The sequence below is a fragment of the Phocoena phocoena genome, chromosome 11, assembly GCF_963924675.1.
Source record: "Phocoena phocoena chromosome 11, mPhoPho1.1, whole genome shotgun sequence".
Taxonomy (NCBI): Eukaryota; Metazoa; Chordata; class Mammalia; order Artiodactyla; family Phocoenidae; genus Phocoena; species Phocoena phocoena.
The window spans coordinates 42,794,803-42,908,056 of NC_089229.1; the positions used below are offsets into that span (position 1 = coordinate 42,794,803).

At 38.4% G+C, this 113,254-nt stretch overlaps 2 protein-coding genes across 2 annotated transcripts; one reads left to right on the top strand and one right to left on the bottom strand.

Annotated features, from left to right (window-relative positions):
* Window positions 1-44,037: 44,037 nt before the first annotated feature.
* On the bottom strand, window positions 44,038-73,132 carry GLIPR1L2 (GLIPR1 like 2). Its single transcript, XM_065887817.1, has 4 exons — window positions 72,899-73,132; window positions 64,873-65,118; window positions 62,959-63,062; window positions 44,038-44,152 (listed from the first exon to the last, which is right to left on the bottom strand). The coding sequence occupies exons 1-4, from the start codon at window positions 73,130-73,132 to the stop codon at window positions 44,038-44,040; spliced, it is 699 nt and encodes a 232-aa protein (XP_065743889.1).
* CAPS2 (calcyphosine 2) lies at window positions 73,131-106,613 on the top strand. Its single transcript, XM_065888157.1, is given in 7 exon segments — window positions 73,131-73,270; window positions 87,237-87,337; window positions 91,813-91,933; window positions 92,116-92,149; window positions 95,225-95,342; window positions 97,297-97,395; window positions 106,438-106,613. Coding segments are annotated over 7 exon segments (789 nt in total).
* The last annotated feature ends 6,641 nt before the right edge of the window (window positions 106,614-113,254 follow it).

Here is a 113,254-nt window from a genome sequence, read left to right on the forward strand (position 1 = left end):
TTATTTCAATAAAGGTCTTGCCAAATACTTTTTAAAAACATTTTTTTTGGAGTCACATCAGCACACCGTGGTTAGAATATCTGGTTAACATCATCGCTCGACCTAGAATTCATTCACAATGGTGAATGGGATGGGGTTACGTCGATTTTGTCCATTCCCCTCCCCCAAATGAAAAAAACAGTTATGTGGACTTTTGGAGGCAGCTGGCTACTGCTGCCAATGGATTCCTAATTTTGCAGCCTTTCTAAACCTGTCTGCTCTTCTCCTAGATCACAACACAGAGCCTATTTCCTGGCCCTTCAGAGGCATTAATCAATCTCCTTTGAAGCTTTAATATTAGCTTTGTCCACATTCCAAATTCTTGGCTTACCTAATTTTGACAGACCTGTTCATCTGTACTGCCATGAAAATAATGGGACTGCGGCAGGCACTCTAGGACAATCTTCTGCTTCTCAAGATACATCCCTGTAGCGTGTTTCTCATGCCAGTTAGCTCCTGCGGCATTAGGTGTGCCCCATGCTTCTGTGCAGTGGCTGCAGCTGCCGCCTTGATTGACAAAGCCAGTGTGCATGTTAGGCTCCCCTATTCATCTCTATGTTCCCCAGGCGGTGTCAGCTATTCTACAAGTTCAAAGGATACAGCAACTCTCTACACGGTGACAGGCCACTTATGAGCTGACTTTCTCATCATCTTACATCGTTGTAACCGTTTGAATCCAGCCACTTTACTACCCCTCCCTGACGGAGAGCCCCGCTGTATCACACGTGATTGCCTTGCAGCCGTAGAAATGGTCTCAAAGGCACGAGAGGTTCTCTCAGACACCCCTTTAGGTAACCCAGCCTGACTTCTATTTTGTGATGGCTCCCGTCAATGAAGTTTCTTGGGAAACATAACTGCTTACGCTGCAGTTTCCCCTCGTGGGACGCCTGCTGCTCATTCGGATGCCACAGGAAAATCAGCCCTGGCTGCTGAGCTCATAGCTCTTACTAGAGCTTGCACCTTAGCAGAAGGGAAAACTGCCGCTATTTACACAGATTCCAGATGTGCTGTTGGAGTCTGCCTTGCTGTTGGCACAATTTGCAGATCCCGTGGCCTCTTAACTTCTGCAGGTAATCTTATTGCTAATGACCATATAGCAGCTGCCTTATTACAAGATAGTCACCTCCCTTCCAAAACTGCTGTTGTTCATTGTTCAGCGCATACCAAGGAAATGCTGTATCTTTAGGAAATGATCAGGCTGACAAGAGTTGCTAAAATCCAGCTCAAAATGGACACCCTTGTTCCTTCTCTACCGAATTTTTAAACTTACTTTTATTCTTGACTGATTTTATCAACTGTTAAGCAAATGCCCCGCAGTCTGAAAGAGGCAAATGGGTGCAAAAGGGTGCTAAACAATTACCAGATGGATACATCAGGCCAAATGAACTTCCTATAGCACCCTTTCCTTTAACCTCTTGGCTTATATCCCATCAAGTGGGATATATGTGCAGATGGGGGAGAATTAAGGAAATACAAGACAATTGGTTTTGCCCTGGCATCCATAGAATTTCTGACCAAAGTATTTCCCTGTGTACTACTTGTAAATCTCCCCAAATTTCTGGGAAATACCTGGGATACCCCAAGAAATCCTCCAAGGCCCACATTCCCCTTTGTGGCACTCCAAATGAATTTTATAGATTTCCTCCCGCTTTAGGCTATTCTAACTGTTTGGCTGTTGTCTACATGTTTCGTGGATGGACTGAATCCTATTGGACTACACATGCCTCAACCACAACAGTGGTAAAGACATTAATAACTGAGGTTATTCCTCACTTTGGCATTCCTTTATGGATTGAATCAGATCAAGGAACTCATTTTACAACATAAAGCACTTGCTTGCAAAAATTCCGGGGTACTCATTACAATTTCAGACCCCGTATCATCCTTAACCCTCAGGGAAAGTGGAACGTAAAAAATCTAGACATAAAAAAACTTTAGGAAAGATCTGTCAAGAAACTGGACTTAAATGGCCAGAAGCTTTGCCCTTGGCCCTTATAAAGATCCAGAATACTCCAAATAGGAGACACGGACTGACCCCTTTCAAAATGGTCTTTGGATACCCAATGTCCATTGGTATTTCTAAACCTTCCATTCCTGGGTTAAGTGAAGATTATGGGAATTTAGGTGAACAACCTGATGATATGACTAGCTAGATACAACAACAAATGTACATGAAGAAGGTAAAAGGGGCTTGGCTTCCATCAACTGATAAGCCTCGCCATCCTTTCGACCAGGAGACCAAGTGTACATCAAGGTCTTTAGAAGAAAACGTGCTGTCACCTCCCTGGGAAGGGCCTAATGAGGTACTGCCAACCACCTACACTGTCGTCAAAAGGAAAATCCTCCTGGATCCATGCAAGCCATGCCAACATAGGCCCAGAACATCCCTCTCAAGACAAGTGGGAGACAGATCCCCCAGGTGACTTTTAAAGATTTCCAGGGCCAATTCCCAGGCCCCAGAAGCAGCCAGCATCATGAAGTAGACAGCTTTTCCCAAGATCACAGATCAAGAAGCCTCACTTTCACCTATCTCCCTTTCCCCACTTTTAAGACTCCCTATACACACACATTAAAAACCAAAACAAAACACTTTTTCTTATTAACAAATCCTTTCTCTGCATTTATTAATCATTTATTAGAAGGCTAGCTGGAGAGCACTTGTCTCTATCTTATTTCTCCTCTAAGTCTCCACTCTGGGCTCGTTTTCAACCTGTGTTTTGTTCTTACTAACCCTCCCTTACCCCCTTATGCTAATTTACCAAACCCTGGCCACGCTAACTCAGCCTGAGTGTTGATTATGTCAACATCTGGATAGTGCAAAAGAGCCTGAACGAGTCTGGGTTCCTGCTGATGTGGACGTGGTGGGCTAAGTACGTAAGATGGATGAGCGGCAGGGCATGATATCCATGACAAGAAAATCATCACTCTGCATCTTTTTTTTGTGATACGCGGGGCTCTCACTGTTGTGGCCTCTCCCGTTGTGGAGCATAGGCTCCGGATGCACAGGCTCAGCAGCCACAGCTCACGGGCCCAGCCGCTCCGCGGCATGAGGGATCTTCCCGGACTGGGGCACGAACCCGTGTCCCCTGCATCGGCAGGCAGACTCTCAACCACTGCGCCACCAGGGAAGCCCTCTGCATCTTCTTTTAGTGAGTCATTTGGGCCCCAGAAAAAAATCTGTATAAGCCCACAGACTGTCCCTTACCCAAATAAATAGGTGAAAAATTTTCCCTTTGCATTAAAAGCAAACATGACACTGGACCTTTCTTGGGTGACATACCAGGACAATATTGCAAATCAAATTCTGTGGTTTGATTCCATAGGTGACATCTTTAAACCTCTCAAGGAAATTGCAAATGACTCTAGCACCACCATCTTGGGAACAAATGTCTGCCAAATCACCACGTGTCCCGGATGTCTCAGAAGTCACCCTTGTACAATTCAGGATATTGCAGCTGCCCCCGTGATCAAGCTGCCCCAAACCACAAACTATACATGGGTGGATCAAAAATCTGGACTTACTTTGGTTAGGTGACAGAAATAAGCTTTACAGCTGCCAAAACCAGACAACAGACCTCCTATATCAGCTATTTTGCAATCTGTTTCACTCTCACATGTCGACAGGAGCGCATGGAGAATGGAGGCATTTGGACACTACAGCACCACTGGCAAAAGTCATGGAATACCCCTGGGAATTACAGCTTCCATTCTAACCTTGTCTGTAAACCACTCTAGTCTTTTTATTTTATGTGACAACCAAATGTATAAAGGGTTCACTGACTAAATGGTCAGGACCATGTGGATTTGGATACCAATCTCCTTCTGTCACCAAATACTCCACCCTAAATGCCAGCCAAATTACAAACATGAGTTCCTTTGTTCATAAAGTTGTGCCACATAAACATGCTTGCCGAGAAATCACAGGCAATCTGCTGCGTATCCCAGTCCCAATGTCTTTTCAGCACTGAGGGTCTTATTGCCAAGCTTTAAAGATTATGAATTGGAAAAAGGAATCTCTCTGTAGTAATGGAAGAAGAGTTCAATATTGCTATGCAAACCCTGAAAATACTCCAATCAGAAGTTAATAGCTTAGGGCTTCCCTGGTGGCACAGTGGTTGAGAGTCCGCCTGCCGATGCAGGGGACACGGGTTCGGGCCCTGGTCTGGGAGTATCCCGCATGCCGTGGAGCGGCTGGGCCCGTGAGCCACAGCTACTGAGCCTGCGCTTCTGGAGCCTGTGCTCCGCAGTAAGAGAGGCCGCGACAGTGAGAGGCCCGCGCACGGCGATGAAGAGTGGACCCCGCTCGCCGCAACTAGAGAAAGCCCTCGCACAGAAACGAAGACCCAACACAGCCAAAAATAGATAGATAAAACACACACACACACACACACACAAAAACCAAACTGCTTGAAGACGGGAAATGAAATTTTAAAAAAGGGGGAGGTATTAATATCTAATGGCAACTCTTAAAAAGTAAAGAGAGAAAGACAAATACCGTATGCTAACACATATATATGGAATTTAAGAAAAAAAATGTCATGAAGAACCTAGGGGTAAGACAGAAATAAAGACACAGACCTACTAGAGAATGGACTTGAGGATATGGGGAGGGAGAAGGATAAGCTGTGATAAAGTGAGAGAGTGGCATGGACATATATACACTACCAAATGTAAAATAGGTAGTGGGAAGCAGCCGCATAGCACAGGGAGATCAGCTTGGTGCTTTGTGACCACCTGGAGGGGTGGGATAGGGAGACGCAAGAGGGAAGTGATATGGGGACATATGTATATGTATAACTGATTCACTTTGTTATAAAGCAGAAACTAACACACCACTGTAAAGCAATTATACTCCAATAAAGATGTAAAAAAAAAAAAAGTAAAGAAACATTACAGAAACCTAAGGTGGAATTATTGTTGCCACTAAGGTAAGATAGAAGGCCCACTCCAAGAAGGGGCTATCACCATAGATAACTATAGTATAATATAAACTATGTGTGGTAGACAGGAAAGAACCCGGAAAGGCCTGGTGGGTCAAAGTCTTCTTTGAGTCCCACTATCTCTAGATGTCCCAGCAAACACTTGTCTACCAAGCATTAACTCTTTTCATCTTCTTGTGGATTATCTTACTTCCGCTAGAAGTCCCAAACCTCCACCTCCTTTCTCCTTGGTCCAGAAGGACATATATACCTCATCTTGCCTTACTACCTTTGTAATTTCTCATGCTTATGTGAATTCCCCATATGTACATGTTAAACTTGATTTTCTCCTCTTAATCTGCTTTTTGCCATTTTAGTTATATGACCAGCCAAAAAGAATCAAGAGGGGAAGGGGGTAACTTTCCCCTCCCCACAGATGCATGTGTGTAATATTTGTGTGTGGAAGGGGGTGACAGAGTGTGCCCATGAGAAAGAGGGGGGCAGAGAGAGAAGAGTACAAAGAATACTGGTCTCAATTTCAGATTTCAGTTTAAGCTCTGTTGCTAACTAGCTGTAAAACCTCGGATGAATTATCCAACTCTCTAACCCTCAGCAGCCTGTTCACTGAATGAGACTAAGAGGACCTTTTCTGTTACACCTTCTTAATCAGAGAGGGTTTGGGAGGATCAAATGAACTAGCTAACATATTAATTCAACACAACTAAAGTCCTGCTCTGTGTATTCAAGTTAGTAATATAAGATAAAAACATAGTCACTGCCTTCAACAAGCCCACAGTGGTAAGAGCTGTGAGCTGGTGGTGACAAAGACGGGGAGAGTTGAAGACCAGGGAAGAGGAGAACAAGGGCTAAGGACTCACAGGTGAGGATGCTTAACCCATTCTGGGAAAAGCAGAGATGGCTTCCTACATATAGCAGTGAGGTCTTCACTGAGCTGGGTTGGTGTTGATCAAATGAAAAAGGGATGGAGAGATGAAGGAAATTGGGGGGATAGGAACTGGATTTCTAGTTGTGAAGTTGGAAACATGATGTCATGGCAAGAATAGAGAAGAGCCAGTTCACTCTCTATGAAGATGGCTTCAAGTATTGCTTATGTCTGGTAGGAAACATGGTACCTGGCCTCATGGAATTTAGAATCAAAATGGTGCTTTTATGCCCATCAGGAAGAGCGGTAAGACTCAGATTAAGGAGGACTTCTGGATTCTGCCAGTGATTTGGATTTTATCACAAAGCTGCTGGGAAGTTACAGGAGAGATTTTTAGCTATAGGGCTATAGGTGGGGTGTAATCTGGTTTTAGAAAACACCAGTGTTTTAGAAAATCAAGAGATACGGAGAATGGGATGGGGTAGGGGAGGTATTAATATCTAATGGCAACTCTTAAAAAATAAAGAAACATTACGGAAACCTAAGGTGGAATTATTGTTGCCATACACATGCACAAAAAATCACCTCACAAGGTACTCATATATTATAATTTCAATATGTCCAGGCTGCCTAATTTATACCAGCATTCCTTTCCATTATATTGACCTAGGGTAAGCATCTCCTTGTGTGGGGTTCAGAGGCAACCTTTTGATCAAGGGAGTGACAATCAACAGTTAGACCTTCCTCCAGCTTGAGTTGGTAACCAGGCCTGAAGCCTGCTTTCCATCTTGTTCTGGGTCTCTGAACTAGATTGCCTGGGTTTTGAACACAAGAACAAGAGAGGTGAGAACTTGCAAGCAAGGAAATTCAGTGATGTTTTGTGGTTGCTTGAGCAAACCACATTGTACATGTACAACTCCCAAGAATGAGCAATATTATGTTGGTGATGAAACAAACTAATTACTTTTCTCTAATTTCCAAAAATAAGCAAAATGGAGCCTGCTATTACTGAGACCATTTTTTACATGATAATGCAGAGCATTTAGCTCCTCAAAGGTACAACCCTCAAACTTCTTAATTCATACTACATTCCCACAACAAAAGCCCAAAGAAGTCATTTGCTCAGAACAGGAACTTTTGCTGTTTCAACAGGCTCACTACTTTGCCAAGTCTTTCCTTTTCTTATCTTGGGTCTTCACCATGATCTCCTTGAAAAGTATGCGTGTGTTAAGAAAGATTTGTTTTCAGGGTTTCTCTCTGAATAGTGGCACTTTTCTATTCCTTTCTGTGTTGTTTACATTTTTTGTTTTTTAACAATAAGCATATACTATCTTTTATAATTAGAAAATAAGCTGAAATTTTTATTTCAGAGAACCATGGGATCTGTGTAATTGTTAAAAAAAGAAACCACAGGCCCAAAATGGAGTCACTTATGTTGAGCTCACGAAGACTTAATACCTAACCTAACTGCAGTTAGAACCTCCCCCAGAAATGTACTCTTAATTGCTCAGTCTGGAATTTTCCAGTCAGTGCCAATGAGGTCATCTGCCACATAGCCCCTTTTCCATCAGCCAAAAGAAGATGAGCTTTCCATTTTGTACAGCTCCTCTGAGCTTCTGTTAGATGGGTTGCTGCCCAATTCATGAATTCTTGGATTAAGCCAGTTAGACCTTCACATTTATTCAGTTGAATTTTTGTTACTTAACAGATTTGGTGGCAGTGACAGTGGGATCCAAAGTTATCTTCTGATGGCATTTAGGGACAAAGAGAAACACAGGTGTGGTACCCCATACAACCTTTGAGTTCACTGTCTTTCCTGTTATTTTCGAGGGCCACTGGTAAGTTCCTTTTGGTTTTAAGCTCCACTCTCTTTGTATGGAGCTCCCCATCTAACTGGCTTTCTGCAATTCCCTATTTGGTTGGAAACTCTGACCTTGGTTTTGTCTCCCAATCCCCAGATTCCATGGTGGTTACTGGCCAGAGGTGACTGGGTCCAACTTAAAAACCAAACTGAGTCTGAGGTTGGACTGGGTCCCACTTGAACTGGACTAAGTCCAGCAAAGTCTAGTTGATAATGGGAGAAACTTGAGAGTCACAAAAAGCTGCAAAAATGCTTGGCATGCATTGAGCATTTAAGAACTGTTACAGCACTCACCACTTAACCTGAAAACTCCCGTGTTAGGGTAAGTTGGTCACAGAATGGGTTAGATTGACACTAGGTCACCCGCCAACCTCTAAAAAATGTCTGTGAGAGAAGGTACACTGTGAAACATCACACAATTTCCAACTCAGCAGCACACTTTTTAGATGTTAGTTTGATGCTGAGAGACCCAAAAGTTTAACTAAGTAAATCAAAAATGTGTTCCTTAAAATCCAAAGAGTTAAGTGCACTACCTTACGGCACACCTACCTATTTTATAGGTAAGAACTATTTGTCGTGGAAGCTCCAAGAATTTGGCTTGGTAACCATGAGGTTGGGGGTCAAAGTTTGGCGGCTGGACAGAGATGTGGGTTAATCTCCATTTTCAGCCCAGGTCCTACCAAATTGCTGCCAGCTCTTGGGGAGTTACAACGGCCACGACAGACCATTCAGATTAGACAAGATCATTTAAAAAGTGCACTTAAGGGCTTCCCTGGTGGCGCAGTAGTTGAGAGTCCGCCTGCCGATGCAGGGGACACGGGTTCGTGCCCTGGTCCAGGAGGATCCCACATGCCGCGGAGCGGCTAGGCCCGTGAGCCATGGCCGCTGAGCCTGCGCGTCCGGAGCCTGTGCTCCGCAGCGGGAGAGGCCGCAACAGTGAGAGGCCCGCGTACCGCAAAAAAAAAAAAAAAAAAAAAAAGTGCACTTAAAAGTAAGGGTTCCCAAATTAAGCAAGCAGAATGGGATACCTATTTTAATTAGTACACAGAGGAATCCAAAAGGCTTCAAAATTCCAAAATAGCTTCATAGGGGGAAAAAAAAAGATTGTTGCAGAAGACAAATGAAGATTTAAAGACAGGAGATCTTAAGTAAAAGCTCACCAAACCATTAGCTTTACAGGTACAACAGCTTCAGGGCCAAGCACCTAAAATACCTGGTCCCCCCACAGGGCACATTCCTAGGAGCCCTGTCATTAAAACACTGGCCTAGGGACTGTTGTTTTAGTTGTAATCAACTGGGACACTAGAAAAGAGGTTGCCCTTCAAGGGCCTATGATGATTTGTCAACATCAATTCAAATGCCTTCATAATCCACCCCTAAAGGTATGCCCCCTTATAGGCCCCTTCCAGAACTGATGGGACTCCAAGACTCCAAAGGATTCCCTGGGAAAGTGCTATGCTATTTTCTTCAATAGCCAAGGGAAGTTAAAATTTAAATGAATAAGAAACCAGTCTGCAGAGGGGATTCCTGGAAAAACTGGCAGAAGCCAGTTGAAGGGTGAGAATTCTTACCACAATCTCCTGAATCTCTGTCATGCTCAGCTGAGAGAGAAAAGTAAAATTTCACGTTGTCCCTTTCTTTCCAAATCCAGACCTATTGGTTATTGATGCTTCCTCTCCCAGGGACAACTGTTGCATTCTTTCTTGTCTAGTTTTGTGTCCTAAGAGCCTGGCTTGGCGTTCTGCCTGCCTGGGACAAGCAGGCTATGGGTTCTCTAGCTATCTATGGGAGTGCCTCTAGATCTTGGGAAGGGGGTAACTTGCACACTAAGATGCCTTTTGGGTCCGTGGAGTTATTTAATACCTGCCAGAAATATTTATTGTCTGTTCCAACTGAAACCTGGCAAGATATTTGAAAACATTTAATAACTTTATTTTTATTTAACATCTTCATTGGAGTATAATTGTTTTACAATGTTGTGCTAGTTTCTGTTATATAACAAAGTGAATCAGCTGTATGCAAATGTATATCCCCATATCCCCTCCCTCTTGCGCCTCCCTCCCACCCTCCTTATCCCACTCCTCTCCGTGGTGGAAAAGCACCGAGCTGATCTCCCTGTGCTATGCAGTTTCTTCCCACTGGCTATCTATCTTACATTTGATAGAGTATATATGTCAATGTTACTCTCACTTCGTCCCAGCTTACCCTTCCCCCTCCCCGTGTCCTCAAGTCCATTCTCTAGGAGTTTGCCTTTATTCCTCTCCTGCCCCTAAGTTCATCAGAACCTTTTTTTTTTTTAGATTCCATATATATGTGTTAGCATACGGTATTTGTTTTTCTCTGAAGGGATTTAATAACTTTATGATCAGAAATTTGGCCAAATTGGAAACTGATATTCAGAGCCTAAAGGGATTTTTTTTTAAGCCTCCTCCTGTAAGCTAAAGTGAAACCACGTCCCCAGAGAGAAAGAAGACCTATTTAAAACCCTCATAAAAGGATTTTGGGTGGATCAACCTGTGGTGTCATTTAAGTTACAACCCAATTGCTTAAAGACAGTTGCTCTTAATTCCTTATCTCTAAACTCCTTGTAAAACTAGAAATGCAGTTTTGGAGACAGTTCAAAGTTCACTTATTCCTTTACCAATCCCAACCACCCCCCCATCCCTCAGAGGTCTGTAAATATTAGCCTTGGGAAACCAAAGTCCTTCTTGGAGGAACTTGCATTCCATTCCTTCCCTGTGCTTTGAGATATAAATATTCTATAAACTTAAAGGAAGTAATTCTTGTTAGAAGGAAAACAAAAGGGGAAAAGGTAATTTGAAACGTGGGCAAAGAGAAAAATCTTTTAATTGCTTCTCCACAGATATATATTGAAAGGCTTTAACCAGGTAAACTTAACTTACTCCATCTACCAGAAAAACTTAGATTCAACTTTTATAACTAATGAGCTTTACATGATTGTACCTATCTCATGGCTGAAATTTCAGAACAAGTCTATAAGGTCTCTGCATCTGTCTGTATGTTCATGTGTGTTTATATAGATAGATGTGAGATATATATCTAACACTGGATGGTATTGCTAAGATTAATTTATAGAAGAGCTCTAATTGGCTTAAAAAGCACTTATATAAATTAACAGAAACTAAGCTAACGTGATCTAGGATTACATTGTGTTTATATAGGTATATAAGTATTTTGGAAATTATGTGAAATTCCTGAAAATCTGATATGTCCTGATATAATATTATCAGTCCTAATGCCAGTTATCATCTATTGGGCTGCATCCCTCAGGTCTGCAAGTCCTGTACTTGCCCAGCCTCAAGATCAAAGAAAGAGCTCAGAGATGTTACCCAGTCCAAGCTTGTACTGCTCACCCTCTGGCCAGCTAATAAATCAAGAGACAAGTTGTCTAAGTGCCCATCACCGGATGAACGGATAAAGAAGATGTGGCACATATATACAATGGAATATTACTCAGCCATAAAAAGAAACGAAATTGAGCTGTTTGTAATGAGGTGGATAGACTTAGAGTCTGTCATACAGTGAAGTCAGTCAGAAAGAGACAGACAAATTCCGTATGCTAACACATATATATGGAATTTAAGAAAATGTCATGAAGAACCTAGGGGTAAGACAGGAATAAAGACACAGACCTACTAGAGAATGGACTTGAGGATATGGGGAGGGGGAAGGGTGAGCTGTGACAAAGCGAAGAGAGAGGCATGGACATACATACACTACCAAACATAAGGCAGATAGCTAGTGGGAAGCAGCCGCATAGCACAGGGAGATCAGCTCGGTGCTTTGTGACCACCTAGAGGGGTGGGATAGGGAGGGTGGGAGGGAGGGAGGGAGGGAGACGCAAGAGGGAAGAGATATCGGAACATATGTATATGTATAACTAATTCACTTTGTTATAAAGCAGAAACTAACACATTATTGTAAAGCAATTATACCCCAATAAAGATGTTTAAAAAAAAAAAAAGAGAAGTTGTTGGGCTTCACTGGTGGCGCAGTGGTTGAGAGTTCACCTGCTGATGCAAGGGACACGGGTTCGTGCCCCGGCCTGGGAAGATGCCGCGGAGCGGCTGGGCCCATGAGCCATGGCCGAGCCTGCGCGTCCGGAGCCTGTGCTCCGCTACAGGAGAGGCCACAACAGTGAGAGGCACGCGTACTGCAAAAAAAAAAAAAAAAAAAAAAAAAAGACAAGTTGTTGGGACAAGCAATAGTGGCTTTATTTGGAAAGCCACCAGACTAAGATGTTGGGCTCGTGTCCCAAAGAACCATCTTGCCTGAGTTAAAATTCAGGCTTCTTTTATACTAAAAGTGGAGGGAGTGAAGACCAGCATTTCCTGGTTCCCATCAGCCTCTGGGGGGGTTGTGTTAATTTCTTCCCTCTGGCTGTCATTCACAGGTGGGCCTGGTCAGGATGTTTTCTGTGAGCTAAACAAAGGTATTTTAGCTTAATGCTCATTACCTGGGAGGCAGAGTTCCCCGGGAGATGGACCCTTATGTATAACTTACGCTGACGGGCAACATCCCTTTAGCGATTAACTTGAAATACAATAGGTTCTTCCCTATTACAGTACCCTGTCAATATCCCTTCCACAGTCTTGTGGGGAAAGGGATGAAGACTTCCCTGGCTTTCTGCTGAATGGAGGTGATGAATATTCCTTAGAATCTTTAGTCAGGCCTCTTTTTTTTTTTTTTTTGCAATACGCTGGCCTCTCCCATTGAGGAGCACAGGCTCCGGACACGCAGGCCCAGAGGCCATGGCTCACGGGCCCAGCCGCTTCACCGCATGTGGGATCCTCCCAGACCGGGGCACGAACCCGTGTCCCCTGCATCGGCAGGTGGACTCAACCTCTGCGCCACCAGGGAAGCCCTAGTCAGGCCTCTTGCATCTGCAACTATTTGAACCTGATGAAACCCCTTAGCACTTTGTTGTCTAATTTGTAATTGAACTTGGAGGTTTTGTTCCAGTTCCCAATACATATAATAAATTCCCGCGCTATTTATTTGGACATAAATAGGTAGGTTGACTCTTCTCCAGCTACAATGAAACTACCATCTACTTCAGCTGGATAGGCAGACCTGTTGGGGGCAAACTCATGAAGAGATTAGTATACTGCCCAAAGTTTTAATGTAATTGGCAACTGCTGGGTCTCTTAAAGCATTTATAGATTCTCTCGCCTGGGCAGACACCTGGAAATGGCCTACCATACAATATTTCAAAGGGGCTTAATTTAAACCTGCTTCTGGGTGCCACCGATCTGTATCAGGGCGACTGGCAAGGCCTTATCCCAAGTTAAATTAGTCTCGACATATTTTAGAGATGTTCCTTTTTAAAAGTATGATTCACTTTCTTGGTTTTTCCTGTTGACTGTGGTCTGCAGGATGAAAGTAATTTTAATGCCTCAACCCAAATCCGGGGATAATTTCCCTTAGGAGTGCTTTAACCACTTCAGAGACTTCTGTCCAGGTGGGATATGCTTCCATCCATCCTGAAAAAGTATCCATAAACACTAGCAGGTTATCAGGAATTTCCTGCAGTTAAGGGTATTTGAGTAAAGTCTATTTTCCCATCCTCGGTGTGGCAGGTTCCTGTTTTGAGTCCCCATCTAGGGAGGTCTGACGGCAGTCTTTTTATTATTTTTAGACTGTGATGTCAAGCTGTTCTGGTGGAAAGCTTCAGGGTGAGGTCCATCAGAAAGTTAATCAGCTCATTCCCCACTGTCAATTTTTAAATGGGGCTCCTGTGGGGAATTAGACGCCTCAAGTCCAAGGGAGCCCCTGGGCTTCTTTGTTCATCATGTTCCTCTCTTTCTACTATGAGAAAGTCTTTTACTGTTTTTCTTATGTTTTGGCCTAGGGCAATCTGTTTTCCAATGTTCTTTCTGCTTACAGGAAGCACATGTTTCTTCTGGAATAGTGGCTTACCTCTCTTCAAGAAACTAGCCTTCTGGGAATCCAATACTGCTGCCAAAAAAGTGGCGTTTTGTTTGCATCTTCTTTCTTCTGTTCACCCTGCTGAACACTTTAAAAGCAACATCCACCAATTGAGAAGGATTTATTCCAAATGCACCATCTAATTCTTGCAATTTCTCCTGGTATCTGAAGCACTTTGCCCTCCCCGCGCCCCCCAAAAAGGGGCAAGTTTACCATTCTTTTATTTTCAGGGGCCTCACAATCTGCATTAAGATGATGTCAGTAGGCCTGATAAATCCTTTCCAAAAACTCAGAGGTCTTCATTTGTGTTTTTGCTGAGTTTCTTGAATTTTGTTCAAACTCTTTTGCTTTGGTTCCCTCTTTCAAAGCCCTGCCAAGATGCACTAATAAGTAGTGCTCTAATAAGGGCATTCTTCCCTCATTGGGGCTCCAAGTTGGCTCAGCTGTGGGTGCTGTCAGTTGGCCTTCAGGTGTAGAGGACCCTCCCTATAAATGAGTGTTGCAATCTTTCCAGTTAAACAAGTCTGAGAAACCCAGCTGGCTGGTCATTTGCATTTAGCCCTCATGTAAGATAACAGAATGGAAAGTGCCTTGCCCTGGGAGTGGCTCCTGGCTCAAACTGGGTGCCCTGTTGGGTCTTAGATGGCGATACCTGGCCATGTCCCTGTGCCCCAGAAACTAAACACGGGATTTTTTTCTTTTTTTAAGTTTACTGAAGTATTGTTGATTTACAATTTTGTGTTAATTTCTGCTGTACATCTAAGTGATTCAGTTATGTATAACTTTTTTTCATATTCTTTTCCATTATGGTTAATTGCAGGATATTGACAGTTGTTCCCTTTGCTATACAGTAGGACCCTGTTTATCCTTTCTATATATGATAGTTTGCATCTGCTAATCTCAAACTCCAAATCTATCCCTCCTCCACACCCCCTCCCTTGGCAACTACAAGTCAGTTCTCTAATTGATCCTTAGAAGGGGGGAAGTCATGAGCTCAGTCAGTGGAGTTAGGTTTGAAGCAACATATTCTCACTCTCATTCCCTTCCTTTTATTTTCCCTGATGTAATAGCACAAATACTTGAACATAAAGGATTTCATCATTCTTCCCCGCTTCTGTACAAAATTGCTATAGTCATTCAAAAGCCACTGTAAAACTATAAATAGCAGTTGATCATCTCTAACCATTAAAGGGATGCCTTTTTGCTTTGGCATCAACCAGCCAGGATTACAATGCAATTGAAAAGAAAATTGGTTACTGCTGTGACACACAGTTTAAGATAATTACTAAAAGTATTAGTGATATCATTTACCAGGATATTCCAGGACTTTAGAAGTTCCATATAATTTCCAGAATGCGTATATTAAGTGTTTACCCATGATATAATCTAAGACGTTTTATCACCATTTATTTGACAGTGCTTCCCACGTAATTTAACATACCAAGTAAGCCTAGTTAGTTTAATATTCCTCTCTCTGAGATTGAAAGAATCCAAATAATTTGCGGTGTTCCAGGGACCCTTTGGAAAATCTCAAAAGTTAACTAGAGGTCAAGTGAGCTTCATTTAGAATTTGATCTTTGGGAAGCTTGTCAAAAATATCAAAAATTTTAACCAGTGATAATAAAAGATCTCAATGGCAAATACAGATCACTTAAAGAAACTCAGTTACCGTTAAGTTCAATATTTCAAGAAACCTTTGTCCTCTTAGAGAACCAAATTCAGGTTTTGTACCACTTTACCTTTAAAATTCTATTTCTTAAGTTCAGTATTACCTTAGCCAATCCTGACAATGCACAAAACTCTTTCAGCGTTCCTCCTCCACAAGCGTTCCACAACTTTCTGTATCCTTATTCATCTGTTCCTTTCTTTTCCATTTAGAAACAACCAGCTCTAGGACAGAACCGCCTTTTTCCCTTTAACAAAATGTATTGTCAGGCTGAAACCATACACGTCAGACTGGAACTTGAACCCAGACTGGAACTTGAACCCAAGCGGCCAGGACTCGAATCCAGCCAAAACCCACAGTCTTCCAACTGAGATCACACACCTGGTTTCAGGACTTAATGAAACATCAGGTTCTTGATGTCTCATTGCAAAAAGAATTCAGTGAGAAACAAAGTGATAGGTAAGAAGTGGATTTATTTAGAGAGAAACACAGACAGAGTGTGGGCCACCACAGAAGGGGAGAAAGGCACCAGGGTATGGAGTTGTCAGTTTTTATAGGGGTGGGTAATTTCATAGGCTAATGTGCGGGAGGAATATTCCAGCTATTTTGGGGAAGGGGTGGGGATTTCCAGAAATTGGGCTACCACTCACTTTTTGACCTTTAGGGTCAGGCTTAGAACTGTCATGGTGCCTGTGGGTGTATCATTTAGCTCGCTGATGTGTTACAATGAGCCAAACTGAGGCTCAAGGTCTCGTGGAAGTCAACTTGTCCGCCATCTTGGACCCATTTGTTTCTAATCAGTTTATGGTCATGTTCTCGGGCTATGTCATTCTTCCAAAGGTTGTGCTCTGTCCTCTTCCCTCCTGCTTCAATTCCTCATTCCTTCTTTGCTGAAGACAAACATCCTACATTTTTTCATACTGAAATGTTTCCCTTATAATTCTTAACCTTAAAACCTTAATCTCTAGTGAAAACCAAGATGCAAGTAATTGTAAACTGTCATACCAGCATTTCCTGATTGATAAACTTATGTTCTAATATTTTGTCCTATTTGAAATGACCCAGATAGTCAATGAATTCTCTTTTAACTTAAAGTTACAAAAATCTGGAGAGACTATTATACATAGACATTCCCAAAACATAATTATTCCTAGAGTTCACCTAAAACTTTTACCTCATTTACCTCTATTTACTTAAAAGCTTTGTCGTATTGTTATTTTTCTTGCTGACAAACTTTGTAACAGGAATAAGGTCTTATTTGATTTCTAGTAAACCTGGGTACAATAAAAGTATTATACTTAATGTTGATAACCCTAAAGATAGGTCTGTATTAATCAAACCAACAAGCTCAAGCTAACTTTAATACTAGATATTAATTCAATACCGAATATTTCCTAGATCACATGAACCCAAAAGTTATTCTGGCCAGTTTTATATTTTGAGCATTTATATAAGCACTTAATTTCCTTTAAGTCAATCAAGCAGAGCTCTTTTACAAATTAATATCGGTAATGCCACACATCTATAACACACCTACAAACACAGACCTCATAGCTCCCATTCCAAAATTTCAGCCATGAATCAGATACAACAACGTAAAACTCAGTTACAAAATAGATTGGATTCAAATTGGGTTTCTGGCAGATGAGAAATCAAGCTCACCTGTTTAGATGGCTAAGCCCTTTTTACTAATATTTATGGAAAAGACAAGTCTATTTCTATTTGTAGCTTTTGCTGATTTTAGGAACCAAGTGGAAACATTTTCTTCCTGGAATGTCCCACTCTTCAACAAGGAAAGGTGGTTTTTTTTTTCCTGTTCTTTTCCTCCATTTGACATCAGTAGAAGTTTTAAATATCACAAAGCTGATTTGGGTGTGAGGCAGGAGACAGATGGGCCCTCAGGGCAAATAGATTTCGATACTCCCAGACCAGAATAACAGGACAATTGAGAGCAGAAGCTGGGCCCTGCCCAGATAGAAGATAAGAGACCACATATTCTTCATTTTCAAAGTCAGGAGACCTCCCCGACTACACAAGTGCAGAAAGGCTCCCTGGAGGTCAAAAGGGGAGTGATGCCAAGTTGCCAAACCTACCCTTAGGCCTCTTCGGTAGAATCCATCTTGGCTAAGAGCTGCGCGTGCACACATGGGAAAATCCTGAGCTATACCAAATACAGACTTTGAACCAGGCAAATCAAAATGATTGGCCAAAGGAAACCTGGAAGAAATACCCCATAAGTGATTCAAATTGCCATGAGGGAGGGTGCGATTCTGAGCCCACCCGTGTGTCTATCCACATGTACTGTACTTCTTTTTTCTCCTAATAAATACTTTATTTGTTTCACTACTTTCCGTCTTTGTGGGAATTCTTTTTCTTTAAAGCGATAGGGCCAGGGCCTTGTCACTGACCCCTGGTCTAGTGGCTAGGATTTGGTACTCTCATTGCTGTGTCCCGACCTCAATCACTGGCCGGGAACCGAAACCCTGCTTCAAGCCGCTGCAGGCCGAGGCCACCCAAGATCAGGTGTAAATGGAGAAACAGTACTAAACAAAGTGAAAAACCCAAAGGGCAAACAGAAAATCCTAAATAAACCCTCAAGTTTGGTCGTGGGGTTTTACACATACCAATGACACAGGAGACCATAAACAACATAATTAACACAGCAACAGTAGCAGTACATGGTGCACAGGGTCCCAAGATAACCCTGCCTACACCCCTTTGTGGAGATCCTAACAGGTACTGTGGTCACACAGTGTTACAATAAAATAGCATCTTCCTCTCACCCGTGAGTTCACAGCTATAATCAGATCACTTATCCAAAATGCGCCACAGAGGACTTTCTTTAGGGATAGTTGAAACATTCCCCATTTTTTTTTTTTTTTTTTTTTTGCGGTACGTGGGCCTCTCACTGTTGTGGCCTCTCCCGTTGCGGAACACAGGCTGCGGACGCGCAGGCTCAGCTGCCATGGCTCACGGGCCCAGCCGCTCTGCGGCATGTGGGATCTTCCCGGACCGGAGCACGAACCCGTGTCCCCTGCATCGGCAGGCGGACTCTCAACCACTGTGCCACCAGGGAAGCCCCATTCCCCATTTTTAAAAACAGCAATTCAAGACAAAACACAAACTGCACACACAAATGCTAGTATCCAAATAAATGAACCAGTTCACAAATCCGGTAAAAGTCCAAAAACTCTCTCTCCAACAAGTACCCTACTCAAATACAAAACAGATTCGCTTATTCCGGAGAAAAAGCCCCAGATAGAGAGGAAATAAAGTTTCCAGCTATACACACTGGACGGACTTACCCTGCTGCATGGAGCCTGTCAGCTGCTCCCAAGTGTTGATTCCTTGTTCCAAATGCCAAGCACTGGGGCAGCCGGTGCTGCTTTGGGGAATTTTTTTTTTAAATATCTTTATTGGAGTATAATTGCTTTACAATGTTGTGTTAGTTTCTGGCTTTGAGAAATTTTGAAGGAAAGATCCTCAGGACAAGTGATCCCGCAGCTGCTAGGGCCTTACCCGAAAATTCCCCAATCAGGCCGGCTAGCCAAGAGAAGCAAGGATCCTGGCTGGCTGTGCCACAATTTGTTTCGTAGTCCAAGCTTGTACTGCTCGCCACGTGACAGGCCAATAAATCAAGAGAGGAATTGTTAGGGCAAGGAATGCCGACTTTATCTGGGAAGTTGGCTGACCAAGCAGATGACGACCCCCTCCTCAAACAACCATCTTGCCTGAGTTAGAATTCAAGCTTCTTTTATACTAAAAGGGGAGGAAGTAAGTCCCGTATTTCCTGGTTCCCATCAGCCTCTGGGGGGGTTGTGTTAATTTCTTCCCTCCGGCTGTCATTCACAGGTGGGCCTGGTCAGGATGTTTTCGGTGAGCTAAACAAAGGTATTTTAGCTTAATGCTCATTACCTGGGAGGCAGAGTTCCCCGGGAGATGGACCCTTATGTATAATTTAAGCTTACAGGCAACATCCTTTTAGTGATTAACTTGAAACAGAATACAAAGTTTTTTCCCTCTTACGGAGACAGAGACGTCAATGGTTTAGTGGGTAGGGGGGGATTCTTCCGTGTCTGAAGCAAGGTCCTGGAGCAACACCCCACTGTGTGTGGCAGACAGCAGGCAGGACATGGCAGTAGTCCTTGCTACGGGGAGGTGGGTAAGGGGCGGGGGCACTGGGGCAAAGGGGAGAAGTTACCAGTTATAGAGGGAATTGACCTCAGGTTAGCTCTTTGGTTACCAGGGAAAACAGCAGAGGAGTGTGCCCTTAACTGTCTGTCCCTTTGTGTTGTTTTGGGTTTTTTTGCGGTACGCGGGCCTCTCACTGTTGTGGCCTCTCCCGTTGCGGAGCACAGGCTCTGGACGCACAGGCTCAGCGGCCATGGCGCACAGGCCCAGCCGCTCCGCGGCATGTGGGATTTTCCCGGACCGGGGAACGAACCCGTGTCCCCTGCATCGGCAGGTGGACTCTCAACCACTGCGCCACCAGGGAAGTCCTGTCTGTCCCTTTGATAAGCTATCCCTAATCTTTAGAACAATCAGTAGCTGGGGTCTGGGACAAGTATCTAGGCATATACTGATTAGGATCTGTGATTAAGAGGAGGGCTTGCCTGGTGGCTTGAGCCTTGGGTACACACGTCACAGCTAAAGAAGTCTATACCTGACATCTGCTCTGGTACAAATGCTGGAGACCTTCAGATCACATTGATTAGGAGGAGAAGTAGCTGATATCAGTGTAGACTGCTTCCTCTTGAGACAATGGAGTTTTCTTCTCAAGCAGAGCCAACCATATCAAATTAGATTAGTAACACACACCTCACTGTCTCTTGCTCACAACTGCCTAAAATAAGACCACAAAGCTTTGCAAAATTGCCCTGCAATAAACCCTCACTTTGCTCCAAACACCTGCTGTCAGAGTTTGGCTTTCTGCGCTGCGGGCACACCAGCCCATTGCTTGGTTACAATCTCCACCTATGATCTTTCCCATCTCAGTACATTACAGCCCAGTCTTCCAAATTCTCAGGCCAACATCTCGGAGTCACTCGGAGTCACCCTTGAAATATGTCCAGAATTCAACCACTCCTCACCATGCCCCTTTTACCAATCTATCTTCACCTCTCACCTGGATTATCACAATGACCTCCTAAGCAGTCTTCTCGCTTCCTCCCCTGTCCCCTACATTATATTCTCCTCCCAGCAGTCAGAATTATCCTTTTACAGTATAAGTCAGTTATGTCAGTCCTCCGATCACTTGGAGATGGGCAACATGAGGAAATAGCCTCAGCGTTTTTTCCATTTTTGCTGGATGGGTGGCATCAGACATGTACAGCTTCTGGGGTTTGCAGTTTAAGAGTAGCTTTCTAGAATTGCTGACAGCCAGCAGTTGTAGAAACGTCCTGTTGCTGGCATTTCTTACATAGCATCATTGGTGATGATGGTTTTCTTATCAACCAGACCTGGGCATTGCTTTAGGAAGCTGAGTCTGGGTATTGTTTCTCCAGCCCCCTCAATCATTCTGTCAGCTACCTTATTTGTTTTAATAAATGATTTTTCTGCTTAATTTTGCCAGAGTGGCTTCTTTTGTTTGCAGCTAAAAATCCTGACTTCTTTTTTTTTTTTTGTCACACCCAGTGTCTTGCGGGATCTTAGTTCCCCAACCAGGGATTGAACCTGGGCCCTTGGCAGTGAAAGTGCAGTCCTAACCACTGGACCACCAGGGAAGTCCCAAGAATCCTGACTTTTTGAGGAGGAAAAAACAAATCTATCAGTCCACCTCAGGAGACCCTCCCCACCTTTTAACATTTTGGTGTACTTCTTTCAGTGTTTTACGTTCATATATATACATTCACATACATATGTATGTTTTCAATATCTATATAATACACATGCAGAAATTTGTTAAATGAGGGCATAATTTTATGCAATTTAGTGTCTTGCTTTTTTCTCTACTTACCACCATTTCATAAGTATGTTTTTTGTTATTATGACTTTTCACAAACATTTTGAGGGCTGCACAATGTTTCCTCAAACCTCTATGAGTGCCTCATAACTTACATAGCAAATTATTGTTGGATATTCAGATTCTTTCCAATTTTTCTTTATTATAAATAATGCTGCTGTGGATATCTTTATATATAAGGCATATATCATAGGATTGATTCCTAGAAATAGAATTACTGAGTAACAAGGTATGAGTGTTATAAAGATTTCAGATACAGAATGTCCAATTACCCTCACAGAACTTGTACTAATTTATACTTCCATCATCGTCATATGGACATTGAGACCATATATTATGTTTAACATTAGAACTATGTGTATATATGTACCTGTTTGTGCATATTGTCAAAGAGAACCAGAGCCAGACACTAGTTAAAGCAGTAAAGATAGATTTAATTCAGAAACTATTGCAATCGGGGAAATTCTTTTTTTCCTTTTGTTTTAATTTACCCTTTATTATTGGAGGTGGAACAATTTTTTTTTTTTAACATATACTTGTATCTTTTCTTTTTCAAAATCTTTCCCCATTTAGGTTGTTACATAACACTGAGCAGAGTTCCCTGTGCTATACTGTAGGTCCTTGTTGTTTATCCATTTTAAATATAGCAGTGTGTACTTGTCAATCCCAAACTCCCTAACTGTCCCTTCCCCCCACCCTTCCCCCCACTAACCGTAAGTTCATTCTCTAAGCCTGTGAGTCTGTTTCTGTTTTGTAAATAAGTTCATTTGCATCATTTTAAGATTCTCCATATAAGTGATATCATACAGTATTTGTCTTTCTCTACCTGACATTTCACTCTATGACAATCTCTAGATCCATCCATGTTGCTGCAAATGGCATTATTTCATTCTTTTTAATGGCTGAGTGATATTCCGTTGTATATATGTACCACATCTTCTTTATCCGTGCATCTGTTGATGGACATTTAGGTTGCTTCCCTGAAGAGACTTCAGTTTAGAACTGAGCTCCATTAAGAATACAAGGCAGCCAAGATTGATAGCCAAGGAACAGAGTTGGGGAGGAAAGATTTGGTGGATGGAAAATTACTAGTAGCAGGCCAGAGTAATCAGGTGGCAAGGGTGGGGGAGGAGATATTTGATGAGCTATTTAGAGTGATCAGATCTGAAGAGTGGGGGAGATTTTCTCTAAACTGATTTGGCAGGATTCTTGCTAAAACTGGGCTATGCACATTTGGCAAGGATAGGGATAAGAATGCAAAGTCAAAGCCTAGTCAGGAACAGGGCTTAGAGAGGTCTGACTAAAGAGTTTGGTCAGGGAGAGTGTCTTGTCTATATGCGTATTTGAGTGCTTCCCGTTGTCTCTCCCTTTCTATGCCGGATTTTGGTTTATCATCTCCTAACTTTAGCTGACTTTGAGGCATATTTTGTCCAAAGAGGAGGCCACAGTGGAATTTCTAAATTTTGCCTTTGATCTGTTGTACGATATGGCAAAAGAAACAGCACCCAAACAACGTTATAAGCACTGAGATCAATTCTGCTCATACTTAAACAGAGCAGTCACTTTTAAAGTATGAATTCAAAGATAATGTTAACATGAGAATTGAGTAACGTAAGATTTCTAAACTCTTAAACATAGCTGCACTTGTCTTTCTATAAATATTTCTAAACACTTTCTTTAGCATAGATATGTTTCAGAGGAAAGTATTTACTGAGGGTTCACCTCCTCTTGTTGCATTTCTTAATTTCATAAGAGTCCAAATTTGAGTTAACTCAATTTCAGCATAAAAGTCTGCCTGGTGCTTCCTTTTCTGTTTCACTATGGAGTAACGCTGTTCTGATTTCGTAAGGCAAGAGAGAAGTTTTTACCGTGTACTCCGTCAAGTTCCTTCGGGGCCTCTCTGCTGGGGTGACCTCAGAGAATGACTCATATGCTTCAGTGTTTATACTACTGGCCTCAGCAACTGAGCTAAGATCTCTGTACAAACTGCAAATTGTGTGCAAGAAAATCAGCTGCCACGTGGAGAGGCTGAGGGGGCTGGCGTGCAGTTATCTTAGCACTGCGCCTTCACTTTCTGCCTTTAGCTTCTGCCCTGCCCAAGACTGGGGAAGCCTACTAATCGCATGCTGGACTACTCCACCTACTCCAAGAGGCAGGTATCTTCTGCCAGTTCGCTATGGTCCATTCACAAGACAGAGATCCATGACATGGCATAGCATCACCCAGCCTGTTCTCAGTTAATATTTACTTCATTATGGTCCTGGAAAGTATGTATTATACAGCTACATCTGGGGGCCAACATTAAGTAAGTTGCTCACGTTCACACAGTTAGTAAATGAAAGAAGTGAATTAAACTTAAGGTTATCTCTCTTCTTTATACCAATGACTCACACACCTGGTGTGCATTAGAATGTCCACACTGTAACAACCCATCACTGCTTTTAATCAGCTCTTCCCAATGTTTTAATCAACAGAATTTTATTTCTCACATTTCTGGAGACTGAGACGTCCCACCATCTGTGTGCCAGCTGGTTCGGCTCTTGGTGAGGCCCTCTTCCTGGCTTGCGGAAGGTCACCTTCTCACTCTGTCCTCACATGGTGAAGAGGGAGCGGGAGAGGAAGAGGGGGAGAGAGAGAGAAAAGACACTGATCCCATCATGGGCGCTCCACTTTCACGACCTCATCTTCCCAAAAGCCCCACCTCCTAATACCATCACACTGGGGGTTAGGGCTTCAACATATGAATTTGGAGGGGACACAAACATTCAGTCAATACACCCTCTAATTTGGAATCCCCACCTCAAATCATAGAAAGTAAACAGAAGCTTACTTGGATATTGGATAAGATGTGCTCTAGAGGTAAAGCACTTTCGAGAGCTCAGTCTTTAAATCTGTGCTGTCTAGTGTTATAACCACTAGCCACATGGGCTGATGAGCACTTGAAATGTGGCTAGTCTAAATTGAGAGGTATTTGAAATGTAAAATATACATCGGATTTGAAAGAATTTGTATGAAACAAAGGGTATAAAACATCACCTTAATACTTTTAATATTGATTATGTGCTGAAATGATAATATTTTGAATTTGTTGGACTAGATAAGATCTAGTATTAAAATTAATTTCACCTGCTTCTTTTTACTTTTTTAAGTAGCTACAAGAAAATTTAAAATAACACGTGTGGCTTGCATTATATTTCTTTAGACAGTGATGTTTTAAGTAAATAACCCATGACGATCAGTATGAATATACTGACTAACACAAACGTATGGACTGATACAGTTAAGGAATATCAGGAACTAGGAACTTTGTGTATAAAACTGTACTTATAAGAATATTTCATTTTTTATAATTCTCCAAACTATATAGTAAATTCTAGTTTCTTATCAATATGAGATTAAAATTAGAAAGAATTTAGTGACAAGCCTAGTCCACCTCATTATCAGAAGGTTTTATAGATTCTGTCCTAAATATTCTTGCATAACAATTAAAATATAGCAGCGTCATTATCCAAGTATTCATATTCAAGTCACCACAGTTACAAGGTGGCACAGGTCTAGAGTGGCATGGACATATATACACTACCAAACGTAAAATAGATAGCTAGTGGGAAGCAGCTGAATAGCACAGGCAAATCAGCTCGGTGCTTTGTCACCACCTAGAGGGGTGGGGTAGGGAGGGTGGGAGGGAGACGCAAGAGGGAAGAGATATGGGAACACATGTATATGTATAACTGATTCACTTTGTTATAAAGCAGAAACTAACACACCATTGTAAAGCAATTATACTCCAATAAAGATGTTAAAAAAAAAGACACACAAATTTGTTAATAAACTTATATACAATTACTTCCAATTCAAACATTCCTATTCCCTTATCACTAACATCTAATCTTTGCACTTTCATTTTTTAAAAGAAAACTCCATTTAAATAATTTTCTCTCACATTTTATTTAGAATTTTTGATCCTCATTTAATGTATGTTTTCTTTAAACAGTCTTTTTCTGATACAGTACCAGTTATCATAAGATAATTATGATGGCCACGTTTTCAAAATCATTATAAATTCAAACACGATATAAATGTACTTTCCAAATCAATAAATATCCAGAAATGGATAAATATTAATAGATCAATGCTTGTGTTTATGAAGTGCTTACATTATACTGAATAACACTGCTAGATTTAGTCATTCCTGAATTAAACTTGTTAGGCATTCTAAATATAAACTGAGTGTTTACAGGTAGGAATACAAGATATAAATGGTCAAAGAGGTAATGTAGCCAATATAATCTTGTAGCATTGAGACTTATCCAATGTTAACACTATTCAACTAGCTACACATTTTAGTCTAGTTAACTTCTCACTTCTGAGAAGGAAATTATTTTGAACTTGCTCTACCCTAAGGAAATGGTGGTTTCAACAGCAATTTAGCTGTTTCCTTTGAACTTTTATTTTTTTCAGTTTCATTACTAAAATCTTCTAAAGCATGTTTTGTCAGGTGTGGTTCTGGGCGACTACGCTCTGTTTTTATTACAAGCCTTATAGGATTATTTGATTTCTTAAAGTATGCATATGTATATCTTTAATATAAATAAAATTTAAGAAACAAAAATGTTTTTAAAAGCTTTATTATCATTGTTGTGAGTAAAATACTGTCCTTTGTCTCTGACCCAGAAGTCTTGCATTTTCTCTAAGTATCCTTGACTAACTTGTTAACTTGCTGGCAGGATACAGTCTCAGACCTTTCACAGTTTTTGACAGGAAGCCATTTCAAATATTTTTCTTTATTCTTACGTTGGTTTTGGAAGTGGACTCATTCAAGAATTTGCTCATTCCATCTAAATTGTTGAATCTATTGACGAAAAGTTACTCATTATGTTCACTTATCATTCTTTTAATTTCTCTAGACCTCTAGTAGTGTCCCTTGTTTATTCCTGATACTGGTGATTTTTGTTTTCTGTCTCTTTTTTTTTCCTCAGTCAGCCTTTCTCATTGCAGGTAGGCTCAGCCAGGATGCCATGAGCCTGACAGTTGTAAGGAGAGTTAAAAGCTTCTGCCAAAGTCACTGCTAGGAAAGCTGAACCAGGCCGAAAGAAAGGATTGCAAAATTTAGCCGGTCAAATCAGAAACCAAGACAGGAAATTTGTCAGTGGGCAGGGTCTGAGGTCATTTGATGATAGTCCTTTTGTGAGGCACACACCTGTCACCATGAGACTGTAACTGACAACTTTGCAAATAGGTGTGGAAATGGAGAAAGTCACACTTTGATTTAAAACAGAAAGAAAACAAAAACCAGAACTAAAACATATGCTATTTGTTATTTAAAGTAAGATGCCAGCTGCTTGTGTTGAGCTGCTAAGATGTGCCAGTACTAAATCACTGATAAACATGATTGACTTCATTAAGCTTGCATGAGCAATTAGGCCAGGGGAAGCAGACCATTAACACAGCGGTTTTGTTTTGAGGTTGTTTTTGAAGTGGGGGAGGGTTGCACAAAAACTCATCTACCGTGGCTTAACTACAATGGGCTATACTTTTTCTAAAATAATAGTTAAGTCCAAAGGTGGGGAGTCCAGGGCTGGTGCAGTGGCAACATGATGTCGATGTTTCTATCTCTTCCTATTTTTCTGCTTAATCATCTTTAGCATGTGGCTTTTCCACTCATGCTTCTTATCTCATGGTCACAAGACAGGTGCTCCTTCTACAGCTTCACATCCACATTCTAAGTATGAAGAAGAAAAAGAAAGGAAGGGATGGTGCCTATATCAGACTGGGGATACGATGGAGATAGCTAGTTTCTGCTTTGTGTAGGAGGCTGAAAGATAAAACTACTTTAACAGAAGTTATTCAGAGAGATATCAGCATCCCCAGTCAAGGCACCCATTATGGATTGCATTGAGCCCCTTCAGAAGATATGTGGAAACCCTAACCCCATGAACCTCAGAATGACATTTAGAAATGGGGTCCTTACAGATGTAATCAAGTTAAGTTGAGGTTGTTAGGATGGACTGTAATCCAATACAACTAATGTCCTTATAAGAAGTGGAGAAGAGATACAGAGAAGAGAATTCCATGTGAAGACACAGAGGCAAAGAGAGAGAAGACCATGTGAAGACGGAGGCAGAGACTGGAATCATGCTGTCACAAGGTAAGGAATGCCTTGGGCTACTAGCAGCTGGGAGAGGGAAGGAAGCTTAATCCCTTTGAGGCTTCAATGGGAGGACAGCCCAACCTACACCTTAATTTTGAACTTCTGACCTCCAAAAATGTGAGAGAATAAATTTCTCTTGTTTTAAGCCATCCAATTTGTGGTAGGTTGTTACCCTAGCCCTAGGAAACTAACATAGCATTCAACCCAGATTTGAGGGATGTTAATTCTTTTTTATTTTTTAAAAAATTTATTTCTTTATTTTTGGCTGCATTGGGCCTTCGTCGCCGCGCTCAGGCTTTTCTCTAGTTGCGGCGAGCAGGGGTTACTCTTCTTTGTGGTGCGCGGGCTTCTCATTGCGGTGGCTTCTCTTGTTGTGGAGCATGGGTTCTAGGCACGTGGGCTTCAGTAGTTGTGGCACACAGGCTCAGTAGTTGTGGCTCACAGGCTCTAGAGTGCAGGCTCAGTAGTTGTGGTGCACGGGCTTAGTTGCTCCGTGGTATGTGGGATCTTCGCGGACCAGGGCTCAAACCTGTGTCCCCTGCATTGGCAGGCAGATTCTTAAATACTGCGCCACCAGGGAAGACCGGATGTTAATTCTTGAGTTCCAGAACTTGAGAGGACAATAATAAGATAGAACCTGCTTAGATGAAAGTTTTCTTGGGTGTCATCCTGGGAGGGTAGCAACATAAACATGATTATACCCCTCTAAGGGAATCAGAAGTAGAAATAGTAAAGAAATAAATAAACACAGAGTACTGAGGTTTTAGAATAGGACAAAGTTTTTAAGTTATTATATTTATAAAAATACTATTTTTGTCTTGCTTTTAAGTTATATAAATAGTTCAATAGAACACCTCATTCTAAAGCTGCAATTATAATCTATTTTTTAAGGAGAGGTAAATATTTAATACATGTTTAATAAAATTAATGTTCATAATTTGTATTAGAATATAAATAATAAATTTAGCAGTAAAATAGGTACAGAATGTTTATGCAAAAGTCCTTTTGACATTAAATGAACTATTAAATGAGACCATTAACCTTTATTTAAGTCCTAATAATTATGCATAAATTATAAAACTATTAAGCTGGACTCAAATATATACATACACATATTACCTGGTTATAATACAGTAATGTATCATGACAGCAGGAGTTGAGGAAAAAGCAAGGAATGAGGGAAAGAAGGCCTCAGGGAAGAAATAGAAAAAAGAGTGGAAGAAGAGGAGCCAAGAGACGGAACAAAAATAGTGTCCCTTAGAGGAAAGTAACTAAGAAATGAGTGACAGTACAGAAATACATTAAATGAATATGGAACTAATATCTTGAATTGGAAAACTACATTGAGAAGTGTCAGTTTCACAAATGTATAATATAAATTGAATACAATCACAATTATAATAATCCCAATGAAAGATACTAATGATTTGACAAAATAATCCCAATTCAGAAGATTGGGAATAGCAAAAAAATTTTGAAAAAGGAAAGGATAAGGAGAGATTCCTCTGAGAAAGATGAGAAAATATACTAGATTACTATAATAATAATAAGAAGAATCTTACCAGTGTAAGAATGAACAAATTGGCCTCAAACTTCTCAAATTCATTCTAGTCCTTTTACTCCACCCCAAGTAGGACTATTAAACTTCATTAATCATTTGCAAATATTTTCTCCCATTCTGAGGGCTGTCTTTTCATCTTGTTTATGGTTTCCTTTACTGTGCAATAGCTTTTAAGTTTCATTAGGTCTCATTTGTTTATTTTCATTTTTATTCTCATTACTCTAGGAGGTGGGTCAAAAAAGATCTTGCTGCTATTTATGTCAAACAGTGTTCTGCCTAAGTTTTCCTCTAAGAGTTTTATAGTGTCTGGCCTTACATTTAGGTTTTTAATCCTTTTGAGTTTATTTTTGTGTATGGTTTTAGGGAATGTTCTAATTTCATTCTTTTACATGTAGCTGTCCAGTTTTCCCAGCACCACTTATTGAAGAGGCTGTCTTTGCTCTATCATATATTCTGGCCTCCTTTGTCATAGATTAGGTGACCATAGGTGTGTGGGTTTATCTCTGGGTTTTCTATCCTGTACCATTGGTTATATTTCTGTTTTTGTGCCAGTACCATACTATCTTGACTACTGTACCTTTGTAGTATAGTCTGAAGTCATGAAGCCTGATTCCTCCAGCTCTGTTTTTTTTTTTTTTCTCAAGATTGCTTTTGCCATTTGGGGTCTTTTGTGTTTCCATACAAATTGTAAAAGTTTTTGTTCTAGTTCTGTGAGAAATACCATTCGTAATTTGATAGGGATTGCATTGAATCTGTAGATTGCTTTGGGTAGTATAGTCATTTTCACAATATTGATTCTTCCAATCCAAGAACATGGTATATCTCTCCAACTGTTTGCAAATGAAGCAACTGACAAAGGACTAATTTCCAAAATATACAAACAGCTCATGCAGCTCAATATCAAAAAAACAAACAACCCAATAAAAAAATGGGCAGAAGACCTAAATAGACATTTCTCCAAAGAAGACATACAGATGGCCAACAAACACATGAAAGAATGCTCAACATCACTAATCATTAGAGAAATGCAAATCAAAACTACAATGAGCTATCACCTCACACTGGTCAGAATGGCCATCATCAAAAAATCTACAAACAATAAATGCTGGAGAGGGTGAGAAGAAAACGCAACCCTCTTGCACTGTTGGTGGGGATGTAAATTGATACAGCCACTATGGAGAACAGTATGGAGGTTCCTTAAAAAACTAAAAATAGAAATACCATATGACCCAGCAATCCCACTACTGGGCATATACCCTGAGAAACCATAATTCAAAAAGAGTCATGTACCACAATGTTCATTGCAGCTCTATTTACAATGGCCAGGACATGGAAGCAACCTAAGTGTCCATTGACAGATGAATGGATAAAGAAGATGTGGTACATATATACAATGGAATATTACTCGGCCATAAAAAGGAACGAAAGTAGGTCAGTTGTAGAGACATGGATGGACCTAGAGATTGTCATACTGAGTAATATTGTCATACTGGAGTAAGTAGGAAAGAGGAAAACAAATATTGTATATTAATGTATATATGTGGAATCTGAAAAAATTGGTATAGATGATCTCATTTACAAAGCAGAAATAGAGACACTGACATAGAGAACAAACATATGAATACCAAGGGGGAAAGGGGGATGGGGTAATTTGGGAGATTGGGATTCACATATATACACTATTGATACCATGTATAAAATAGATAACCAATGAGAACCTACTATATAGCACAGGGAACTCTACTCAGTGCTCTGTGGTGATCTAAATGGGAAGGAAATCCAAAAAAGAGGGGATATATGTATATGTATAGCTGATTCACTTTGCTGTACAGTAGAAATTAATACAACATTGTAAAGCAACTATACTCCGATAAAAATTAGAAAAAAATAAACTTCATTAGTCATGTGTCATTGCACTGGCTGGGCCATGTTATTTGGAATGGAGCATTCAAAGGAAAAAAAAGTAATAATAAATATGGGTGTGATCTCTTCACTATTTTTCTTCCATGCTTGGGCACATCTCCTTCTGGAGTCTGTAGTACTTCTGTCTTTACTCACTTAAGATATGCCTGGGATACACATGTGCTTAATTCATTTGCTCTGTTTCCTCTGGTATGGCTTTCAGTTCTACTCAATGCTAAATCCTGAGATCCAGGGATAGGTATTGGGGAGAGAGAGTGCACAGGCCATAGTTGGACATAGCTTAATCAAGCTCACTATGGTTCTTCAGTGGGAGCTTGGGGACAAAATCTTTGCTAACAGTTAAGAGTTATATTGCCTTGCATAATTCTCACTCAGCTAGAGAGTGTGTGTTGAGGAATGGAGGGAAGTGAGATAGCCATGATACTACTAGGTCTCTTGGTTAACAGCATCTCAGTTGTATTATGCTCCTCCAGAGAAACACAACCAACAGGACATATATAGATATGTAGAAAGGGATCCATTATGAGGGATAGGCTCATATGATTACAGAGGTTGAGAAGTCTCATGATTTGCCATCTGCAAGCTGGAGACCCAGGAAAGCTGGCAGTACAGTCTTAGTTCAAACCTGAAGGCCTGAGAACTAGTGGACCCAATGGTGTTAAGTCCGAATCTGAGTCTGAAGGCCTAAGCACCTGGAGTGTTGATGTCTGAGGGCGGGAGAGGATGGAAGACCCCGCTCAAGCAGAAAGCTAATTTACCTTTCCTCTAACATTTTGTTCTATTGGAGCCCTCAGCAAATTGGATAATGCTCACCCACATTGGTGACGGGATCTTTTTTACTCAGTCTACTGATTCAAATGCTCATATCTTCTGGATATACCCTCAAAGACATACACAGAAATAATGTTTCACCTGCTATCTGGGCATCCCTTAGCCCAGTCAACTTGACACATACAATTAACCATCACCTCAGTATAATCCATTTCTTACCATCAACCTAACTAGACATATCAGTGGAATAAAATTTAAAAATTCAAAAATAAATGCAAGTGTTTATAAGAATTTAATATATGGTAGCATTTTATCAAACTATATTCTCTTGAACACAGACCAGATATGTGAGAAAGTACTTAATGATAAGAAGGGTGAAAAGCTCTTCATATTCTAAACACACTTTATTTATTTTTTTATGATAGGTGTTATTTTTAAAAAATTTTTATTGGAGTATAGTTGCTTTACAATGTTGTGTTATTTTCTACTTCTACACACACTTTAGAGATTCCTAATTCACATTTAGCCTATCAAAGTCTCTGAGAATTCTTGTGGTATCTAGTAAAGAAGTCTGTTTAACTTTTTAAATTCAGCATTTTCAACTGCAGAAATTTCGAATTCAAAATTGTATTTGGCCAGAATTGCAGTGCAAATTTGTTTTGGTCTCGGTATGTGCCTAACGTATCTGGGGATTAACTGACTATTCAAGAAGTGATTTCAAAGCAACAATCAATTTGGCAAAAACTGCAGTGGCACATTGCTGCAATTAACTGTAGTAACTATGGTGTTTCTGGTTTCTGCATACAGAACCCTCCCATCTATTACCTCTGTGTAGCCAGGGTTTGGCTGTCTATCATGATGCCCTGTTCCTCCATCTCCATGTACTGGAATATGCACAGAGCCTAGATTGGGCCAATCAGAGTCTTGCTTGGTCTCTCTCTGCATTCTCTGGGTATGGTGATTGGTTCAGGAATGAGAACATGGTCCAAGCTAAGCCAATCAGTACTTCTTGAGTTTTGGGCTGGAGCTGGTAAGGCAGATTGCCCCTCTTTCTTTGTGAGATATAAGAATACAGGCCTGGGGTTATTGACAGTGAGATTTAAAACAGCACCATAGACAAATATAAAGACAAGTAACAAACTGTAGACAGATATTGCTACCCACATGATATAGCATGGTTATCATCCTTAAATATAGTCTTATTTATCAATAAGAAAACGATAAAAGCTCCAACTGAGGACTGGGTAAGAAATCCAGACAAACAATAGAAAAACTGAAATGGTCAATAAGCCTAAGGGAAAAAGAAATACTACCTCAGTAGTATTAAAAAAATAAATTAAAATATGAAGATAGCATTTGTAATCAATCAGATTTACAGACAGTAAAAACAATGATAGCATTCTACATTGGACGAGAGGTGGAAAACAGGTAATCTCAGCCACTAATTATAGGAGTATAAGTTGTTAACATTTTGTGAACCGTTACTGTGGTAAAACAAATCAAATATCTTCAGCATTTGTATGTCTCGATATCCCAGTTAATTTATCCCAAGGAAATAATTGGACAAGTGCTCAGATATGTGTGTTTGTGGCAGGGCTCAGAGTTATTGAATCAGTGCTGGAGTCTTCTCTCAAGATCCTTCCTTAAGGGTTGCGGACATACAGAGTAAGAATGCTTAGGGCACATTCTTTTCTTCTCTACTTCTTTAAAATGCCAATTTACTGTTGCCTGATTCTCTATCTGCATCTTTCCTTTGCCCTATTGGAGGAGATATATTTGAGAAATACTCCAAATGGTGAACAGCAAATATGGTATGACCAAACTCTCTCCTCTCTTCATTCCAACCTACGTTCCAAACTCCATGGAGTTTCCCTTCCCCTAGGTAGGGAGACTCTGTGAGCATGGTATCTGCCTTAGTTATGAGAGACAGGGCTGATCCAGCCTATTACTCTTTTTTTTTTTTTTTTTTGCAGAAACATTCCTCAAATTGTTTTTATTTTCTAGATTTCTTAATTGCTTTATACAGATGATGCTTTATTTAATGTTTCTTTAGGTGTAGGGTAGACACTAGGATTTATCTTGCCTCCTTTTATTTTTTTTTTTTTTTTTTTTTTTTTTTTTTTTTATTTTATTTTTTTTTTTTTTTAACATCTTTATTGGGGTATAATTGCTTTACAATGGTGTGTTAGTTTCTGATTTATAACAAAGTGAATCAGCTATACATATACATGTGCTCCCATGTGTCTTCCCTCCTGCATCTCCCTCCCTCCCACTCTCCCCCTCCCACCCCTCCAGGCTGTCCCAAAGCCCCGAGCTAATATCCCTGTGCCTTGCGGCTGCTTCCCCCCAGCTATCCACCCCACCACGTTTGTTAGTGTGTATATGTCCATGACTCTCTCTCGCCCTGTCAAAACTCACCCTTCCCCCTCCCCAGCCTATTACTCTTATTAATGAAATCCTAGTAGTCACATTTGTATAACAAGTCACAGATTACTGGAATTCTAATGTTTCCATCTTGGAGACATGTAACTGAATCTCTGCTCTTAATATAATGACTGTAATAACAATTGCCTAAAAACTTACCTGGGTAATTATGAGTTACATCTTTCATCTCTATCCCCTCATTGTCAACTCCAACTCTTAGAAACAATTCAACTGGTGATCTACCTTTATCATCCTTCAACGTGAATTGAAACACATTCTTTTAATCTGGAACATTACTTAATGCTCTATCACTCCTCCTATTTTGGCTAGTAATTGCTTAAAGTGCCCATTTAAATTTTTACTTATTCCTCCGCTTTGTGTTTGATATGAATTGTTGAGAGGATTACTTCACCATTGTATTTCCTTGTCCTTCCTTCCTCTTTTTTTTTTTTTTTCTTTTTACATTTTTGGCCATGTCATGCAGCATGTGGGACAGTTTTCTGACCAGGGATCAAACCTGGGCCTCTGCAGTGAAAGTGCCAAATCCTAGCCACTAGGCCACCAGGAAACTCCCTGTCCTTCCTTTCTTATACTGTTTGTGCTATAAAATGCTACTTCCTGATCTGATGATATCTAAGTTTGGGTCTGTATTTGTGGATAGTCTTGCCTTTTAGCCTCTTTTGTCTTTGTCAAGGCCTCAGTCACAAAGTCAAAACCAAAAATATTGTCAATACTGTCAATACCAGAGAAAACCTATTTATAACTTGTTGCTCCCATGGGTGATAAACCTGTTTACTGACTGAAATATAAACATGTCTTTGGCTGTTTAGAAGCTGGACAATCCCAAGGAAGAAGAGCAATTTCTGGAGATGCGTCCATTGAAACATAGCTTACAGCCCTGAGCACACCCATCTCAGGAAACTAACACTGCCAAAGCTTACACGAACATATATATCTTATCTCAATCACGAGCAGACTTCTCCTCTGAATGTGACTGATGGGCATCAACATGACTAATCTGTAGTTTTAGATAAAGCTCATGGCTTTTTCTTTTTAAGTCCAGCATCCAAATGAGGTTATTTTAAAGTCTGTTTCCCTGTATCCCACTTGCCAAAACAAGTGGTTAGACCACTGGTCATTGACTGAGTCATTATACGTATACATAAATATGTCTGTCTATCACTATCTATCTATCTATCTATCCATCTCATCTAGCTATCTCAGAAGGGGTTTATGCTAGCCACACTGCATATATCTCTGTCCATTTTGCTGATATACCCCATCTTTTTTTCTTTTACTAGAAATTTTCAGTTAGCTGGTATTCTTTCAGACACAAATCCTCTCCATTAACCAAGCATTGCCATCCATAAACTAAGCTCCCTCACTTTTTTTTTTTTTTCTGAATACAGAAACTCACACGGTGTAGTATAAGCCTTCAATGTCAGAAGTAAATCCTCTCACAAGGACAGTCTTGGTCCCTGGAAAGTGACTTCCTCTTATTTGTAGACAGGTTTCTGAATATATCATTTCCATTTAATCAATTCGCTTTGATGAGCTGCTTGTGTTTTTTTTTGTTGTTATTTAAATGCTTTTCTGACAATGCCCAGGTTCTTCTTGGAATCTTTGATCTTAAAATTATTGGAGTCCCTCATTAGTAGCTTACATGACAACATGGGGGTTAATCCATGTATAATTTATAGTCAGCCATGTGTATCCATGGCTCTGCATCAGTGGATTCAACCAAACATGGACCATGTAGTACTGTATTATTTATTACTGAGAAATATCCACAGATACGTGGACCAGGGCAGTTCAAACCTGTGTTATACACGGGTCAACTGTAGTCTTGAGTGTGCTCTGTAGAATGTCTATGATTGTACTTCAAAGGGAAAACGGTGAGTAGCTGGATCAAGGATGGTTTGGTCTCAAAGCCCAATGTTCTTTCCTGTAGCACTTTCCCTGCTTTCAACCAGAAGTACAATTTCCTATTGTGCCCCAAGGAAGTCTGTATTGTTAAAACTTTCCTGTGTCTTTCAGCTTTGACTACTCCAAGGTTTCCATTCAATGAACCCTTCCTTACTCTCTCCTAATGCAGCAGTAGAGTTACCTACTCACTCATACCATCCATAGACTCTGGTATTCCTCATAATAGAATTTGTTACTGATTTGTTAGTCTAACACCTTTTACTCTTTCACCACTGCATCCTTCTCTCTCCTCACTATTGATGTATGGTCCTTGCCCTAGGATCTGTGTTATATGGTACACTGAGACAAGTACTGTATCCAGAAATCCATGAAAGCTCTGTTACTGATCCAAGCAGGACCAGAGGACATGAATAAGCTACATGAGCGGGCAACTTAGACGTCCATTTCACTCACCGCAGCTACACCAAAACCCCTCTCTCAACTCACACCTTTGACTATATTGAGTGGGGGGTCTTGTATCTCTAGGTAAAGGTAAGGAAAAAAGCCAAATCTTAGCTTATCAGTTGGTTGACTTGGCACGTGAGTGCAAGCTGAAAATGTACAATGGCTACGTTACAGCCATACTCAGGGGTGGCCTTGAAAGACACTGGTAAGGGAAGATCTTGAAGGTGGAGTTCTGAGTGGCTTACCTGGTCACCACTTTGTATGGAAACATGAGTGGCCTGAGATGGGAATTAATATGGATACATGGACAGTAGAAAATGCCTGACCAGAGGTTAGGGGTTTAGAAGAAAAAGGATTGAAAGATCAGAAATAAGAGGGTCTGGGGCAAAGGAATGTGAATGGAGATATGGGAGTGGAGTGGGAATGGTGTGTGAGACTTTTTACAGGTTAATGCCCACCAGAGGCATTGAATAACCAAGTAGACAAATTGGCTCAATCAGTTGACATTAGCCAGGCTTTGTTTATTGTGCACCCAGAATTAGCACGATGGACAAATAAAAGGCATGTATGCCACACATTGGTTCAAATGCATGGACTTTCACTTATCAATGCTGACCTAGGTATCTCTCTACGTACGATCTACCAACAGTGGAGATGAATGTTGTGTCCGCATCATGGCACTATTGTTTGAGGAGACCAATTGGCACTTGGTGGCAAGTTGACTACATTGGATTCCTTCCATTCTGGAAAAGCCAGTGGTTCATTCTCATTGGAACAGACACCCATTCTGACATTTTTTTCTGGGTATGGGTTTGACTTTCCTGCTCTCAGAGTCTTAGCCAGTACCACCATGTGTGGACTTCCAGAGTGCCTGATCCACAGGAAGAGAATACCACACAAGCTAGCATCCCATCAGAGGTATCACTTCACAATGGAGGATTTTCAGGAGGGGGACACTGACTATGGAATCCACTGATTATTTGACATATCATTCCATGCAAAAACTTCTGGCCTGATAAAGCATTGGGATGGTCTTTTGAAGGTGCAGCTAACATGCCAGGTTAGAGGCAATATTCTGCAAAGATATGCTGCCAATAGGAAGACTACGTGGGACCAGGAATCAGGGGGTGGAAGCTAGAGCGGCCCTATTACCCTCACTCCCAAGGACCCATTGGGTGACTTTGTGCTCTTCAGGCTTTGGGCTCCTTTAAACTGTAAGTTATAGCTGGCTAGTTTTTTTTGTTTATTTTCATTGTACAGGTTTGTCACCACACTACACTGTCCCAACTTGAGTGAGTCAGAAGGTTACTGATTATAGTTTTCTCTAATGATAAGGTCTATAAAGTCTGTTTAATGAGGGGAATATCATTAGTACTCCTCAGATTTTAAATATTTTTATTTTATTATTATCATTTTGGCTGTGTTGTGCGGCATGCGGGATCTTAGTTCCCTGACCAGGGATTGAACGCATAGGGAAGTCCTAGATTTTAGATATTTTTAGGTGCCCATAATCATATTTCCTTCACTCAGGTGGTACTTTGAATTTAAGTGGGCATGTGCTTTTGGCAATTTCCTCTTTCAAGACAAAACTGTTGAATTTCTGCTAAGGAAGGCAAAAAAAGGTACTGTCCAGTGCCCCCTCACTCCATCTCAGTCCCCTGCAGCTGACTAACCTGGTTTCCCGGCAACATTGTGTTGAATGATCTAGAAGAGAGTTCATGGTTATAATAAATAATTGCAGGTCCTACCACCTCTAGAGTCATCAAGCCCTGTGACTGTAGTTCCTCCCCCCATTGCTGTGTTGTTCCTTGTAAACGTTCTCCTCTTCCCCAGACTCCCTTTGTGTAGTGTCTATTACCACACAGCACTGTAGTCCATTGCTAAGGGAAACTGAGGAACCTATAGCAAAACCAACTATCTTCACTTTTATCTGGTTTTAAGGAATAACAAACATGATCTTTGACCATTTAAATGGAGGACTCAAGATAGCATTGGATCACTAACATTTTGTATTTATTGACAAAGTATACTGATTCTTTCACACTATTTTTTCCAGCCCTTAGCTAAATCAAAGGCAAATAGAAAACCAACATGGTACCACATGGTATCATCTCTGTCCCCTTTATTATCCGAAAGTTTTCCCTACAGAGATTTATCCATATTGGATATGGAGTCTTTGTGTCATTTCCATTCTGCACAACCGCTACAATAACAATGTAAATGTATTGATGGATAAACAAGGCACAAACACTTGAGAACATCAAACAGTTTTTACTCATGTAAAGGACACAAAAGGATGTCAGGATATACGGCAGACAGTAGCAACATTCTCCAGCACCAAAGAGTGCAAACTTCCTAGTACTACACCTCATCAGCAGATGTATGGTTGCAGAGGTTAAAATGTAAATGACTGAAGGCCTAGAAGCACAACTGTCTTCTTCTGGCCTAGTCATATACTGGGGCGAACCTGCACATAATGTAGTATAGACACTTTCTGGAGATTACCTTACCAGGGCTAGGAGCATTTCTATATTCTCAGTTATACAATGCAGAATAGAATACACAGTACTTTAAGGAATTAAGCAAATGCTCATCTATCACCCCAGCCTATCTATGCTAGCATATCCTGGTTAAAGTATATTCCTGAACTCAGAGCCATGGAAAAACTTTCCCAGACACCTCTGGGATTCATACAAATAATCCCTTGATCTAGCTGAAGGAGTCCACCTGTGACTCGTGTAATAAGGATAAAAACAAGTATTCTAAGCACATAGGGTGTGTGGTTCTAGGAGAGCTAGAGATGATACCAAAGACAAAGATTTGGGAAATAAAACTTAAGAAGAAACTGTTCCTTTGACCACATGATGATATGAAGAACATCTATAAATTGAGTTTTTGTTCATGCTGTTTCAGAATAATGAAAATTTTAATTAAAATAAATTTGCAGTATGAATGTCCTTCAGTTGAATCAGAGGAATTGAATTCAAAATAACATAAGAAAAGAGGTAAACTTACTGGATAGAATTAGGATATATTCTGAAAAAACAAAACAAAACAGTTCATGTGAAACGTTGGGATGAAACTAGGTATCAGAGACAACAAACAGTCTTTCACTGCTTCTCTCTGTGTTTGGACTTCATTCTTTCTTTCCATGTGGTATGCTACATAGCCTCAGAGCTTCACATATTAAAATTTTAGCCACCAAGGAGGACATGCCTCGAATGTCTGTCTGGATCCCCAAACCAAACACCATGACTGGGCCCAGCTGCGGTCAGTGGACCATCACCCAAACTAGGGAGACAGAATCACAAAAACAAAGTGACACTATTGGCGTTTTGGACCAGATTATTCTTTGTTGTGAGGGCTTGTCCTGTGTACTTCAGGATGTTTAGCAGCATTTCTGACCTCTACCCACTAGACAACAGCAGCACCTTCCTGGTTGTGGCAATCAAAAATGTTCCCAAACACTGCCATATGTCATTGGTGGAGAGGTGGCAAAATTGCCCCCAGTTAAGAACCACTGGCCTGTAGCAATCATATTCCATGAAATCACCAGAGAACATGGCGAAGAGTAGACGTAGAGGAGTAGGAATCAGATTATAGATACAGAGCAAGGTTTGTCGCAGTGGGAATAGAACATGGTATGGTGAGGAATTTATGCTTATAAATGCATCAGAATGTTCAGAAAGTAATTTGTTCTCAGTCCTAGATTGAACCACTTTGCAAATGCAAAATCAGTTTTCTCAGTTTAAAAGTGGAAGCAATACCAACTCCACAGAGTGGCTTTGAGTATTAAATAATTATGTGAAAGCACTTCAGAAGCTATGAAATGACACACAAATATAAGATAATAATAATAAATAAAATCACTGTAGAGAACCAGCCCTTTTCTCTACCTCAGGCTTTTTCTCAGGAGGCTGGGTAGAAAAGAGGCTGACTTCATGGAAATTTTATATATCTATATCTATCTATCTCAGAGCTCTTGAAAAACAAAACAAAGCAAGTGAAAACAAACAAACAAAAAACCAGAAACTATCAAATACAAGAGGATAGTTCATTGCTTTTTTATATAATTCTCATGTTGTCCCATTTAAGAACAGGCTTTTGATATAATACAGTTAATAAACATCAAGTTTATACCATTTGATGTATTTTGCTTATGTTACTCATTTTTACTCAGTTCATTTATTAGTACTACAAGTGGTAAGTAGTTAATTTATATTACTAATTTATGAACTTTTACTATAGATATTGAATAACTATAAGTAAATAACTATTTAAAAATTTTTATTTTATTTTATAACATAAATTTGGAAGCAGCCATATTGCTCAATCACAAATAATTAAACTTTTGACATTTATTAGCCCTTGGTATCAACAAATTGTATAGCCTAGTAAAGAATTACAGCAAGGCTTTAATGAAATATTGAACATGAAGTAGAAATAATAAATTTGTCTCCTAACAGCATGTACAAATACCACTTAAGCCATTCCAAAACACATATACTACAAAGATAAATAATGGTATTAGAAGCCTTGATAACACATGGAAAATATCACCACCATCATCACCACCAATAACAACTGTGATAGGAATGATAAAAAATCAAAAGTTGTCAAATGGTTGTCCTGAACTTGGAATGGTCCTAAGCACCTTACATGTATAATCTTATTTAATACTCAAGAATTTTTTAAACCCATTTAAAAATACTTAAAACATAGAGATAGAAACATGTTTAGAAAGTGGAAATTTCATTCTTTATCAGAATAACATAGTGAAATCTTAAGATTAATTAGACTGGTCAAATCTTTTTTTAGTATTTCTGTCATCGCATCTTTATTTGTTCTTAGTGTTCAAGAACTTGCCTTACAGTACTTACTATAAAATACATGTTTTTTGTTTGTTTGTTTCTTTGTTTTTCAAATTTAAATTTGTTGAATAAATATGGGGAAGAGAAGGAAATAAAAGGTGTTGCAGTTGTGGTTTGTGCATATTCTTTTTTGTTAAAGCTCAGTGGGTTTTTTTTCAGTGTTTATTATTTTATTTTTTTTGCCTTTTTTGTATTACATTTTTGTCCTATGATAGTGGTAAATCTCACCCCTTCACCTCCTCTTCCACCTCTTCCTCTTCCTCTTCCTCTTTTTTCCTGTCCTCCTCCTCCTCCTCCCCCTCGTCCTCCTCTCCCTCCCCCTTCTCCTCCTCCTCCTCTTCCCCTTCCTCCTCCTCCCCCTCCTCCTCCTCCTCCTCCCCCTCCTCCTCCTCCTCCTCCTCCTCCCCTTCCCCCTCTTCCTCCTCCTCCTCCTCCTCCTCCTCCTCCTCCTCCTCCTCCTCCTCCTCCTCCTCCTCCTCCTCCTCTTTCTCTACCTTTTCCTCCTCCTTTGCTGGCCCAGTTACCTCAGGGGTAAAAACTATCTCTTTTTCCAATAATATATTTGGAAAATGAGACTGTATTATCAAAACAATTGCGGCACTTAGTGAAAAACACAGCATTCTGAGAAATAAAATAAGCATGCACAGTGGATCACACACAATTGGCCGGGGTACTTCCCACCTTGGATACCAAAATCGGTAATCTGTAAATAAAGAAGTAATTGAAAGCTGGATTTCACATAAAGTAGTAAAATCGTTCAAGAAATAAAGGACAAAAATACATACATATGGCTTGGTCACGACCTGCATTACCTAGAAAGAAAAAGAAAGTTCATAGTTACATAGAATTTCTTCTTTTTCTAGAATATATGTTTCTCAACAATAATAATATCATTCTCCTAGTTTTCAGGCACCATGCTCTCATCTTTGATGTCTCCCCTTCAACAAGTAGCCAATTGTAAAGTACAACATATTTTCTTTTAGTAAAAGTCCTCCTGGTCTACCAGAGAGAGCACAGAAGTACAGGAGGAAGAGGTGTGGATTCTAGTACTAATTCTGTCTCTAAATCCTGACAACTTATATAAGCCACTCCACTCCTGCCTTTCAAAGATTGTTCCATCTTCGACATTCTAGAATTCTACATCTTTCTTTTTAAAAAATTGAAGTATAGTTAATTTGCAATGTCCTGTTAGAACATCTCTTATTTTTATCTCTCTTCTCCCCACTGCCCCCCAAGATCATTCAAAATTAATTTTCTGAATCTACTCACTTTATTCATTTAATTCTTATTTTCAGAAGCTTTCAGTTGCTCTTCATTTCCTAGATGGCAAGGTTAACTACAGAGCCTGGTATTCCTTGTTTTTGCTATCTAGCCCAATGCTATCATAATACTTTTCAGGAAATAAATTTCCCTTCCTCTGCTCACCTGGGCAGAGAAGGTCAAACAATCATTCCCAGATTCCACTAGAAAGGAGAGTGGGAGAATAAATGCAGTCTCACCCATAGAGAGCCCAATGTCAACCAGGGCTTTGTCTTGCAATGATGGTACACTTAGAGGAAAATTTAGAAATCACTCCTCAGGCACCGTGGAGATGAACTGAACTTCTGGTGGATCTTTGACATTATTTTAAATGATACGCTATGTCAGGCTTCTCCTTCCCACCCCATGTGGATTCTATCCTCACTTTGCTTGGACTCTGACACCACATAGTGAGCCACTTCTGCATGGACATCCCTTTACCCTGATCTTATACCCCAAGCCTGACCTCATGCGGGTACACTCACCTCATTCCATGAGAGCTCTAACTTCCCATACAAGGCCATACCATGTGGCCACCGTTCTCACCCTACTTAGGCTCTTTCCCCATGCCTACCACATCATGTATGAATCCCTCGTCTTCTTGCTTAGGTTCTAACATGTCACATCTGGATGCCCTCTGTGTGGATGCCTACTTCTTTCTGACCTACCCAATGGCTTTAGGTCTGGATATTTTCAGGAAGAGAAAGAAAAGGCGAAGAGGAAGAGCAAGGTTTTGCATCTTGATTCAAATGAAGCAAGGGAAGAAATGTTACGGTGGAGTCACTCCAGCAGTGGCATTATAATGAAATTGTTCACTAGTTTCTTTAACATAAAAGCCTAATATGCCCCTTACTCACTGTCTGACTTTATCCCCTACCACATTCCTCTAAGCATCATATATTCCAGCTATAGTTATACTTTTGGATTATACGCTCTCATGTTTAGAAAAACTAAAAGAAAAATTTAATAAAACATATTTTCTACTTTTATCTTTTTAATGTTTAGGGGAAAAATGAAAATAAAATATTAAATATTTGCTACTTTACTTCTTTCCTCTTTCTGAATGTTTTGGAATATCCTATCCTTTCGAGCAGCCACTCTCAAACAGGCCGCTATTTCAGGAATTAACTGAGAAGCTTTTTCAGGGCATAACTGTTAGTTCTCTTTCCTTCTTTCAGATTCTAGTATGTACTAAGGGGCAGGAATAATAGTAAGAGAGGGCAGAAGAGGTTGTGTAGTTTAAAAAAATCTAAAGATGATACTGTTTGATACCACCTTTGATAATATAACAATACCATTCTGAACAAAGGAACAATATTAACATGACAATGAAAGACTAGTGTTCACCACTTCTTTTTCTTGTCATCCAATGCATTATGGATTTTTTTTCATGTTTCAGTTATTTTCTTTATCTTACTGCATAGAAAATCTGTGCATCTGTCATAGCTGCTACATCGAGAACACATTAATCCTCGTTGATAAGGACTTCTTGACAGAGATCCTCTACAAAAAAGCAGAAAACATTTTGTTAGAAAAAGTCTCAAATTTTATGTTATTTAAATAATATGGTTAACCAATTTTTAGTTAATTTATAAAGGCGATTTAATTTAAAAAATGGACTTAAGGGAGTACTTAAAAGTACTTAAATTGGAGATGTAATCTTCCCCTTCTTTTTTCCCCCCAGAAATACTCTCTTCTGAAACTAATTCCCATTAATTTTAAAGTATTGTAATTTAAATATGAGGGAGTTTTAAAGCTTCTTTCATTCTATTTTGTATCAAAAATTTCCTTTAAAAATGGATGTTATAGAATGTTTTATAACTAATTGCTTCCTGATTGGCACATACATATAAAAAGCTATGTATAAATGATATATTAGTTTTCTGAAACATTTGCAAAATCCTGAAATGCCTATTGGCACAAATACCCAGCTGCATGGATTATTTTGAGGTCTACATGAAAAACACATAAGTATATAAACAAGCAAATAAATGTAAATGGGATTTTACAAAGTTGTTTTAATCTATTGTACAGAGCACAGGGGAGAAGTTAAAAATTATTACATCAATTTCCCAGAGGTAAGTTAGGAAAAGAGGCCCAAAAATAGATATGAATTGGGAAGCATATTTTAAAATATCTGAATAAGAAAGATAGAGAAGATAGATAGGGAAAATATATTTTTGAGTGAGAAGAGGGTCATTAATTGTGGTTATTTAAACATGATTGCGTATTTACTCAGTGTATAGTTGCAAGCTATAAAAACAAACATTAGGCATTTAGGTTCCTGGTTAGGCCACTCTGGGCCATCTAGAAGAATGGCCAAACCTTAGAAATACATATTCAAAAATGTGAATATCAAATTTCTGAGTCGTATCTTAACAGAAGTTTTTGATGATACCCAATAAGGTATCTGATACCCTCAAATGTCAAGCTTTCAAGTACATCAAGGATATACAGATACCTATTGTTATTTGCAGATCATATATCATTCTCTAATTTCACTGTTCCACAATCAAACCATTTCAAGAAGGAAATGAATTTTGTTTGGATCCCAGCCAGAATACTAGCTGTCAAGAAATCCAAGAATTGAACCAGTCATCTTTACCTAATACCATAGTCTACTTTTACTGCCTTAATTCTTTATCACTGAAACAGATGCCTCCAACTCAAAAGCAGAGCTTATACTGTTCTAAAATCCCTGGGGTGGGGGACCTTTGTTCTTGTACCTATGCAGAAAGCTACTCACTATACAGACTGCCTTTAAAACCTGGAGCAAGCAACCTAAATGTCCATCAACAGATGATTGTATAAAGAAGATGTGGCACATATATACAATGGTGATACAATATCACTCAGCCATAGAAAGGAACGAAATTGAGTTATCTGTAGTGAGGTGGATGGACCTAGAATCTGTCATACAGAATGAAGTAAGTCAGAAAGAGAAAAACAAATACCATATGTTAACACATATATATGGAATTTTAAAATGCAGTACTGATGAACCTAGTGGCAGGGCAGGAATAAAGGCGCAGACGTAGAGAACAGACCTGAGGGCACAGGGGTGAAGGGGAAGCTGGGATGAAGTGAGAGAGTAGCACTGACGTATATACACTACCAAATGTAAAATGGATGGCTACTGGGAAGCTGCTGCATAGCATGGGGAGATCGGCGTGGTACTTTGTGACAACCTAGAGGGATGGGATAGGGAGGGTGGGAGCGAGGCTCAAGAGGGAGGGGATATGAAGATACATGTATACATATAGCTGATTCACTTTGCTGTACAGCAGAAACTAACACAACATTGTAAAGCATTTATACTCCAATAAAGATGTGAAAAAAAAAAACCTCAAAAACCTGGAGCATAGACCAATCATCCCATGACCATAATGTCTGGTAACCATGGCCTGGAATAACTCTGGAAAGGCAAATAAATATATAAATAAATACATGAATTAATCAAAATAAATAAATTCACATTGTGCTAGAATACAACGGGCCCTCCTTTTCAAAGATATGAACATTATAAAACTGTTTATATTAGGTAGGCAGAAATGGCAAGCTAATACTCTCTCATGTTAATCTTCCTGTTGTTCTGAGTTTCTAAAAAGTTTAACCTAAAGCAACTTGAGTCTGAATCTACAGTACAAGTCCACAACTGCAATTGGAAATTATTGGGCTGGATTAGGAGAAAACAACAGATAAGTATCTACAACTAGCAAAGTCCATTGAAATTTCATAGCTGCCCTGGTGGTGCCTGAAGAAATAGATGATATTCTCTGTCTTTAGGCATTTGCCTTTTCCGAGAAGCAGCCCAAGGGTTCGCTGAGACCAAGTCCTGACTCTGAACATAGTCCTCGGGAACTTTTCTTAGACTTGCATCTGGCCATATCTTCATTATATTGCCACCTATAGGATATGTGTCCAGGCCCTAGATAAGGACATGTCACCTGGGTAGCCCAATGGGTAAACTATTCCCATGCCCAACCCAAAGTCCATTAGAAAACCATTATTCAAATTTTATAATAGATCTACATTGTTCCAGAATGAGAACACAATTCTGGTGGTGATGGAAACTTTTATTGCCTGCCACTTTGTTCATGAAGGAGATAATCCAGCTCCATGGATTGACAATCTAGGAATTACAATTTGTAGATAGATTCTTCTCTTCAAAGTTCTCCATGTGTAGACTCATATAGTCTGTATATTGTCCATGGAACAATGGCCAGAGTACATCAAATAGATATTGATTTTTCCATATTATACAACCAGAAAAACTAGGCCACCTACAGTAACTCTTTTCACTTTTACTACATCCATATGGCACTGAGAAATATCACAGTGCTGGCTTCTGGTTCATATTCAAACATCTATAGATTTCCCAAGTAGACTTAAAGAATCTATCCCAATAAGCTAGAGAAAAATACAATGCAATAAGCAGGAAAGATTATCTTTTAGAGATTCTATCTGGCTCTTCTGATTCATCTAATATATTTGTCTTTGCCCAAAACTCCATGACTACTTCTTGGACCTATTCAAGGTCAAGGAAGGTATGGATCCTGTTGTTTTCTGCCTCAAATTATCCCTGTATATGCAAAGCTACCTCACTTTATATCACTTTCTGTGAAAATCAGTTGGTCACATCTCCTCCCTTCACTTCCACATCTTGCACCTAAAGGACCAGGGAACACAGTTAAACACCTATAAAGCTCCTTGAGGCTGATATTATGTAGTTGTACCATCCTCTAATCCTCCCCAAGATACCATCTACCTTCTGATCATGCCTCCTTATTCACTTTGGTATCTGGCTCACCATTGTGCTTTTTAGTCAAAATTGTGTGATTGTCTACAAATTTGGGACCTAGAGGATTACAATATGCTAATGGATAATTCATCCAGTAACTTGGTCTCTATGTTATTGGATGTCTTCACCATCATAAAACTTCCTAATGCTACATAACTGTCACTTGTGTAGCCACATTCTGCATCTTATTATCTCCTAAATCTGCTCTACTTCTGAACTCACAAATCACACATTCCACTCATTGACTGCAACCTCCCGTCCTTCCAGGTTGCTAACTCATTCACTCCCATCACACTTGTCCATTAATTTCACTGTTTCCACAGTGTACTTTCTCTCCTATTTTTCTCCCTATCCATCGTGTTGTCTTTTCTCCATCTAGCTTAGGTCCATCACTTTGCATGTTCTCTACATAAAACCTTGAAACTCGCTTGCACTATTTTCCTTTACATCCACCTGACAAAACCGCTGTGTTGGAAAAAGTGAAGGAATCTTACTGTCTGTATGTCCCATGCCTGCTTCAGGGCTGCTGGGTGCTGCTGGAGGAAAATCATTAAACTAGGTAGAGAATAGCTGTATCATTCTCTCTATTCAGCTTCCACTCTCATGTTCCATAATAACTATTTCATATCTTCCCAGTCCTCAAACTTCCAGCTTCACTGTCTCTCCCTTTATTCTCAGGACATGATCTATTCTACTTCACAGAGAATCATAACAGCTATTAGACTGGAACTCGAGAAATTTTCTGTCACTAAATATGACAAATATACCTACCCTTTCCTTTCTAATACAACTGAAGAACTGCTCCTCATTCTTTCTAAGGCTAATCTCTCTTTTTTTTTTTAAGTTCAAAAGTCATATAATTAATTGTTTGCACTTTTTTTTGTTGTTGTTGGTCCTACATTTTCTTTTAGCATCTTTATTGGAGTATAATGGCTTTACAATGTTGTATTAGTTTCTGCCGTATAACAAAGTGAATCAGCTCTACGTATACATATATCCCCATATCTCCTCCCTCTTATGTCTCCCTCCCACCCTCCCTATCCCACCACTCTAGGTGGTCACAAAGCACTGAGCTGATCTCCCTGTGCTATGCGGCTGCTTCCCACTAGCTATCTATTTTACATTTGGTAGTGTATATATGTCCATGCCACCCTCACTTCGTCCCAGCTTACCCTTCCTACTCCCCGCGTCCTCAAGTCCATTCTCTCCATCTGAGTCTTTATTCCTGTCCTGCTCCTAGGTTCTTGAGAACCATTTTTTCTTTTTTTTTGGATTCCATATATATGTGTTAGCATATGGTATTTTTTTTCCCTTTCTGACTTACTCCACTCTGTATGACAGACTCTAGGTCCATCCACCTCACTACAAATAACTCAATTTCATTTCTTTTTATGGCTGAGTAATATTCTATTGTATATATGTGCCACATCTTCTTTATCTATTCATATGTCAATGGGCACTTAGGTTGCTTCCATGTCCTGGCTATTGTAAATAGAGCTGCAACGAATATTGTGGTACAGGAGTCTTTTTGAGTTATGGTTTTCTCATGGTATATGCCCAGTAGTGGGATTGCTGGGTCGTATGGTAGTTCTATTTTTAGTTTTTTAAGGAACCTCCATACTGGTCTCCATAGTGGCTGTATCAATTTACATTCCCACCAACAGTGCAAGAGGGTTCCCTTTTCTCCACACCCTCTCCAGCATTTATTGTTTGTAGATTTTTTGATGATGGCCATTCTGACTGGTGTGAGGTGATAACCTCGTTGTAGTTTGGATTTGCATTTCTCTAATGATTAGTGATGTTGAGCATTCTTTCATGTATTTGTTGGCAATCTGTATATCTTCTTTGGAGAAATGTCTATTTAGGTCTTCTGCCCATTTTTGGATTGGGTTGTTTTTTTGATATTGAGCTGCATGAGCTGCTTGTATATTTTGGAGATTAATCCTTTGTCAGTTGCTTCGCTTGCAAATATTTTCTCCCATTCTGAGGGTTGTCTTTTCATCTTGTTTATGGTTTCCTTTTCTGTTCAAAAGATTTTAAATTTGATTAGGTTCCATTTGTTTATTTTTGCTTTTGTTTCCATTTCTCTAGGAGGTGGGTCAAAAAGGATCTTGCTGTGATTTATGTCATAGAGTGTTCTGCCTATGTTTTCCTCCAAGAGTTTTATAGTGTCTGGCCTTTAGGTCTTTAATCCATTTTGAGTTTATTTTTGTGTATGGTGTTAGGGAATGTTCTAGTTTCATTCATTTACATGCAGCTGTCCAGTTTTCCCAGCACCACTTACAGAAGAGGCTGTCTTTTCTCCATTGTATATTTTTGCCTCCTTTATCAAAGAAAGGTGACCATATGTGCATGGGTTTATCTCTGGGCTCTCTATCCTGTTCCACTGGGGGGACCTTCAAGATGGCGGAGGAGTAAGCCATAGAGCTCCCCTTCCTCCCCACAAATACATCAGAAATACATCTACACGCGGAACAACTCCTACAGAACACCTGCTGAATGCTGGAAGAAGACCTCATACCTCCCAAAAGGCAAGAAACTCCCCACGTACCTAGGTAGGGCAAAAGAAAAAAAGAAAAAACAGACAAAATAGGGATGGGCCCTGCACCACTGGGAGGGAGCTGAGAAGGAGGAAAGGTTTCCACACACTAGGAAGACCCTTCACTGGAGGAGACGGGGTGGGGGGGGGGGGTAGGCAGTGGGGGAGCTTCGGAGCCACGGAGAAGAGCGCAGCAACAGAGGTGCAGAGGGCAAAGCGGTGAGATTCCCGCACAGAGGATCGGTGCCGACCAGCACTCACCAGCCTGAGCGGCTTGTCTGTTCACCCGCCGGGGCGGGCGGGCTGGGAGCTGAGGCTCGGACTTCGGAGGTCGGATCCCAGGGAGAGGACTGGGGTTGGCTTTGTGAACACAGCCTGAGGGGGGCTAGTGCGCCACAGCTAGCCGGGAGGGAGTCCGGGAAAAAGTCTGCACCTGCCTAAGAGGCAAGAGACCATTGTTTCCTGGTGCGCGAGGAGAGGGGATTAAGAGCACCGCCTAAACGAGCTTCAGAGACGGGCGCGAGGCGCGGTTATCAGCGCGGACCCCAGAGACGGGCATGAGACGCTAAGGCTGCTGCTGCCGCCACCAAGAAGCCTGTGTGCAAGCACAGCTCACTCTCCACACCTCCCCTCCTGGGAGCCTGTGCAGCCCGCCACTGCCAGGTCCCCGTGATTCAGGGACCACTTCCCCAGAAGAACGCACGGCGCGCCTCAGGCTGGTGCAAAGTCATGCCGGCCTCTGCCGCCGCAGGCCCGCCCCGCACTCCGTGCCCCTCCCTCCCCCGGGCCTGAGTGAGCCAGAGCCCCCGAATTAGCTGCTCCTTTAACCCCGTCCTGTCTGAGCGAAGAACAGGCGCCCTCAGGCGACCTACACGCAGAGGCGGGGCCAAATCCAAAGCTGAGCCCCAGGAGCTGTGCGAACAAAGACAAAGGGAAATCTCTCCCAGTAGCCTCAGGAGCAGCGGATTAAATCTCCACAATCAACTTGATGTACCCTGCATCTGTGGAATACATGAATAGAAAACGAATTATCCCAAATTAAGGAGGTGGACTTTGGGAGCAATGATATATATATATTTTTTTCCTTTTTCTCTTTTTGTGAGTGTGTATGTGTATGCTTCTTTGTGTGATTTTGTCTGTATAGCTTTGCTTTTACCATTTGTCCTATGGTTCTGTCTGCTTTTTTTTTTTAAGTATAGTTTTTTTTAGCCCTAATCTCTTTTAAACCCTTCCTTTTTCTCTTTTAAAGCCTTCTGTTTTCTCAGGGACTTGTATCTTTACATATACCCTGCCTTTATACTCTAATAAAGAATTACTTTTATTTTGTATTAGATTCTTCATGTCAATATTTAAATATGCTCACATCTTCCCCATTTTAAAAACAAAACAAAATAAAAACAACAACAAAACAGTTCTCAATTCATTCCAACCTGGCATCAGTTTCCTCTACTCCATAGAAGCAGTTTTCCTATGTTTATTAATGAACTTCTCTTTAGATCTGATGTTTTTAAGTCCTGACTTTGCTTGACACCTTGGAATTTGAAAGTTTGGACGAGTTTTTCCTTTTAAAAATATTCTTTTCCCACACCTTCCCTGATACCATACTCTTCCACTTTTTCTTCTACCTGTCTGGCCACTCTTCTTAGGTCTCCCACTTATCTTCCACTAACTGCCCTTAAATGTTAGCATGACATTCCACAGGTCCTAGTCTCTTCTCATTCCATACTCTCTTGCTAAGCAAGCTCATCTATTCCCATGATTTAAATTACCCTATGTTTCCTGGCACTCCAAATATTTCCTCTATGCCATTCCTCACTCATGAGCTTCTGACCTAAATAACCACCTGCTTACTAAACATCTCAAAGTGAGTATTTCACAGACAACTCAAATTCATTATGTACAAAGTGGAACTCATTATCTTCCCTCCCAAAATGTTCAGTGTTCCCCTTTGCAGTTAATGCAAATACCATTCATGCCTGATCATAAATTTGAAAATCTTTCTTGACTACTTCCTCTCTCTGATTACTTAATACAATGACCTGCAAATCTTGTTATTTATACCTTCTGGAAATGTCTTAAATATGTCTCCAATCTCAATCCAGACATCCCTTGTTGATGTAAAAGATAAACAAAAGTAATACATATATATTATTTATAAGTATATGATAGAAAGGAGGAAGCAGAAAAGGGCACCTTTAAAGGGGAAAAAATGTCTCCATCCTCCACTTTCCATCTGTCTCTCCAGAGATAACATCTGTTAACAACTTCTTATGATTCCTTCCAGAAGAAAGTTTTTCATAAAGATTCTCAGTACTTACATGCTTGTGATAGAGACTGCTAGCTGTCAATCTAAATATCTCTTGAAATACTGAAATAACAGTATTTTAGCGTGGCACATTAATGGCTAGTCTTAGTACATTTCCCAACCTCTCCTGCAACTTAGATGTGGCCATGAGATTAATTTTATATCCAACGGAATGGCAGTAGCAGTGATGTGCACCACTCCCCACCTGGTACTCATGCTGCCAACATGTTTCTTTTCCCTTACTATGAGCTTGAGCTAGCTTATGTCTGTGGCCTGGATTTGATCATGTGGACAAAGACACTGCCCCCAGGGGATGGTGAAGAAACAAAATAGGAGCAACCTGGGTCTTTGAATGACTAATGGAGCACAGTACCCACCAAACTGAAATTTCCCACTTTTATCTTGAATCACTACATTTTTTGGTAATAGTAACTGTTATAACAAAAAGACCTGTTCTTACTTATTGTTTTTTATCTTACTTTTTCACCTGACGAGTGAGACCTTTCCAAACTGGTACACAGAAAAGTACACCAGTTTTTTCAATGGTTACACAATAGCGTGCAGTAAATTAATTGCTTAGTCCCCTATTACTGGAGTCGTTGGTTTTTTAAATTTCAGTTTCATGCTATTAAAACATGCTCCAATGTGCATCCTTGTATGTATATCTTGGCCATCTTTCATGAAGATATTACTAAGATAAAATCCTGATAAGGAGATTACAAGATCAAATGGTAAGTATAATTTTAAATTTTGTTACACTGCCACACCCAGAAAGACTGTATCAATTTATTGCCCTATTGCAAACGCAGAGTATCAATTAAGCTTTTCTATATTCTCAAAGGGATGAGTGGAAAGTGAACATTTATTTTTGTTTTCACCTGAATTACTTCAATTATGAGTGAGACTGAATACATTTTGATATGATTCATGGCCATTTTCTTTTCTTTTTAATAAATGACCTCTTCATATCTTCTGCACATTATTCTCTTGGGTTGTTTCTCTTTTTCTTTTTGATTTGTATGAATTCTTTGTAAATTAAGGGGACTGTCTCTGCCATATATTCCACACATACATTTTCCAGTATATCAATTTTTCTTTGGCTATGATCTATAGTATTTCTTTAGTCATTAATTAGTTTGAAATTTTTATAAAATCAGATACATATTTTTCGGATTTTAATGTTCTGCTTGGTCAGGCTTTTCGTCAATACCTCTCCATTTTGGCTAGGCCCAAACTGCAGCTTTGTCTTCTCAGCACTGTGCAGCTTCTGAAATCTCTGTGCAGGTCTTCAGCCTGCAAGTAACTGTTCCTATCTAATCCTTCCAGAATCTCTTTGAGGAGTACAGCTTAGGAGCTGCCCAAGGACTTGCAGAGAACTTGTACACAGACTTTTGGGGGTCCTTCTCTGCAGCCCCCTCCTCTTTGGGATCCTGTCCTAAATCCTAGACTACTTAACATCAATCAACACTGATATCTCCTTTGCCCAGAAAATACACAATCTTTGCTTGCTTTGGCTATGGTTTGTACAATAGGATGCTCACAGAGAGAAAACCAAGGCACATATAGGGTTCCCACTGTGTTCTTTTCTATTTGCAAGCATCATAGCACTGTACTGGTTGTTTTCTAATGCCTAAAAACAGTTATTTTATATGTTTTATCCAGTCTTTATAGTTACTTTAAGCAGGAGGCTAATTCTTATACCAGCTTACATAATGTCCAGAATCAAAGTGGATCAAATTAATTTAGAAGTTAAAAAAAAAAAAAGAATCGTTAGAAGAAAATGTGAGATAATAATATTTGGGGAAGGCTTGTCTAAGTATGATACAAACCTCAAAACCCATGAAAAAAGTATTGATACATTTTTTTCTACAATGAAACAAAATCATTCTATTGGCAAAAATAAATTGCATTATAAATAAAGTCAAAAGTTAAACATAAAACTAGAAAAATTTGTAAATTATATTACATAAAAGAGCTAATTTTCTTGTACATAAGACACTCCTACAAGTTAAAAAACAAAAAAAGTCCAACAACTTAAGAGAAAAACAGTAAATGTATAGGAGCCCTCAGGTCCCAGTAAATGAAATCCACATATTCTAAAATATAAAAAAATATACTTAAACTCATGAAAAATAGAAGATGAAAATTAAATATATACATAACTCATAGTAGTAAATAGAAAAATATTTGAAAATATATTATCTTAGCAAGGAAGTTTAAATATACACCGTTTTATATGCTGATGTAAAAAAAAGTTGTAATAGAAAAAATGGCGTGACTATGATGAATAGATATTTAGTAATATCTATGCAAATTAAAAGTACACATTCTCTTTGGCCTAGGGTTTCCATGACTATACGTTTATATTATAGCTACTAACTCATGTCAGAATTACATGTCTAACTGGATAATTACTGCTTGAAATAAAATTAATAAAATAGTCTAAACGTCCATCAGAAGGAGAGGATTATTCAAATTAATTTTTGTACATCCACTAAAAAAAAAAACCAAACTGTGAAATTCTTAAAAAGAATCTGGAAACTCTTCATGTACTCAAATGGAAAGACTTCCAGTTCATATCAAGTAAAAAAATTAAAGAACATCACAAGAAATGTAGTGCGCTCCTGTTTGAATTATGGAAATGCACACATTTGTGCACCCAGACACACATACACAAAGATAGACATATTTTTCTGTATGCACAGAATATATCTTTTAGGATAAAATTTTGGAGAGAGTAACTGAAAGACAAGGATGGGAACATTATTTTCTCCTTGGATAGATTTTTCCATCATGAATATGTATCAAGTACTAAACATGATTTATTAAATGACCTAAAATTACAATACATAGAAAGCAATGAGAAAGAGACTATGTCATACGAGATCCTAAGGTCTAGTAAAAATTGTAATCAAAGGAAAATATATAACTGTAAATATCTTCACTATTAAGTAGGATTAAAGATAAACGAATGTAGTATATTTTGATAAAAACAGCAACATATAACAGCCCCTCTCCCTAAAAAGTACTTGGAAGATTAAATATCTCAAAACAAAGGAATGAGAAAGGATAAATAACCCCTTAAATCTTTTCTTTCGAAAGATCAATAAAATAGATTAAACCCTCATGAGCAAGAAAGAAAAATATTTACTATTAAGAATTTCTCTAATTTTCTCTTCTTATACTTCTCTCCTCCTGTTTTTTTTCCAGATAGAACTTTCTTTTTCAATTCTTCCCCCATCTCTTATATGTTCTAATATATTCTATCACTCTCTATTTATGATGGCTTTCTTTAGCTTATAAAAATACATTCGAAACCAAAGCCATAAAACAGAAACTTTCACTCAACTCTACACACCTACACACCTTCCTTTTCTTCGTTGCCAAATATCTATATAGAATATTCTAAATTGGCATTACTATTTTTCAAACTGCAAGTTATGAGCTATTAATAGGTCATGAAATCAAATTTAGTGCTTCTTCACAGTTCACAACCAATATTTTAAAATATGAGACAGACTAGAAAGCTGTACTTAACTGTGAATAATATACTATTTCATATATTGATAACATGTTCTTATGTTATCATTCAGAGTAAGGATACACATTGTTCTGTAAATCTTTTCTTTCAGTTATGTACTGTGCCTCATAATTCTAAGATGTACATCTTTTCTTATTTTAGCACCTCTGAAATTGAGATGCATCTTAACATTGATGGCATCTTAAAATCACAGTTGACCAGGCAGTGAACATGATATGGTTGTCACTGCACATTGTGAACTTGTCATAGCTTTTCATACTGTCATACTTGAAATGGGTTATATGCATTCTTTGCATTTTACGTATTTAAATTGCTATTCAAAATGTCTAAAATGATCACAATAATATATCATTGAATCATAAATTATTATGCATGCAGAAAAGCATGGAAAGAGAGCCACCTCATATATAACACAGACTGATGAGAAAATAAGTCTAAATGTTATTTTAAACATCTACCAGCACAGTTCTAGTTTCCCTCTTACCTTACTAGCCTCTTTCTATACTCCTTTGCTAGCTCCTTTGCCTGAAGTTGAAATATTGTAGTGATGTAGGGTTTAGTCCTTGGCCTCTTCTGTCCCATTTTCCATACCTATTTTCTCACAAGGTGATTTCTTTCAGGACTGTGACTCATTTCTGCCTCAGGGCCTTTATATCTGCAGTTCCCACTACTTAAAAACCCATCCTAGACCTTCATCTGACTAGCTCCCTCATTTGATTCATTCACATTTCTCACATTTATTACTCCACCAAATGTATGTGAACCAAAACACTTGATCTTCTCTCAAGCTCTGCTCCTCCACAAGTCTTCCCTATCTGTCTAATGGCACCAACGTTCATCCAGTTGCTGAGACTAAAGGCATAGGTGTCATCCTTGATTATTCTATTCCAGTCACCCCTAAAGTTAAATCTGTCAGCAGGTGTCGTTAGCTCCATCTTCAAATTATATCCCGAATCTGACCTTTCCTCACTATTTCCATGTTCTGTAGGCAGAATCCATGTCATGGTACAGTATGGGTTTTGGTAGTGTAGAGGAGCTTTCCTCCATGCAGTGATTCTGGGGCACTGGCTCATTTCATCTTGTGGCTCTGCCACTCTCTAGGACATCTTAATCCTCCACCAGATCCTCTGTATCCAACCAGTAGATGAGGGAAGACCAAGAGTGTGAAGGATCATGTAGGAAGTTTTCAAAGGCCAGGCCTGGAAGTGGCCTAAATTCTACTGGCCAAAGCTTAGTCACATGGCCCAACCAAACTTCTAGGGAGGCTGGGAAACATATTCTAGCTGTCTGTTCATAACGTAAAGAAAATGGCACCACCTGCCAGATTGCATTTCCTTAATTTTTAAATAAAGAAAATTTTCTTTACTAAATACCTTTGGACACTATAATTTACTTCTTTTAAAGGTCCAGCTTTAGATTCAAGTCATTTTCTTCAATCTCAGAACTCTTACCTCCCCCACTGGCCTCATTTCCCTTCTAATACACCTTTATGCATCAAACTTAACTACTTCTGAATCTGTATCCTGGCTAACTGCTTCTATGATTTCATACCTGCTTTTACAACAGATCTTTTCTATTTAAAATACAGATGTTGTATGTATTTGGTTAACGTTGTGTTTTTTTTTAATTTCTTTCCCAACAGTCTATAAGTGTTTTCAGGATGAATACCATGTAAAAAATGTGGAATTCTATTGCTTAGTTATTGTTTAAATGTACCTACTATAAACATATTTAAATAAGTAAAAGATCCTGCAGGAACCTGCAGATGCAACATGTCTAAAAATAAACAAATCCTTTTTTCTTCCACCCTACATCTTTTCCTAACTCAGTTAATAAAATTACTGATCACTTAAGCTTAAATTCTAATGCTCATCTTTGATTGTACCCCCTTCAATACTGAAATTCAAGGCTAATCTAATAAATACTGTTTTATTTTGTTTTATTTTTCTTAGAAATGTATGTTTTTTATTTTATTTTATTATTATTTTTTTGACTGTACCACGTAGCTTGTGGGATCTTAGTTCCTCGACCAGATTGAACCCATGCCCTCGGCAGTGAAGGCACGGAGTCCAACCACTAGACTGCAAGGGAATTCCCAGAAATGTAAAAGTTTTTATCTTTGAAATTGAAAAATAACCACTAGAAAATGACATACGTAAATATTGTTGCAGTTCGCTTTTTCTGATACATTATAAGCTATCTTAATCTTTATATAGGTATCTATACAGATTCTTTTCTTTTGCTTATTATTTTCTTTTCTTTGATTACTATTTCTGTTCCGTTTATTCTGTTCTTTAGGAGCAATAATTTATAGATTTATCACCCTACAGGGTTCCTTTCTTTTTCCATATATATTTTTACTTCTGTTCTACATCTTCGTGTTCTGAAATTTTTCAAGATTGTGGTTGACTCATATTTTCCCTATTGCCAAATCTGTTTTATTCTTCCATTCTGTACTAGCTTGCTGTGGCTACTTTAACAATGCCACAAACTTGGTGGTTTAAAAAAATAGAAATTTATTTTCTCAGTTCTGGAGGCCTGAAGTCCAAAATCAAGGTGTTGGCAGGGCTATGCTCCCTCCAAAGGCTCAGAGAGGGAATTCCTTGACTCTTCCAGCTTCTGGTGGCTCCAGAAGTTCCTTGGTTTGTGAATATATCACTCCAAACTCTCCCTCCACAGTCACATTGCCTCCTTCTCTTCTGTGTGTCTAGTGCTGAAATCTCCTCCCTCTCTCTTATGAGGACACAAGTAATTACATTTAGGTCCCACCTGAATAATCTAAGATAAGCGCTTCCTCTGAAGATCCTTATCTTAAACATGTGTTTTGCCATATAAGGCAATATTTACTCTTGACATGTAACTTAATATTCACAGGTTCTGTGAATTAGGAACTAGATACATCCTTTGGTGGGGGCCACCATTCAGTCCATTACACATTCTAATTTTCAATTTGGTTTTCTTTTTTTTTTTTTGCTGTGTTGGGTCTTTGTTGCTGCGCGCGGGCTTTCTCTAGTTGCTGTGGCGAGCGGGGGCTACTCTTTGTTGTGGTGCGTGAGCTTCTCATTGCAGTGGCTTCTCGTTACAGAGCATGGGCTCTAGGCACGCAGGCTTCAGTAGTTGCAGCCTGTGGGCCCTGGAGCACGCAGGCTTCAGTAGTTGTGGCGCATGGGCTTAGTTGCTCTGTGGCGTGTGGGATCTACCCAAACCAGGGCTCCAACCCATGTCCCCTGCATTGGCAGGTGGATTCTTAATCACTGCACCACCAGGGAAGTCCCCAATCTGGCTTTCTTACTTTCATTTCTATGAAGTATTTTATAAGACTGTGATGAATTGATTTTTCTATCAATGATTCTTAAGAAAGATACCTATGACTGCCTATTTTGAGTACATATCAAATAAAACTTGGACTGAGTTGACTCAGTCAACTCATAATTGAGTTGACTCACATGATATATGTGCCAACCTAGATCCTTCACAAGTGGACTTTTCAAAGTTTGTATCAAGGAAAAAATGGTTGATAGAAATTTCAAGACAAAGAAGCCTATGGGACAGGTGAGTGGAAAGAAGAGTAATCCTAATGACTAGTAGGTTCATCTTATCACTATAGTCATGGGATATCCCTGCAGTCACTACTGCTATTAAGGTCACCAAATACCTTCATCTTTTCAAATGGAAATGTCATCTTTCCTTCCTCATTTTTTTTTTTTCATTCTTTCAGGAGCATCTCATACAGTTAACCACTTTGGGCATCATGACTCACGTTCTTCACTTGATTTCCAAGTACCCTTACCAGCACTGTTTGGGTTTCCTTCTTATCTTGTTAGCCTCTTCACTCTCCTTTGTTATCTCTTTTGCCTGAAGTTGAAATACTGTACACTGCTCTAGGACTTAATCCTTAAATTAAGTCTCCATACTCACTCTTTCATAAGGGGGTCTTGTTCAGGACTGTGACTCATTTCTACGTCAGGGCCTTTATAGTAGCAGTTTCCTCTACTTCAAAACCTATCCCAGACCCTCATACAGCTAGTTCCTTCTCATGATTCATTTACATTTTCCACATTTATATTTCTACCTAATGTGTCCAAACATAAAACACATCTTCTGATGTTCTTCCTTATCTTAGTTAATGGTATCATCATTTATCCAGTTGTTCAGAGTAAAAGCATGGGTATCACCATAGTTTATTCTATACCTCTTCTCCCTAAAGTCAAATCCATCAACTGGTATTTTTAGCTCTACCTTCATAATATATCCAGAAACTGACCTTTTTTCACAATTTCCATGGTATAGCAAACAGAATTCTAAAATGGAGCACAAGCTCCCCTACCCCTGCTATACATGCCTTGCATAATTCTGAGGAAAGTGAATGTAATGGACTTTACTTCCATGATTAAATTATGTCATTTGGCACAGCTGACCTTCAAATAGGGAAATTATCCAGGAAAATATCCTGACCCAATCACTTGGGCACCCTAAAAGCAGAGAGTTTTGTCTGGCTGGTCACAGAAAAGAAGTCAGAGATTTGGATCGTGGGAAGGACCTGATGCGCCTTTGTGGACGTAAATATGGTGGGAGCCACGCATCAAGGAATGTGGGCAGCCTCTAGAAGATGAGAGCAACCACTGGCTTAGAACCAGCAAGAAAATGGGGACCTAAGTCCTATAACCACAAGGCACTGAATTCTGCTAACAACCTGAAGGAGCTTAAAAGCAGATTCTTCCCCAGAGCCTCCAGATAAGAACTCAGTCAACACCTTGACTTTGGCCTTTGAGACCCTGAGCAGAGAATCCAGCTATACTGTGCCTGGACTTATAACTTACAGAACTGTTTAATAATAAATGGCTGCTGTTTTAAGTCACTAAGTTTGTGGTTTATTATGCAGCAATAGAAAACCAATTCACATGCTAAAATCCTAATCCAAGATACCAGTCTATAGCCTGCACTACAGAAACAATCTCCTAATTGTGCTTGTTTCTCTTTGTACCGTTGTTTTCCTATACTCCATTATCGACACAACAGCAAGAGCAATCTTTTATTGCTAAGTTTTCTTTTCAAAACATAGATGAGGGACTTCCCTGGTGGCGCAGTGGTTAATAATCCTCCTGCCAGTGCAGGGGACGTGGGTTCGATCCCTTGTCCGGGAAGATCCCACATGCCGTGGAGCAACTAAGCCCGTGCGCCACAACTACTGAGCCTGCGCTCTGGAACCCGTGAGCCACAACTACTGAGCCCGAGTGCCACAACTACTGAAGCCCACGTGCCTAGAGCTCATGCTCCACAACAAGAGAAGCCACTGCAATGAGAAGCTTGTGCACCACAACGAAGAGTAGCCACTGCTCGCCGCAACTAGAGAAAGCCCGTGTGCAGCAATGAAGACTCAATGCAGCCAAAGATAAATTAAAAAAAAAACAAAAAACTTTTAAAAAAAAGAACAGGGAGAAAAAAAAACATAGATGAGATCATGCCACTTACTTGCTTAAAACTTTCAAATGACTTTGCCATTATGTAGAATAAACCCCCAAATCCTTAACCTGGCCTATGGTATTCTATTTGATTTAGTTGTCACCTAACTCTCTACCTCGTCTCCTACCTCTAACCACAGTTATTCATTTTTCAAACACGCTAAACTTATTCCAAGCTCAGAGATTTTACATGTGCTCTCACTTCTACCTGAAATATTCTTTAGCCGTCTCCTCATCTTTTGGCTTTCAGTTTAAATGCCACCTCCTTTTGCAGCTATCTTATTCATATTCTATACTAGTTATTCCCTATTTGCTTACTGTGCTTTGTTTCTATGGCATATTTTATTATTTAATTAAATATCATTTATTTCTATGTTCACTTATTTATTGTTTGTCTCTCTTCCAAGACTACAAACTAAGTATGGTCAGTCTTTATTGGTTTGTCAGTAGACAGATCAGAGCCTTGTATGTAATTGCTGAGCATGTAAAATGAAGACTAGTACCCCAGAGGAACCTCTTCCTTCCCCACCACCCATGCCCAGTGGTCTGTTTGAATTTTCAATACCAATCAGTAATTAACTTTCAAAAGTTTCTCCATGTAATAGATATCACCCCAGTACTTCCAGTCTGTAGGACTGAAAGAGGCCAAAAAACTTTTGCAGTTACTCTACATTCCAAACTTGTTTTGCATGCTTATGTTCAAAGTCAGCAAAGCTTCCATTTAAGAAGGGGTTTCTGAATCTAATTCAACTTACATCATAGTTCTGTTGTTTCCTCTATCTAGGGGAATACAATCATTAATTAGTAATCAATGTTTTTTTTTCTTTCTCTTTTTGGTTTAGCCCCAGAAGCATTTTATTTTTGAGAAATTCCTTCTCGATCCTAGCATGTAGTCAATTTTTCTTGGCATGTTGATTAGGATATTTTCTCACTTCAGTTAGACGTTTTAACAGTATTACTTATAGTATCATATCGACCTGTAAGAAAACTCGAGACTTTCCAACAAAGCTCTCCAGAGAGGGAGGCTATTTTGGAAGGTAGTTTTTTCCCATCATTGGAAAGTTTTTAGGTACAGGTAAGTAACCACATGGTAAGTAAGTGTTAAGAATTCAAGTTTCATATGCATAGCTTAACTAGAAGACTTGTGAAGTACTTTTGCACCTCTGAGTTATTACAATTCCTTATATGTATGAGAGTAGCCCCAATTAATAATACACTCTCCAGAGGATAGTCAACTAAAAGTGTCCTTCATGTTATAAAACTGATGTACTCTTGAAACAATTCTTACAACATACATTTCAACACACTTAACCTTATTTTCTTTTGGCTTTTTAAAAATAAATATGGAGATAAACAATTTTGGAAAATAATTTAAATCCTATGTTAATTAGGCTAGGTACTGTGAAATAATACTAAAGTTAAAATTCTCTCAGGAAGTAATATTTGGCTAGTCTATACATAAAATCAGTATGCCTAAATATGACTTATTTTATTATTAAATTAAAAAAATTTCAATATAAAGTCTTTAATTGCTATCTCATACTTAATTCTTTTATAGCTTGCAAAGACATTTCGAAGAATATGTTGAAAGTTAGGAAAACTTAACCTTGAAAAATCCCCAATTTATTTTTATATTATTTAAAAAATTTAAAGGAACTTACCCTGGTGCATAGTTGCATATGAAAAGTGCTGCATGTTTAATATGTCCAATTCTTGAACATGGAGTAACAGCACAACCAACTTTGTAAGACTTGTCCCAAACAAGCTAAAATAAAATTTTCAAAGAAAACATAAGATTTAATTCTAAACATTTACTCTGCCATAATATAAACAATAGTATATTCAATACACATAGGACCTTTAACAAAGCAATTCAAGGAATATGAACAATTCTTCATTTGGATGCAGGTAGAGAATTATCATGGATTTAGGGAAGCATTTCCAAAACTGTATTTAGAGAAACACTTTAATAGGTTCTACCAATACTGTATTCTTAGGATAAAGAGTCTGAGAAAAACTGATCCAGAATAATGTTTTAGAGCCAAAGGAAGACACCTGCTGAATCAATTTTCGACCTCTTGTTGACTCTGAGAGTTCTAGGTTATTGGCAAAGAGGAAGAGGGAAATGAGAAGACACAAAGTTTTGGAAGAATGGAAGTTGTGAATAAAAAGGAAAAAAAGAGGGGACAGTAAGATTATAGAAGGGAAGGAAAAGAAATACAAGAGTAGAAAGTAATTGAATGTTATCAGCATTTTTCTTTTCTTTTATTGAGGAAATTCCATTACAAAATAAAATGAAGTCTGGGCCTTTCATTAAAAAAATGAGTAAAAGAGCTGGTTCCTATAAAATAACTTCTTGCAAAATAGGTCTTGGAGTGAAAATATGAGAATAATTAAAGATATTCCAGAAATTCCTGAATGGCTTTAATATTCCTAATACTTACAAGTGAATGACAACAAAAAATTGTTTTGTTAACCTCTGTGGGAGAGGGAGAAACAATTTGTTTTCCTTTTCTCTATAGCTGAAGTCTTAGTGATTCCAAAAGAAATAGAGTTTCTTTAAAAGAATAGAGAATAGAATGTCTGTAACAGTTGAAGTTAAGCAGGTCAAATGCAGGAAATGAAAATGTCTAGGAAACTAGACTTAAGGAGGAAAAAATACAGAGGAGTAGGTCAGGGAGTAGACTTTTACTCAGAGTACTGAAGTCATATTAAGGAGTCTAGCTTTGACATGAGTTAAGACAGTAGAGAACCACTCTAACTTTCTAGGAGAAAAAAATTGATTAAAAAAATTTTGAAACATAAATTATTTGATGGAACAGGAAGACATGAGTTCAACATGAAAAAATTCCAAGATTTTAAGTTCTACATTAGAGTCTATTGACTGAAAAATAATCTTTTAAATGAGCTTGGCAGTTAATTCAATAGTTTCTTGATACCTGATACAAATATTTATTGAAGACCTAAATAATGTCATGTTGCTGTGCTGAGAATACATGGATAAGAAGACAAGGTCCCTGCCCTTAGTGTAGTATTAGATATATAAACAGATGATTATAAAACAATGTAATATGTGAAAAAATAAATGTTTGTACAGGAAATAAAAAGTGGTTCAGTGTTCTTGGAGTACAAAGTGTAAGAGTGAATTGTTAGACATGAGGTAGGGAAATAATTATATGTATTTGCATTTAAAATATTTTAATCAGTTATATAGTAGTATGTGTGCTGATCTGTGCAAAAAAATCATCTTTTACTTATGTTTATAGTCAATAAACTAAAACTAATTTTTATTTGCTAGTTTCTTTCTTTTCCAGTGTACATTATTTTAGAAAGGTACTTTTCATCTTTGGCCATGGAGATTAGACTTACTATATTTAAAGGAATGTTTTAATTGCATGGTTCAAATAATAGAAGAAATTATGAACATTCAGAAGATCTAGGACTGATTAGAACTTTGATTCTATTAGAGGTAATAATTTTACCATTTGAGTTTATTTATAAAATTGAAACACAATAACAACGTAGTAGTAAAGCAATTAAGGAGTCTATTGAATTAATAATATAAAATTAGATACCTGTAGATAATTAGAACAGTTATCAGAGCAACTGTTCTTTTCAAAATTGTACTTTTTCCTCTGTGCGAACCAACTTCTGATAGCAATACTTGCAGTAAATTCATTTTCAGGGCCGACCCACATATTTTCACCAATACCATTAAATCTAGGATGGGCCATTTTTCGTTTTTCTAAATGAATATTACGTTCAAACACACATTTTTTCCCCCATGCTCTAGCAGTCCGTGACAAAGCTACATCCCAAGTCTGAAAAAAAAAATGCAAAAAGTAAAGAAGAAAAAATAACAACAATGAGTTATTTTTTTTTTGTGCTCTAAATTATTTTCCTTGAGTTCTCATAATTATATGTAAGGAAAACAATTCTTATTTTGTGCTTATGAGTCTGGTTTATGGAATTTATGTAGGAGAAAAAGTGTTTTGAGACAATTATAAATGAAACAACTATTTCCTGAGATGAAGGCTTATGCATATATTTGTAAGTAAAAAATCAGATTGTTAGATGATGCAAATGGTTATAATACTCTTACATGTAGTCTATTCAGAAAATGTGTATTTTTAATCTCATGCCTTTTATATGTAATAATACAATAATTTAAAATATTTAAGAACTATTTATTGAGCACTGATTATACGCAAATTATTGTACTATGAGGAATAAAATATGAAGTCAACATAAATTTTGTCCTCTAGTTGCTTACTGTTGTTAGGAGAAAAACCTGGGATAATATATACATACATATACATATATATACAAATACATATATATATATATTTATATATATATTTTTTAACACATAGGGGTAGTTGGTAAATGTTATAAAAGAGGCACATGTAAAGTTTTTAGGATGTTCCCAGAAATGTAAGAAAATATCACAAGATGCTGCTCCCCTCCATTTATGGAAATATCCAGAAATGTGTACTTTTGACATATTTAGAGCCTCATTAAATTCATTGTTTAGTTAAGGACAAGAACAAAAACAACACAAATAGAAAAATCAACAAAATATTTGTAAAACCAACATGCTAAATATATATATGTTACAGTAAATCTGAAAATAAACATTTCTGAAAAACAATACTAAGATTTCCCTAGAGTTTTCTTGGTTAGTTTCATAGATTATACAGAAGTACAATACAGAAAATATATTATAGAAAACTTTAGCATATCCCCTCCCTCCCCACACTATTTCCCTCCCCAGAGGTAATCATTTTTTAAAAAATTGTTTATGTAGAAATTTCTCTAGCTCCATATACACACATTCATATATAAGATATGTTAGGGTGTTTTAGATGAGTATTTTGTGATTTTTGTCTTTGCACGGTTTTAATCATACCATACACAATATTATTGGCCCGTAACTTGCAGTTTTCACTTAGAGAGATTTTCCATATTAGCACAACTAGATCTACATAATTTTTTGCAAACTTTTTATAGTATTCCATAGTATGGTTAGCAGCATGTAATAAAGGTTACTGTTCAACTATTAATGGCCCTTCAGATTCTTTGCCATTTGCAAACAATGCTCCATGGACCATCTTTCTACTGCCTAATTTTGCATATTGTTTACACATCACAAGCTTACAATGCACCATGTCACTATTCTAAGTGGGTTTTTTTCCTTCCATTTTTATTGAGATATAATTGACACACAGCACTGTGTAAGTTTCAGGTGTACAGCATAATACATCATGAAATGATTAACACAATTAGTTTAGTGAACATCCATTATCTCATATAGATATAAAAACAAAATTTTTCCCTTGTGATGAGAACTCAAGATTTACTCTCTTAACAATTTCAGATATAACACACAGCAGTAGTGTTATATTAATCATTTGGACATCATCCCTAGTATTTATCTTATAACTGGAAGTTTGTACCTTTTAACCACCTTCATCCAATCCCCCCCTGCCCCCACCCCCATAACCACAAATCTGATCTCTTTTTCTATGAGTATTTTTGTTTTTGTTGTTTTTTGAAGTATAATTGACCTACAACACTACTATATTAGTTCCTGATGAACAACATAGTGATTCAATATTTCCATACATTACAAAATAATCAGCACAAGTCTAGTTACCATTTGTCTCCATACAAAGATATTACATTATTTTTGACTGTACTTCCCAAATTTCATTTCCCTGGCTCACTTATTTTGTAACTGGAAGTTTGTACCTCTTAATTTCCCTCACCTATTTCACTCATCCCCCCCGCCCACTCCCCTCTGGCAATCACCTGTTTGTTCTCTTTATCTATGACTCTGTTTCTGTTTGATTATGTTTGTTGTTTTCTGGACTCCATATATAAGTGAAATCATATGGTATTTGTCTTTCTCTGTCTGACTTATTTCACTTAGCATAATACCTTCTAGGTCCATCCATGCTGTTGCCAATAGCAAGATTTCATTCTTTTTTATGGCTGAGTAATATCCCATTGTGTATGTATGTATATATATATATATATATATATATATATATATATATATATATATATACACACAACATCTTCTCTATCCATTCATTTATCGATGGGCACTTAGGTTGCTTCCATATCTCGGCTATTGTGAATAATGCTGCAATGAACACAGGAGTGCAGATACCTTTTTGAATTAGTGTTTTTTTTGTTTTTTTTCTTTCGGAAAAATACCCAGAAGTGGAATTGCTGCCACTGGAATGTCTACTCCCTTGTTTCTATGAGTTTGACTTTTTTTTTCATATTCCACATATAAGTGATACCATGCAATATTTGTCTTTGTCTGGATTATTTCACTTAGCATAATGCCTTCAAGTTCCATCCCAGTTGTTGCAAATAGCAGGATTTCCTTCTTTTCTCATGGCTGAACAATATTCCATTGTATATATACACACCACTTCCTCTTTGTCCATTCGTCCATCGATGGGCACTTAGGTTGCTTCCATATCTTGGCTATTGTGAATAATGCTGCAGTGAACACAGGAGTGCAGACATCTCTGTGATATCCTGTTGTCATTTCCTTTGCTTTTATACCTAAGAGTGGAATTGCTGGATCATATGGTAGTTCTTTTTTAAATTTTTTAAGGAATCCTCCACACTAATTTCCATAGTGGTTGTACGAATATACATTCCCAACAACAATGCACAAATCTTCCCTTTTCTCTATATCCTCACCAATGTTTGTTTTCTCCTGTCTTTTTTGGTGATAGACATTTTAATGGGTGTGAAATGATATCTTATTGTGGTTTTAATTTGCATTTCCCAGATGATTAGTCATGTTGAGCACCTTTTTATGTACCTGTTGGCTAAAGCTATAAAATTCTTACAAGAAACAAAGGGGAAAAGCTTCATGACATTGGATTTGGCGATAATTTCTTAGATATGTCACCAAAAGCACAGGCAGCAAGATAAAAAAATAGATAATTAGACCTAATTACAATTAAAAACTTTTGTGAAAAAAAAAAAAAAAACTTTTGTGTATCAAAGGACACTATTAACAGAATGAAAGGCAACCTATGGAGGGGAGAAAACATCTGAAGATCATATATTTGACAAGGGATTTTATCCAGAATATATAAAGAATTCCTTCAATTCAGCTAACCAAAAGACCCTAACAACCTGACCAAAAAATGACCAAAGAACTTGTGCAAACATTTCTACAAAGAAGACATATAAAATGGCCAATAAACACCTGAAAATATGCTCAACATAAGTAATCATTAGGGAAATGAAAATCAAAACCATAATGACATACCACTTCACACCCATTAAAACAAGTGTTGGCAAGGATGTGGAGAAATTGAAACCCTGTGCATTGCTGGTAGGAATGCGAAATGTGCAGCCACTATGGGAAACAGAATGTCAGTTCTTCAAAAAATTAAGCATAGAATTTGTACATGTTTTTGCAATTCCATTTCTGGGTATATACCTAGTAAAGGTGAAAGCAGGGAATCGAACAGATATTTATTCACATACCTATGTCCACAGCAGCATTATTCACGATAACCAAAATGTGGAAGAAACTCAACTGTCCATGGAGAGATAAATGGATAAACAAAATGTGGTATATACATAAAGTAGAATATTATTCAGCCTTCAAGAGGATGGCAATTCTTTTTAAAAAAATTTTTAAAAATTAATTTATTTTTTGGCTGTATTGGGTCTTTTTTGCTGTGTGGGCTTTCTCTAGTTGTGGAGAGCAGGGGCTACTCTTCACGCAGTGCACAGGCTTCTCATCACAGTGGCTTCTCTTGTTGCGGAGCACAGGCTCTAGGCGTGCAGGCTCAGTAGTTGTGGCACACGGGCTTAGTTGCTCCGTGGCATGTGGGATCTTCCCAGACCAGGGCTCGAACACATATTCCCTGTGTTGGCAGGTGGATTCTTAACCACTGCACCACCAAGGAAGTCCCAGAATGGAACCTTGAAGACATCATGCTAAGTGAAACAATCCAGTCACAAAGAGGAACACTTATGATTCTTATATGATGTACCTGGAGTAGTCAAATTTATGAGACAGAAAGTAGAATGGTAGTAGCCAGCAGAAAGAAGGGAATGGGGAGTTAGTGTTTAATGGGTACAGAGTTTCTATTGCGTAGGATGAAAATGTTCTGGAGATGAATGGTGGTGATGATTGCACAACAATGTGAATGTATTTAATGTCATAGAACTGTACACTTAAAGATGGTTAAAATGGTAAATTTTATGTTATGTATATTTTACAATTAAAAAACCCAATAAATTTTTGAGTTTAAAAATTGTTTTGAGTTTAAAAACAAGGTAGAACAAAAATACTAGGTGACGACAACAACAGCATGGACATGCGCAGAAGACAATTTATGTGTTGTAATATCTTTTTAATATTTAGAAGGTTATAGATGTTGATTAACTTTGGACTTTGTAAAGTATATACATTAAAATGTTAAGCATAACCAGTAAATAATAAAGATAAAATGTATGATTTCCCAACCTGTCAAGGAAAAGTTCTAAGTAGACCATACTATTATGATAGACTATACTATTTACAGTTATCATTTACATCTTAGTAAAATCCATGGGAAAAATATATACAAATTTTTAGAAAGAAGGATAAAATTTAGAGTGCAGCTTTAAACTGTACCCAAAACATTATTCCTTCAAAAATGTTCACGTATTAAGATACATATTGAGGGGACACAATATTATGCTTTATATTATTCTCTACGCTTTATGTTTGAAATAAAAATTTTAGACATTAGGAATACAGAGCCTATAAAAAGTTGAATTAAAAATATTTTGTGTCTATTCATTATCAGGAGGAACGCTAATCTTCAAACTTGGAAGAAATAGAATTAATCACAAAGGGTGGGAAATACATAGATATAACTCTCAAATATCCTCAAATTCTAATTAAATTCAAAAGATTAAAATTGGCTTGGATAAAACTATCTTCAGCAAATACAATGCTAGTATTGATATATTTCTATAAGAAAATATATAAACAGAAGAGGAAACTAACTGAGAATTCAAAAGGTAAAGAAAATGAATAAAATACGTACAAAATACGTCCAATCAAAATAATATTTTAAAATCAACATTAAAGCAAAGTTCCCTTTTATAATTTATTTATAGTTTAGCAAGTGACTGAAAATGCCAAGGCAGTCAGATGTGGTATGTCCAGTCACATGTGTGTATGGTATGTCACATGTGCAGTCCAGTAAATTAGTTCACGTGTCTGGCATACATTGTCATGTGCGTGCATCCTCTACAAGTGGTTGTGCTTTGTGTACTTACTTTGTGTAGCTTACTAATGAAGACCTGATGGAATTGAGGCCCAGAGAATGGACAAAGAGAGACTAGAGGAAGAAGAAGTAACTAAAGAACAGAAGAGATTCAAGACGCAGGAAATGGCAAGGGGATTTTCTTTGTTTGAGAAGGCACTGTTAGTTTCTTTTTTTTTTTTTTTTCTTTTTAACATCGTTATTGGAGTATAATTGCTTTACAATGGTATGTTAGTTTCAGCTTCACAACAAAATGAATCAGTTATATATATACATATGTTCCCATATCTCTTCCCGCTTGCATCTCCCTCCCTATCCCACCCCTCCAGGCGGTCACAAAGCACCGAGCTGATCTCCCTGTGCTATGCGGCTGCTTCCCACTAGCTATCTACCCTACGTTTGGCAGTGTATATATGTCCATGCCTCTCTCTCGCTTTGTCACAGTTGCGCTGTTAGTTTCTAAGGCACAGGACCTGAACGTAGTATGGTACACAAAGGTTGCAGCAGCCATTCAGAATGCAATCCATTGCTACCATGTCATCTATGACAAGAAAAAAACAGCTACTACCCAGACATCACTGGATTGCTTTTTCAAGAGGGTAGATAGAATTGAATCCAGCAAGGAACCAGAACCTGTGCCATCAACTACAGGTGTTAGTGAAATTGCAGCTTGCCCTCTATCTCCTATTGCTGACAATCCTTCAGCTCTGTCATCTCCCACCTCCTCTCCCTCCTCCAGTCAGTAACTCTTCTTGCCTGTTCACTAGATGGCAGCCCCTGTATGCCAGCTATTGTACTGTACTACTGTGCTTTTCAAGGTACTATACACTAAGGTTAAACATGTTTTATCTGGGGGCTTCCCTGGTGGCGCAGTAGTTGAGAATCTGCTTGCTAATGCAGGGGACACGGGTTCGAGCTCTGGTCTGGGATGATCCCACATGCCATGGAGCAACTAGGTCTGTGAGCCATAACTACTGAGCCTGCGCGTCTGGAGCCTGTGCTCTGCAACAAGAGACGCCGCGATAATGAGAGGCCTGCGCACCGCGATGAAGAGTGGCCCCTGCTTGCCACAACTAGAGAAAGCCCTTGTGCAGAAACGAAGACCCAACACAGCAAAAATAAATTAATTAATTAATAAACTACCCCCAACATCTTAAAAAAAAAAGTTTTATTTTTTGTGTTTTATGTATTATTTGTGTGAAAAGTATTATAAACCTATTACAGTACAGTACTATATAGCCGCTTGTGTTAGTTGGGTACCTAGAGCTAACTTTGTTGGACTTCAGAACAAATTGGACTTAAGAACGCACTCTGGGAACTGAACTCGTTCGTATGTAGGGGACTTACTGTACTTCTACACTGCTGATATTTGCTTTATTTGGCACAGTCCTTCAGTATAGCAATTGCTACGTATCGTACAAATAAAATAATCACATACTTTATTTGTCACGTTTCTGGAATTTTTCCTAAGGAACTAATCCAGAAGGAAGAAAAGACATATCTAGGGAGACAGTCCTTGCAATATTTACAACATAAATTGGAAGGTCCTAATTGCCCGATATTTACTCAATACATTTTGCATTCATTTTTAATGACAATCATGAAGACTCTGTAGCACCAGGGGAACAGCTAACGAATCATTGCAAAGAAATACGGGGAAAAAAATGGGAAAGAAGCAAGAACTATTTTGTAAGGGAACGCAAAATCAGGGCCGGGTCTAGGACGAGGTGAATGAAACATTCTCCTGGGAGCAAAATTTAGGCTGGATACCAAAAAACTCAATAATCAAGATGAAAAATATTTTAAAAAGGCAAAATCAGTGTGAAAACATCCATGATAAAAATTCAAAATTTTAAATAAGAACAGAATCTGACCTTTCATTTGCATTATCCTGAGAGTGCCTCACTTGCCTCTCCCAAATTCAAGCTCAAAGATCCTGTCTTTGTTTAAAGTGATTCTGTTTCATCAATAATACTTTTGCATTGATTTTTAAATTAAAAAAATTACATTAAACTATCATTTTCTCGAATTAAAGCTCCCTTAAATTTTGCACCTCTGGTGAGTACCTCTACTCACCCTAGTCCAAGCCCTGTGCAAACCCTTGGTAATAACTATGGGTTCGAGTGACAGAGGTTTTTATTTCTTGAACATATAAACTTTACGTGTATTTAAAAACCCAAACTCTAAGCGCGGTTGTCCGCGATCCTTAAGGCTCAGAGACCCAGACTCTCCGCGGCCGAGGGGGAGGTGCTGACAGGGGCTGTTGGAGGTTTGGGCAACCGCCTTAGGGCCTCACCATGAAGCGCAAGTTAGCCCCTCGGGGGATGACGTTGCCCCGGAGCTCATTGTGGAGGTTCACGTACTCATTGATAAACGTTACGTTCTCTTCGTGTGGCAAAAAATGCGCGTTCAAACCGGAACCCAGCAGTAGTAGCCAGAACTCACAAAGCCACACCTCCCAAACAACCGTCTGCGCCAGAGGAAGCGTTTGGGCACACCACTCTCGGGCGAAGCGCCTCGGGGTCTCCATGGTTCACTGGCCCTGGCCAGGCCAGTGCGCACGCGCCGGCCCGCCCCAGCGAACTGCCAATCAACGGGGAGGGGCGGTGCAGGCACGTCTGGCCCCGCCATCCCGCGAACGGAGGGAAAAGGATGAAGGGAAACCAGAGTGAGGGAAGACTCGTGAAAGCTGTCTGCAGAACTAACCACAACAGAGGCTTGAGTTAAATGAGTGCAAGCTTTTCACTAAACTAATGTAGTTAAATATCCAGAGTCGATTTCTGACACCAGATGATGTGTCATCGTTTATTAATGTGTCAACTACCCAGTAAATGCCAATTGCTGAATAAGTAACATGTCTGAGGAACCTTCTAATTCTTCTGTGACACTGATGAAAATTCAACCAAAAAAAAAAAAAAATCCTCACTTGTTAAGTTGGGAGTTTAATGCAAGACCTTCCTTTTATTTTCCTCCTGGACAGAAGAATATCCTCTTTTAGGCCAACTTCCTCACTGAGATTTTCTCAATGTTTTGGTGATCATTTGTGGGAAACCGCAGGATAAATGGGAAAAGTGGAAGGCTCAGCAGGTAGGGGGTAGACTAGGGATCATCAAATTCTCATAAAGTTAAAATATTTTCATTTTTTTCTTTCACCAGCATGTCTGGAATATCAATATTCATCTTCTCTGACAAATTGTCATGTTAACAGTAGGTAAGAACTCATTTTTTTTTTTTGGTTTTCATTTCTTTCAGAAAAAAATGGCTAGTGTCCTAGCAGATTTTGGCCTGGTTTCTTTAGCTTCAAGTATTTGGCTCAAGAAAACTTGCTTTGAAGAATGTAAGTTGTAGGCACAAAATAAAAACATATTCGTTTTGGGGTACATATTTGCATATCACATATTGTGCTGGATAGCATTAAGGAGATATTCAGAATCATTGACACAGGAACAGAATTTTGCAACAAAGAAAGCATTGAAACCGCTTGACCAAAAAATATCTAAAAATAAATGTGCTTTTAAAGATTATCTATGGTGTACACAACTGAAAGCAGTAGACCTCACAAGATGGTTTCATTCATGCCTTAATTTTTTAAATAAATATGTATTACCAGGTAGTGTGTTAGGTGGATGAGAAAGGCCAGTGGACAAGACACAAACCCTGCTTCCAAGTAGCTTACAGTCTAGAGAACTAGTAAATCGGTGACTTTATACCATGGATAAATATAAAGCCAAAGTGCTATGGCATAATGTGTGGGGCAACTAACACCCTTTTTGAGGACCAGGTAGGCCTGTTTGGGGAGTGTGACATCGAGAAAGTGAAGCACACAAGTTAAAGAGTGCATTCTAAACAAAGGAAAAAGCATGTAGTATGCTAGGAGATCAAAAAAGGCTAAAAGTGTTTTAGTATGACCAGAGCGTATTGTGGGGGGTCAAGGTGGCAAGTGCTGAAAGATGGAATTCCTTTATTATGTTGGTACTGTTGTTAGACTATGAAAACTGCTATATTAAAGCACAAGATAAATACAATAATGCAGACTTTTACTCATCCCACTGTATTAGACATATCTGACACATCACTGACAGGTGATCACCATATCCTCTGCTTAAATAATTATGTTAGCAGGGAAGTCACTATCTCTTAGGCAGCCCATTCCATTGCTGGACATCTTACTCATTAATTTAATAAGTATTTCTTTAGAACCTCTATGTGTCAGACCCATGCTAGGTGTTAAAGCTACAAATTCTCAGTAAATTAGATTCGTAGTCTATCCACATGAAGCTTTTAGTTAAAGGTGATACAAATCATCAAATAACTATAATACAGAGTAATAAGTGCTATTTTAAAATTTTTTAAATTCTTGCTGTGTGTCAGGAGCTATTTTGTTTGTTTTCTATTGTGGTAAAATATACATAAAATTTACCATTTTAACCCTTTTTAGTGGAAAATTCAGTGTCAGTTACATTCACTATGTTGTTTCCAGAACTATCAGGTGAGATTTTAAATGTATGGAAAATATCAACTCATTTAAATCATAAAAACCTCAAGAAACATATTATGTTAAAATTTTTATTGAAGTATAGTTGATTTACAATGTTGTGTTTAATTTCTGCTGTGCAGCAAAGTGACTCGGTTATATTTAAATATTCTTTTTCATGTTCTTTTTCATCATGGTTTATCACAGGATATTAAATATAGTTCTCTGTGCTATACAGTAGGACCTTGTTGTTTATCCATGCTATATATGTTTGCCTCTGCTAATCCCAAACTCCCAATCGTTTTCTCCCACACCTCTCCATCCCCTTGGCAACCACAAGTCTGTTCTCTATATCTGTGAGTCTGTTTCTGTTTCATAGATATGTTCATTTGTGTCGTATTTCAGATTCCACATATAAGTAATATCATATGGTATTTGTCTTTCTTTTTCTGACTTACTTTGCTTAGTATGATAATCTCTAGGTCCATCCATGTTGCTGCAAATGGCTTTATTTCATTCTTTCTAATGACTGAGTAATATTCCATTGTATATATATACCACATCTTCTTTATCCATTCATCTGTTGATGGGCAATTAGGTTGTTTCCATGTCCTGGCTCTTGTAAATAGTGCTGCTATAAACATAGGGTGCATGTATCTTTTCAAATTAGAGTTTTATCTGGATATATGCCCAGGAGTGGGACTGCTGGATCATATGGCAACTCTATTTTTAGTTTTTGAGGAATCTCCATACTGTTTTTCATAGTGGCTGCACCAATATACATTACCACCAACAGTGTAAGAAGGTTCCCTTTCTCCACACCCTCTCTAGCATTTATTATTTGTAGACAATTATTATTATAATGATGGCCATTCTGACTGGTGTGAGATGGTACCTCATTGTTAAGAAACAGATATTATTATTATCTCCATTTTACAGATGGAAAAGCTAAGAAAAAGCGAAGTAAAGTAAGTTGTCTAAAGCCACCCAGCCAGTAGGTGTTAGAGCTGATTTTCAAACTCAGGTGACTAATACAGGAGTACACAGGAACAGGAAATGAAGACGTCTAGTTTGGTTTGTGTAGAAAGAGGCCAAGCTTGCTGAAGATGTTTTGCAAACGTTCAACCTTTCAGATCTGTCAGTGAATTGGCTGACATCATGTACTTCATACAAAAAATAGAGCTAGGTTCTTCATGACAGTTTTTTTTTTTCTTAAATTCCATATATATGTGTTAGCATATGGTATTTGTCTCTCTCTTTCTGACTTACTTCACTCTGTATGACAGACTCTAGGTCCCTCCACCTCATTACAAATAACTCAATTTCATTTCTTTTTTGGCTGAGTAATATTCCATTGTATATATGTGCCCCATCTTCTTTATCCATTCATCTGTTGATGGACACTAAGGTTGCTTCCATAACCTGGATACTGTAAATAGGGCTGTAATGAACATTGTGGTACATGACTCTTTTTGAATTACGGTTTTCTCAGGGTGTATGCCCAGTAGTGGGATTCCTGGGTCATATGGTAGTTCTATTTTTAGTTTTTTAAGAAACCTCCATACTGTTCTCCATAGTGGCTGTATCAATTTACATTCCCACCAGCAGTGCAAGAGGGTTCCCTTTTCTCCACACCCTCTCCAGCATTTATTGTTTCTAGATTTTTTTTTTTTTTTTTTGCGGTACGCGGTCCTCTCACTGTTGTGGCCTCTCCCGTTGCGCAGCACAGGCTCCGGATGCGCAGGCTCAGCGGCCATGGCTCACGGACCTAGCCGCTCCGCGGCATGTGGGATCTTCCCAGACCGGGGCACGAACCCGTGTCCCCTGCATCGGCAGGCAGACTCTCAACCACTGCGCCACCAGGGAAGCCCTAGATTTTTTTAATGAGTGTGTGGTGTGAGGTGATACCCCATTGTAGTTTTGATTTGCATTTCTGTAATGATTACTGATGTTCAGCATCCTTTCATGTGTTTGTTGGCAATCTGTATATCTTCTTTGGAGAAATGTCTATTTAGGTCTTCTGCCCATTTTTGGATTGGGCTGTTTTATTGACATTGACCTGCAGGAGCTGCTTGTATATTTTGGAGATTAAATTTTGTCAGTTGCTTCATTTGCAACTATTTTCTCCTGTTCTGAGGGTTGTCTTTTCATCTGGTTTATGATTTCCTTTACTATGCAAAAGCTTTTAAGTTTCATTAGGTCCCATTTATTTATTTTTGTTTTTATTTCCATTTCTCTAGGAGATGGGTCAAAAAGGATCTTGCTGTGATTTATGTCAAAGAGTGTTCCTCCTTGAGTTTTATAGTGTCTGGCCTTATATTTAGGTCTTTAAAACGTTTTGAGTTTATTTTTGTGTATGGTGTTAGGGAGTATTCTAATTTCATTCTTTTACATGTAGCTGTCCAGTTTTCCCAGCACCACTTATTGAAAAGACTCTCTTTTCTCCATTGTATATCCTTGCCTCCTTTGTCATAGATTAGTTGACCACACGTGCATGGGTTTATCTCTGGGCTCTCTATCCTGTTCCATTGATCTATATTTCTGTTTTTGTCCCAGTACCATATTGTCTTGATTACTGTAGCTTTGTAGTATAGTCTGAAGTCAGGGAGTCTGATTCCTCCAGCTCCGTTTTTTTCTCTCAAGACTGCTTTGGCTATTTGGGGTCTTTTGTGTCTCCATACAAATTTTAAGATTTTTTATTCTAGTTCTGTAAAAAATGTCATTGGTAATTTGATAGGGATTGGATTCAATTTGTAGATTGATTTGGGTAGTAAAGTCATTTTCACAATATTGATTTTTCCAATCCAAGAACATGGTATATCTCTTCATCTGTTGGTATCATCTTTAATTTCTTTCATCAGTGTCTTATAGTTTTCTGCATACAGGTCTTTTGTCTCCCTAGGTAGTTTTATTCCTAGGTATTTTATTCTGTTTGTTGCAATGATAAATGGGAGTGTTTCCTTAATTTCTATTTCAGATTTTTCATCATTAGTGTATAGGAATGAAAGAGATTTCTGTGCATTAATTTTGTATCCTGAAACTTTACCAAATTCATTGATTAGCTCTAGTAGTTTTCTGGTGGCATCTTTAGGATTCTCTATGTATAGTATCATGTCATTGGCAAACAGTGACAGTTTTACTTCTTCTTTCCCAATTTGTATTCCTTTTATTTCTTTTCCTTCTCTGATTGCTGTGGCTAGGACTTCCAAAACTACGTTGAATAATAGTGGTGAGAGTGGACATTCTTGTCTCATTCCTGATCTTAGAGGAAATGCTTTCAGTTTTTCACCATTGAGAATGATGTTTGCTGTGAGTTTGTCGTATATGGCCTTTATTATGTTGAGGTAAGTTCCCTTGATGCCTAATTTCTGGAGGGTTTTTATCATAAATGAATGTTGAATTTTGTCAAAAGCTTTTTCTGCATCTATTGAGATGATCATATGGTTTTTCATCTTCAATTTGTTAGTATGGTGTATCACATTGATTGATTTGTGTATATTGAAGAATCCTTGCATCACTGGGATAAATCCCACTTGATCATGGTGTATGATCCATTTAATGTGTTGTTGGATTCTGTTTGCTAGTATTTTGTTTAGGATTTTTGCATTTATATTCATCAGTGATATTGGTCTGTAAGTTTCTTTTTTTTGTAGTGTCTTTGTCTGGTTTTGGTTTCAGGGTGATGGTGGCCTCATAGAATGAGTTTTGGAGTGTTCATTCCTCTGCAATTTTTTGGAAGAGTTTGAGAAGGATGGGTGTTAGCTCTTCTCTAAATGTTTGATAGAATTCACCTGTGAAGCCATCTGGTCCTGGACTTTTGTTTGTTGGAAGACTTTTAATCACAGTTTCAATTTCATTACTTGTGATTGGTCCATTCATATTTTCTATTTCTTCCTGGTTCAATCTTGGAAGGTTATACCTTTCTAAGAATTTGTCCATTTCTTCCAGGTTGTCCATTTTATTGGCATTGAGTTGCTTGTAGTAGTCTCTTAGGATGCTTTGTATTTCTGCAGTGTCTGTTGTAACTTCTCGTTTTTCCTTTCTAATTTTATTGATTTTAGTCGTCTCCCTCTTTTTCTTGATGAGTCTGGCTAATGGTTTGTCAATTTTGTTTATCTTCTCAAAGAACCATCTTTTAGTTTTATTGACCTTTGCTATTGTTTTCTTACATTCTATTTCATTTATTTCTGCTCTGGTCTTTATGATTTCTTTCCTTCTGCTAACTTTGGGTTTTGTTTGTTCTTCTTTCTCTAGTTCCTTTAGGTGTAACATTAGATTGTTTATTTGAGATTTTTCTTGTTTCTTGAGGTAGGCTTGTATAGCTATAAACTTCCCTCTTAGAACTGCTTTTGCTGCATCCCATAGGTTTTGGATCATCATGTTTTCATTGTCATTTGTCTCTCGATATTTTTTGATTTCCTCTTTGATTTCTTTAGTGATCTCTTGGTTATTTAGTAACGTATTGTTTAGCCTCCATTTGTTTGTGTTTTTTACGTTCTTTTCCCTGTAACTGATTTCTAATCTCATAGCGTTGTGGTCAGAAAAGATGCTTGATATGATTTCAATTTTCTTATATTTACTGAGGCTTGAATTGTGACCCAAGTTGTGATCTATCCTGGAGAATGTTCCATGCTCACTTGAGAAGAAAGTGTAATCTGCTGTTTTTGGATGGAATGTCCTACAAATATCAATTAAATCTATCTGGTCTATTGTGTCGTTTAAAGCATGTGTTTCCTTATTAATTTTCTGTTTGGATGATCTGTCCATTGGTGTAAGTGAGGTGTTAAAGTCCCCCACTAGTATTGTGTTACTGTCAGTTTCCTCTTTTAGAGCTGTTAGCAGTTGCCTTATGTATTGAGGTACTCCTATGTTGGGTGCATATATATTTACAATTGTTATACCTTCTTCTTGGATTGATCCCTTTATCATTACGTAGTGCCCTTCCTTGTATCTTGTCACATTCTTTATTTTAAAGTCTATTTTATCTGATATGAGTATTGCCACTCCAGCTTTCTTTTGATTTCCATTTGCATGGAATATCTTTTTCCATTCCCTCACTTTCAGTCTGTATGTGTCCCTAGGTCTGAAGTGGGTCTCTTGTACACAGCATATATATGGGTCTTGTTTTTGTATCCATTCAGCAAGCCTGTGTCTTTTGGTTGGAGCATTTAATCTATTCACATTTAAGGTAATTATCAATATGTATGTTCCTATGACCATTTTCTTAATTGTTTTGGGTTTGTTTTTGTAGGTCCTTTTCTTCTGCTGTGTTTCCCACTTAGAGAAGTTCCGTTAGCATTTGTTGTAGAGCTGGTTTGGTGGTGCTGAATTCTCTTATCTTTTGCTTGTCTGTAAAGCTTTTGATTTCTCCATCGAATCTGAATGAGATCCTTGCCGGGTAGAGTAATCTTGGTTGTAGGTTCTTCCCTTTCATCACATTAAATATATCATGCCACTCCCTTCTGGCTTGTAGAGTTTCTGCTGAGAAATCAGCTGTTAATCTTATGGGAGTTCCCTTGTATGTTACTTGTCATTTTTCCCTTGTTGCTTTCAATAATTTTTCTTTGTCTTTAATTTTTGCCAGTTTGATTACTATGTGTCTCGGTGTGTTTCTCCTTGGGCTTATCCTGCATGGGACTTGCTGCACTTCCTGGACTTGGGTGGCTATTTCTTTTCCCATGTTAGGGAAGTTTTCGACTATAATCTCTTCAAATATTTTCTCGGGTCCTTTCTCTCCCTCTTCTCCTTCTGGGACCCATATAATGCGAATGTTGTTGCATTTAATGTTGTCCCAGAGGTCTCTTAGGCTCTCTTCATTTCTTTTCATTCTTTTTTCTTTATTCTGTTCCACAGCAGTGAATTCCACCATTCTGTCTTCCAGGTCACTTATCTGTTCTTCTGCCTCAGTTATTCTGCTATTGATTCCTTCTAGTGTATTTTTCATTTTAGTTATTGTATTGTTCATCTCTGTTTGTTTGTTCTTTAATTCTTCTAGATCTTTGTTAAACATTTCTTGCATCTTCTCGATCTTTGCCTCCATTCTTTTTCCGAGGTCCTGGATCATCTTCACTATCATTATCTTGAATTCTTTTTCTGGAAGTTTGCCTATCTCCATTTCATTTAGTTGTTTTTCTGGGGTTTTATCTTGTTCCTTCATCTGGTACATAGCCCTCTGCCTTTCCATCTTGTCTATCTTTCTGTGAATGTGGTTTTTGTTCCACAGGCTGCAGGATTGTAGTTCTTCTTGCTTCTGCTGTCTGCCCTCTGGTGGATGAGGCTATCGAAGTATATATCTTTATATAGATGTTTTAGTGGTTGCTATAGGTATTACATAATATATAAGTGTAATTTATTACAAACTATTGGTGTCAGCATTTTACCAGTTTGAATGAAGTGTAGAAATATTACTTCCATTTAGGTCCCTTTGCCACTCACTCCACCAATAATACAATTGTCTTAAATATTTCTTCTATATCAAGAACCTATATATGTTCCATAACCAATATAATATAACCAATATAACCATAACCTATGTTATAATTTTTGCTTTAACTCTCAAACATAATTTAGAAAAGATAAGGGAATAGTTTGTTATGTTTACTCATAGTTTTACCTTTGCCTTGTGTTTTCTTCATCCCTGATGTTCCAGGAATCCTTGATTTATCATTATCTTATTATTTTAAGATCTTTGTTTAGCTATTCTTTTAGAGTGGGTCTGATTATGACAAATCATCTTAGTTTTTCTGAATCTGAGAATGTCTTAATTTCAATCTTCATTCCTAAAGCATATTTTCTCTATGTAGTATTCTTAGTTGACTCTTTTTTGAAATTGAAATTAAAGTTGAAAATGTTGTGCCACTTTCTCTGGTATCCTTGGATTTGGTTGAGAAATTTGATGACACTGAAATTGTTGTTCTCCTATAGGTAATGTATTGTTTCTCTCCAGCTACTTTTAAGCTTTTTTGTCTTAGGGTCTCTGAAGTTTGATTATGATGTATGTTGGCATGAATTTCTTTGGGCTTATCATATTTGGCCTTTACTCAGAATTGTTTATCTCTTTATATAAATTTTGGAAGTTCTCAGCCACTATTTCTTAGAATATTTTTTCTGGCCCTCCCCATCTTTCTCAATTCCTTCTGGGACTCCAATGACATGAATATTAGATATAATATTTTGTTATTGTCTCATAGATCCCTGATGTTCTGTTCATTTTCTTTTTTCAGTCCATTTTCTCTCTGTTGTTCAGATTTGGTAATTCCTACTGTTCTATTTTCAAGTTCACCGGTCTTTTCCTTTCCCATTTTCATTGCCCATCCAGTGAATTTTTAATATTGGTTTGTCTACTTTTTAGTTCTAAAGTTTCCATTTGAATCTGTAACTTCCATTTCCTAGCTGAGACTTTATTTTTTTTTCATTTCTCTTAAGCATTTTTGTAGTAGCTCCTTGAAGCATTTTTATGGTTTTTTGGATATTTTTTTAAATTGAAGTACAGTTGATTACACTGTTTCAGGTGTACTGCAAAGTTATATATATGTATGTATACATTCTTTTTATGATGTCTACTTTAAAATCCTTGTCAGATAATCCTAACATCTGTGCCATCTGGGTGTTGACATCTGTTGCCTTTTCTCATTCACATCGAGATTTTCCTGCTTCTTGGTATGTGACTGATTTTTTAAATTGTATCCTTGACATTTTGAGTTTTATATTATGAGATTCTAGATCTTAGTCAATCTTCCAGTTTTAGCAGGTCTTCACTGACATTGCTCCAGTGGGGGTCAGTCCTACTTATCACTGGTTGGTGGGCAAAAGTCCAGGATCCCTATTCACTTTTATTAACCCTGCTGTGGGGAGGGTTATCTTGTTACCACTGGAAGGAGATGGACATCCAGGCTCCCCCTTTGCTTCTGCTGACATCATCTCATGGGGAGAGAAAGGGGTACCTTGTTATGACCAGGTGGGAATGAAAGTCTAAGCTCCCCACTTGACCTCTGCTGACACCTCAGGAGAGCAAGGGGTATCTATTGCCTCAGATGAGGCTGGAAGTCCTGTTTCCCCATATGGCCTCCATGACACTGTTGGGGGGGGGTTGTTGTGAGGTGCACTTCCTTACTGCTGGGTGGTAGTGAACGTGTATGCTCCATGCTTGGCCTCCTCTGACACCACCCTGGCTGGGAGGGAGAGGGGCACCTCATTACTGCCTGGTGGGGGCTGGAAGTCTCCTCACTCTCCTCTGACACATCACTGGTGGAGAGGTGATGGGAGGGGTGCTTCATAAGTGTCAGGCAAGGATGACGGTCTAAGTCCTCCACTTGGCCTTTGTTGAAAAGGATAAGAGGCTTGTTTTTTCCTCACGTTGTTTGTCCAGAAGAAGATGTTTACTTTAAAAAACAAAACAAACAAAAAACATTTCTGCCTTACTAGGCTGTCCCTTTCCTTATTCTCTGGCAAGAAAGGGCAGGCTTTTCTTGAGGCTTTTGTTTCCGTCATCCATTGACATTTCTGGATTTCAGACTTCTTTAGTACCCAGTCCAGGATTTACAAGAGTCAAAAAGGAATTCCAGGGAACTCACCTTGTGTCATTCCTTGAGTCTTGGAGTCTCTAGAGGATCTGTCTGCTTTCTTTTCTCCAACTTTACGTCTTCTGATATTTGTTTTATATAGAATATCCAAGGTTTTTAGCTATACTTAATGGGGAGAGTAGGGCAAATGGATCTACTCCATCTTGTTGGGAAGGTAATTTTTTTAAGTTTTTGCTCATTGTATTTCCCATTCCTATCTCCACAACTCTAAAAGAAGGCATTCCTAATAGATAGATAGATTCCCTATAATTCCTTGACTCAAGAATTCTGGCCTGGCAGAAAGCTTGAGCAGCTAAAAATAAAGGCTGCTACCAGTATCAGAATCGTAGCCTTGAGCATACAAAAAGATCTCAGAGGGAATGGTAGGACATTGGACTCGGAAGGTAGGGTATCTAATATTGTTCTTCCAGCCTTCATCATGATTTCTGTGGCATAGGACTACCATGGAAGCAGTAGCATGTCCAACCTGGAAGGACAATGTCACTGGCATCCCAGTGGTCACTAGTTTGGAAGGATAATAATGATTATTGACTTGATTCCTAAAGATGTTTCCTTTATCTTTTGGGACAAAGACTTCAGATTTTGTGTGTGTGTGTAACAATGGGGGAAGATAAGTCCAAAAATGTTAAAGATAGCATTTTTAACTCCCTTGTCAATGTGAGGACTAAAAATTACACTGAAGTTGATTTAATGAAAATAAATAAATGCCATTATGTTTCCATTTTAGGATTGTAGATTTAAATTTATGCTATTAACCTCATTGGTTAATTTCCTATATTCTTTTTTTGTCATTTTAATCACTAATTTTCTTTCAAACTGCAAAAATTGTTGTATCAAAAATTTTGTTTTCAGTATCCAAGAGAGACTTCAGTAGTTTTCAGAGGATGGTACATAATTTACTCTTCTGAAAAGTGAATAGACTGAGTGATGAGTTCTGACATACCAACCTCCACCAAAAATTATATGAACTTGAAACAGGTAAAATACCAGAAAGAAAGAGCCTCCATTTTTTTCTCGCAGAGACAATTCAGAACCAAACCAAGAAATCAACAACAGCAAAGAAATGTTTTCAAGCCAATTCTTTTCAACTAATATATTCCTAGCTATAGTTTTTATGCAATACATTTCTTTTCCAAGATATCTCAGCATATCTATAACCTCTAGAAAACTTTACCTCCCATTAAGCCTGTGAGAATCCTAGTCTTTTGCCTGGCATTGGGAGATTTCTCTGCTTTAAAAAGGAAAAATGATTAGCTTTAATCTGGTATATATTTTAAAAGAAAAAATATAAATTAAAGTACAGTTCTACCATGAAATAGCTTGTACCAAGTCATCCTCTATCCAAAGTATGGTACAAAAGAAAACTATTCTGTCATTCTAATTAAGATCTAGAATTATTACTATCCAAATGGTAAAGACTATGGTCTTGAAAAAGTAAGAATTAATATCTGATGGCTAAGGAATTATATTTATTCAAAACATGTATTTCAAGCCAGTTCAAACATACATAACATGCACAAATTATAATTCCCTAGATGTATGTATAACTAAAAACATATATTTGCATTTTAAAATTCCCAAGGAGTCTATAATTATAGCTCATTTGTTTTGAATGAACAATGTAATTAAAAATTTTTCTAGAAAAAAAATTTAACGACCTCTCAGATCTGGCAATGCTTTCACTTAAAACGTAATTGCTATTAAGTCTCTGGCCCTAAGGGAAAATTTTTATTGAGCAGTATTCTGCCTTAATTTGTAAATGGAAGAATTTGACTTACTTATAGACACGAATCTCTTTAAAAAGCCTAATCACTTGTCTTATGCCTAGTAACTAATAATTCAAGTACATTCTAGAAGCTCTTGTAATCACAAACACTCATATTATGAATCACATCTATATAACAAGTTTCTCTACACAAGGAAGAAGAAGAAAGCCTACCAAGAAATTCTTCAAAATAGAAACTAAATACAAAGATATTTATAATAGTTTAATCTGATGGAGAGTTCCCACACTACTTTTTTTTTTTTTTTTTTTTTTTGCGGTACGCAGGCCTCTCACTGTTGTGGCCTCTCCCGTTGCGGAGCACAGGCTCCAGACGCACAGGCTCAGCGGCCATGGCTCACGGGCCCAGCCGCTCCGCGGCATGTGGGATCTTCCTGGACTGGGGCACGAACCCACGTACCCTGCATCGGCAGGCGGGCTCTCAACCACTGCGCCACCAGGGAAGCCCCCTCTTTGTTTTAAATGAATGTAAACTAAAGATTAATAGGTCTAGTATTTTTTAAAAGTTAACTAGATTGTATTAACTAGATTGCACACAGACACTTGCTCACTAGTTTACTGGTTATATAATTCCATCCAGGCATGTGAATAAACACGTATTATAAACACGCATCTTGATATGCCATCCAGAGTTTGCCTGTATCTGCCGTATAAGTTTGAGTTTTATCGTATTGATTTCTCTTAGCAGCAGTGTATGGCAGCTGAGCTTGTCCCAGCTCTTCTCCTTCCTGTCTGCTACTTGAGCAGCAGGTTTTAGAGGTGCTTTCTCTCCTTCTAGTTCTCTTCAGCAGCTCCTAGGGCTATAAAAACCTTTGGCTGTCAATTTAGGTACCTTAAGGATCCTTCCAGTGGCTGTAATTTCTTTATTCCAATATATAAAATCATTGTATGTTAGCCTTAGAAGGGATCTTGGAGGACTTCTAATCTAGTGGTTTTTAAACTTTTAAAAAGGAGCTAAATCTTTTTTTTTTATTATTAAAGAAATATTATGTAAAGCCCCAGTATCTAAAAAAGAGGCTAAATAACAAAGTGCTTTGTTTAAGAAGGGAGTGAACTGAGTGGAGCTGAAACTATCAAGCTCTTTGATGCCCTGATGTTGGTCCTTGAGGCACCTGGGTAGAACTAAGCTGATCTTATTCATCCTCCTCTTTTTACAGATGAGGGACCTGAATCCTACCATAGTTAATTGCCTTGCCTGGTTGTAGCCTAGGTAAGAGAATGGCAGACTTTCAATTCATTAGCCACTCAGTCAAGGGCTTTTTCTATTATACCATGCTGCTTCTAATGGAATTACTGCATTCTTAAAAGTTACAATGACCTACATATGTATTTTTTAATTAGTATTACTTTCCTTGGCAGAGATATCAATTAAATTGCATCTTGGTTCCCATTAAAATCAAGGAAAGGGCTTCCCTGGTGGCGCAGTGGTTGAGAGTCCGCCTGCCGATGCAGGGGACGCAGGTTCGTGCCCCAGTCTGGGATGATCCCAGATGCCACGCAGTGAGCCGTGGCCGCTGAGCCTGCGCGTCCGGAGCCTGTGCTCCGCAACGGGAGAGGCCACGACGGTGAGAGGCCCGTGTACCGCAAAAAAAAAAAAAAAAAAAAAAATCAAGGAAAAATTATAGGATTTTAGTGTCATTAAATATATGTTGAAAATTTATCTGATGTATAATAGCAAATTTATAATTAAAAAATTAATATAATCTATACATTTATAGGATATATTTATTTACATTAACACGGTATTTTTTATTTTATGTTTTTAAAGTTTAAAAATCACAACTGTTATCCCTAGGCCTAGTGATAGTGGTGGTTATCTTGATAGAGAGTGTTGTCATTTGTCAGATTGGCAGGGTACTAGTTCTAGAGGTGAATCAGTTTCCAATGTGATTAAAAGTGAGAAAAAGAATTTAAGCCCGTGTTATTAATTTTTTTTTTTTTGCGGTACGCGGGCCTCTCACTGTTGTGGCCTCTCCCGTTGCGGAGCACAGGCTCTGGACGCGCAGGCTCAGCGGCCATGGCTCACAGGCCCAGCCGCTCCGTGGCATGTGGGATCGTCCCAGACCGGGGCACGAACCCGTGTCCCCTGCATCGGCAGGCGGACTCTCAACCACTGCGCCATTTGGCTGCTTTGGGTCTTCCTTGCTGGGCCCGGGCTTTCTCTAGTTGCAGTGAGCGGGGGCTACTCTTTGTTGCGGTGCACGGGCTTCTCGCTGCGGTGGCTTCTCTTTTTGCGGAGCACGGCTCTAAGCACGCGGGCTTCAGTAGTTGTGGTTCACAGGCTCTGGAGCCCAGGCTCAGTAGTTGTGGCACACTGGCTTAGTTGCTCCGTGGCATGTGAGAACTTCCTGGACCAGGGCTCGAACCCACATCCCCTGCATTGGCAGGAGGACTCTCAACCACTGTGCCACCAGGGAAGTCCCTCCCTTTGTGTTTTGTTTGTTTTTATGGTAAAAACACTTAACAAATGAGATCTACCTTCTTCACAAATTTTGGAGTGCACCATACCTTATTGTTAACAATTGGCATCATGCTATTTGGCAGATCTCTAGAACTTATTCATCTAATGTAACTGAAACTTTGTACCCTTTGAATAACAATTCCCCGATTTTTCCACCTCCAAGACCCTGGCAACCACTACTGTATTCTTTGCTTCTATGAGTTTGACTATTTTAGATGCATCCAATAGCTGGAATCATACAGTATGTGTCCTTCTGTGACTGGTTTATTTCACTTAGCATAATGTCCTTCAGATTTTTCCATGTTGCCAAAAATGGCAGGATTTCCCTCTTTTTTTAAGGCTGAATAATATTCCATTGTAATGTATATACAACATTTTCTTTATCCAGTCATCTTTTGATGGACCCTTGAGTTGTTCCTATATCTTGGCTAATGCAAATAGTGCTGCAATGAACGTGGAAGTGCAGATATCTCTTCCAGATCCTGAGTTTTCAATTTTTTTTGGATAGATACCCAGAAGTGGGATTTCTGGATCATATCATAGTTCTATTTTTTAATTTCTTGAGGAAGCTCCATACTTTTTTCCATAGCTGCAGCACAATTTTACATTCCCACTAACAGTGTACCATGGTTCCAATTTCTCCACAACCTCACCAAAACTTATCTTAAAATTTATTTGTGTTATAATTAGTTACCACCAGCATAACAAACATTTGCAGTTAAGAATAACAACAATCTGAATGAGTCATTAATTTAATAAAAAATGGGGATGAAAAGAAAGCAAAAGGATGCTAAACCTTTTACATTAGAATAGCAAGAGGATCAGTAGATACCCTCCTATTCTTCACATTGGTAAAGCAATTATCCAATGAATGACCTTGGGAGCTCTTGTTATACTGCCTGTCACTGAGCTAGCTGAGTTTGGGGGCACTCCTTTGCCCCAGCCAGAGAGGCTGAATCCTAACTCATTTTCTCTACAACCTGTGTTAAGTATGAAATTAAACTTTGTTTCATTAAGCCACTGAGATTTCAGGGTTTATTTCATACCAGGGCTCAGCCTAGCCTCTTGTAAAACTTATTGCTGGAAGTGCAGTGCAGCCATAATAAAAATCCAAGCTCATACCTCTTGAGACCTAGGTAGGAAGGATCCCTGCTCTGGGTCCAGACTATATAGGACATCACATATTACACACACACACACACTTTATTTTAAAATGAGGAGAAAGATTCTCCTTATTATAACCTTAGCACGGGTTCAATGAGACCCGCAACACTGAATGCCTGCATCTTTTGCCACATGTTTTTAAAGCAAAAGGCATCTGTATCTGAATGGTAAAAAGGATTGCGAATATTGTTGCTGATGACACTGGAGACAGACACTGCTTCAGAGTCCAAGAAAGATTTGAACCATGGAAGCTCTTAGGTTAAGAGAAAAGCTCAACTTGTCAAATCTTTCATTTCAGCATGAAAGCAGTAGATTCATGCATAATATAATATTGTTTAGAAGTACTACTGAAGATCTGTTTCCTCACTTCTCTCTTCATATTCCCATTTCAGGGATAAGGAGACTTTTTGCAATGGTAACAAGTTTCTATTACTGTTAAGTAGGGATAAATGTAGTTGTTTATGTCACCTAAGTGAAGCATGACATCAGTTCTTCACATTGGCCAGTAGATGGATATGAGCACTAGAATAGTAAATAATCTTATACTTATAAAAATATTTAAGAAGACAATTAAATTTTCCAAAAACTTAAAAAATATTTAAAATACTAAAATTGATGACCATTCATTATAACTTTAACCCTAACCCTAACCCTGTAGTTATAGTTATAACTATAAAATTATAGCTATAATTTTAATGGACAGTTTTGATTATTTTAGAAGAAATGGAAATTTAGTTAATAACATCAATGAAAATGAGCAAAATTATCCTGACCGAATCCAAATCTGAGCAGATTAGATGAAATCCCTGAAACCACATATTCTTTTTTTTTTTTTCTTTTTTGCAGTACGCGGGCCTCTCACTGCCGTGGCTTCTCCCGTTGCGGAGCACAGGCTCCGGACGCGCAGGCTCAGCGGCCATGGCTCACAGGCCTAGCCGCTCCGCAGCACGTGGGAATCTTCCTGGACCAGTGCACGAACTCGTGTCCCCTGCATCGGCAGGCAGACTCCCAACCACTGCGCCACCGGGGAAGCCCCACATTCTTTACTAAATAAAAATTTACTGAGCCAACAATGAGACTATATGTGAGCTTCCATTTTCTTACTTCTTCTAGCCCACAAATGTTAGTGGCAAGCTTGCCTTAGCTATGTGGTAGAGTTTACCAGTTAGTTGGCAAGCAGTGAGGAAACTTATGTCAGAGGAATGATGGCAATCCATGTGATTCAGAGCCAAAATATCTGAAAACATGTGATCTATTACTCAGGAGGCAGATCATGAGTCCATTGAACTTGAAGCTCTAAGCAGAGGTTGGAAAACAGATAATTAATAGTATTTGTAGGTTGTAGTGTGGGTTCAAGAAGATATTATAAAAGTATTTAAAACACTGGCCAGTTTGGAAGCAGAAAGAGAGAATCAAGAAATGTGGGGCTTTTGAGAAATGGAAAAGGAGCTGCTTCTATATAAAAGGCTTTGAGAGACCAATGTTGTAAAACTTTCATGTGATTAAAAGCCTCAGGGCAAAGAGAAGATGAAGTATGTGATTCCAAGGAAATCCTCTTAATTGATTAAAAATTGCCTCAGCAAATGGAACAGGTTAAGACTGTACCCATTTCTCCAAAATTCATGTTTCAAGGTAACCGGCATTAAGATGAAAAAGAAAAGCACCAGGGTGAAAAAACAAAGAAATAAAGATTTGAAAATTTCTCCAAACTATACTTTAAGCATGGGTATTGGTACTTGGAACTGACTGGAGGCATATAGCTGAAAGACCTTCAGAGTTTTGGAGAGAGGTGTATTCCCAAAGATACTGTAAACCTGTTATGAAAAAGCAATGAATGCAAGATATTTTAATGACTCTTAGACCTTAAACTTCTGTGGGCAGAAAGCAGTCTGAGAAGGCTGTGTAGCCCTCAAAGATGGCATATTTCCCAAGGCCCCCTTCAGAAGGGTCCAAGGAGAATGAGGGATAAGGAAGAACATTTTTCTTTTTTTTTGCGGTACGCGGGCCTCTCACTGTTGTGGCCTCTCCCCTTGCGGAGCACAGGCTCTGGACGCGCAGGCTCAGCAGCCATGGCTCACGGGCCCAGCTGCTCCACGGCATGTGGAATCCTCCCGGACCGGAGAATGAACCCGTGTCCCCTGCATCCGCAGGCGGACTCTCTACCACTGCGCCACCAGGGAAGCCCTGGAAAGGGTTACTTTAAATGTATAAGTATAGGATAGCATTCCAAAGCCTTGATGCTATTTAATATATAACCTACAGTTTGAAGATTTCAAACTATTTTAGAAATTTTGAACTGATGAATTGATGTCAGGCAGATCACTCAAAAATTTGTAATTCAGTTGGTAATTACAAAGAAAGAGGAAGGAGATTAAAGATATGGGCTTGACAGATGAAGAGGAAACCTGGAAAATTTTTAAAAACTAAGATTTTATTTGTAACATTTAGGTTATTTTCATGCTGATAAAGTGAAGCATTATTTTCCTATATATAAAATGCAACACTTTCACCACACAGTGGTGCTATTGTTCTGGTATATTTTACATGTGATTTTGTATATAACCCCCTTTACTAAGAGCATTCTATTTTTGAAAGCCTTTTGTCAGTCATACTTATGATCTGGTTGCATAGTCACATCCCTTATGTCAGTTATATCAACTTTAATTTTCTTACCGGAAAGACAATTGCAACTTGATACATTTGTGCATAGGAATAATTAGCTTCCATCTCTCTTCTTCTTAAACAGATGTGCTAAAAGAACAGCTATGTAAAAGAGGTGTTCGTATTTTGACTGGATTGAGAAAATACCTTCAACAATTGGACAAGGAAGGAAATGGACTTTTAGATAAGGCAGATTTCACAGGGAGATCAGCTCGGTGCTTTGTGACCACCTGGAGGGGTGGGATAGGGAGGATGGGAGGGAGGGAGACGCAAGAGGGAAGAGATATGGGAACATATGTATATGTATAACTGATTCACTTTGTTATAAAGCAGAAACTAACACACTATTGTAAAGCAATTATACTCCAATAAAGATGTAAAACAAAACAAAAAAAGTATTTCACTTAGAAGTGTCCGAAAATGTATGTACCACAGATAATTCTCTGCAGTGAATGACATAATATTCTTCAGTGGTCTTATTCACTTTTCTACTGAAATTTTAGTAGTTCATTTGTCTCCTTCTTTATGCCTCGTTATCAGTGTTAAGCCATCAGGCAAGTCCTGCTGATTTTTAAAACGTCAACATTCATCCCTCCCTCATATACTTATTAAGAGTCTAATAAGTGGGCATTGTTCTAAACTCTGAGAAGACATACTCTGTACTCTTAAGGTCTTCATAAGCAAAGGAAAGAAAAATATAAATGATTACAAAACAACATGATAAGTGTTAAATAGAGAATGCTTTCAGAACATGTGAGATAAACTGCAAGCCAGGTTAAGGAGAAGGAAGTTCATAGGATTTCTGGGAGAAGGAAGTTCATAGGATTCCTGGAGGTGGGTATGTGTCAGAGCTGAGTTTTGAAAGATGAGGAGGAATGAAGCAGACAAGAGGGTAGGAGGAGCGTGGATCCGACAATAGCTACTTCAGGAAAGGGAGAAGCACATGTGAAGGCTTCCAGGGGAGAGGGAGTGCGGCAGGTTCCAGGAATTGCCCCAGAGGTTTCACCCCTACCTTTCCCTCTGCTGTGAGTAATCTTCCACCAGACCTTTGCATGGCTGAATTTTCTCATCATTCAGGTTTTCTCTGCTAAGAACACTACACTGACACCTCCATCTAAAGGAGCACCCCATCTGATCCCTGATGCTCTCCATACCATTTATCCATTTTGTTTTCTTTATACCACTTTGTATATATTCTCTGGCTCTGCCTGCAGTAGAATGGAAGTTCCATCAGGGCAGAGACCAAGGTGCTTCTTGTTTCCTGCTCTATTTCTAATACCTCGAATAGAACCTGGCGTTTGGCAGGTGCTGAATAAATAGACGATGCATGAGTTGAAATAGATAGATAGGTGGAAGGAAGGAAAGGAGAAGAATGGAGAGAAATAAGCCTAGCAGGTTCCATTACATTAAAGCTTTGCACGTTATGCTCAGAAGTTTGGATTTTATCCTGAGTGTATATGAATTTGAAACATGTCTACCTCAAGGGTTTTAGATAAGGCATTCTCTTGCATTGTTCTCTTTTGCTTCAAATCGTCTTGTCACAAGATATAGTACATTTTGTGGGAGGAACACTGGAAATTGAATTTATGAGATCAAGGTTCAAGTTCTAGCCTTAACATCTGAAATGTGTGATCTTAAATAGGCCTTTTCACTTTTCTGACAGACAGACTCTGCTGGAGCAATCCAGAGATAATAATTATAGTCAGAGTTGCTTTGAAACTCAAATGAGAAAATTACATGCTTTATCAATTGTAAACTTCTGTGCTAGTATGGTATTGCTTATCATTGCTGTGCCATACCTGTCTTGTGTTTTTTACAATGTTTAACCCTGTGGCCCACCTAGTGACACACACTAGGGATTATCTAACTTCATCTCTTCCTTGCATTAATAATAATAATAATAGTAATAAAACAGCAATAGAAAATTAGAAAGATGTGGTGTCTTATACCCTGTTTTTTCTTTTCCTCTATAATATCACTGGAGACTGCCCATGCAATGAGAAGCAAAAACAAGAACATAAGAATCACCAACCTGGGTCTAATTCTGGCACTAGTTTGGGGGAAGGCAAAGTCATTCTTACTAATTTGAAATTTTAAAAAATTGGTATGCCCCCTAAATAGCCTAATTTATATAGAGATACTATCAATAAATATACCTTAGTTCTTTTTCAACTGAATTATCATTTTCCATCCTGCACCATATTTTAGAAAGAGTTATATAAATTTGTTGCAACTTTTGGTAAATTATTCAATTCTTGAAAAATGTTTCTTTTAAGCTTCTAGCATTATCTTTTAATTCTAGTATCCCTTGAGTTGGGTGAACAAATTCATCTTCTATCCATACTACGTATGATTTTAAAGATTAAGCTCATTTTCACTCTTAAAAGCTCATTTTATAGACCTTAAAGTCTTTTTATGTACAGGGCATTACAACAGACCAAAAAAAAATGTATGGGTTGTTGAGAACTGTGGGGGGGTGGGGCAGGGCGTCTTAGGTTTCCTTATTAAAATTTTAATTGAAAAAATTAGAAGGAAACGGAAGAGAATATTTTGGGGGTAACCATTGTCAGTCACCTTGCTAGACGTTTTATTTATATTCTCATTTAAAGCTAACAACTTGACTGAAATATTGAAAATCTATTTACCTGAGTTTAAGAAAATCTCATACTGTATTTTTGTTGTTGTTGTTAGGAACTTTATGAATAGAATATTCTATTAAATAGTGCATTTGCCAAAGAAGTAAGTGGCAATGGTGAAATGAATAAATTGGCATAAGGGATCTACTCAGAACAGCACCTTTCAGTGTAAATCATGGAATAATTGTTAGAGTCATTCAAATCTCTTGTACTTTCAAGTATGAAGACTAGCAGAAGTACAGTCAGTATCTTAATGCCTTTTGGAGGCATTCCAGTAAGTGAAGTGACTTCTTAATTGTCACTGATATAATACATTAAAGATAATGAAATGGTCAAATTCAAGTGAATGGTAAGCATTTTTTATTGAAAAAAAAAAAATTAAAAAGATACATTTGGGGCTTCCCTGGTGGCGCAGTGGTTGAGAGTCCACCTGCTGATGCAGGGGACGCGGGTTCGTGCCCCAGTCCGGGAAGATCCCACATGCCGCGGAGCGGCTGGGCCCGTGAGCCATGGTTGCTGAGCCTGCGCGTCTGGAGCCTGTGCTCCGCAACGGGAGAGGCCACAACAGTGAGAGGCCCACGTACCTCAAAAAAAAAAAAAAAAAAAAAAGATACATTTGTGATTTATTGCCACTCTTAAATGTTTCTTAACTTTATGGAACTGTCCACTACAGAGTTCCTCTAAATAAGCTTTTTTAGTGCATTTGATTGGATTTATATGTAACTTTTTGGAATTTTCTTATTAAGTCCACTACCTTGTCTAGGGCTACAACAGATGTAACAAAATGCTATTATGATGATTATTGTTGTAGCCATATATAACTTAAAGGTGTAACAGTTGTCTCTGTGTGATTATTTCTAGGATTTTGAGTCTTTGTGGCCAATTCTAAATGGTTATGGCAATGGCAAGGTTGATTACAGAGAATTCAAGCATGCCGTTATAGATGAAATGAATGAATACAGAAAATCATTTGTTCAAAAGGAAACGAAGTAATCTTTCAAATAGTTACTTTTAATAGATTTTTAGGTTCTTTCTTTTAAATCTTTAATGAATTACCTTTGAAAATGTTTTAAATTCCTTTCCCTGTAATGTATTTTGGGTTTAGTAAAACACAAACACACACATACAAATCTACCCAGTATAAAGCGACATAACTTATGCCTATGTTTTAGGAAAATATTATAAAAGGAAAATAAAATCTGAAATTAAATTTCAGTTCACAAATTACTAATTCCATAAATTGCTGGCTCCATATAGCTATATGTCTATATCTATTATTAAATATTTCCAAGCCTCAGTTTCTTATCTCACAGAACTGGTCTAAGGTATTACATGTAAAATTATGAGCATTATAGCTGTCCCAGTGTCAAGGCTCAATGCACATTATCTTAGGATGATGACTAAAACACGTTTCTCTACTTTTTAAATATGCATGCTAAATGTTAAAATGAAGATTAAAATGATCATGCTAAATTGTAAATTAAAAACAGGAGCTCTGACTTATGTAGGAGAGAAGATATTACTTAGGTTCTGGTAGCCATTTTTAGAGCGTGCTTTTGAGCAATGTAGTTTTCTTTTTTTTTGTATATGTACCTAATATAAAAGGTATATTTATCTAATACTGAAACAAAGCTATTGTGAATAGGGTAGTGTGAACAATTACATTGGGTACAAATCTCCAATAGAAAATGTCAAAATCTTTATCTTTACTGGCCAAAAGACAAAATAAAAACCTTATGTTAAACAAATTCACCACATAATATTTATAAATTTGCATATATTTTTACCTTACATGTCCTAGTGATAGACATGAGTATCAGGAGTAGAAACTGGAGGGTTGTCTCTTTCATAAATCTTGGTCCTGGGAATAGAGGACAAAAGTAGACTTAGTTTGCTAGGGCTACCATCACAAATACCATAGACTGGGTGACTTACACGACAGAAATTTGTTGTCTCACAATTCTGGAGGCTAGAAGTCCAAGATCAAGGTGTCATTAGGTTTGGTTTCTCCTGAGGCTGCTTTCCTTGGCTTGTAATTAACTGGCTGTCTTCTCCCTGTGTCCTCATGGGCATCCCTCAGTCTGTGTTGTCTGTGTCCTAATCTCCTCTTCTTATGAGGATACCAGTCATATTGGATTAGGGCCCACCCTAATGATTTCATTTTACCTTAATCACCTCTTTAAAGGCTCTATCTTTTTCTGCAGTCACACACTGAGGTACTGGGGATTAGGGCTTCAACATATGAATTTTGGGGAGGATGCAATTCAGCCCATAACAGGTACCACATACCTGTGACATTATTGTGAATAAACAAACTTGATTCTAGTTTTGACTCATCTGCAAATGAAGGATGGTGCTTTTGGTCAGTTGTATGTTTCTATGGACACACTCCTCTTCTCAATAAAATATATTTTACGATCCTCAGAATTGCATTGAATTAGAGGAGTGATAAAACAACTAGCATTTCGAAAGGTAGTGTTAAATTTCAGGAAATAGAGTAACAAAACCCATTTAAGAATTACTTAACTTTCTCATTGATTTTAGTACTGGAATATTTGCAGGTTTACTTTCTGACTCAAAATACTCCTGGTCATTTGTCTTGGCCATTTATCAATTTCATGTGATTCGTAGAGCTGAAAGTTACCTGAGAGGTCTTTTACCCAACTCCTCAGTGTGCAGAAGAGGAAAGCCAGGGTAACAGAGGTTAAGTTACTTTCTCAAGGTCAGGGTGCTAGAAAGTGGTAGTGCACCTTAAGTGCAGGTTACCTAATATCTTGCTCCAATATCTTTCTCCCTGTTTTCATGATGCTTCCTTCATATACCAGTTTAGTACTTTAAACTGTCTTGTTTAGAGGTCAAAAATAACCTACTGCAGAATAGAAAATTAGGTTCTAATGATTTCATAGAAAAAAATAACACTTCTCTCTTTATTTAGGCCTTTATGAAAATGGATTTTAACAAAACAGGCAGTGCATCTGTTATAGGCATAAGAAAATGTTATTGTGCAAAGAAGCATCCTTAAGTAATTTCAGGTAATCATTACAAGTCAAAATACATTAGATTTCTAAAATGTGAGTTAATCAAAGTAATATCTTTAAATTATATTAATTCATAGCATGGACTTGAGGCCATTAAGTGAGGAAATAAATAATTATTTTTTAAACCAGAAATGTTTATTAGAGTATAATTGCTTTACAATGGTGTGTCAGTTTCTGCTTTATAACAAAGTGAATCAGTTATACATATACATATGTCCCCATATCTCTTCCCTCTCGCGTCTCCCTCCCACCCTCCCTATCCCACCCCTCTAGGTGGTCACAAAGCACCGAGCTGATCTCCCTGTGCTATGCGGCTGCTTCCCATTAGCTAGCTACTTTACGTTTGGTAGTGTATATATGTCCATGCCACTCTCTCACTTTGTCCCAGCTTACCCTTCCCCCTCCCTGTATCCTCAAGTCCATTCTCTAGTAGGTCTGCATCTTTATTCCCCTCTTGCCCCTAGGTTCTTCTGACCATTTTCTTTTCTTTTTTTTTTTTTTAGATTCCATATATCTGTGTTAGCATATGGTATTTGTTTTTCTCTTTCTGACTTACTTCACTCTGTATGACAGTCTCTAGGTCCATCCACCTCACTACAAATAACTCAAGTTTCGTTCCATTTTATGGCTGAGTATTATTCCAGTGTATATATGTGTCACATCTTCTTTATCCATTCATCTGTTGATGGACAGTTAGGTTGCTTCCACGTCCTGACTATTGTAAATAGAGCTGCAATGAACATTTTGGTACATGACTCTTTTTCAGTTATGGTTTTCTCAGGGTATATGCCCAGTAGTGGGATTGCTGGGATGTATGGTAGTTCTATTTTTAGTTTTTTAAGGAACCTCCATACTGTTCTCCATAGTGGCTGTATCAATTTACATTCCCACCAACAGTGCAAGAGGGTTCCCTTTTCTCCATAACCTCTCCAGCATTTATTGTTTGTAGATTTTTTGATGATGGCCATTCTGACTGGTGTGAGATGATATCTTAGTTTTGATTTGCATTTCTCTAATGATTAATGATGTTGAGCATTCTTTCATGTGTGTGTTGGCAATCTGTATATCTTCTTTGGAGAAATGTCTATTTAGGTCTTCTGCCCATTTTTGGTTTGGGTTGTTTGTGTTTTTGATATTGAGCTATATGAGCTGCTTGTAAATTTTGGAGATTAATCCTTTGTCATTGCTTCATTTGCAAATATTTTCTCCCATTCTGAGGGTTGTCTTTTGGTCTTGTTCATGGTTTCCTTTGCTGTGCAAAAGCTTTTAAGTTTCATTAGGTCTCATTTGTTTATTTCCATTTCTCTAGGAGGTGGGTCAAAAAGGATCTCGCTGTGATTTATGTCATAGAGTGTTCTGCCTATGTTTTTGGTTTTTTTCTGTTTTTTCTTTTTGGAATGAGGGCCTCTCACTGTTGTGGGCTCTCCCGTTGTGGAGCACAGGCTCCGGACGCGCAGGCTCAGCGGCCATGGCTCACGGGCCCACCGCTCTGCGGCATGTGGGATCTTCCCAGACCGGGGCACGAACCCATGGCCCCTGCATCGGCAGGCAGACTCTCAACCACTGCGCCACCAGGGAAGCCCCTGCCTATGTTTTCCTCTAAGAGTTTGATAGTGTCTGGCCTTACCTTTAGGGCTTTAATCCATTTTCAGTTTATTTTTGTGTATGGTGTTAGGGAGTGTTTTAATTTCATTATTTTCCATGTAGCTGTCCGAGCAGTTTTCACAGCACCACTTACTGAAGAGGCTGTCTTTTCTCCACTGTATATTCTTGCCTCCTTTATCAAAGATAAGGTGACCATATGTGCATGGGTTTATCTCTGGGCTTTCCATCCTGTTCCATTGATCTATATTTCTGTTTTTGTGCCAGTACCATACTGTCTTGATTACTGTAGCTTTGTAGTATAGTCTGAAGTCAGGGAGCCTGATTCCTCCACCTGCGTTTTTCTTTCTCAAGATTGCTTTGGCTATTCAGGGTCTTTTGTGTTAACATAAAAAGTGTGAAATTTTCTGTTCTAGTTCTGTGAAAAATGCCAGTGGTAGTTTGATAGCGATTGCATTGAATCTGTAGATTGCTTTGGGTAGTAGAGTCATTTTCACAATGTTGATTCTTCCAATCCAAGAACATGGTATATCTCTCCATCTATTTGTATCATCTTTAATTTCTTTCATCTGTGTTGTATAATTTTCTGCATACAGGTCTTTTGTCTCCTTAGGTAGGTTTATTCCTAGATATTTTATTCTTTTTGTTGCAATGGTAAATGGAAGTGTTTTCTTACTTTCACTTTCATATTTTTCACCATTGGTGTATAGGAATGCAAGAGATTTCTGTGCTTTTTTTTTTTTTCTTTTGCGGTACACGGGCCTCTCACTGTTGTGGCCTCTCCCGTTTTGGAGCACAGGCTCTGGATGTGCAGGCTCAGCGGCCATGGCTCACAGGTCCAGCCGCTCCATGGCATGTGGGATCTTCCTGGACTGGGGCACGAACCTGTGTCCCCTGCATCAGCAGGTGGACTCTCAACCACTGCGCCACCAGGGAAGCCCTGTGCATTACTTTTGTATTCTGCTACTTTACCAACTTCGTTGATTAGCTCTAGTAGTTTTCTAGTAGCATCTTTAGGATTCTCTATGTATAGTATCATGTCATCTGCAGACAGTGACAGCTTTATTTCTTCTTTTCCAATTTGGATTCCTTTTAGATCTTTTTCTTCTCTGATTGCTGTGACTAAAACTTCCAAAACTAAGTTGAATAATAGTGGTGAGAGTGGGCATTCCTGATCTTAGTGGAAATGCTTTCAGTTTTTCACCATTGAGTATGATGTTGGCTGTGGGTTTGTCATATATGGCCTTTATCATGTTGAGGAAAGTTCCCTCTATGCCTGCTTTCTGGAGGGTTTTTATCATAAATGGGTGTTGAATTTTGTCAAAAGCTTTCTCTGCATCTATTGAGATGATAATATGGTTTTTCTCCTTCAAATTTTTAATATGGTGTATCACGTTGATTGCTTTGCATATATTGAAGAATCCTTGCATTCCTGGGATAAACCCCACTTGATCATAATGTATGATCCTTTTAATGTGCTGTTGGATTCTGTTTACTAGTATTTTGTTGAGGATTTCTGCATCTATGTTCATAAGTGATATTGGCCTATAGTTTTCTTTCTTTGTGACATCTTTTTCTGGTTTTGGTATCAGAGTGATGGTGGCCTCGTAGAATGAGTTTGGGCGTGTTCCTCCCTCTGCTATATTTTGGAAGAGTTTGAGAAGGACAGGTGTTACCTCTTCTCTAAATGTTTGATAGATTTCTCCTGTGAAGCCATCTGGTCCTGGGCTTTTGTTTGTTGGAAGATTTTTAATCACAGTTTCAATTTCAGTGCTTGTGATTGGTCTGTTCATATTTTCTATTTCTTCTTGGTTCATTCTCAGAAGGTTGTGCATTTCTAAGAATTTGTCCATTTCTTCCAGGTTGTCCATTTTATTGGCATATAGTTGCTTTTAGTAATCTCTCATGATCCCTTGTATTTCTGCAGTGTCAGTTGTTACTTCTCCTTTTTCATTTCTAATTCTATTGATTTGAGTCTTCTCCCTTTTTTTCTTGATAAGTCTGGCTAATGATTTATGAATTTTATTTATCTTCTCAGGGAACCAGCTTTTAGTTTTATTGATCTTTGCTACCGTTTCCTTCATTTCTTTTTCATTTATTTCTGATCTGATCTTTATGATTTCTTTCCTTCTGCTAACTTTGGGCTTTTTTTGTTCTTCTTTCTCTAATTGCTTTGGGTGTAAGATTAGGTTATTTATTTGAGATGTCTCTTGTTTCTCAGGGTAGGCTTGTATAGCTATGAACTTCTCTCTTAGAACTGCTCTTGCTGCATCCCATAGGTTTTCGGTTATTGTGTTTTCATTGTCATTTGTTTCTAGGTATTTTTTGATTTATTCTTTGATTTCTTCAGTGATCTCTTGGTTCTTAAGTAGTGTGTTGTTTAGCCTCTGTGTGTTTGTATTTCCTACAGATTTTTTGCTGTAATTGATATCTAGTCACATGGCATTGTGGTCAGAAAAGATACTTGATACGATTTCAATTTTCTTCAACTTACCAAGGCTTGGTTTGTGACCCAAGATATGATCTATCCTGGAGAATGTTCCATGAGCACTTGAGAAGAATGTGTATTCTGTTTTTTTGGGATGGAATGTCCTATAAATATCAATTAAGTCCATCTTGTTTAATGTGTCATTTAAAGCGTGTGTTTCCTTATTTATTTTCATCTTGGATGATCTGTCCATTGGTGAAAGTGGGGTGTTAAAGTCCCCTACCATGAATGTGTTATTGTCGATTTCCCCTTTTATGGCTCTTAGTATTTGTCTTATATATTGAAGTGCTCCTATGTTGGGTGCATAAGTATTTACAATTGCTATTTCTTCATCTTGGATTGATCCCTTGATCATTATGTAGTGTCCTTCTTTGTCTCTTGTAATAGTCTTTGTTTTAAAGTCTATTTTGTCTGATATGAGAATTGCTACTCCAGCTTTCATTTGATTTCCATTTGCATGGAATATCTTTTTCCATCCCCTCACTTTCAGTCTGTATGTATCCCTAGGTCTGAAGTGGTTCTCTTGTAGACAGCATATATATGGGTCTTGTTTTTGTACCCATTCAGCCAGTATATGTCTTTTGGTTGGAGCATTTAATCCATTTACACTTAAGGTAATTATCGATATGTATGTTCCTATGACCATTTTCTTAATTGTTTTGGGTTTGCTATTGTAGGTCTTTTCCTTCTCTTTTGTTTCCTCCTAGAGAACTTCCTTTAGCATTTGTTGTAAAGCTGGTTTGGTGGTGCTGAATTCTCTTAGCTTTTGCTTTTCTGTAAAACATTTAATTTCTCCATCAAATCTGAATGAGATCCTTGCTGGGTAGAGTAATCTTGGTTGTAGGTTTTTCTCTTTCATCATTTTAAATATGTCCTGCCACTCCCTTCTGGCTTGCAGAGTGTCTGCTGAAAGATCAGCTGTTATCCTTATGGGGATTCCCTTATGTGTCACTTGCTGTTTTTCCCTTTCAGCTGTTAACCTTATGGGGATTCCTTTATGTGTTACTTGCTGTTTTCCCCTTGCTGCTTTTAATATTTGTTGTTTGTATTTAAATTTTGATAGTTTCATTAATATGTCTTGGTGTGTTTCTCCTTGCATTTATCCTATATGGGATTCTCTGTTCTTCCTGGACTTGATTAACTATTTCCCTTCCCATAGTAGGGAAGTTTTCAACTATAATCTCTTCAAATATTTTCTCAGTCCCTTTCTTTTTCTCTTCTTCTTCTGGGACCCCTATCATTCAAATGTTGGTGCATTTAATGTTGTCCCAGAGGTCTCTGAGACTGTCCTCAATTCTTTTCATTCTTTTTTCTTTATTCTGCTCTGCAGTAGTTACTTCCACTATTTTATCTTCCAGGTCACTTACCCGTTCATCTGCCTCCGTTATTCTGCTATTGATCCCTTCTAGAGAATTTTAAATTTCATTTATTGTGTTTTTCATCTCTGTTTGTTTGCTTTTTAGTTCTTCTAGGTCCTTGTTAAACGTTTCTTTTATTTTCTCCATTCTATTCCAAGATTGTGGATCATCTTTACTATCATTATTCTGAATTCTTTTTCAGGTAGACTGCCTATTTCCTCTTCATTTTTTAGGTCTGGTGGGTTTTTGACTTGCTCCTTCATCTGCTGTGTATATCTGTCTTCTCATTTTGCTTAACTTACTGTGTTTGGGGTCTCCTGTTCGCAGGCTGCAGGTTCGTAGTTCCTGTTGTTTTTGGTGTCTGTCCCCAGTGGCTAAGGTTGGTTCAGTGGGTTGTGTAGGCTTCCTGGTTGAGGGGACTAGTGCCTGTGTTCTACTGGAGGAGGCTGGATTTTGTCCATCTGGTGAGCAGGTCCACGTCTGCTGGTGTGTTTTGGGGTGTCTGTGGCCTTATTATGATTTTAGGCAGCCTCTCTGCTAATGGATGGGGTTGTGTTCCTGTCTTGCTAGTTGTTTGGCATAGGGTGTCCTGCACTGTAGCTTGCTGGTCGTTGAGTGGAGGTGGGTCTTGGCGTTGAGATGGAAATCTCTGGGAGATTTTCGCCGTTTGATATTACGTGGAGCTGGGAGGTCTCTTGTGGACCAGTGTCCTGAACTTGGCTCTCCCACCTCAGTGGCACAGCCCTGGCGCCTAGCTGGAGCACTAAGAGCCTGTCCTCCACATGGCTCAGAATAAAAGGGAGAAAAGAAAGAAAGAAAGAAGAAGATAAAATAAAATAAAATAAATTTATTAAAATAAAAAATAAATATCAAGAAAAAAAATTTTTTTAAGTAAAAAAAACAAAAAAACGGACAGAGAGAACTCTAGGACAAATGGTAAAAGCAAAGCTATACAGACAAAATCACACACAGAAGCATACACATACACACTCACAAAAAGAGAAAAAGGGGGAAACATATATATATCATTGCTCCCAAAGTCTACCTCCTCAATTTGTGATGATTCGTTGTCTCTTCAGGTATTCCACCGATGCAGGGTACATCAAGTTGATTGTGGAGATTTAAGCCGCTGCTCCTGAGGCTGCTGGGAGAGCTTTCCCTTTCTCTTCTTTGTTCCCACAGCTCCCGGGGGCTCAGCTTTAGATTTGGCCCCGCCTCTGCATGTAGGTCGCCTGAGGGCGTCTGTTCCTCGCTCAGACAGGACGGGGTTAAAGAACCAGCTGCTTTGGGGGCTCTGGCTCCCTCAGGCTGGAGGGAGGAAGGGGTACGGATGCGGGACGAGCCTGCTGAGGCAGAGGCCGGCGTGACGTTGCACTAGCCTGAGGCACGCCGTGTGTTCCCCCGGGGAAGTTGTCCCTGGATCACGGGGCCCTGGCAGTGGCGGGCTGCACAGGCTCCCAGGAGGGGAGGTGTGGAGAGTGACCTGTGCTCGCACACAGGCTTCTTGGTGGCTGCAGTAGCAGCCTTAGCATCTCATGCCCGTCTCTGGGGTCCGCGCTTTTAGCCGCGGCTCGCGCCCGTCTCTGGAGCTCCTTGAAGCGGCGCTCTTAATCCCCTCTCCTCGCGCACCAGGAAACAAAGAGGCAAGAAAAAGTCTCTTGCCGCTTCGGTAGCTCCAGACTTTTTCCCGGACTCCCTCCCAGCTAGCTGTGGCGCACTAGCCCCCTTCAGGGTGTGTTCATGCAGCCAACCCCAGTCCTCTCCCTGCGATACGACCGAAACCCGAGCCTCAGCTCCCGGCCCCCTCCCGCTCCGGCGGGTGAGCAGACAAGCCTCTCGGGCTGGTGAGTGCCGGTCGGCCCTGATCCTCTGTGCGGAAATCTCCCCGCTTTGCCCTCCGCAGCCCTGTTGCTGTGCTCTCCTCCTCGGCTCCTAAGCTTTCCCCCTCTGCCACCCGCAGTCTCCGCCAGCGAAGGGCCTTCCTACTGTGTGGAAATCTTTCCTTCTTCACAGCTCCCTCCCACTGGGGCAGGTCCTGTCCCTATTCTTTGTGTCTGTTTTTTCTTTTGCCCTACCCAGGTACGTGGGGAGTTTCTTGCCTTTTGGGAGGTCAGAGGTCTTCTGCCAGCGTTCAGTAGGTGTTCTGTAGGAGTTGTTCCACATGTAGTTGTATTTCTGATGTTTTTGTTGGCAGGAAGGTGAGCTCCGCGTCTTACTCTTCCGCCATCTTGAAGCCAAACAGTAAAGTTTAGTATGTTCTTTTACTATAAACGGCTGAGGCCCTTCCTGAGATACTGCAAAGTTTAATGGGAAAACTGTGGGAGTTCCAATCAGAGAGATCCATGTAATTCACTGCTTAACCATTTACTGTCTGTGTGATACTGGATGAGTTATTTAGCCCTATGAGTTCTTTCCTGTAAGTGGTCGGCCATGGAGCTCTTTCTTCTTAAACACGTTAGCAGCAACTGGAGAGCTTCTTAATTTAAAAATTCTGAGGTCTATTATCTGTACTTATTTTTTTCTTTTATGTTTATAATTGAGATTAACTTTTATTTCCTGTTGAGGAGTTAGTGATGAAATTGAGTTAGAACAGAATAGATTTAGAGGATACATAATTACATGTGCAAGTTCTCTGAATTAGTTTTACGGTAACTGCTTATGCTTCAAGATTTAAGGCAGAATAAGGAAATGGCTTCCTCTATGGATGGAGCTATCATATAATGAACATAAATATGTCTATCAAAATTTGAAGGTACAGAAAATATCCTAATATTTCCTCCCTAAGGAAAAAGTATTTAAGCTGAGATCACTCTTTCCTTTAACTGGCCATAATATAATCAAAGGTATTATTTAAATAGCTTATTGTTCTTTTTCTAAATTAAAAAATCAAATGAATTTTTAAAAAAGGATGAATCAGATATTTTATGTTCTCACTTTAAATAACAAACTAAAGAATTCAATTTTTTTTTGTTACATATGTGATTCTCAATAGCATCTTCCTATGGGTAAAATTTAATCATATTTAGTATAACCGACCAGTGGAAATAGCCTACTTAATGTCAGAGATTAAAAATAGAATGAGTTAATCAAGTAAAATTTCTTCCAGCAAAGATTTTCATAGGCCTCTGAATCCTGTGTTTGCAGTAATATTTTCTAGCTGCAGTTATGAGTAACTGCTTCATAAAGTAACTAATGCCTTTAACACATTGCATTACTGTGTTATCAGCCTATAAATCGTGAAACTATTTACTTGTTTTCTTCTTTCCTCCTTTCTAATGGGAATGAAACCGAGTTCTCTAAAACATTAACAAATTCAAGAGTATCTACAGTAGTAACTGTTATTTTGCCTATACATAAGGACACATCCTGTCAGACGCTTTTAAAAGATGCTTCAAATGTGTGTTGAAGTCCTCACCATTAAATTCTAGTTCATGCAAGAAAATGTTTAAATAAATTGCAGGGTAGTTTGACATAAGATTTCAAATTGTTGGAAAGATTTCATCAGGTGACTTAAGTATTTCTTTATTATCATCAGCCATTTCACTGAACTTTTAAGGACATTGTTTCATAGTCAGTACTATTTTACAGGACATTCCACAGAGGAAGAAATCAAAACATCTTTTCCAGAAACACTGAAAGATGCCTGTAGTAAGTCTGATGAAGTGTCATATGGTGAATTTGAAGATTACTATGAAGGTCTAAGTATAGGGATAGTAGATGATGAAGATTCTGTTAATATCTTACATACTCCATGGGGGATCTAGTTTTTTAAAATGAGTATATCATCAGTACTAAGCATTTTAAAGGAGAGATGAATTGAATTTAAAGTATCAAACACTGGAATGTATTTTTCTAGGGCTCTCATTATTCTGTTTGTTTGTTGTTGTTTTCTCAAAAAAGTTGAACCTGGAAAGAGAGGTATTCAGAAAGATAGATGTAAGGGTATGTGTATACTCACACACATATACGAGTGCTCGCCTGCTTATAAGTTTAGAAAGATCTGTCTTTCTGATTTATTACTTATCTTGAATAAGTAATTATTCAAGTTATTTTAGTAGGTCATATTTTATTAGCCTTCATAGAAAAGTAACATCTGTATCAAACAATAGGTGAGCAGCTATACAGTAACCACATTTCTTGTCCATTGATTTTTTTTGCTCCCCATTCCCCAAAATATAATTGCCACCATTCCCAATTTGATGAACTAGACTTGGACCCAAAGCCTATGAGACTGAAATAGTTCAGCTTGCTTCAAACATCTGAAAATGTTAAATGAATTAAAGGATATGCAAAAGAAACTTTCCATGCAGTGTGATTATAGATGTTTTCTGTACATAAATATTTAGAATGGTGGAGGCTTACCCCTCAAATGCTTATTTAAACACTGACTTGTGAATTCTTATCTTCCAACTCATGTACTATTGCTTGTTCAATAGAGCACAATGTAATTATTCTGGTGACCAGTTCTATTTGTTATTTTATTCTGTTTTTAACTGCAATTCCTATTACCTGCACAGAATTATTATTTAACTAGAAACAATACAAAATGGGGAGAGAAATATTTTCTTAGAATATTAAATAAAGAACTCAAAAAGTATGTTATCACTTGTATGGACTAAGGGATAATTTAGTAATTCTTAACCAAATTGTAAAAAGTTCATCTGTGTCCTAAAATGAATGTATGCTATCCTAAATAACACCTCTTTTTGGTATACTAAACAACTGAAACATTTTTTTCTAAATAGATCTTATTTAACAGTTAGATGTAATCATTCTTTATAAATTCTTCTATGTTCCTCACAACTCTTTGGAAATGCAGAGAGAAAGAAAAAACTTTATAGAGTTATTTTCAAGTTTATGATTTAAAATTTTATGTATTAAGATAAAACAAACTATAAAAAATAGTGTCAAGCAAAATAAGAAGTGGTTCAAAAATGAAAATACATACTGTGTAGAATATGAATTTTGGCATATAACTTCATATTTTGACAACATTATCAGAAATGTGATGTGCGTGAGCCCCATAAATTTAAAGTAGTACTTTTTCAAGATTCGAGGAGGTACTAAAACTTTCTACTGAAATATCAGAAACAAAGTATACATGGACATTTTAGTGCTATTTTCTCTAGCTAAATTCTTTATTCCTTCTTCAATTAGGTTATTGTAATTAAAACAATATGCTGGAAGATGTTTTGACACAAATAAGTCTATAACACTATTTCTTAGTCAGATTCTTTTTCTTGTAAACATTTATCCAACTATAGTCATTTTAAACCCTACAAATTGTTTTTACATTAAAATGACTAATAACTCTGGGTGTTCAATATGCATGTAATATTTTTCGTTGGTTAATTTTTATTTAGTTCTCCTTAACAAATCTATTCTTAATATTGTTATGTCATATTTTCCTGTGAATATAATCAGAAAATGTATAGGCTGTCATATTGGAAAAAAAAAAGGGGGCGGGGAGATTCTTCCAGGATTTAACATATTAATATAACAGCATATTCTTCAATAAACCTCCACCCTCTGAATATAAATATTCATGTGATTATTTGCAGGAATTTTCTCTGTTTAGGAGATGTAACTTCTTGTAGTTAATTTCTTATTATTTTACACTGTTATTTCCATGTAGAGCTAGATAATCCATGTTCAATATGTTATTTGGCATAGTTTGTTAAATTATAATTGGTGGCACAATAAATCATTCTGCTTTTGCCTCACTGTCTGCATTCTTCTTTGGTATAGTAAAAATCTATTGTTTAGTATTCAATTTAATAGGAGAGCATTTAATAGAAGTTACATTTTCAAACATCCACAACATAATAATTGACTTTTGAAATTATATTAAAAATATAGTCTTCATATTCTAAAAATCTCTTGATTAGCTTTAAAATATTGTTATATGTTGTAACGATGTTACATGAAGTTTATGGTTAAGAGTATTTCATTGTTCTCTAGATCTTTAAAGGTAGTTGTTTGTTTGTGGTACAGAATTGCTTTTCCAGTTAACCATACTGTTTGTTGAATTCTATATATTGACTTTACTGTTTCTATTCTTATAAATAAAGTTTTACAGATTTTCAGGGAAAAGTTATATTTAATTAGAAAAGGGATATTATTTAGGAACTTTTAGCTATATTTTAATTAGGAAAGAATATACATTTGTATGATGGAACAACTATAGTATAGATAAAAGTATATGTTCCTGTTTTAAATTTTATGGTATATGAATATAGGTACTTAATAAGCCAGTGATTCTGCACAGGGAGAGTCACTTAGGATAATTCATAATGTAGATGCAGCTGTAAAACACATCTTAGTTTATTCATTACTTTGGATTTCTAGTCAATCTAAGTTGTCAGTTACTTCAGGAGAGAATTGTATAAAGTAAGCTGTGCTTACTGCAGATTAATTAACATGCATTTGTGAGATTACAGTTTATGCTATAGTGCTTGCAAAATAAAATATGTACTGTGATAAACTAATCACTACTAGGTTGACCAGCAAGAAAAAAACATCTACAGTGAAAGTGCTTAAAGAAGTAGAAGGGACTGAGCCTGTATAACAGAAGCCAAGCAAGAGAAGAGAATCCAATGGGTTGACAGGGATTATTAGAAACTGATAAGAGAAGAAGCGTGTGTCATTGCCTCCTACTTTTATTTTATGGTTATACAAACTTCTAAGGACAACTTACGTATTGGATATCTTCATATAGTAAAGAATAAATACTCCATATTGGAGCCACGTTCATTTGATCATTACTTCATTCATTCAGTCATTTACACCTATTGTGTAGCACTATCCATACAATTGCCCAAGGCAGAGGTATTCTAAATTTTTCTCACACTCTGTATATCCACTCAGTCTCAAGTCCTTTGGTTTCTTTCTTTTGAATCTGTTCCTTTTACTATTCTCGATTGCTTATGCCTTTGCTCAAGGTTTTACCACATACCCCCTCGTCAACTCTGTCTCTTCCCCAGTCCTGCTTCAACCCATCCTACATATTGCTGTTGGAATGATCTTTCTAAAATGTACACTTCTTCCATGATTAAAATCTTCCCTTGGTATACCATATCTTTTAGAAAAGTTCAAACTGCTTACCTTAACTTGTAAACCTGAATGATCTGGTCTCCCTCTCTAAGGTCTCCCTCTCCTCTCTAAGCTCCTCTCTCTCCACTCAGCTCACTCTCCTTGATCCCCCAGCCATTCTGAACTGCTTACAATTTTGAAAATGGATTGTGAGGTTTCAAACTTCTCTGCCTTCAGAATTGCTCTGCTACTTTTGTCCAAAATTATTTCTTCCACTTAGTGCGTCTAACTTAATTCATAGTTGTGTTCTGATACTACTTCAAGAACCATGTCTTTTAGAAAGCTACATCAAACTCTTGAGTCTGATGTAGTTGCCCTTCTTTGGGATCCTCTTGGCACCTTGGATGTGCCCTTAATCCGGCATTTATCACTTCATACTATAGTGATTATTTTGCTTATGTTTCTCCAACTAGATTGTAAGCTTGAGGATAAGAACCATACCTTATTTAACGTTATGGTGTCTAGCATTGTGTCTGACCTGTGGTAGGTGTTAAATCAGAATTTGTTGACAGGATACACGTGTGATTTACTGAGCAGCGATTGTTAATGGTTCTTACATACGAACACTTTTGCATTAAAACATTTTAGCATAGACCATGTAAATAGTATGAATGTGCACTTTAGTGCAAACTTCAACTACAGGGGCAGTAAGTTTCCCTAATAAAGAATGCACAGACTGCACTTCATCAACAAGGCCTCATGGCTCAGGGGCTACTATATTCACTTCAGTTAGCTGGGACTCAGTCATTATCGGATGCCTAGGTAATTAGCCTCCTAAACGCAATGGGTTTTATTCATGAAAACAGTGTCTTGTTAGAGTCCTAAATGGTCTTGTGTCCATCTATGGATTAGAACGACTTCTGGCCGACCAATTGTAACAATGCAGTAACCAGATCCCTCCCCTGGAGTGTGGCGGCTTTTTCCTCTGGTGAGCATTTCAGCATAGCGTTGATTGCAGTTCCCAAAAGGACAGATTGCTGGGATTTCACTGAGTTTACGGAAGAGGTTTGGTAATCTCTCCGTGCCTCCTTGCTAAGGCGTACTTGTTTAATAAACGTCTGTATGTTTGGCAGAATTTACTCTGAAATTTATTTCGTTATAACTGGCTAGTGATGATAAGAGGAATAGCTAATTCTCACCTACCTCAAAGATTTTAGGGAGGGTGGGGAAGTCACAGTTAACTACCATAAAGAACCTATTACTTGTGTACAACTAAATTAGCTACTTCTAAGTTAGTTGTCAGGTCACAGCTGCAGTTCTCTGTCAGACACTACAGTAGGCATCACGGACCCAAATATGGCATGGCACAATGCCCAAGGTAGTAGAGTTAAAAATTCCAAAACCTAATTCATGATTGCTGTAACACAGGCATAAACTAGGCACAGTGGAGCATGGAAGGGCTGTCTGTGTCATCCCAGGGGAATAATAGCAACACACCATTCTGAAAATATTTGATTTATTAAGGTATTATTGAGATGGCAATTAAAAGGTTCTATTGATATATATAAGCTGAAACAGAGATTTTGGAATTTGATCATGGAGATTTTAGAAATGTATTAGTGGATACACATTTTCAGATTTCTCTCTTTAATAACCTGCGTAAGCTGATTTGTATAGTTTTTGGATATCCAAGCAAGGAAAAATTATTTGGAAGGATTTGAATAAAAATTACCTCTCTGGTGACAAATTTTATGCCAAGAGAAAATAATCATGGTCCTTGTTGTGTTTAAGTATTCTTTTTATCAAGTTAGAATGGGATTTCGGAGCCATGGCTGAATAAGTTTAGATATAAATGAAAAGATTCCTTACCTTTGCAACTGTATGTTGAGTTTTCTGCGATTTTCAGATGATGGGAAAGTCAGTATGAAACAAATGACTGTAATTCAAGGAAATCATTGTGTGTCACTTATCAAAGTTGCACACTTATAAAGTAGTTGAAGAGATTCTTACAGAACTTTTTTTTTTTTTTTTGTGGAATGCGGGCCTCTCACTGCTGTGGCCTCTCCCGTTGCGGAGCACAGGCTCCGGACGCGCAGGCCCAGTGGCCATGGCTCACGGGCCCAGCCACTCGGCGGCTTGTGGGATCCTCCCGGACCGGGGCATGAACCCGTGTCCCCTGCATCGGCAGGTGGACTCTCAACCACTGCGCCACCAGGGAAGCCCTACAGAACTTTTAAGTTGTCAAGGAAAAGTAATTTGGGGGAAGTATTCAGATGACCACCACATCAAGGAAAAGTATATGCTTATAGTACTATTTTAATGTAAATGATGTTGTGGAAAGAGCACAAGCTTTAAAGTCACTGAATACTGCTTTCAAACCTGAGCTCTGCTGCAAATCAGCTATATGACTTTGGGAAGCAACTTAGTATCACTTAGTCTCTACTTTTGCATCTGAAGGTTGAAATGAAGGTTGAATATAGATATAGAAATGGATATACTTAAAGATGTTAAGCGTAAATACATATCCAGATACAGTACTTAGCACAATCTAGTAGACAGCTGTAACTCAGTATACATTTAGTTCCTTTGTTTTCTTGCTTGAAATAAAATAATCAAACGTTTTCCTTATTTTTTTCTGATTAATCCCAAATGGCAATCGTAAGAGCTACTTTTTTTTTAAAACATCTTTATTGGAGGGAGTATAATTGCTTTACAATGGTGTGTTAGTTTCTGCTTTATAACAAAGTGAATCAGCTATACATATACATACATCCCCATATCTCCTCCCTCTTGCGTCTCCCTCCCACCCTCCCTATCCCACCCCTCTAGGTGGGCACAAAGCACCGAGCTGATCTCCCTGTGCTATGCGGCTGTAGAGCTGTTCTTTTAAAGGGATATATATTATGGGTAGAAATAATTTGTATGTCACTATTTGCTCCTGCATCTAATAAACTTCTCATTATTATCAATTCTCTTCCTTCAACAGAGCCCATGAAGGAAATTCAAAATCTTGTATTAAGGCTATCAATTCTTTAGTGATTAGTAATAAAACTTATTGTTATTGAAATTAATTGAAAGATGATACATATGGAAGACTAATTTTATATCTATACAGACTTTAGGTGACACTTCTAATATCTTTGGTGTGTTACAGTAAGACAGTAGACTGCCTGGAATTCTGTAAGAGATTGTTTTCCAAAGATGGCTGCAACAGTATCCCATCCCATGTAGTGTTCTTACATAGTGAATTTGGCTTCACATCAAGAAATGGGGTCTATTTCCCCTTTGCTTGGTTGTGGATAACTTGTTACTTCTTTGTAACAATGGATTATGGCTACACAGTGATGCTGTGTTACTTTTCAGACTAGGCAAG

What these genes read in the sequence shown, in the direction of transcription:
- GLIPR1L2 (XM_065887817.1), bottom strand. Translation starts at nt 73,132, where the DNA reads ATGGAGACCCCGAGGCGCTTCGCCCGAGAGTGGTGTGCCCAAACGCTT. An exon ending in GGGCTAACTTGCGCTTCATG is followed by an intron (nt 65,119 to 72,898) that starts GTGAGGCCCTAA and finishes TTTTTTTTTCAG; the next exon opens with ACTTGGGATGTAGCTTTGTC. An exon ending in ATATGCAACTATGCACCAGG is followed by an intron (nt 44,153 to 62,958) that starts GTAAGTTCCTTT and finishes GCTTTTTTGTAG; the next exon opens with AGGATCTCTGTCAAGAAGTC.